The 143,875-nt window shown below is 42.5% G+C and overlaps 2 protein-coding genes across 2 annotated transcripts; both read left to right on the forward strand.

Moving 5' to 3' along the window:
- The first annotated feature begins 5,637 nt into the window (after nt 1-5,637).
- Nucleotides 5,638-23,714, forward strand: FOSL2 (FOS like 2, AP-1 transcription factor subunit). The gene is made up of 4 exons (XM_030448750.1): nt 5,638-6,355; nt 12,404-12,658; nt 16,276-16,383; nt 17,989-23,714. The coding sequence occupies exons 1-4, from the start codon at nt 6,257-6,259 to the stop codon at nt 18,496-18,498; spliced, it is 972 nt and encodes a 323-aa protein (XP_030304610.1). The 5' UTR covers nt 5,638-6,256; the 3' UTR covers nt 18,499-23,714.
- A 17,843-nt stretch (nt 23,715-41,557) lies between these two features.
- PLB1 (phospholipase B1) lies at nt 41,558-118,219 on the forward strand. The gene is made up of 59 exons (XM_008496581.2): nt 41,558-41,606; nt 44,584-44,621; nt 45,750-45,813; nt 46,272-46,330; nt 48,000-48,040; nt 48,898-48,941; nt 49,910-49,994; nt 50,441-50,492; nt 51,106-51,192; nt 51,458-51,520; nt 52,826-52,908; nt 54,136-54,147; nt 55,749-55,815; nt 56,329-56,433; nt 57,965-58,054; nt 63,547-63,615; nt 64,405-64,485; nt 65,877-65,943; nt 66,661-66,719; nt 67,791-67,864; nt 69,166-69,209; nt 70,004-70,112; nt 71,014-71,065; nt 72,976-73,056; nt 74,545-74,610; nt 75,669-75,769; nt 76,535-76,616; nt 77,289-77,393; nt 78,043-78,138; nt 78,624-78,695; nt 79,050-79,109; nt 79,503-79,563; nt 80,236-80,294; nt 81,578-81,645; nt 82,631-82,674; nt 83,894-84,002; nt 87,568-87,619; nt 87,764-87,844; nt 88,965-89,030; nt 89,392-89,492; nt 90,374-90,455; nt 91,062-91,166; nt 93,026-93,121; nt 94,214-94,285; nt 96,055-96,132; nt 98,098-98,158; nt 98,834-98,892; nt 101,455-101,513; nt 102,478-102,521; nt 103,775-103,874; nt 105,219-105,270; nt 107,105-107,185; nt 108,237-108,302; nt 108,845-108,939; nt 110,090-110,171; nt 111,482-111,586; nt 112,680-112,775; nt 116,287-116,361; nt 116,809-118,219. Exons 1-59 carry the CDS (start codon nt 41,558-41,560, stop codon nt 117,028-117,030), a joined length of 4,428 nt encoding a protein of 1,475 aa, XP_008494803.2. The 3' UTR covers nt 117,031-118,219.
- Nucleotides 118,220-143,875: the final 25,656 nt, after the last annotated feature.

A 143,875-nucleotide genomic window follows, 5' to 3' on the forward strand; every position in this document is an offset into this window, starting at 1 on the left:
AAGCCAGGCCACAGGGACTGTAGCTGGCCCCCAGTGCTGCAAAGCCTCTCCCTCCTTCCAAGGCTTTCAGCAGCACACAGGTCACTGTGCTGGGAAACAGAAAGGACACTTTACAGGTTTGATCAGGGGATTTATTTTACCTTTGCATGTCAGCTCTCTCTTCTTCTGGCTTCCTGAGTGTGCTGAAATCCCACCACTGCCTGGAGCTGTGTCTGCAGGCTCTGTGCTAATCAATATTACTTGCTGTAAAAAGTAAGTCTCACTTATTGGCCACACATTCCCCTGAGTGCTTGTGTCAAACTCTTTCATGTCAGCTGAAGGGAGGCTTACCAACAGAAAGGTCAGTCTGCCTCTACTAGGTGAGAGCTCAGCCATTAACTGAGTGTGTTTATCTGCCTCCCGCTATCAGGAGGACTATCTGTGTGTGCAGCACGCCTCCCTCCTCCTCCTCCTCCTCACTGCTGTGCTGCCTTAGAGTACTTTGGAGGGGCTGAATCACTCAGGCAGGAACAATGAGCTGTCTGATAAGCTCAGCTGGGTGATCCACTTGGCCAGCACCATGTGCTTCAGAGAATAGTGTCTGAAACTCTGCTGTACAAGGATATGGATGGGGATATAAGTCCCCCTCCTGCAAGCCCAGGTTATGGTGGCATCTCAGCCACATGGCTGACTGCATGGGCATCCTGATTGCACCTGAGCACAGACACTTCAGGCAAGATGCTGTCCTCAGCAGAGCCATAGGGGCACTGGCAGGCGTGTTACTACTCCTGAGGCAGGTTTTTGGTCCTTTCCTGTTCTCTGACACAAGAAATACAGCAAGCAAATATTCAAGTCCCTTACTAGACTGGGTGATGAGGAAAGAGCCAGGGCTGAGCTTTGCAGGGCAGAGTTCCCATCCCCTAAAACTCTTCCTGCAGCAGCATCTGCTAGGGCTGCCCTGGCAGCACTGCCTGGGATCTCATGGGGAAGCCCCTGGACTGGGTGTGGGTGAGACTTGGTGAGCCCTTTGGATGTTGGGACCAGAGGTGGTGTCTGTGCAAGAGACAGGAGTGGAGGAGCAAGGCAGCCTCTTGTGTTGCTGAGACAGGTTTGGAGCTGGGCAAACAAACACTGGTATCAAGATAAGACCATTCATCTCATGCCAGTAGGTGTCTAGAGCTCAGCTCATGGGATCTCTATTCCCATCTCTCACATCCTGTGTGCTCTGGAGCTAGAGGGGAGCTTGCTTGTCCCTAGGCTGGTATCTGCCAAAGCTGTTTTCTGCTTCCTTACACCAGCAAAATGCTGTAAACTGTGCGTCGTGGTCACTTTTAATAAGCCCTTGTTCTCAATCCACTTCTTGCACCTGCTGCTCAGTGGGTTGGGAGGATCTTTGTTCTGGAGCATTTTAAGAAGGCTAAAGCAGTTTCTGCTTTGAAGTAGCATTTGGCTTTGTTGGCGTCTAGGATCTCTGCAGAGCTGACCCTGCACAGAGCCGGCAGGACCGCTGGCTATGGCATCACACCACAGCTGTGCCACAAGCCTGACCAAGCACTGCCAGAGGGGTTTGGTGATGCTGCTGCTGCTGCAGGACAGATCTGCTGGTGCCATGCCCAGGTCCCAGGCCCCTGCATCACAGTATCTTGGCTTTATCTTGCACTTTTTTTTGCTTCAGGGTCGGCAAAGTGTTAAAAGATGTCATCTCATCATCAGGCTGTGGTAAGGGTGGAAGGATTAATGTCATTAACCTGAACAGGACATATTGCAGTGCTCACTGTGACAGGAGCATGGGGCTGAGCAAGCTGCACGTTTGAACACAGGGACAGTCTCATTGCAGTCACCTGAGATCAAGTGAGGGGAGTGACTCCCTGCCCTAAAGATATGGTGCACTGCTGGAGCAGGGCCCCATGACCACCCTGTGTCCTTCTGAAAACAATGGGGTTATCAACAGGAGAAGGGGGCTCCATGATGATACGTGGGTAAGAAAGCTCTGTGCTCGGTGAAAGGTGTTTGCTGAACCACATCCAGAAACCCTTTGAAGCAGAAAACCTCCATTCTCCCTTGGATACACTGCAGTTCTTAATAAATAACTGTAATTAAGTGTGAGGTGGTAGCTTAAGAGCTCGTTCCCAGAGTTAACATCAAAACACTTGCTCTTAGCACTTAAGGAGACAATATGAAAGCAGACTTTGCACACAGATGAAAGTGCAGTTGTCAGAAAGGGCTAGAGAGCCCTGGAAATGGGGGGAAATGTCCCCACAGTGAGGACACAGCCTCAGCACCTCTCAGCTGTCTTTCATTGGTGACAGAGCATGTCTAAGGTAAAGTGATAACTGCAGAATTCTAAAGGGTTGTAAAAAAACAAAAAACAAAAAAAAAAAGGGGGGTCAAGGAGAAAGAACTTGCTTGCACTTTTCCCTCTTGATTGCAAGTCAGTGATTTTGCCTGAAGGCATGTGGCAGAGGGAGGCTGTAGAAGAAGGCTCTAACTGTAGGCTCTGCCCTGTGCTTGCCAAGGGCCAAGTCTGAGCTGCTGCCAAGTGCCCTTATCCTCTGCTCCCATAAAAACATGGTGAAAAGCATTCCCAGGTCTGGGTTTCAGTCTCCTAATTGCTCCTGAAATACAAAAGCACAAGGAGCCAAGGTCTCATTTGCCTTACAATGATCCTCTCCTGCCCTGGAACCTGGGCTGGTCTTAATTTGTCTATGGTTCAGGCAAGAATGGACTAGGCAGACGTACATGTTATCTCTTGTTTTTTTGGAAGCAGGGAGCCTATTGCACAACAAAACTTGGTCTGGATGCGGATTAAAAATGCATGTGTCTGGGGCACCATGAGCCACGTTAGTCTGAGTTACTCTGATCCAAAAAAACAGAAAGGCATTAGGAAGGGCTCATGAGGGGGTTCCGTGGGGCTCATTATTTTTCCCTCATGGGACATAGCAGATGACTTTTGTACGTGTGAGCCCGTCTTAGCCAAATGGGTTTGCACTCCCAGGCCAGAGGGAACTCTGGTGAAGTCAACATAAATACACAGTAAAATTTCAGTGTCACTTCTGGGGGCTATAGGCCGGGCACTTGTGGCAGGCAAGGTGGTGCCAGAAGGGAGGTTCATTACCTGACCAGGAGCTGAAGTTTGACTTCAGGTGTGCTTTCTGCTTCCTGCACTTCTTACAGGCCTTTTAACTGGAGGATTTACAAGTGCCAGCTAATTGCATCCACATTAGCTGCAAACAAATTTTAAAAGAGTCCTTGAATGTCATTCCAAATGAGCTGTTCCTAGGCTGGGTCTCACATAAATTCAGCAGGACAGGGTGGATGGACAAATCCATGTTGGAATAATGCTTGATACCAAGTCTCAAAATGCTTGCACTTCAGATGAAACATGAGGTATCTTAGCCTTAATGATCAGCTGAAGAAAAAGTATAGCAATGGTTCTAGGAGGGATGAGAAATAACCCCTCTCTTCCTCTGGTAAAATGCCTCAACACTAATGCTCCAGCACCCCCTTCTCCACACTCATGTTTCTGGCCATCTCTCTCTCCCTGGACCAAACACTTCTGCACTCCTTGCTGCATGGTAGCATGGTTTCTATAAGCCCACCAGCCTGATTTAAAACAAGACTGAAGCCAGAGCTGGTGACCCCAGATGACAGCAGCCGTTCCCAATGCCTGGTAAACCCTGGGGCCAGCAGCAGCCTCTACCTGAGGAGAGCTGGAGGCTGAGTCATGTGAGGGGACCAGCCAAAACTCATCTCCCTTTTGTAAAGCTTTGTTATCACAGCCCGTGTTTCCCCCCCCTCTCTCTTCCCCTCTGCAGCTCAACTGCACCCTCATTCCTCTCACATCTGGTACTAGTTCTCTTTCCAGCAGAGGCACATGCAGATCACCTGCCTGATGTGTGACCTGAGGGGAAAACCACGTCACAGTCTCCCAAGCCTGCCAAGGTACCTCTCCTCTTCCCCAGTCCCTCTCTCCTAACGCGATGCGAGGTGAAAGCACGGGGTTATTTTTACAACCCTGTCCCCTCCTCAAAGTCAGATAACGTGGCAAGTTCTGAGGAAGAATTTCAATTGCCTGGAAGATGTGAAGGTGCTGAAAACACAATGGCACTGGCAGTCACTTTTAGTCTTAAATGCCTGGATCAGTGATTAAAAAATAAATAATAATAATAATAATAATAATAATAATAATAATAATAATAATAAATCAGGTGGAGCTGTCTTATCACGACTGGGCTACTTCATTTCAGAGCTCCTGGAAGGCTCCGGGATGGAGATGGGCACTGCCTCTCCCTTCCCAAGGGGAGGATGGTGAGTGGAGGAAATCCCATTACCCTCGGGGGAGACAGATTAAAAAGGGTTTTACAGCTTGAACTTCGGTGACTTCTCCTCTCCAACCAGCAAACAGGACAGGCTGTGTGCTTGATGACTGCTCCAGGGACGGAGAAACCGAAATATTTGACAACCACTAAATAGCAACCTTGCCATGTTTGCTGCAGGTCACCCAGGAGCCCTCCCAGCCTGTGCCAGTGGCCTGGCAATGCCACCCCCACCAGAGGGGGACTGCTACATTCCTCACCTGCAGGTTTCGACTGCAGGGTGTCACCTGCCCTTCATGTGACATATTCTGGCTTGGAGGCTTGCCGTGGTTCTGCACCCAGATTCCAGGAGGGTGGAGGAGTCTGCTTGAAAAATAAAAATAAGTATAAATCAAAACTTAACTATAAGTATAAAAATAAAGTTTAAAATAAAATTAAAATTTAAATTGAAAATGAATATTAGGTATAGAAATAGAATAAAAATGAAAAATAAGGAAAATAAAGTAAAAACGGGATTAAATGTAAAATGTAGTAAAAATAGATATAAAATAAAAAGAATAAAGATAAAACACAAAATATAAAAAAATATAAATAGGAGAAAGTAGAAAGAATAATAAAATAAAAAATAAAATACAATAAAAGTAATGCTTAAAAAGCTAGAATAAAATGAAACAACTAAAAATAATACTGAAATTAAAAATCAGTGAACCCCTACCCGGGTCTAACACTTGGTTTAATGGGGATGTGAAGAACCGCCCCAAGCTCTGGGGTACCGCTGCTGGACATCCTCCGTGCACCCCCCGTGGTGGGGCGTGGGCAGCAACCGATCCGTGTGTGGCGATCCACGGCCCTTTCCCCAATCCCACCTCCTACACCCCCCCCATCCATTTTCTGTGTGCCTGTCCCTTTAAATCCCGGCAGCGGAGCCAGGGAATCCCTCTCGCACAGCGTCATCCTCGGCAAGGAAACCCGCGCTGGCGTCGTGCGACGCAAATGACCATTTTTGGCAACGTGCGACAACGGGCTGCACCAAATGGGGGAATGGGGGGAGGAACGAAGACGGGGAGGCGGGGACTGACGGGAACAACACCGCCGCCTGCCCCCCCCCCCCCCGTCGCTACGCCCGCCCAGCCCGGAACGGCAGAGCCGTTCCGGGCTGGGCGGGCGTAGCGGCGGGGGGGGGGGGGGGGGAGAGAGGCGGTGGGGTTGTGGGGCGGGCTCGGTCCAAGTCTCCCCGTCCCGTCCCGCCCCCCCCCCGCGGCGGCGGCAGGTGGGAGGCTCCGCGCTGGCAAGGTGGGGCCGGTGCGCCGCGGGTTTGACGTGTGTGCGAGTGCACATGGTGCGGCGGCGGGCGGATAATAAGCGAGTGGGTCCGGGGCGATGCCATTGCTCTGAGTCACGGCGGGTGCGCGGAGCTGCCGCTCGCCCTTTCAGCCCGGAGCTTTTGGGGTGTAAGGGCCGGTTGAGTCACCCCCGCGCCGGGGAAAAGAAGGGACGGCCGGTGGTGGTGGTGGGGAGGGAAGAGGAGGAGGCTGTGGGGGGGGCGGAGGAGATCCGCTCCGCCTGCAGCCCCCGGGGCCGGGGCAGCTCCGCCGGCGGGGCGAGTCTCGCCTGGCAGTGTGGAGAGAGGACATCGCTGCCTGCGCCTGCCTGCGCGCACGGCTCCGCTCTGCGCCCGCCGAGACCTCCCTGGGCGCTTTTCTGCCGCCCGAGTCTCTTTTAAAAATTATTTTATTTTTCTTTTTTTATTTCTCTCTTTTTTCTTTTTTTTTCTCTTCTCCCCCCTCCAAAGCCTTTTAGATTTTTTTTTTTCTTTTTGGTCTTCCCGCGGCGAGCGTTGGGAGGCGAAAGGCAAGAGCCGAAGAGGTCGGGAGGGAGAAGGGGGCGGGGAGACGGCGAGGGGAGCGGCGGGTGTCGGTGCGGGAAGGCGGGGACGCGGCTCCCCGGCCCGACCTCGGACCATGTACCAGGACTACCCCGGGAACTTCGACACCTCCTCCAGAGGCAGCAGCGGCTCCCCGGGACATCCCGAGACCTACTCCAGCGGCGCAGCCCAGCAGGTAGGGCTGGGCGCTGCCCTTCTCCCCCGCTCCCTCCGGGGGCTGCTGCCAGCGCTCCCGGCACGGGAGTTCACCGCCACGCCCGGGGAGCGGCGCCGGTCGCGGGGGCGCGGGCTGCCCGCAGCCGCCGTCCCGTCCCGTCGCTCCCGGCGGGGCCCCGCCGCTTTCCTTCCCTCTCCCGGAGCGAGTGCTGCGACCCTTCCGGGCGGGACGCTGAGCGCAGTCCCCCTCCGGTGGGGGTCGGGGGTGCCCACCAGGGGCTGGGGGTGCCGTGGGAGGCAGCGACCTGCCCCGAGTCGGGGCTCGTGCGCCGGGAAGCTGCCGCCGCCGCCCCGGCCGCGGGTAGAGCGGGGCCCGGGGGTGCGGATGGGGAACTGCCGCCCGGTGCCCGGGGAGCCGCCGCGGCAGCGGGCCGGGAACAGCTCAGAAATCGCAGGGCTCCTCCGGGCAGCTCCTCTCTGAAGCCGGGAGCGCAAATAACACGGTCACTTCTCACTCTTGCTCCTTCCTGCTTTTGTTCTCGTCGGGAGTTTCTCTGTCCCGCCGTTCACCGCCCCTTCCCGGGCACTGGGGCGCTGTCCTGGGATCGCTCCCACCACTTTGAGCGTCTGTCCTGGCACTTTGGGAGGTGCCGTCTGAGCTACTTTCAAGGCGCTCTTGCAGTCGCCGTAAAACGCGCAGGGGATGGCTTAAAGTGGCGTCTGGTTCTTTCGAGCGTCTGAGGTGGTCTACCCGCTTCTCACGCCTCATCTCCTAAACTTTTGGCTCCGTAGCGGTGACATTATTTTTGCCTCTCCCACCTGTGAGACTCAGAGGCCGGTGGCGTCCCTTCACGCCCTGTCAGCTCCCCGGCAGCTCCTTTGCTTTCCCGGGAGCCGCCGGCTGCTCCTCGGCTGGTGACGGCTTTTCCCGAGCCGGGTTTTCCTGAGGGCCCTCCGGAGCGCTCCCCGCTCCGGCCGGCACTGCCTCCCCTAGCCCCCTCCCAAGCTCCCGCTACCGGGCGGCACTTGAAGAATGGGAGATATTTCCTGTGGAAGCGGCGTGAATTCACGGACCTAAAAGTCTAGTCGGGTGGTTTGAGGTTTTTTTGTTATTTTAATTTTTTTTTCCCTTTCCATATTCCTAAGAAAACATCTCAGAATGGCTTATATGCCTAAATCCACCACTTCTGGGGAAGGCATTACACAATCGGGACGGTTATACAAACCTGGGTTATTTCATAACTTGTTTACATCAGCTGGCCCAGCCTCACTCTTTTTTTACTTTTTCAGAGTTGCCCCCCCTCCGCCCCTTTCTCACAATATTATTATTTCTTTTGTGGCTATGTGTGAGCGAACTGGAAGCATAAGCACATCGCTGTCTTTGCATCAAGAAATCATAGGATCATTAAAATAAATAAATAAACAAATAAAAAGAGGAGGGTGAAAAAGTCCAGTCTTAAACTTTGCCAGCCGTACCAGCCCGTGACATTCCTCACATTAAAGAAGTTTTACCAGAAATGACTCGCCGCCGCTCCCCGCCAGTCCCAAACGCATCTCGCTGGTGCCCTCTGCGGGCCGAGGTTTCCAGGGACTGTAGCTCGGCTCCGGTTTATTCCCTGTTAAACAGTATATGCCAGGACAAGGTAGGGGGAGCGGGAAAAGGGGGGGTTGAGAATCTGGAAACGCCCGGCAGGTTGCAAACTTTTCGCTCTCCCTTTCCTCCTCTGCGGGTTCCACAGCTTGCTGAGGGGAGTCACGAGTCACCGGCGCTGCTTCGTAGCTGAGCTATCGAGGTCTGACCAATAACTGGGTTTTCCCCTTTTTATTTTCTGAGGCTGCACGTCTGCAGCTGGTGTGCATGGCGTTTGATACGGGGGCCAGAGCCCAGTTTCTAGGGTTACTATCTGAACCGGGCTTTGAGCAGGACGCTGGCTTAGCAATGTTTTCTTTAAGAATCCGGGAGATTTCTCAAGGCCTTGTGCATCGTCTTCTCCCTTGATCCTTACAGATGTTGTAGATTAGGATCAAATGTAAGTGTTGCCTTTACCCTAGCAGTCGGGCTGTTCTGCTGATTCTGGTCTACAGAGATTTGCAGAGTTTTATCACTGCTGAAAATATGCATTGTAGAAATTTTTTTAGTGGTTTTTCTTTCCCCCCCCCTCACCCCAAAGTAAGACAAGATGCATCGGTCACATATTTAAGTGGAAACTGTGTCTCTAAGCCAAAACTTTGATGCTTTTAAATTATTTTTCCCATACAACGCAGCACTGGAACATTTTTCTTTTAAGTTGCGTGTCATGCTATTTTCCTAATCACTGACTTGCCATGTGGTAAACATAGACTTTAATGGGAAGAGTTTGTGTTCTCTCTTAGACTGGTTGGCTTTCTCCTTAGATATCCAGCACTCTGTCCAGTTTTCCTCTGAGCACATCGTCAACATGGAAGAGCCATTGAGGGCCGTGTATTATAGCATATAATTGAGGCCTCATTAATACTGAGCATATAAATGAGGGCCTCATTATAGCATATATCCTATACACTCTGTATTTATTAACATCTTCTGAGTGGTCTTTTGGTAGTTTAGTTGCAGGGTTTGTTTTAGTCCCATGCTCACTGTATTCTTTTCTAGACCAGTTTCTGGTGTTTCTCAGTGCTTGCAGTTACAGATGTAACTGAAGGTATCAAAGGGAGTGGAGACACAGCCAGGTGCAGATAGAAACTCCTTGTTAAGGGAGAAGGGAACCGTGGAGCCAAAGCCTGAAATGTTTCTGTGCACCCAAGCTGTGACCTGCCAACTCAGTCTGTCTCTGCCTGTGGCAGGACTTGCTGGAGATTGCCTCCACTCTGGGTTAGAAGAGGCTCCTTGCCAGTCCTGTGTTTTTAAGGCAGAGCAGAGACTGACTGCAATTCTTGTTACTCTTAATAACAGGACTCTGTTTGCTGTTGTTTTCTTTTAATGATACCTTCTTCTGCATGTTGCTTGGGTCAGTAGGAGAGCGGCGGCTTCGTGGTTGAGCGTGTGCTGCGTGTGTAGCCCTGCAATCTGGCTATCACCACATCTTTTCTGTAGCACTGTGAATTCCTTGTAGATAAGGAGAACTGAGAGCTGGCAGAGAGTTGCCTCCAGGAGCCTCTCTGAAGTCGGGAGACGAGGGCTGCGTGTGTCTTGGGTGGGGAAATGGCAGGAGGGAGTCTGGAAAGAGGAGAAACGAGGAGGTGGATGAAGGCAGGTGGTGCTGGTAAAGGGGACTGAAGCTCCCTGAAAAGGCAGAAAAGTTGGGGCTGCAGTCTGGGGAAAGGTCTGGAGCTCTAAAGTGGGAAGGCCAGTGCTCAAAGGGGCTGGGCAGGGGAGCTGTCAGGGAATCTGGGGCCTGCCATTGAAACCAGTAGTGTCCCAGGGGTCAGAGCTGACAGCCACAGGGCAGATCAGCAGGGTGTGTGTGTGTGTGTGTGTGTGAGCAGTGTTCTGGCATGGCAAACTGATCCAGTGGAGTGTCCCAACAGGGAAAGTGAGGGATGTGGGGAGAGTCTGACCAGTCAGCAAGCACTGCCTGTAAAACTCTGCGGCACCGTGTACCTGAAGACTCAGCCTGTCAGCTATTAACCTCTATTAATTTTCTGAGGAAAAATCCTGCCTTTGGAAAATACAGAATACAGGTTAAGGGAAAAATTTAAGCTATCTCTAGGGATTAGAAATGAAGCTAATGACAGACATGGAGCATGGTACAGGTAAGGACTGTAGTCCAGCTTGTCTCATCCTTGGGTGTGCAAGCAAGTACCATGGAGCTGTCAAGGGATGTGGCTGAACTGAGCAGCTCTCCTTTTAGTGTTCAGGAATTAGAGATGGTCCTAGGTTGAATTCAAGGGTGACTGCAAGTGGCTTGTCATGTTATCTGTAACTCAGAGCCAGATCTTTGTGTCAGACACTTGTATCTTATGTGGTTGATTTGGTGGTGGTTCTGACTCTTCTGACGACCTTTGATGGGAATTTTTGGTTGGTCATTGAGTGTTTGAGGCTGCAGTAATGTGGCACAGTGCAAAGGTGCATTTTGCCTCTGGAATGCAAAAAGTGCCTTTGCATAGCAAAGCACCAAAAGATCTTGGTAGGGTTTTCAGCCACAGCTTTCTAATGTACCTACAAAGAAGACAGGAGCCTATCTCTTCTCTTCTCTTCTCTTCTCTTCTCTTCTCTTCTCTTCTCTTCTCTTCTCTTCTCTTCTCTTCTCTTCTCTTCTCTTCTCTTCTCTTCTCTTCTCTTCTCTTACAGGAGGGATGATGGCACAGGTAGGCAAAGGTCATGGTAGAGGCCACTTGTGGAGCTGGAAGCAGATGTTTTGTCCCCTGAGCACCTGTGGTTTAACTAGTCTTGACCTTCCTTCCTTCTGCAAGGTTAAGATCCTTGTGATATGGTTGTGGAGGCACCCAGGCATCCATCCTCTCATGTACTGTGAGGCAACAGCCTGTACTAGACAGAAGGGGATTTTCATCTGCAAGTTGGTCTGTAGTCTTGACAGTTTACGCTCTGTAGTTAACTGGGAGAAGTGACAAAGATGCCATGCACCCTGAAATGTGGGGTATACTGAAGGTGTGCTGGATGCAAGGTCTGGGTGAATCTTTTTTAGGTTCTGGTGGGGCTTTTGCCAAGGTCTTGGTGCCAGTGTCATCCTGTCTGTGTAATTTTCTCACCTGCTTAATTTGGTTAATTTCTTTCTTCTCTTGTCCTTTCTTGCTAGATTTTGAGCTGTCCAAAACTGTAAGTCAGCATTTGCTGGTATTCAAACTGGATCTTCTGGTCTCCAGGGATTGGCAACTGGACTTCTTAAGGCTAATTGTGGTCCAAAATGCTGTAGTTATCAGAATGTGGAGTACTATTTGCAGTAGCCTTGGTTTAACAAAGCACTTATGGTGCTTGACTAGGCACACCCTGAAAAGGAAATCTGTGTTGAAGTGCTGGTCCTTATCTGGGACACTTACCTGAGCTGAGGTCAGGCTGATGCAAGGGCTCTCGCTTCTCTGGGAAATGAGTTTGTGGACCCAAGAATGCACATTTTTTATGGGATCATTTCATGACTTAAAAATTGATGGTAGTGATGGCTGCTGATCCTACAAGTCCCTTCTCTTGCACAGTGATTGCTGAAGCAAGTCATGTCTGTCTGTAAAACCCAGTAAAACCATTGAAAGGCTCCTGAAGAAGCCCTGCATAGACAAAAGCATTCTTTCTCCCTCTTCCCCCTCCGGGGACAAGCGATTGTTTTCCTTGCAGTCTAGTGCCAGCATATTATCCAGATGGATTTACCTCTGTCTGAAACAAGGTGTACATGTATTTTGGAGGAGATCATTACCTGCTGCCTTGGTTTTACTGCTGCCTTGTTTTGTCTAGACAGCGCAGAGAGCTGCAGGGAACTTGTCCGATCTCAATCCGGAGACCTATTTTATAGGCTGCTATTAAAATGCATATCTTTGCACGTAACCATCCTGAGGCCAGGTTGCTTGTGCTGTGTGTGTGGCGAGCACAGAACCACAAGCTGCTCTGCTTGCTGTACCAACCCTGTGTGTTCCAAGCCCAAATTTCAGGGAAATACTTTGGTAGAAGGTGACTTTGCTCTGGTTGGTAACGGCAACTCTGAACTGAAGTTTCTCTTCCTTTTCCTTGGCCTGGCAAAGAAGTGTTTTTTCTAGAAACTCCTTAATTCCTCTTTTGCTCCACACCGGAAGGAGCAGTGGGCACAGGCAGGAGGTGGTGGGGAGGCTGCCCAGGAGGGGAGGCTGGTGTAGGGGATGCTGGGGAGGTGTAGGGGGGTTGAAGAAGGGGGCTGAGAGGGGGCAGAACTGCTGTGGAGGGGAAGTGCCTTAACCCAGCACCTTCCTCTGGGGGCTGTGGCTTGCAGGGGCAGCCTGGGATGCTGCAGAGGCACCAGCAGGCAGTGCTTTTCCTTTGCATGCCATTTTTGATCCTCACTGGTGCTGCTCCTGAGGGCCTAGCTGATTTCTGAGTAAATGCTTATGTTCTGCTTTCACTGATGGTTTCTTCTCTTTTCTCTCTCTTCTCCCCTGCCTTTTCTCCCAGAAATTTCGAGTAGATATGCCAGGATCAGGCAGTGCCTTTATTCCTACAATCAACGCCATCACAACTAGCCAAGACCTGCAGTGGATGGTCCAGCCCACTGTCATCACCTCCATGTCAAGCCCTTACTCCCGTTCGCATCCCTACAGCCATCCGCTGCCCCCGCTGTCTTCAGTGGCTGGACACACAGCCCTTCAGCGTCCTGGTGTCATCAAAACCATTGGGACCACAGTGGGACGGAGACGAAGAGACGAGCAGGTAACCACGGCAAGGAAGGAGAGCAGCTGGGGATGCCTTGAAAATAGGCACAGAGAGGTTTCCTCCGCACACCTTGTGGGATCTCCCAGCTCCACGGGACAGTGCTGAGGTCTGTCCCCTGCACTGTACATGTGCTGGGGTTTCTCAAGAGTCACATAGGTTTTAAGCTGGAGGGTGATTTTTTTGCTGCTTTTTCTCTATAAAGTGAGACTTACCCGACTTCTGTCAAACTGTGGGTCTGTTTCAAAAGCAGGTGAAACTCTGAAGTTGAGCCCTGGGTTTTGGTTTGAGTGTTTCTCGCCACTCCAGGCAGAAGGAAACCTCTGAGCAAGCAGAAGAGTTTTTACACAGGTTCTTTACAGATCTGACACCCAAATTACATCAGGTGGTATTTTATACATCTGCCCTGTGGCATCTAGCACTGCTCCAGTCTCACTTTTTGCCTGATACCACCGGTACCAGCAAGCATTGTGCAGGGAGGACCATTTTCCCTAGAGCAGCTCAGCTCTAGTAGCAAGAGCCTTCTGGATGCCTGGGGTTTAAATCCACCTTCCCCCTACAGACACACAATTGCCTGGTCTCTTTACAGCGATGAGGTGGGGATCCCATAAGAGGAGATTTTTCTGCTCCTGACCCAGTGGTGTTTTCATAGCTGGGATGGAGTGGCTTGTGCCACACATGCCCCGTGCTCAGTCTCCTGATGGGATTATTGAGCCAGGACCCTGGATCCTGTGATGGGGCAGGGAGGTGGACTTGTAGATACAGACATCTTATCTTCTGGAAATCCTTTCAGCCCTCCCAGTCTCTTCTTGGTAAGAAATAGCCTTCTCCAGTCTGATGAATAGCTTCCTACAGTGCTGGGCTGATTTCTTTCTGTCTCTGGATTTTTTAATTAAAAAAAAAAATAATTTAGATTTCCCCAAATTGTTCCCAAGCAGCAGTTGTGTGGGTCGTTGCAGAGCAACGTAATGAGACGCACTGCACACCCCCAGTACATGAGCACAGACTATTGCATGAGGTCTGTTTCTAATAAGACTCACCAGCCCTACTTTTACTTCCACGTCATCTGTTTTGATTCACAGTATAATTATTTCTGTGAAGTCGCTGTCTGGTTTAGACCTAAGAGGCAGAGAAGAGGTTAAAGCTACTTTTCCAGAGGTTAAAGCCACTTTTTCCCCTCTGTGCAGGGGGAACCTGTGTGGATGCACTGAGGCCCTGTTTTTAAGGCAGGGTAGGGCAGCCATGGTGCTTCAGGAACATGCCAACCCTTTCCACCAGCTGGAGCTACCTCCTGGTTCCCTGCTCGCAGGGCTGGTGTCCAAACCGAGGGAAGCTCTCACGAGAACTAAGGGAATAATTAGCAGCAACTAATTTGTTTGACAAATGCTGCCTCTGTGTTCACAAATTGGCCGTGAAGAGATCACCATATTCTCCGCTTTATTTGTTGTTCGGAGTTATTTGCTGAAGGATGCCTGCCAAGTTCCTGGCCTGTGGCTTGTTTGCAAGCCGTTCACTGTGGGTCACTCAAAGCCAAGTCCTTTTGATTAGACACGTGCTATGGCAGTGCCTGGGCACTTTACCATGGCTCTTTGGCTCAGGTTTCCACCGACCACGGCACCGGAGTGCCTTTTTGGAAAACATTGTGTAACACTTTATGAAAAGAGCCTGTTCTGATGAACATTTCTGCCAGCAAGTGCACGTATTGGGCTTGGACAAGCTACAGATAATGTGTACAGCAGGGACATAAAGAGTGCCAAATCCAACCTCTTTCAAACAAATCCAGCGACCGTTGACAGAATATTCCTTTTTAGAGCTGGTATAATGTTAAGTACGTCCAGATTAGGGGTTTTGGTCCCCTCTCTGTGATTTTTGCAAAGCATGGCCTCCAAGATGGGTAATTTTAAAAATGACTGAAGCCCCTGGGAGGAGAAATAAATTTCAGTACCAACATTTTTCAGTGAGGTTTGTGCTTCTGAAGCAGGAAACTGCACACAGAGGCCCCAAGTCACCATAGAATCTATGTGCATGCTTAAAGCTTTGCCATGTTCCAGACACTTGTGTGCAAATACATTTTTACCCTGTGCATGGGTTGGCTGGAACTTGAGCAGGTAGAACTGTACTGGGGAAAGTGGGAACTCCTTGCTGGGGGGGAGCATGCTAAAGCCCCACCAACTGCTGCCCAGCAGGTTGTAGGTAACCCCCACCCTGAAATGAAGCACTGTGATCTGCTGATGGAAAAGGCTTCAGGCCCAAAACCTGTGTCCTGTAGTCCTAGAAGTGCTTGTGTTGTTGAGTGGCATCTGGTTGCTAGTGCTGCCTGGCAAGCATGGACCAAAACCCAAACCAAGGCAGAACCAAGCAAGGGGAATGCCTGGAGCCTGAAGTAAACTCTCTGAAACTGTGAAGATCAAAACTAAGGAAATAAAGGAAACCAGAATGAGGTTAGACTAAAACCAACACTAAAAGGAAAAGATAGAAAAAGAGCGAATATACTGTTTGCGATTTTGGCAGCCCCTGAGGATATTAAAACCGAAAGCTTTTTATGTAAAGCTTTTTTTTTCTTTTCTATTCTCTGCTAGCACAATGTGAGCTCTGACACGTGCTATGCAGGGTGCTTGTTTAACTTTTATTTGCAGTCACTGAGCCAAAGCCCCCACAGCATACGCCAACCTGCAGGGGGTGAAGTGCAGCGCTTGGGGTCGGTCAAGAGCAGAGGAGTGTGGATGACCGAGCGAGTGCCATCAGTCCCCATGATGGTCTCTTTGCACCAGCTCCTGCATGCTGTGTGCCACCACAGCACTGAGCTGGGTCATGCTGGCCCTCCTCAGCTCCTGCTGTAATGGCTCCCCAGCCTTGGCAGGGGTGCAAGCCCATCTGCTGCTCCTGGGATTTGTAAAACTGTATCTTGAAGCCCAAAAGCTAGGTCTGACTTGACCAGGCCTTGTGGGTTCCTGTTCACTTCCTCTGGTTTTGCAATAGTGTTGCTGATGAGTTTCTATGGAATTGCTTCTGATTCACATCAGTGAGGGTGTCAGCTGGCCTCAGGAACCCCTTGATACCACTGGAGCCTTGCCTGCTGATGCAAGAAGCACAGTGTGTTATCTCGCTGAGTGCTCAAAAACCTGAGGTCAGATTTTTGGGTGGTATAAATCACTGTTGCTTCACGGACTTCATGGGAGCTCTGCTGATCTCCCTGTCTCCCATTCCACCCCTTCCCCGACCTTCAACTGTTTTTGTGTGGGAAGCAGCAGATATTTTGTTTCAAGAAAGAGACACTTACAACATTGTGCTCTGGTTTTGCTTAATATACCACCCAAGTTGTGAAACGATCAGAGCATCTTTTATCTGTTTGGCCTTGGTGCAGATTCACTGAGATTCACAATCTTACACAATCTTCCCCGTTCCTTGCTCTGTCTTCTTCTCACCCTTCTGCTAAGACCTGGTGCAGGCAGAGATACTGTGTGCTTTCATCTTCTGCTGACATCAGTGAAGAGAGGGAGTGCTCAGCATCCTGCTGGATCAGGCCTTTTCCCTTTGCGTTGCGGTTAAATTCTCACAAACTTCAAGGAATGCCTTGCTCAGATCTGATTGTGGGTTTTCTTGGCACTTGCCCACAGCTGTCACCAGAGGAAGAAGAGAAGCGAAGGATCAGGAGAGAGAGGAACAAGCTGGCAGCTGCTAAGTGTCGTAACAGGCGTCGAGAGCTAACAGAGAAACTCCAGGCGGTACGTGCTCTGTATACGTTTCTCCTTCCTTGTCGTCTGCCCTTTGGACCAGCTCAAAGGGCATTGCTCTCCTGCTGCTGGGCTGTTTGAGGAAGATGCTACAAAACACACACCGCTTTCCCCTTCCAAGGCTGCCTGGTGGCATTGCTCCTACAACAACAGTGGTGAGGGCTCAGGAGCCTAAATCCACCTCACTGACTGCCCAAAATGTCCTAGGAGCTCTCTCTTCCTTTCTAGCCTCCCAACTACTTTGGGTCTCCCTCCATAAGTGGAAATAAAGATGCCTCAAACACAGGCTTTAAAGGACAAAAGCACTGAAGACAAAGGATCATCTGAAAGCAGTAGAAAATGAGAGAGTCTGTATATGTACCTATATAGCAGCATTATTTATAGCCTAACCCCTTTGGATGAGGTTAACTGATTTCCTACACAAAGGAAGCACTAGAGAGATGTGTGGTCTGATGCCACAAGGAAATAACTAGCTAAGCTGGAGAAGGTAAGAATGAGCATAAGAACCATGGTGTGGGTAAGGGACTGGCTGAAGAGGAGGCAAGGATGGGTTGTGTTGACAGAGGCTGGAGGAAAGGCTCCAGCCCTCCCACTCAAGAAGCAGCCTAGGACTGGTTTTAGGCAGTGATCCTAATAACAAGGGCAGCAGCAGCAGTGAAATGTGCTGCTGACCTCAAATCTGGGAGGTATTGTCAGTGGAGAGGAGGCAGGGCATCCTATAGGAAGAGCTTAAGGATTGTTACAAATAAAGCAATAAAAGTGAGAGGAGTGCAAATTGGGAAGTCTTATCCTGAAGGACAGAGGGTGGATTCTTTGTGAAATGGTGGCCTTGTCACACAGGAAGGTACTAATGCTCACAGATCGACTATGAGCCATCAGTGTGATGTGACTTCAGGAAAGATAAAAGTAGTAATCCTAGGATGCATGAAGGGACAATCCAGTGAAGGTAGAAGTGTTGGTCCTTTGTACAAGAGTCAGTGTCAGTACTAAGTGTCAGTCCTAATCTGAAATATGCACTACAGAAAGAAAATAAAACAGGTCAGAAATTGCTGAACCTACCTCTGTCTAATTGAAAAGAAAATGACTTATGTAGCAAAAAAAACCAAAAAACAAACAAAAAAACCAACCAACCAAAAAAAAAGAACCAAACCAGTAAACCAAAATGAAAACAAACCAAAACAAAAAAAACCCACCACCAAAAAAAAAAACAAAACAAAACCCCAAACCAAAAAACAAGCACAACCTAAAAAAAATAATGGGAGGAGATCTGGGTCCTTTCTGCTAAGGTCAGACAAGAAGAGACAAGAGTGAAGTCACAAGTCAAGACAGAGTGGTAGAAGCTGGCCACCAGAAATTAAGGCAAGCTTAAGAGAAGAATATTTATAACTGTTAAATTGGTGAATTTTGGGAATAGGCTACTGGTAGACACATGAAATTCAAGATACTTAGCTGGCAATGACCTGGTGCCTGCTTGGCTTATGAAGAGTCTGGGTTGTATCTGCCTATGCCAGATGGCAGCTGGACTTGACGGCCATGTTCCAAGTTAGGATCAGTTCCAGAGCCTCTGATATTTACTTATTTCCCTTTTGTCTGCAGGAAACTGAAGTGCTGGAGGAAGAAAAGTCAGTGCTGCAAAAGGAGATTGCTGAGCTCCAGAAGGAGAAGGAGAAGTTGGAGTTTATGCTGGTGGCTCACAGCCCTGTGTGCAAAATCAGCCCTGAGGAACGTCGGAGCCCACCATCCAGCAGCCTCCAGAGCGTTCGGACTGGAGCAAGCGGAGCAGTGGTGGTGAAGCAGGAGCCTGTGGAGGAAGAAATCCCATCTTCCTCTTTGGTCCTTGACAAATCCCAGAGGTCTGTCATTAAGCCCATCAGCATTGCTGGAGGTTTTTATGGGGAGGAGACACTCAACACTCCCATCGTGGTGACCTCAACACCAGCCATCACTCCTGGCTCATCCAACTTGGTGTTCACCTACCCCAACGTGTTGGATCAGGAGTCTCCACTTTCCCCATCTGAGTCCTGCTCCAAAGCTCACCGGAGGAGCAGCAGCAGTGGTGACCAGTCCTCAGATTCCTTGAACTCTCCCACCTTGCTGGCATTGTAATCTCCCTGTGGCCCCCCATTTTGCCAGTGTGTTACATCCCCCCAGCACCATGGGGGGAGCCCTCTCCATGGGATTAGAGACAGGCACAGGATCGTTCAAGCACAAAGGCAGCAAGAACAAGGATGGGGAAGTTCTGCAGCTTCAGGAAGGAGAATGGGGACCAATGCCAGCTCTTTGGAGGCAGGAAATGGCAAGGGTGGGATTGACATGCCAGGACTGTTGGGAGAGGGTGATGTCCCCTCTGTAGGGGCTGCTTATGGAAACCTCTTCATGGATGCAGTGGACTTGGGGAGCACTCCTGGCCAGGACTGAAGGCGAGCTGTAGACTGTTGCTTGTTGTCCCTTTCCTTTGTGAATTGATCTGATCAGTTGTGCTCTATGCTTAGATCATTTTGGTTTGTTACAAACTTAACAACTTCTCTCTTTCTCTTTCTCTCTCTCTCTCTCTGTGCTTATCATTTCCAATGTTGTCGATCCCATGACATTTCATCCAGTTGCTCTGAACTCTAAAGACTTGTTAGGATCTTTCCTCTTGGGACAGGCTGCCAGAAGAACATAGTGTTGCCCAGGCAGGAAAGGGGTGGCTGGCAGGTCCAGCAGAAGGGGGGACCAGGAGCAGCCCAAAGGCTCAGCAGCAAGGGCAGAGCTTGCAGATCCTGCCCGAGGCACAGAGACAGTCAACAGAGACAGCAGGAGGCTCATGTGGGAGCCTTTCTTTTTAAAAATTTATATCTGTTTATCCCCATGGGTTCCTCAAAACACAAGTTAGCATCTCAGGGCTGAAGTAGCACCGCAAAAGCTGCTGGGCTGACACTTAGCAATGGCAGGGTTTTACCCCAGTATAGTGGATATGAAATCTGCTGCTTGTTGTTTACTTTTCTTGGGCTGCCTGCTGTCTAGGGAGTATTGCATCTTCCTTCCCATCAGGGCTCCTGACTCAGCGGCTGATCCCTTCCTGTTAGTAAATCCTCCCCTTGGCCATATTTGCAGAACATGTTACCAAAAAAGAGGTGGCACCATGTGCCTATAAATCTAGGATGGAGACTGGCAGCAGATAAGAGAGTGAAAGTAGCTGTTTGTACCCTTGCTGACTTTATCCCTGCTGAGAAACAAAGCAGTGTGCATCCACCAGTGGGGGTTAGTGGGTATTTGCCCAGAGATTCCTAGTTTCCCAGGCTAGGGAGAAGGCAGTGGTCCAACTTCCAGCACAGCACAGGCCACAAGGCACTTCTGACCTGGCAGAAATGGCATGGTTGAAGTGATGACCTGTTTGGACTAGAATAGAGCTTCTCATAAGCTCTGATTATGAACAACAAATTGACAGCAGAGGAAAATTGCTTACCATTATTTGCACCCTGGTCTTTGTCTCTTTTTTTTTTTTTTTTTTTTTTTTTTCCTGGTAATTGATCCAGTTTTGTTGGTGGGTTGATTGGCCTGAAGACAAAAAAACGAATCAGAGAGCTCCTCCCCTAGCCCTGGGTCCTTGTCTTCCTCAACCTGTGGGCTTGGCTACTACTACTAAGCACTCACAGAGGACACAAGTTCTCCAGCGCTGATGTTTACTACTGAAAACCATAATGTGTGTGACCTGTTCCTGTTTAGAGCCAAGCTCAATTCCTGTTAATGTCAAGGCACTGACAAACCGTGACCATGTGCACGCTAGGACTGCCCAGCTTGCCAGCTAAACCTCTTAGGAGGTAGCTTTTTGGTCCTGCCTGTTGAAGCTGAGGTGGCAGCTATTTATTTTGGTGTAAGATTTTCTTGTCCTTTTAGATATATATTTTTTTTAAATCAACTGAAACCAGGGTATTTCTTGGTCAGGCTGGACCTGGAGAAATGCAATATGCAATTATAGGGACAGTCCTGTGAGATGCTAAACTGCTGCAGCCCCCATCAACTCAACTGGGAATTAATAGGGCTCAGTCTTGTGGAACTGGACCTTTATTCAGCAGGACTGACTTCCCTCAAACCCTGGCCACTGCCCACTCCTTGAATCATTTCAAAGGGACACTACTTTTGTTCTAAAGGTAGGCTTTGCTTTTTTGTTACTACTATTATTTTTAAACCCAGGTATTTATCAAACCTGCCAGAAACAGAAAGATATGAGTGATCTTTTTGCTTCATAAAGCTGATTGTGATTCAGGTTTTTTCTTTATTACTTAAACACTTCCATCATTATACTGGTGCTAGAGGTTTCAAAGTGAGCTTACACAATAAGTAAAATTGATAAAGGAGTTCTCTTGTCTTAACATGAAACATCAAAACTTGCTTTTTATAATGAAGTAGACCTTAAACTTCTTGTAGTTAGTGCAGAGGATCCTGTTTTTATAGTTGGAACCACTTCAGGTGAAACTGCTTCTTCACTAATGGTCTCCAATTTGCCAGGTGCTTGTTTGGGCCCCTCTGGATTGAGAATCTGAAACTGCTCAATAAAATGTCTCTGATTGTCATTTCCACCCATTTTTGAACAGAACTGATGAATCCTAAAGTGGTGCAGCTACTTTTGAGGCCAGCTGACCAGGACTGTTGTGTCCCAGAAGCTCAGAAACATTCCTACTTTGGGAAACTGTCTTTGGGAAGTCAGGTGCCTCCTTAAACCTGAGTCAGCCTAACTCCAGTGGAACACCTAAAGTTTCCCTTTGCTTTTTGTCATGGAATCAATGCCCAAAGGAGCTGCAGCTGGCCCTTGCCCACTGCCTGCTGCCCCTTATTGACCTTCTCAGAGACAGGACAGGACAGCCCCTTTCATGTCCTTCAGTACTGACAGGAACTATGTAAAACTGCCCAGAAAAGAGAATTATTTTCTAGTATTTGGAAAAGAAACTGAATGCCTTGTGCCTGCCTGTTTTGTCAGATCTTTCAGAGGATGTCTGTTGGGGTTGCTGGTCTCCTGCCTTCTGTATTTTGTGGATCAGCCTTACTTTTGTTCAGTTTCTGGCAAACAGGTACAACTTGAGCTCTGCTGCTGTTTTGGTCTGGCCCTACATTCTTCTTTTCAGGTTTATTGGTGTGCTTTTTGGGAACGGACTGTCTTCCCCGTCCCCAAAATAGTGTTTTCCATGAGTACCTTCTCTGCCAATTCCTAAATGTACAGTGTCTCCATGTTCTGCATGTAATGGAGATGTGGGAGCTGTTCTAGCTAGTGTCTGACCAAGAGTTTTTGAAGTCAATAGAAAAAGGCCCAGGGAGTTTCAGCTGGTATTGGGTCAACTCTCTAGTGAGGGACCCAAGGAAGCCTCTTATAACATCTTGAATTAATCAGTGCCATACTGGGAGGAATAGTAGCAGCTGCATTGAAGGAAACAGTCAGCTCCCAGGTGCTGTTTGCTGTCCCAGTTTTTTTCTTGTTCCTCCTTCCCCCTTCCAAGTTGTGGCATTGCCTTCATCCATTCCTTTCTCGTGGGTGTGGAGACTGGGTAAGTCTCAAAGTGCTTGTGGTGTGATGGGATTTGGGACCAACATGCTGGGGACAGTAGCTCTGTTGTGTTTTTATGATTATTATTTAAATGATCTATTTAGTTCATCTGAACCTTTAATTTTGCTGCTTACTGTATGTAGGATCCACCTGGCCTTCATCCTAAATGAAAAGAAAAAATTAAAAGAAAACAAACCTAAGACAACCCCTCCTCCCTGGTATCTTATTATTTATTGGCAGGCAGCCGTATTGTGCCTGCTTCAGCAGATCTGCCTACCATTAATTTAACATCCTCCCAAATCACATTCCTGGTGTTTGGTTGTTGCTTCTTTTTTGTTTGTTGGTTGTTTTTTTTTTTTCCATTCTAAACCAGACTTATGAAATATAAGAAATCTTATTATTATGACACTTACAAGTTCATTTTCATTAGGAAGGCCAAGTCAAATATTTTAAGAGGTGGGGGGAACAATCTACATTTTATTATTTATTTATCATGTTTACATCTTTTTTTCTGTTCAAGACTTGGGTATAATAAAGAAAGCATTAAAGATACTCCAATCTTCTTTTTTTTAGGCTAATATATATTTTTTTTTAATTCTTTAAATAAAAGATTCTGGGTTTTGTTGTTGTCTGTATAAAATGTAAAAAGAAATGTGTTTCTAAAGATGCATTATCATTCCTCTGTGAACAGTAGGTGGAGTTAAGGACAAATCTCAGAATACAAGATAATAATAAAATCCCATCCTGTTTTACTTAATTGTTCCCCTCCTATCCTGTATGATTAAAGGGTTATTCCACTTTCTTGTTTGTGGTTACTTGATATTAAAACCATATTAAAATGTGTAGAAAATAGGTATCCAATTGTTTTTGCTCAGTGAAAGGATGAAGTGTTGTATATATCTTGATATACTGTGTAGTTCAAAGTAACATCAATAAGGGATAGTGCATCTTTATTTAGAGCGATAAGTTACTAGTGTCACTTAAGTCTACTTTAAGATCCTCAGATATAGAAAGGGCCTGGTTCTGATTCCTCTCTGCTGAAGGCTAATTGAGAGATTCAGTAGCATTTCAGCATTTTGCTGCTGCAAAGTAGGTGTCAGAGGTGGAATCAAGCCTCAGTGATTAATAGGCAACCATGAGGATTGTTGAAGGTTTGGGGGCACCATTATCTTCTTTTTTTTCCTCAAAAGTTTTAGCTCATGGGTTTTTTTTTTTTTTTTTTTTCTTTTTGTCTTCATTGAAAGTTTCTGCCAAGGAGGTTCTTCAAGGTGACTGCTGAATTGGGACTCTTTGCTTGTTGTGATCTTGATATCATTCTTGCGGTCCTGGAGAGTCTCAGTTCTGAGGTATTCTCTCTGCTGTTGTCTCTTTTCAGTTGTTATTTCACTGTAATACAGGCCTACAGTATTTGCACTAAAACAAAAAGCTTGTTAGAGAAAGCTTGCTGCTATGAAGAAAGAACATATTAGAATGGTTTTGCTTTTACAGTTTTAACTGAGTAGCATTTTGTAGAATAAAATCAATTTAGACTGAAAAGGAAAAAATCACTTTTCTCTTTTTCCTCTGCCCCCCTCCTCCTCTTTTCTTTTCCTCCCATTCCTTGATGGTGTGATGTTCCCCCCTTCTCCTTTGGTGCTCAGTTGTAATGATTGGCTGTATTGTTGACTATGCTGCTGAGAGTTATGACACTTGTAAATCTTGTTTTAATGACATTGTGGACACTTTTGTATAGCCAGAGCTAACTGGAGTTCTTTGTTAATTGAAGTCATTAAAAAGCTCCCTTTGCCATGAACAATTAAAAGCTTGCATGTTCCTTCAATATCAACAAATGGGCACAGCATTGGCAGGTGCCTGGTTGTAGCACATTTCAGGGCTTTTCATTACAGCAGCTGAAATCCAGACAGTGTTAGCTGCAACCATGGTTAATGGGGCAGAGCAGACCTCCTGGGTTAAAAGGCAAATAATGCGTTAATCCTTTCATCTTGGCCTCAAAAAGAAAGCACTAGAGATAGAAAATGCATGCTGAGGTGACTTTACGTTCTATTTTTTTCATCCACCTCCTCAGCCAGAAGGACTCAAAGCTTCTGCCCTGAAAACATGTAGAGAGCATGGCTGCTTCACCTCTGAGAGTGAGAATGAAGTTAAGATGAGATTCCCTTGCTCACCTGGGAAAGTTGTAGTCTCTGGAGTGGAAGGAACCCAGATACACAAAGTTACAAGTGAAGGATATCATATTGAAGTGAAAAAAGAAATGGTCGTGAGGAAGAGATGTTGGGCCAGTCATGGGTAGCCAAGCTGGCTCCAGGCCAACCTGCTCCCTAGGAGTAATGTCTGCTTTGGCTTCCTGCTGGTCTCTGTCCCTTGCTTTTTTCCCTCCCTTATTTTATACATTTTATACATTTTATACATTTTATACAGTTTATTTTATACTTTTTATACTTTTTATTTTATACTTTTTATCTTTTAACTCTTGTGTTCTCACAGTGCCATGGGGAAGGTGACAGATTTCAAAGTAAGTTCTGTGGCTGCTGTATGAAAATATTTGTGAATTCACAGAGAATCAGTCAGTCACCAGAATGATGAATTCATGCCTGTGTGAAGTGAGCTCAGCAGTCAGGAATCCATATTGTAGGAAAGTTGACATAAAGTCAACATAGGAAGGTTTGGGCTGCAAATCTTCCACCAGCCTTAGGGGATCCTGTGGGTCAAGAATGACACAGGGGTGAGGAAGAGCCTTTGGGAGGCTTTTTCTAAACACCCTTGTCCTGGTGGGACTGAAGGAAAAAGTAATTCTTCTCGAGGGGATGCCAGTTATAAGCAAATGCACAGAAGGGCCCAAGAGCACCATCTCTTAATATCTATTTCCACAGGGCCTCCAGCACTGGGGAGTCCCCATTTGATCTACTGCACAGAAGCTTTCTCTACAGGGAGTGCCTCCAGGTTTCCTGCCTCACAAAGGGCTTTCCCATTATTCTGGTGCACAGAGACACCCAGCCTCAATTTTGTCAAACCGGCTCCTTTGGCAGCATATCCCCCCTCCACCCCTTCCCCCAAAAAAAGGCTAACAGGAGGATACGTCCTTGCTTGCCTCCTGCCAACCTGAAGTGCTCCCTAAGCTCCTGTTTGCTGACAGCACCCTTCAAAAAGGCTTAACGTTGCTTGTCTGCAAATGCTGGTTGCAAGGCTAGGCCTCCCACCTGATTTCCTCCCAGCACTGACTGGTTGTGGCTGCTTTTTATCATCATTAACTCTCAGGCACTGGAATGTCCACAGCAGTTACTATAATTTGGTTTTGAAGGATGAAATTACACAGTAGAGCAAACTGTCTTCCACCAGCCTTCTTGCTCTGGGAGGCCCCATATTCTACCACACTGGCATGAAAATTGTTTTCCCCAACATTTCCATCTTCCCTTAGATCTCTACTGCAGGTAGGGAATTCTCCTTCTGAAACAGGCTTTCACCCTCCCTCCACCCCTTGTGCAGGTGAGGGATCTGTGTGTTACCATGGGACAGGCAGAGTCCTGCTGGAAGAGAGATCACACATTCCTTTTGCAAAGAAAGGATGTGAGGGGCATCTGCATCAAAAAGTTTCCCATCAGGACCAGTATTCATCCCAACAATGTTGTTGGTGTATGTAAGAATTCTGACAGGCTCCCCATTCTCTTTTGATTATCCCCTAACCATGATTCAATACTCATCCCTGGACTTTTGTCATGGTCATATTTCTTAGTGAAGTACCAAGACCTGTCTAATCTCTCTGGGCAGCAGGTGTGGGTCTTCTTTCTTATTCAGTGGAGGGGAAACCCTGCCTAGGGCAGAGCTTTTGTGGCAAGAAAGAGTAACTTGAATATACCATGCCAGACCTGGCAAGTTGTCAGATGAAGGTTTGTGGTGTTTTGGGGTTTGTTGGGGTTTTTGTTTTTTGTTTTTTTTTTTTTTTGGTTGGTTGGTTGGCTGTTTTTTCTAAAGTTTTAAAATTTGGTCTAGAATCTGCAGGAGCAGCTACAGGAAGTCTGTAGAAATTCTGCAGCCAATAGAAAGAGCAAGCATGTGCTAAACCTGTAGAAAGCTAAAAGGCAAGCAAAGCTGGAGTGGGAGTGTGGGGGAAAGGAGAACATCCAGAATTCTGGTTTTAAGTGATGTTTCCACTGTCATGTGGGAAGGATGTGACAGAGGAAAAGTGTGACATGGTTATTGCATCAGCTACCCTGAAGTGGAACAAATTATGCATTTAAAAAAAAACCCAACCACATCACCTTATGGTCTTACTTCTACTGACATTTATGACCTTATCCCCCTAAAGTTTCATGTTATCATGACAAGGCCCTGAATTTAGTTGCAAGAGTCCCTGGCTCATGTGGCACAAGTGAGGCCCTTGTTCAGCAGTGCTTGGCCACTGTCAGCACACCAAGCAATGGACACAGGTTACCAGCCTGGGTGGAAGATGCTGGCACACTTTTATATGGCTGAGGCTTAAAAGAAGGTTTTTCATGTGTGTTCCAGTGTAGAGAGATCCAAGACACCTCAAGATATTCCTTGATGAAGACAGGGAAAGACTGGGAGGAGAGGCTGAAAGAGCTGGGGTTGTTTGGCTTTGACAAAAGAAAACCCAGGGAGGATCCTGCCAAAGTATGTAAATACCTGATGGGGGTAGGGAGAAAAGGAGATGCTGTCAGATTCCTCCCAGTAGCACCACGTGACAGGCCAAAGGCAATGATCACAATTTTGCAGCAGTGGACATGAAAATAACTGGTTTTTTTTTGTTTGTTTGTTTGTTTTTTTTTTCCCTCTGGGTCAAACACTGGCATAGGTTGCCCAGGAACATTTGTGGAAGCTTCAATGTTGGAGATATTCTAAACCTGACTGGAAATGGCTCTGAGCAATCTGCTCGAACCACCCCTTCATGAGCAGAGGGGTGGACTAGATACTCTCCAGTGGTGTTTACCAACCTTGACCATTCTGCTTTTCTGCTTTTGATTCCACATAGTCCAGAAGAAGTATATTTCAAGCGTATTTCTTTTCCCCCTGCAGTGCTATCTCATTTGAACTCCAGAATTCCTCTGTACTGAGTATCAGCTTTTTTGATGCTGGGTATGTGAGGTCAAACAGATAAGGACTAAGCTGGGAGGAGGATGTCATGGCAGACAAAAATGTAAACTGTTCAGCCTGCAACAGCAGTGTCAGCCTCAAATTTCCCTTTTTATTTTACATGCTCCATTCTGCAGACTAGCATGGGCGAAGAGAGGGAGACAGGCCTTACATGGCTGTAATCTAGGGCCTGCATCCTACAAATGACTACAACTCTGCAAGTTTATAGGCAGTGCCAGGAACTGTTGCCTACTTGCCTTTTACAGGCTCTCCTACCATTTTTCCTCTCTCAGGCAGAAGCTGTTTTTCAAGTTCCCTGGAAAGGTAAATACAGATCTACAGCCAGTAACCCTAGGTGAGCTCCTGGGTCAGGCACAATCCACCAGCTGAGCACAGATGCTCCCCTTGGCCCCTACCCTCTTTCTGTACCTGTAACTGAGCTCCTAGACTTGGGCAAATTCATCAGTGGCTCCCAAAGATGAGACATGCTTTGATCATCCTGGTGATCACTGATGTGAACGGCTGCAGCAGGAAATGATGCTGGTTTGGGGCAATGGGAAGAAATAGGTCAGTTCTTTTCCTTTGGGTAGCTTGAGTTATTCAAGCACTGGATGCTTTGTCTAATTTCTATTTCAGTTGCTTACATCATAATATTGCTCTGAAATACACTTAACTTTGTTTTGGAACTGTTTATGTCATCTTAATGAAGGCAGAGCAGCAGATGTCAGCCTGTGGATTTAAAAGAGAAGTTACATGCCAGGGGCCCATGAATGTCTCCAGAAATCTAGGGGGAAAGGTGAGCTCATGATCCCTCCACATTGAAGACTGCTCTATGGTCCAGTCAGGCAGAGCCACGCTCTCCTCACAACCCCTCAAAGCCAGGGCTTAGGGCAGGGTGTCAGCACCAGAGCCTTACACATCAGGAATTGGTCACTGTAGCTTTCATTCTAGGTGCTGATGCTTACTTAAAGGGCTGCAAGCCTCCTCTCCTTCCTGGCAGCTACAGGTTACGAGGGGTGATGGGAGATGTTAGCTGCCTTTTGTAGCCTCAAATTTAACATTGTGTTTATAAGCCACAAGGACTGTGATTACATCTCTAGTCTGAGCGATGTTCTGAGGCCATACTGGTATCTAATTACCTTCTCAACTTCTGGCAGCTGAGGAAATGAAGACCTGCCTGTGACACTGTCTGTGGTGAAAGGGAGGGAGTAGGAAAGCAGAGTGACACCTTTGAACCATCAGCTTCAGGTGCTTCCCTTAACCTTGTGCATTCTCTTCTGCCAGCACCTGCAGCTGGGGTGGGTGCTCATCTGGAGTGCTGCTCTCCCTGCTCCTGCCACCCTGCTGGAGGTGAGGGTTTGCTGAATCCAGTCACCCCTGGCAGCTGTGAGGAGCAAGGTTGTGCTGTGGTGGCACAGAACAGAAGGATCTGTACAGTGAAGGACTTGGAAACCCCCAGCCCCCTAAGAGGCATGTTGAATGTATGTGGTCCTTGATTGCATGGATGTGCCTGTTCTATGGGGGCTGGAAGGAAGGGCCCTCCTAAGAGTACTGATGGTTGCCTTGGCAGGGTAGGTCTGTCCTCCACCCATGGTGACTGGTCCCTGCTTTGTTGTTGGATTTTTTTTCCCACCTGGCTCCAACTCTTAATTTCCCTGTGCAGTTGCTGTCAGTGACCTATTCCTTGGGGGCCAAGGGCTGCTCCACAAGCACATTTCTGGTGGCTGGGAGGGAGGAAGGCTATTTCCACTATGGGGCTGTATGGAGGGTTGAATCCTGTGACCTGATGCCACAGGAAAGAAAGCCATTACTAATCCCAACCTTACAGTGGCTCCGCCTGCCCAGCAGGATCAATGGCGCCATCTCAGCCCCATTATGTTGACTCTGAATCAGTGAGGAACGCCAAGGAGCTCCTCCCTGTGTGGGGTACTGCTGCCTGCTTGGGACAGTAAGGTCCTCCTTTTCTCCTCCCTGATTTCGGTAGAGGTGGTAGAGCACTCAGGAACCCTTATACTCTCAGGCTAGCCCAGACCCTAGAGGAAGACAGGCAGAGACCCTGCCAGGATGTGTGCCAGGCTCACCAGCCCCAGGAGCATGGGGTGAGCATTGGGTGCCGTGATCCTTCCAAGCTGAGGCCAACCAGTTCTGCTGGCAGGTAGAGGCAGGAGTGGATCTTGAGCCATTTCCAGGGAGCAGACTGGCACTGAGGAAAGCAGGGAAGCTGTGGCTCCCTCCTTGCCTTTTGTTTAACAAAGTTTTGAGGGTCCAGCACATAGAAAAGGGTCCCAATGAGAACTTGCCCATCCATCCCCATGCTTCTCACAAAGATGAAGGGAGCTGGCTTTTCAGGCTATACCATTTAAGGAGTTCCTCAGCTTAGTGAACCTCAGCTGACCTCAGGGTATACTGAGTTTCCAGTTCAGCAGAGTAGCATTTCAGCTGAAAGCACACCACCCAGAACTTCCTTTCTTGCATCTGGGGTAAGGGGGTGCTGCGAGAGTGTGGGCAGCAAATGGCCACATACAGAAGCTCAGGTGGTGTTGGGTTAATGACTCTTGCACGTAGCCAGTTCCCTTTGTAGGAAAGATGTGGCAGGCCAACAGGACCAGACTGAATGTAAAGCAGCTTTGGCAGCTCTTGTCAGGTGTCAGGACAGGGGGGATGGGAGGGCACCAGTCCCACAGTACTGCTGGGTGCTGCAAGTTGGGACACAGGAACCCAGAGATGTAGTGTTTACAAAGGTGAAAAACATCAATAACACACACTATGCTCCTCCTGTTGTTTCAACAAGACCAAGGTGTGTACAGGGGAGCGTGTGTGTATATACATGTGCACACACAGGCACTTCCTGTGACTGGTGTGGGATACTGCCCAGCACAGGATTATTCCAGCCGGACTGCAGTCAATACTGACAAATACAGTATACGTCCCATCTTGCCCACAGAGTGAGGGAGCTGTGGCAGGCTTGATGCTTTCCTCCCTCTTGTGAAAGACCTAGGGTGTTTTCAGCAGCTTGGGGAGCTCAGGTCCCAGCTGTGCAGGGTTGTGTGGCTGCTGTACCAAGCCAGTCAAGGCAGAGTGACTGCCAGCCAGGTACCTTCCACGCTGACACTTCACCCCACTGTGCTCTGCCCTCACAGCATGCTGCACAAGACAGTATTTCAATGTAAAAGGAAAGGGAAAAAAAAAGAAGAAGAAAAAAAAAGAAGAAAAAAAATAGCATGTGAGATCATATAATTAAAGATGGTATCAGAATGTCTAATTAGGATGACTGAGAGAACTTGGCTGGGCGATGCAGCCAAGAGCTGAGTTAGTGTGTTTGCCAGTCCAAAGCTCCTTAACAGTAATTAATCCTTAAATGTCCAATTGTTCAGAGTTCAAGGAAACACCTCCTACTACTGTACTTTGTGTTCCTGTTAAGCAAGGAGACACAGCAGGGCGTGTGCCCTTATTCTGTAAGAGCGACACGCCTAGGGGTGTTGTTAGGAACTAGACCGAAGGTTGAGTATAATTATTAACTACCTAAGAGTTCCCAGCATTGCACAATTACCCAGGCCGCCTTGCAGCTGTGTGCTCGCCCTGTTTTATTATTTTATTTTTTTGGAAACAGAAATGCTGAGCTTTAGTAGTGCGTATTTACAAACTATATCAGAGTGTCATCTGCTTCTCCTCCCAGTGTCCTTCATGACACTGAGCTGGGATGCAGGAGCAGAGGGGGCTGAGGTGAGCCCATGTACGTGTGTAGGTACTGTATGAAGTCAGCACTCTTCACTGGAACTCTTCACTGGAACTCAACAGGCCTATTTACATTAGTTGCAAATTTGACCCAGAGATTTTCCTTTTGTTTTGATGCTGTCAGCGACTCTTGAATTAACATAAAAGCTTTGGCTATTTACTCTTGTGGGGTTTCTCATTTTGTTTGCATTTTTGAGGTGGGTTGCATTGGGTTTTTTCCTTTGTTGATGCTAAAAGGGGGAAAAACCTGAAGGAGAGAAACATAGGCTTGACATAGTAGGTGAATCAAACTTCTTGTTTTGTTACAGGTCTTCTGCTGTCATTGGACCCTGGTCTGTGCAGTCATTGGGATAGCAGGAGGGGATGTTTGGGTATGCACTACAGGCAGGTGGGTTGGAGGAGCAAGGCTGATGTTGTTTAGTGCCTTTGGGAAAACCTAGCTCAGCGGCAGCATCACACATCTCTCACAGACAGCAGGGAGTTATGTGTCATTTCCTCAGATGCAGGATCATCTTTTAAGTCATTTTTCTGTGTTTTTATTCTCTCCCATCTTCTTTAATTGACCCTTTCTGGGGGGTGTGGTGAGGGCCCGGCTGGGAGCCTGCTGGCCAAAGTCGCTTCTGCAGGGGATCATTAACTCAGGCGTCAGCCAAGGCCGTGTAGTGTTTATAAAACTCAAACAATTAAACACGGTCGCAGCCCTGAAATTCTATAATTGGAAAGCAGACTGTGACGATGTCCTGAGAGGGACCGGCTCCCCGGCACCAAGGTGGAATGGACCAGGTGGGCAGGGCTGTACCCTCCCGCCCCGGCCTGGCTGGGAACCACACTGTGCAAATGCCCAGCCAGGAGGGTCCCTGCCCTGCTGAGCCTGCATGCTATGGACACAAAAACAAAGGCTGGGGAGAGAAATGGAGGAGTAAGGGGACTTGCCAGAAGCCAGTAGGCAACCAGGAGCTGGTTCTGGCACATGGGTTGCCTCCAGCACAATCCACACTGTGCCCCTGTGGGTCTGCAGTGGGTTTCTGCTCCAGCTGAAGCCAGCTCCAACATCACTCCTGTAAGCTTTTACCAGGTGAAGACCCTCCTGCCAGGCCTGCCACTTTCTGAAGGCAAAGGGACTGGCCTTGTCCTACGATTACTGCTTGGGGATTTAAAAGATGCCTTTAACCAGGCTCTGGGCTGACTTTGGGGTCACAGCCAGAGGGGAGTGGAGGTGTTGGAGCCCTTCCTGGGCTACAAAGTCCTTCTGCAACCTGGACTCTACTCTTAGCCTGTTCTGTATACTGCTGTACCAAATGCCATTGGTGTTTTTTCCCTTCTGGTGACTGAGCAGCCACTGGGAGCTGTGTCAGGCAGCTGCTGAACTTGCTCTCCAAGCAGATCAATGTCTTCTGTAAAGTCTGGTGAGTGGAGAAGATGCTAAGTACCAGACTGGGATCACCACAGCCCTGCTCCAAGCTCTGTAACTGACTCACTGTTTCACCATGAGCACATCACTTCACCTTTTTGTGACTCAGAATTTTCATCTATCAATTAGGGATTTATGAGGTTTAATTAAGGTCTGTGAGGCCCTTTGAGATCTTTTCTTGAAAGATGCTGTGCAGGCATAAAGTGGTGTATGCAATGAAGAAAACAAGAGAAATTAAACGTTCTAGACGAGAGAGAAGAGAGGGCAAGTTTCCCACTGCTTGGTCTCCCAATTACATGCTCCGTGTTTGGATGGCAACCTCACTTTAACCCATGGACAAACGAACTTGTTCACCCCTTCTTGCAGCAGACAGGTGATGACGTGCAGCAGTGTCTTACTCATTAGTTAGCCTTCAGTCATCTTTCCAGAAGTATGAGCAAACGGGGAAGGGGGAAGGGAGAAGGGAGCAAGGGCGGGTGAGGAATATGAATTCCAGAGAAAAGGGAAGTATCAGAAGGCAAGCTAGATGTGCAAGGGCTTTTATCGCTGCTGCTGCTATCTAGCTCTGCACAGAAACAAACAGGAATAGATCTCATCTGTCCCTAGAGGTATGTGCCCTGCAGCAGGGAAGAGCTGATGAGTTGCAGCAGAGAGGAAGCAAGAAAGTCTTCTTATGCAAGGCATCTATTTCAGTGTCAGAGAGGTGGTAGACCCAATTTGAAGGAGTATGAGGAAGTGTTTGAACCTAGCTACAGTGAAAAGTAGTTTTACCCATGTTTTTTTGAGATGAAAGTGTTGTTTGCAGAAGTCGTCGAACATACACTTTGTTTGAAGCTGATGCCTGAATTTCAGCATGTGCTTAAGGCCCTTGCTGAATGGGGATGTGCCCAAATTTTTTTAGGTTCTCAGTGGAAACCTGGTCTAAGGGGTCTGAGGAATCTAACAGGAGCTGTGAGACTAATTGGATCATGAAGTTCCCCAGGACCCACAGAAAGCAGTAATAAGTGAAGAGCCTTGCCATACTATTCATAGGGTCAGGTTGACCTGGGGGAGGAATGGGCAAAAAAAGGAAGCTCCATCTCCAATCTTTATTTTCTCCTTTGCTTGCTGTGCAAACAACCCTGTGGAAGCTGGCTCCAGTAGGTGTGGTCTGTGTATGCACTCCTGGGTGTGCCACTTTGTTGTGTTAAAAGGACCATTCCTCACCTGAAAGCAACTTTCCAGGTTGTCACTGACAGTCACATCAAAACTCATGACCCCTCCCATCCCCCAGCTGCATGCTTTCCCTCTTGCATAAGGAAAACAGAGATGCCTGTTGAGATGAAACCCAAACTAGCCCTAGGTTTGGTGTTTGTCTCTGCTCCCCACTGATCCAGGACCCATCTTCATATCTCTTCTGAGCTGACAGGAAAAACAGATGCATGACAATTGCTGCTGGCTAGCACAGGCCCCTGCATCTGGGGCAGCTGTTGTCAATGTCCTCCTGTCTCCTGGAGAAAGCTCCCCTAGTCCATCCAGCTTTCCTCAGGTTGTCTTAAACCTGCTGTTGGGCTGGCTGCTCTGCCCTAAACTCCAAATTTCTGAAAGAGCTGCTGCCCCAAATTTGGCACAACGCGTAGCATCAGTGAGCACTCTTTTGGGATAATGCAAAATAATGACCTTCCGTGACATCCTTATGACACTCCATTAACATATCCCCAAAGAAATGTTTGGTTTTGTTGCAACAGCAGCATTCCGTTGACTCATTATATGATCCACTCTAATTCCTCCAGATCCTTTTGTGTAGTACTGCTGCTTAACAATTACTCCAAGTCATTCATTTGTGCACTTAATTTCTCCTTCCCAATCATAGTGCTTTGCTGTGGTTTTATTGAATTTTATCCAGTTGATTCTGAGCAGCTTTTGCAATTTATAGAGATCACTTGAAATAATAATGTGCAGATTAATTGTTCAGAAAATCCTATGCACAGGCCCATACCTGCACCCATAGCTGGTTCCAGAGCCCAACCTTTCCATCTTAAAAACAAAGGCCTCTAGCACTTGATGGAATTCTTGCAATATTCAACCGAAATGTCAGGATGAAGTCTGGCAAAGCTGTGAATTTTGGAAGGTTCTGTCAATGGGAATATGGAATAAGAGCATCTGTTCAGCTGGCAGTGGCTTTTGGTCTCCAATCATCTAGTGCTGGTTTGAATCACTGATATTTTCTGTATTATTACTGGTCGTCAAAGCATGCAGTTGCCGAAAATATTCAAGCTTGAAACTGGCTTCTGACTGTACGGAAGGAGACAGAGCTCCTGTTGTGTGGCTGTACACCTGGACAGCCACAGGTATCATCAGGGATCCCCTGTCCTGGGCTTCACCTCCTAAGGACTTGTAGCTACAGTTCCTCCCTAGCATCGCGTTTGTTCCCCGCTGCCAGCCGCAGGGTCCGGATACACGTCGTGTTCGGAGTTGAAAATGTAAGAATTTGGTGTCCTCTGGTGGTAATTATGAGAGTTACAGCTGGCAAAACCAAGCGTGACCCTCTCAACCAAGTTGACCTTCAGGTCAGCTGGCCATGTGCTGCAGGCACAGCAGTGATATTCCTCTCCTCCCTGCACTGTAAATATTTCTAGTCCAATCTGGCTTCTATAGTTTCTGTATGCTCACCCCTCCTGTTTATTGTATGCCCAGTTAACCACTCCCCATTCTGAAGTGCCAAAGCATGTATGACTTTATGTTTAAGATTGACTGGATGATGGTTGCTTGTTGTTCCCCTGTGATTTCTTTACTTCACAAAAGGAAATTTAGCTTCTGTGAGCACCTCCTCACAGTTAGCAAAGGCTTTAGCTGCCTGGTCTTGCATGGTCACTTAGTAAGGTAAGTCTGCCTGTGTCCAGAGGCCTTTTAACCCACTTCTCTAAGCACTGAATCTATCACCCTCAGGCTTGCCCCAATGTGGTTCCACTCACTGGGTGAAAGAAGTGGTGAGCAAGAAGACACAGAGCACCCGGAGAGCCAATGTTTGGCTCTTTTAGCCACAGAACAGGTGAGAGCAGCTCAGAGCATTGCATAGATGGTGAACACTTCAGTGGGAGGATGCATTTGCCACAATTTGAGGTGTGTGAAGTATGTAAAGGGAGCATGCTGAACCATAAGCCGCTGGCTCCAGGTGTTTCTGCTGGGTATGGATGAAAACTGATCACCCTTGAGGACCCTGGAGTGTGAAGGTCTGTAAATGTTTGGTGCAGCTGCAGCCCGAAGACTCAAATAGCCTTCAAATCCCTTATGAGCAAAACCATTCTTATCCCCTCTCCCCATCTCATGAACCAGGCTACCACTTGGTAGTCTTCTCTTTTTCAAGGACAGAACAAGTATTAGTGATGCAAAAATAATACAGCACAGCTGGACTGTCTCACTGAGGTCAAAGGGATACATTTTCTGGCATGTAGAGGCAGGCTGAGAAACAAACCTCTGCAGGAGAGTCAGGTAAACAGAGGGTATTTGGGGTGTGGGTAGGTGGACTAATGAGTCTGGGACATCGTGGCACCTAGACAGGTTGACCCCACAGTCTGTGTGTTGTACCTTCATGTGGGAAGAGCTTCAGAGAGCAAAGGAGAGTCAGAAGCTTCCCACAGGGTTGCTGCAATTACAGCACGGGCTGAAAACAGGGCCCCTTTGTGGCCTTAGTACAAACAGCAAAAAGCTGGCACTGCTTTGGGAATTTTATAACTTAATGGAAAAGAATGAGAGAAAAGGAATACTAGTGTTTCCATTTTACAGAAAACCACACTGCTTTGAGACTTGGCTTCAATTCACAGAAGTATTTATTTAGGTGCCTGATTTTCATGCAAAACTTTGAGAGTTAGGTACTTTAGATGTGAGCATCAATGAACTCACATCAGAGACTCATATGAAGATCACATACATTTTCTGGTACCTACTCTAAAACTCCATCACTGTGCATCAGAGGCTGACAGATTGCTGTCCTTTGCTATCTGCCTTCCTGCCAGTGCTGGTCTCTCAAGGCTGTGGTAGCATTGGTGGACTCTTTGTTGTAAACAGGGTTCTCCAGAAGTGTTATCTCCTGATCTGATAACTGAGGGGGCAGCTGAAGATGAGTCCATGGGGAGTTTCTGGTCCCCAACTTTCTGCTGCTTACAGACTCAAACTGCTACAGAAATGCAGTGCTAACTCATGCTACAGAAAAGCCAGTAAAGAGTCTTTGGCAGAGGATATTTAATTCCTGACTTCTGCCATTCTCCAGGTGTTCAGAGCCCTCAGCTGTCTTGCAGCCATCATGAGACTTCAAATGACCTGCAGTATAGGACAACTTGCAGGAGGATCCCCCCTTCTTTCCCACAACCTGGAGGTTCCTGCCCATGTAGAACAGGGCATAATTCAGTCTATGTCCTGATCTGCAGCTTGCTTTTATCAAAGGTCCAGAGGCTGCTACAAAAGGCATTGAGGAGCATGTCCAGCTTTTGCTGCAAGGGTAGACCACATTTCTGTGACAGATGATGGGGCATGGGATGACTGGAGCATGTACCAGCTGTACGAGCTGCAAGGGCAGGCTGGGGTAGCACCAGCCTCCTGGCAGCACCAGGCACAGCCTGTGGAGATAGACTTTAATGCTTTACTGTAGTGCCAGCCTCAGGTCAGTGGCTAAAGGTTTTGTGCCCTTGCCATGCAATTAAACAATCTGTGTGGGAGGTTATTTCCTCCTGCAAGCACAAGGAAGAAATTTTGAGTTTCACTCACTTATTAATGCTTGATCTGAGGTTTCACTGTAATATTGCTGCCTTCAGCTACTGCTGGGTGTTTGCAGGAGGCTTCTACTTCATAGCTCATCCAAAACATGGGTATAATTTCAGCAGTGACCTTGCTTATTTTTGTATTTCTAACCACAGCTCAGCTCTCTGTAGCAGCTCTCCCTATCCCAGATATCCAAGTGAAGATTCCAGTGCTTCAGTCACAGAATCAAAGAACTGTCTTGGTTGGAAAAGACCTCTAACATAACTGTGTACAAATGACAACACCCCTCCAACCCCCCTCCAAATAAAATAAAATATATTTATTTATATCACCATGCCCATTAAAGCATGTCCTGAAGTGCCTCATCTACACAGTTTTTTAATACTTTCAGGGACGGTGACTCTACCACCTCCTTGGGCAGTCCTCTCCAGCACCTAACGACTCTATCCTTGAAGAAATTCTTCCTCTTATCTCATCTAAGCCTCCCCCCGTGCAACTTCAGGCCACTTCCTCTAGTTCTATCATTATTTAGTTGAGAGAAGAGGCCAGAACCCACCTCCCTACAACCTCCTTTTAGGTAGTTCTAGAGGGCAATAAGGTCTCCTCTCAGCCTCCTCTTCTCCAAACTAAACATTCTCAACTCCCTCAGCCTCTCCCCACAGGACTTGTTCTCCAGACCCTTCCCCATCTTGGCTGCCCTTCTCTGAACCTGCTCCAGCAACTCAGTGGCTTTCTTGTAGTGAGGGCCCCAGAACTGAACACAGCTTAGAAAAATGTGCTTTAATGAAGTTTGTTTGAGGCTTTGTGTTTACATTTGTTTTTACAGGTAGTTCTTTTTGATAGCCATCTTACAAACGATTCAGATCCTCCTCGTCTACAGCTCCATAAGCCTGGCAGGTTTTTAAGGAGGGCACCAAGTATTACCATGCCTTTTCCTCCTTTCAGCAACCTGACCATACACAAAGCTGTGCTTTCCAATTCGTGCCCGAACCGACTGAATGAACGAACCATCAATGTCTTCTTTTGAGAATTTCCATGCTCTCCAGCAGGTGGTAGCAGCCTCCTTTAAGCTGCGCAGCTCCTCCCGCTGCTGCAGAATTACTGACAGATGAATCACGTCCCCGCTGCCCTTGGCCTCACTTCATCTCCTCACCCTCATCTTCATGCCTGAACTCTCCTGTGAAGGAAAATTTACTGTTTAGGACCAGAGTGTGCATTAAATTTAGCAATGTGGAGCGCAGCAGCAGGAGGTGCTGGCACAGCTTCATGAGGAAACATGGAATCTCTTTCCTGTACATGATTTACCCCTCATGGTTTCACAGAGTTCTGCATGTTAGGGGTAAGGAGCGGGTCTCGTAATGGAAAAATTTAGGGATATGCTTCCTGAATAAAAAATTCAGATCGACAGATCCTACTGTCTAGGCAGTAGGAATAGCTGAAGCACCCATGAGTCACAGACAGGCTGTATCTTCAAATGAAATGGAGACCCATGTCTGCTTTGTATTTCTACAGGTCCTCTGCTATGCTGGTGCAATGATGATTTCATGGATGCAATTAACTTACTCTCTGATGTATGGTCTCTGCTTTTTAGCAGCTGAGCAAGCTACTTCTCTACCTTACTGAGTAAAAAGCTTGTGATTGTGCTGACAAACATCTTGGGTTTAATTATGAGTAGTTGAATGCTATGGGGTTTTGTGTCTGTTTTTGTTTGTTGGTTGGTCGGTTATTTTTTTTGTGTGGTTTTTTTTTTAATGTCCAGCTTTTAAAACTATTTTAAAACACTGATCCTGTAAGTGAGAAAATAGGTACTAAGCAGGTTATTATTTAAGTGAGCAGATAAGGAAAATCTTAAATATAAGGTAGAATATACCTTTCCCAGCTATAGCCCCATTTGAGGTACGAGAGATGAAGCTCTAGGTACATTATAAGCCACCTGAAAGTGTAGCAGTGGGTCACAAAGTTTGGCTAATACATTTTAGTGCATGAGTATCTTTTGAAAATTGCTTACTTTAAGGTTTAACTGGGATCTGACTTTTGTTTTTGTAGTGTTTTTGTGGTGTGCACTGTTGGCCATAAAGCTCTCCTGTCAGTTGTGTTGTCAGCCTCCTCCATCCAGGACAGGTGACAAGAAACCTCTTACAATTCAGGCAGGGTTAGCTACTATGTCCAGCTAGTTTTCTGTTCCACCTGAGCAGTGGCAGGCACTTCAGAGAAGACACAAGATGATGCTCTGTGCTTATCCTTAGGTAATCAGTTTTGTGGCTGCAGTTCCTTGGAGTATTCCCGAATACCGTCAGCTGAGGGTTGACTCATGGTCTGGAGCTGGAGAGAGCTTCTGTGAGATGCAGCTTTGCCCTTGTAGTGATGCAGAAGCTTTAATTTGTCTCTTGACACTTTCTAAATCTATGAGAAATTCTCTTCTCCTTTTTGCAGTCTTCTTTGATCTTTGCTGCCATCTGCTATTTGCTAATCAATCTAGGAGCTATTTTGATACTTGCATGGTGGGAAGGAGTGTTTACAGAAGATTTACAAGCCTTGCAGTTAATGCTGTTTTCCTTCTGCGGCACATCACAGCATCTGAAGGTTAAACTCTTACTTCTGGAGCTAGTGTTTATGGCAAACATAAGAATTAGTGCTATCTTCCTTTCTGTCCTTTGCTTGGTGTCCAGTGAGGAAGAGTTTTTCCAGGATTCTAAACATTTCCAGCTCATCAAGAAGTCTGTTTCTCAGACTTGTTGATTATGAGAGCTTTCTGTTGCTGGGAGAAGCAGCAACCAACTCCTTGTGTGTAATGACAAAACCTACCAAAGGTGACTCCCATCCAGGCTGAGGCTGTGCAGTGCCTGACTGACAGGTGATAATGGCCTCACCCGGGGCCTCCCTCACCCTGCCCACATGTCTGGGAGCTCCATTGCAGCTTAGCCCAGCCAGAGGAGCTGTTGGCTGCTGTGCTGCCCTGACAGTGAGTAAGCTGCTTCTTTTTTCATTACCTTACTAGTAGGTCAAAAGAGCCTGGGTGTCAAACTGGGTGTCAAAAGAGCCTGGGTGTTTCAGGATGTGAAATTCCCCAGGTGGAACGAGCTCGTCCCACTCAGACTTGAACATGGTGCCATGTCTGAGGTGAGTCGCTGCGTGTGCTGGGGAGGTCTATGGTATTTTTATGCTTGAATTAGGTTGGAGACTCAGGGGTGGAGGAATGCTTTACCCTATCTGTGCAGATTCCTCCTGTGTCACTCTGAACAACCAGATATTCACCTTCAGGTTTAATTTTACATTCCCATTTTTTGAAAAGAGAAGTGGGCCTGCTCCTGCCGAGAATGTCAAATTTCAGTAATGAAACAGCAGAAAGCCAAGATAAACAGTGCTTTGAAGGATGGGTTAGACTATCTAAGATGAGTGTGTCAGTGGCTTATTTAAGCAGTTTAAGCTATTTATTTAAGCAATCTCCCATTATTCCTGTGAGAGCTCTACCTCCCTGTCAATGGGCTCAGAAGAGATCAGAGGGTACTCTGGTGCTTTTTGTAAGGACAGGAGGCTGCTCTTCAGTGGTTTGATACTAAAACTGTAATAAAGGTGTAGCAAAGTCTTAATAAGGAGCATAGTATCACAGTCTAACAGGCATTTCTGCATGCTCTGCAATTGTAGACAGGGTTATGAAGACCTGGGCAGAATGACAGAGTTACTGATCCTGCTTTTCTGCCAATGCTCTGTTTTGGCATACACTTGTGAAGGAAAATTCTTCACAAGGAGAACTGCCCACATACCCTGGGCTGAAGCTGCAGATATGGTCTTTAATGAGCCTGCTGCCAGGGCTGGTGGCACTTAAAGATTTAAGTTACTTTCCTCAATGCCTCTCTGCTGCTTCTTTCACTGTCGGGAACTTAATGGTCTCAGATGACACATCTTTTATGTTGTCTCAGTTTAGGACAGGGTTTCACAGCACAAGGCAGACCTGTGCTGCCCTACACTACAGCTCACTGCTTCTCTGGGTGGAGATTTTGTCTCCTCACTCAGATCATGACCCTTCCCCACTCTTCTGTGCTGTCTCTGATGTTCTACAGATACCAGCCTGTTTAACTTAGGTTTTGGAGTTTCAGTGAGTCAAATCAGTTTGTGGAAGGACCTGGTGGTTCTGGAACCAGTGGAAAAGAGACAGGCACAGCATGAAGCTGGCTGAAGGCAGGGAAGGAGACAAAGAAACCCACAACCTTTCACTTTGGGTGCTTGTAAGGTATTATGTAGAGCTTGATTGCCCTTTCCTCACAAACACAGGCTCCTTCTCTGCCAGGTAGAGGACAGGCTAATGCCAAATTATTGTGTTATACTTTGCCTGAAAGAGCCTTGACCCTGCTGGAAGCTGACTCATGCAATCCAGGATTTGCGGAAAGTCTTCCTGAAAAGTGTCCAGATGTCTCTGAACAAGTGAGAGAAGCTGTGCCACTTCTGTACCCATTTGACCCTTGGATGAGGCAATTTATAAACTGGGATTGCTTGTGTCTTTGATACCATTGTTGCTTTGCTTTCCAAAGATAAAGAGGCTAATAAATTTTATGGCTGCTGAGTTATCAATTTGTTAAAATATAAAGGCCGAAAAAGAAGATATTTTCTTTCTTCACAGACTTAACGTCTAACAGACAACACTTCAAAATTATCAATTCATAGAGGCACTTATCATGAAGCTAATGTTAGGCCTGTTTTTTCTGTGGTTGCTCTCCTCAAAAGGTAAGTTTTGAAAGGCTCTTTGAAAATTCAAATTACATAGTATTTAGCAACTTTTATTTTTAGTTATTGTAATGTGGGTGTATAGCAGGCGTCCTAGAGGCAAGATGAAGAAAATCTGTGAGTAAAACTGTGATCTTGCATATAATTTTGGGTATGTGTGATAATTTTCAGTAAAGATACATGCTTTGGTTTGCACTGTTCTGGGGACTGACTGCATCTTACACAAGAGTTAAGGCATCCTGGTGAGAAAGACATCATCAAATAATTAGGCTAACAGTGGCATCTGTCCCAAAGTGGTGCAGAAATTCAAGCAAGGGACAAAGGCTTTCTCTGAATTTTCATCTATGATTATCATTTTAGTGATGAAAGATTGTGTGGATGGATTAGGCAGTATCTTGGCGCTCAAGGCATTGTTCACGTTTCAGCAAATTTCAGAGTAGGAGATAACCTTGTTCCCTTCACTGAGTCTGTGAAATCCACATTTGCTGCCATATACCAGTTTTTGAACTATTCCAGGATTATAAATGGTGTTTTGGCATTATTGGCTCTGTTCTTCTGACCTCTGCCTGTAAGAATGTTACGACAAATAACAATAGTGCTTTATCTTACTAGTAGGCTGTGAAGACAAGTTTTGTCAGAATATTAAACTAACTGTTAGAAGGTTTTGATTCTTAAAATAAAGAGAAAAAAATATCAAATTATCACACTTGAGCTTTTGAATTTGGGAGAAAAAGATGAAAGGTGACTAGAGCTCCTGGAAAAACTTGATTCAGGAAAAAATGTGCACTGATAGCACCTATAAGAATTAGTAGCTGAAACAGGTTAACTGTAAGAGAAACGGATAAAGGAGTAGAATCTTTCTCCTAGATTTTGGTAAAATTTTCAGAAAATACTTTCTTTTGGGTTTGTTTGGTTTTTGGTTTGGATTATTTTTGGGTGGGGTTTTTTTACGCTGAGAAAAGGAAAACTAGAATTATTAAATGGGAGTAAGGGAGTAACTGTAATACTGGGAGCAGCAGAAGTTAAAAAAAAAAGCAACCTATGGAAAGCATAAATCGACAGCAAACCAAGAAAACTAAGGAATGAACTCTCTTGTAGGTTAAAAATGAATGACCCAAGACAAAAATTAATTCAAGGGGAAAACCAAATCATTGCTAAAGGAGTTTCAGATACATCTGAAACAGGGAATCTGTTGGGCTGACTGATGTATAAAAGGCAGCTGAAGCTCGGCAGAAAATTAATTTTTTTCTTTGATGTCCTCTTCACAAAAGTTTATAAAATGCCTTGCATTCAGATCCTTTCAGTGTAGAGGGCAAGTTGAGAAACAGTCAAATCCTTGAAGAAATTGATGACAAATAGTAAAAAAACTTCTAGGCTTAGATGATATCTGCCCAAGGGAGTGAAACAAGCAGAAATATGAATGTATTTATGTATAAACTGTGTTGCAAACTATCTCTTGAGTCAGTGTTGGTGTCAGAAATGGAAGATGGCAAACGTGAAACCATTTTTTATAATGGATTTCTTTTTAGGAGGATGTGGGGAACTGCAGTGGTGGTTGTACAAAAGCAGTAGCATTGATTTCTGTACAAGTCAAATTTCTGATAGCAGTATAAAAAATGGAGTAAACTGACTAGGGGCAGATTTGATTTAACAAAGGATCTTCCTTGTAGAAGATGCAGAATATGCAGAAAATGCATGGCAATGGGCACGTGCAGACATGGATTGATTATTCAGCTGGGGTGTGTTTGGATTTCCACAAATCTTTTGAGCAAGAGTTCCTAAGGAAGGCAAATGTCACAGTATAAGGCTGAGGGCACTTTTGTGGGCCACTGGATAAAAGCTGGAGGCAGAAGAATCAGATTGCAAATTTTTGAACTGTGAGAAGAGAGTGAACCTGCAGAGATGTGTATTGATCTGTGCTGGTATGTGTCATCTCTGCCTATTGAGAAGTGATCTGGATAAGAGAGCACACTAACTTGCTGATGGAAAACTACTCAGAATGCTCTGAATGGAACCTTAAAATATATGGGGAAAGCTTACTCTAGCTATGTGTACACTAGGATGAACTCTAATTAGGTACTGCTTGGTTACAGAGCATAGCTGTCTAAAGGTATCAGCTCAGCAGTCAAAGAGACAAACAATTTCAGTAGTCGGGGAGAGAGTAGCACAGCAAACACATTTCTGTTGCTGTGTATAGGTCCCTAGTTCATTCATGTCTTGAGAGCTGTCCGTGCTTTTCACCTCAAGAAAAGACATGGAGAGTAAAGGGGAAGAGTGCTCAGACTTATGAAATAACTTCCACATGAGATGGAATAGACTGATTCATCAGCCTGGAGGGATAGATAGGTATATGATAAAGACATACATACATATGCAAAATAATACATTTTGTAGAAACAGGGTAATGCCTACTCTTTAAAAGAATAACAGGAAACTGATCATGTTATTAAGAAATGATGAAGCACCTTTGCCACAGGACTTGTTGGGGGGGAAGGGGAAAGCCAAAAGTGTGAAAGTGTAAGAAAAATGTCAGGGAGTTCTTCAACATTAAGTAATTGTTCAGGGAACACAACAGCATAGGAAGGTGCATGGAAGTATAACTGCATTTTCCTTATTCTTTCCCTGATCATCTGCATTTGGATGTTGTAAGAGGCAAAATTCCAGACTAGATGGACTTTCAATCTGACAGGATGAGGTTGGTTGAAGACATCCACAAGCAGTCCATACGACCTGTGTTTATAACTTCATTGTACTCCAGTAACTTCAACCTGCTTATAATAACTAAAAACTTATTCTAGTATAGCAAAAACTAAGAAAACACAATTGGTTCTTGGGATGAGCCTCACTTTTGGAAAATAAGGCAGAGAAGAAATATTGCTTTTCCCAGGATTCTGTGGTTTTAGGTATATTAAGTCTTCTGAAGTGTTTTTAAAGTCATGGAAAAAAATAGCACAGTAAATTATTTAATGTTTTTCAGGTAATGCTGATAATCTGGAAGAACAAGGGATACTAAAGGTAAAGTGTGTGTACAGCTTTAATTTTTGGGGTTTTTTTTCCAATACCTATCATTCCCTCTTTGGCTGTTGGTTGCTCTGAGGCCTGAAGAATTAAAAATACATCTTGGTGCTCTAAACTATTTGATTCTGCAAAGAATAAATGAATAAATGCAAAGCAAATCACTCAGTGATGTGAGCTGCAAGATCACCTAATCAGGAAAAACTGGTTTCTCAGAGAAACATTTGTTATTAACTTGCAGATCCTGTCCATATACTGACAGTAGTTAGCACTCATCCCTAGATGCTCTGTTGCTCTTTTAGAAACACAATTTTGAACTCTTCCTTGTGCTATAAGTGTGTGCACCACTGAAATCCTCCAGCTGAGGACTGGGTGGTACATGGGTTCTTGGTGGCTCTTGGATTCCACCCTTACTACCAGCAGTCAGCTACCAAACGTGGTCATAGTGACAAGGGAAGCCTGAGCAAATCTGGCCCTCTGGGTTATCTTTAAAAGGTTAGAGGTTGGTCTGCACCTACACTCAGGGTGTAGGAGGGCATTAAATATTGATCCTAATGGTACTGAGCTGTCTGTCCTGCTGCATGAATAACAGCACTCACATACTTGCCCCATGATTTTTTCTATTTATTCTGTTTAGTTCTTTATAAAATCATATAGAAATTTTACCAGCTGCCAAAGACCCAGAGTATTGGTGATGCTCTTCATTCATTCTGCCTTTTCTGTTGTATAATGGAGTCGTAGCTTTTTGTAGTGTATGTTGCATGCCCCTTAGCATGTGAAGATGTGTGCAGTGGATGTTGTTATAACATCTTCCAGACAGAGCACTCACTGTTCACAGCAACAGATGTTAACAGATTGCATTCAACATGATTTTTTTTTGTTTGCTCAGGCCCAGTTCTGTGACAATAGGTAAGAAAATTGAGCAAAGATTGTACAGCTTTGGAAGAGTGGATTTTAAACTGCAGCTGTCCAGATTGGAGTTACCATGTACTTCTAGCTGAGGTGTAATTGCTCTTTAAAATTGTTGTTACATGAGTAAGAGCTTGATACTGTGAGAATGAAAACCATTTGTCTTCTGCAAATTTCTTGTTGGATCTAACAAATCAATCATCTTAATTTGTGTCAAAGGCTATAGGAAACATCCAGTTTTCATGTGAGCAGGGGATGCTGCCTGAGAACCCTTCATCTTCAGGTTTGTGTTTAATACTGTCTTTGTAGGCAATACAAACAAATATTTGAGAATGGGCTGAGGAAGAAATCAGCTCTTTGAGGGGATGTATGTGTGGGATGTAACTGAAGTGAGGGTAGGTGCTATGAACTCCTTAATTTTTTTGCTCTATTCATAGTTATTTTTCTACCTTAGCTTCTTCAGCTGCTAATTGAGGATGCCACTTACTCACAGCAGTGTTTTGTGATCTCTATTTGCCTGGTGCTTGAGCATTTCAGTACTTCTGAGCCCCCAAAGTATTTACTGAGCAATTAAGTAAAGCTTCTCATTGTCTCTGACTGATTTAAAACTGCCAATTGAAAAAAAGTAGACTCCATACATTTTAAGAAATTTTGCTATGTTTTAGTGTACTGGTGAATATAATATTCTTTAATGTTATTGCTTTTTTTAATTAAAAAAAAACAACTTTCACATTTCTGCAGTTCATGCTCTGAGGCCAGCTGACATTAAAGCAGTCACTGCAATAGGAAGTCTGCAAAGAGTAAGTACAAACAGAAAATGTGCTGAATGTGACCCATTTCGTCCTTTCTGACACTGTGATGAGGTGAGGATGAAGTGAGGTGATGATTTAGTTTGGGGTCCCAGTTAGGATCCTCAGGACTTGAATCTTTCATCAAGCATCAAAAGCTTCTGGAGAAAAATGACTGGAAATATCTGTTGTTCAGTGTTCCACTATACCTTGAGTCTAAAAGTATCCAGTTGACTTCGTGCAGGAGGAAATGTAGTAACAGTGCTCTTGCAGACAGCCACAATAGCTGATGAGAGTGCTTGGATTTTAATAACCATGAGCATAACAGATCAAATTACTGGAAGAAGAACCTGGGAAAATCCAAAATGAAAAGAAGCACAATTTTGGTGATGACCATTAGAAAAAATATCAAGAAATACAATAGATTTTCCATCCTGTTGAAGTGTTTTTCATAGACACTGACTTCCTGTCTAGAAGGCAGAAGCTGTAGAAGAACCACAAAGATATACTTCTGATGTATTCATCACTGGGTGAAGTTCTCCTGCCTGTTCTAATACTATCAAATTTAGATGATCTTTGCTCATCTTAACAGTTGGAATAGTTGAAATAGAAATGGAGCCTAATTAAAAGCACTTAACCACAATTCTCAAGCTTTGAGGAAGTGCAGAAATACCCATTGGGTAAAAAACGGCCACTTCAGGGGCTACAGCTTCAAAGAAATGGGGGAGATTCTCCCCTATCACAGAACAACTCTCAAATTTGAGGTGGTATTCATCAAGATATACTTTTTCTTGGGACGGAAGCTTTCCGTTAGAAAATCATCACTCTTGAATTTCTTCTGAGTACCTCCCTCTTTTGAAGAAAATTATTGTCCTAAATGCAAAGGTCCTTCATCCATATCAGATGCATGGCTCCTTAGAGCACATGCTTTTCTGTGCCAATATCTTTGTTGTTGATGGATGGTGACATAGAAAACATGTAAATTATCTTTTTTTAAAAGAATGTCTACTTTCCAAGAGCAAACATTCCCATCACTGTCTCTTCCTCAGATTCTTTGAACTCATGAAGTTCCTCTGTTTATATTAAGGGTTTGTTTAACAGACACTATGCTGGCAGAGTGCTACCCATCTAAATAATCTGAATGACTTTGGGTCATGTCCCTTGTTGAAAAAGAGGTCCAAAAATTTTTTGTTTAGAACAGCATTTCCTTTGACTGAGTTCAACTAGTCAGTTTTATTTTAAGCCATATACAATATTTTTACTGATGAGAGTGCTGGTCATGTTTTCTTGCTCTCCTGGTAGACCAAATTAGATTTTTTTCTTCCCAAGTTGTGTCTGTCCATTTTTCACCCATTGCTATTATTGGAGAGTGAAAACCTCCCTCTCCTTGTCTCAGTTAAGAAGCCTTTGGGTGGATTTTATCTTCCCTGTTCCACAGTGGAGGTGGGGGGTGAGGGAGCAGAGGTCTGGCTGATAAACCATGACACCAGACTGTGCAAATATACTGTGATAAAGAAACTCTGAAAAAGAATTTAGATTGTAAGTCACTGCAACACAATGGAGAAAATTAGGTAGAAAACAATACTACCTATAACAGGGGTGGTATGTAGTAGGGGAGCAGTGTATCTGGAGCTAGTTTATCCTTTGCTTAATGTTTTTCTTATTGTTTGCTTGTTCACAGGCAGCAGGGTTTGATGTACATCATGAGGATTTACTCCAAAGGTAACAAAGAATTGTTGGCATTTGATAAACATCATGGTTCTAATTTATACAGTATCATAGTGCAGTAATTAGACCCAAGTGATTTTTATTATTGTTTTCTAGAGAGGAGGAGAAAGCCTATGCAAAGTGTAATTGTTTTTGAGACACTGAATTCTTCCCAATCCTTAGTTAACAGAAATTCTTTGTACTTATGCAAGATATGGAACTACTCTAGAGTTTCAATAACCTTAAGAATCCTAGCTAGTAAATATTATCATCCACTAGTAAGAAAACAGCAGTGATTTATCAAAGCAAAGAAAGAACTCAGGAATCCTGATATTCTGTCCTCTTCTTGAATGAATCCCAGTGTTTCGTGGACAACCCTTACCCTATTTTCTTCCCTCATGCCCCCTTACCAGATTTAAATCAATGAGTATACATATGGCTAAACCTTATAGATGCAAGTCTGTGTATCTCTTTTGAATCATTGCATTCTGGATGAGGATTTGGCTTTGCACAGACAAACTTTAAATGATTCTTTATTTTTTTTTTTAAATGGCTATAGAAACAGCCATGTCCACTCATGTGGGTGCACACAGAGAGATTCCTGTATTTCTTTTACATGTGCATAAGCACAATTGCTGCAACATAGAAAGCATCAAAAGACAAAAACTTGAGATGACTGACTTGAGAACTTGACTGTGTTCCTACTCAGCAGTATCTGATGACAGAAAGGGAGAGAAAGGCCCCATTCTTATTTTCAGCTGCTGCTCTACCCTGTAGCACAGCTAATAAGAAAATGAGACTGTGCTGTAGTATAATTTTTCTCTGAGAAACAGAATAACAGCAACTTCCTGCTTTCTCTTTCCTTCCTGCAGCACAGGAAAGAGCCTCCTTGAAGTAAGCGTGGAAACTTTAGCAGGTGGGTTTTGCTGTCACAGTGAAAATTGATTGAGCAGCAGCCTGGTGGGAGCTGCAGTGTTTTGCTGCACAGCAGGGAGGATGCTGCAGAAGCACACGGGAGGGGCTGGGTGGAAGTGAAGCCTGAGGGGACGGTGTGCTCGGGGGCACACGAGTACAGCCAAGCTGGGTTATCTGTGCTGCCTTTAAACAGACCATCTGGGTAGACAAAATGTTGTGAAGAAGTGGTGGTGTAGAATGCTGTAAGAGTCTTGATGCCAAACAGTGCATTTTTGGGCATGCTACCACCATCCCTGTTGGTGTGTGCTGGCTGTCCATGTTAGCCCAGTGAAATCTTGTCTGAGTTTGTCTGTCCAGTACTCTTTCTGCTGCCATGTATTTAGGATTTACACAGGGGCTGCTGTACTAGCACCACAGTGGTGAATTCATCATCCTCCAGCTGGCTCTGAAGGCAACCTTGACTTGCTTGAAGGGTGATGCAAATTAAACAATTTCAGTTCTACTGAAATACTTAGTTGGGTAGTGCATAGCCCCAGGGTCCTTCTCCTTCAAATCTTATTCCTATCATCTTAATGTCACCTCTGGTTCCCTGTGAAAGGGATTTAAAACCTGGCAACTCCTCAGTGCTTCAGGAGCCTGTCTCTGGATAGCCCTTCCCAGTAGCTTCATTTATAAAACTGCCTGTATTTCAATCCACCTACACTACTTGTGGGTGACATGAGAGGTGGGGATGGAGGTTTCTGACCTGAATCTGGTCACAAATTTGGGAATCAAACCTCCACTTCAGAAGGTGAGGAACGAAACCAGCAAGAACTGCTGTAGAGGGGCTCAAGCATAACAATAACTCTTCCTAAGAGATCCTCAGACCTTACATTTTCTAGCTGTTGTAGTTCTGCTGTATTTATAGTGAAACTTCAGAAGAGCAGTCCCTTGCATGCAGACATCACCTAACTTGTGCCTGTCATTCAGCTCTCATTAGCAGTTTTAATCCTGGGGTCCTACACCAATCTCCTCCACCTGGCACAAAGGGAGCGACATCAGACAGTCAAGCTGTGTAAGTCTGGGGTCTTTTTGGTTGAGCAGTTTGTTTACAGCTGGAAAGGTGAACAGTGGAAACCTTTAATGCTGGAGCACTTCACAGAACTTTACCCTGTCACTTCTTAGAAGCAGGAGGAACAAAGAAGACTACACTTTGGGATCGGGATCACCTAATTTAACAACAGTTCTATAGAGCTGGAAAAAAAAAATTGAGGCTCAAATAGAATTGGAAGTGTGCCTACCAGCCTGCATCTGCTATTTTCATCTACGTGCACATTCCTGAAAGTGAGCAAATCACCCCAGGCTTGCTGTGTAGCACAGACAGCTATCTAATCTTAACACATTCAGGACAGAAAATATTGATCCCATCTGAAATCTCAAATATTCTTTGATTTAATGGAAAAATCATCCAAAGTTTTACCCTTACTGTTGCCTTCATCGTTTCTCTTTTCTACCTTTCAGAGACCTCCTGCATCAAGCTGAAGAAATAGTGCATCTCATGAAAGAGAATCAGGTTTGTTTAATTTTGTTTGTTATAATTGCCAAGTTGGTTCTGTCCTTGTCTCTTTGCTCTACAGGGAGCCCATCAAGCTGTTTGTGTGTGGATTTTTCATACAGTTTGTGGAACTGAGTGATTTTCACCAATAGTCCTCAGGACTGCCCAGAACTCCCTAATAAACATAGTACAGCTGAGCAGAGCTCTAGCTCTCAGATTTTTGCTCTGGTCTTCACCCCACTAGTGTGATCCAGTCTCAACAGTTCAGAAACTTTAACCTTGTCAGCAAGAAGCAGCATCAAGCTCTGTACTAAGTTGCACATGCCTATCTTCTCCAGCAAACTCTCCAATGCCAGCAGCAATTTCTGGCTCTAACCTGAGTTTTTACAGGTGTGCATTCAGCTTTAATTGCAGCATTTTCTTCCTAAGCATCCATTTGCTCTCTCCTGTTGAGGAAAGCTGGATGGTTTGTTCAGTGGAGATGGATCAGAGTAGACAGGGTTCAGCCACGGTCTAGTACTTGGTCTTGCTGATTTAAAGTCATAGTAAATCTTGTGTGAGAAAGGAGAATAGCAAATAGACCTCTTATTGTATTATTATTATAATCCCTTCAATTTTTTTTTTCTGCCAGATGATGGACTTCCAAAATGACTGGAAACTGATCACAGTTTATTTTAGTGCTGAAAGCCCATGCTCTTGCTGTGCCTCCACACAACTGGTAAGCTGTCCATGGCATGCTTTAGCAGTCAAGGCAGGTGGTTAAAACACTTTCCCAGACTCTGCTCTCTGCCATGGTGAAGCAAAGCAGTACAGAAGTAGTTCCACAATTTTTCTTAGTGCTGTTTAAAGCTGAACCCAAATTACAGCTATGGCTGGTAACATTTCAGTACAAAGCTCAACATACAAGGCTTATGACTTTTGGCAAATTGATGATTATGCTTTTTTCCTACTATTTTTGATGGCATTTCTCATCTCATTTACAGAAGAACTGTGTATTGGACAACCTGGAAAAACTTAAAGCCGCCTTGGATTTTTTGCATAAAAAAGTAAGATTCATTCATCAATTTGAATACCAGATTTTTCCAGTCTCCCTTACTGGACAAGGGCTTCTACCACTGTTCAGGTGACTTATAACATCAGCCTCATTGATTTCAATCCACCGGCTTCATTCCTTGTCTATTCATGCTTTTAAAAAGCTGATGCATGCAAACAGAAAGTATGGACAGGTAACTGCTCTGATTTGCAACACAGGCTGATGAACCATTCAGTCTTTGGTTTTTTTTCTTTTGGTAAGCAGTTTCTATTAAAAGTGGAGTACATCAGTCTAGGCTGAAAGCCATTTGTATTTACCAGAGCTGTTTTTGAAAATAACTGATATCTAATTACTGGATGTGTGGAGCTTCCTGGGCAGCATACAGGCTGTTAACTACTTGATGATGATTTTAATAGACCAGAGAAAATGCCCGCTAAAAATATGTAGAATGGATCTTTTTTTCCTATTATGTGTTTATTTTAAGATCTCAGCATTTCTAAAGGTTTCCTAGGTGGCTGAGCTAAGAATTAACTGCTTATCTAGGATAGTTTCAGGGAAATGCTCTGCACTGAGTCATAGTCTACTAATGAATAGTACATTAGCTGCAGATATATCATTACTAAAGCACACTATTAACTGTTTGTCTGACGTATTTCAATAGCATCTTCCAAGAATTTTGTTTTACTGGATTGAAGGCCAAAAGGGTATCTAAACCCACTACAGCTTGACTGTATGAGGCCACAACCATGTCTTTTTCTCAGACTAACTTTGACAAATACTAAGTACAGGTAAAGTCCCACCCATGCATTCTCTTCATATTCTCTCCACTATTAGTTCCAGAATCTGTTTATGTGCATTGTAAAAATAAAATATTAAATGGTTATAGTAAATGGAATGCAGTTTTCTGGTTGGGGGGGAGATGAGGTGAGATGCATGAGTGCTTATGCACTCATACAGGATGTTTCATCCCCAGCTTTGCATTGTTAGATTGCCACAAAACTGGTAGTTCCTAGTTCATTTCAGGTCAATTTAGTTGGCTGGTGGCCACTTTGGTTATGTAAAATTAATTGCTAGGTCTCAGTCAAGAAGTCATGGCCACAAGTACTTCATGAATGATGTTCAACATTATTCTAGATGGCAGACATAGGACTAGGGTTCAGGATGTTACTGGCAAAGACTTAGATCATTAGTTTTATGCAAGCAGACTCCCTGGCCAGAGGTAACTTATGTGAAGCTGTAGATGTAATTTACCATTAGTGCTACTTGCTGATCTTTAATTGCAAATATAATGTGATTAATTTTTACTTTATGACTGCAGGTTCCCAAGGCCTTCGTAAATCTGGTGGATTCCACTGAGCTTGCAACTTTGTCTCTCACATACCAAGATTACAATAATGCCAGGTAACACAGTTTCCTTTAAATTCTTGACACTGTGGGACACATAAATATGTGCATGTATCAACTTTATAATTGAGACTGAGTTTTCTGGACAGTTTTTCTACACTTAATAAAAAAACATGTCATAGATTTTAGGTCTCCACTTTGTTTCTGATAAACTCTTTGTCCAAGGCATATTTTTATCAGGAATGATATGTGCTCTTAATCCTGCCAAGTTTAAATATTGCACACTGTGTTTGTGTGGGATTGACCCTGGTCAGCAGCCAGCCTCTTGCTCACTTTCCCCTTTTACCACCCCTGAGCAGGGCAGAGGAGAGCAGCAAGAAAAACCATGAGATAAAGGAAGTTTAATAGATGAAAGAAAGATGGGGGAAATAATTTATGCAAAGGTAATCACCCACCACCACCTATGAGTGAGGCCATGTCCAGCCAGTTTGCAAGTAACAGTGACCTTGGAAGCTAAAAGCCCTCTTTTTCTTCCTCTACCTTAGTTTTCATTGCTCAGCATGATGTTATATGGTATGAAGTAATTCCCTTGGCCAGTTCAGGTCAGCTGTCCTACCTCTGCCCCTTTGCAACCTCCTGCCCCATCCCAGCCTACTTGCTGGATGGGCCAGAGTGGGGGAAAAAGAGAAAGCCTCAACACTGCACAAGCACTGTTCAGCAACAGCCAAAGCACTGTTGTGTTAGTAACAGTTGTAGCCACAAATCCAAAACACAGCACCATTTCGGCTGCTATGCACAAAATTAACTCTATCTCACTATCTCTCTATCTGATTATGGTCACAAGACTGCACAGTATAGATATTCCCAGCTCTTCATTTTGTGCTGCTTCTACCCTGCAACTCTAGAGTCAAAAACTCTGAGAGCTCTTTAAAAGTTTAAGTTTCCAGGTATCAGTGTTCACAAACAGAATAACCAGTCTTTAACTGCATTGTTAGGCTATGTGAAAACTACTACTCAGGCTTAAGGGATGATATGATGGAGAACATCCAACTTGTCAGTTCCTTATATTAATTGCATGCCTAGATGTTTTCATCCATCTCCCTCTCACACTACCTTATAACAAAAGTGTGAGTAGCTAATGTCCCAATTTAGTATGGAGTAGGAGTGTGCACATGGACAATTATGATGGAGTAGTTTACAACTCATGAGATTACACTCCATCTTACTCCACAGTATTTTTTTTCCCTTTGCCTGTGGCATAAGACACCATATGTACTAATATAGTCATCCCAAAGTGTTTCACAAGCTTTGCATGTGTACAACCCGGGAGACATTCCATCAGTCAAGGAAGGAATCTGGCTGCTGCATAGCCATGTGCTTAACAATACAGAGGAGAAGTTTTCCTTGTCAAAAGCAATTGCGTGGAACATTTTAGCTTATTTTTTCTGCACAGGCACTGAGGGAAAAAATATGAGATAGATAGATAGATAGATAGATAGATAGATAGATAGATAGATAGATAAGAGGTGGAAAAGATGAGTTTAGGAATATGGGCCTTGTCATGTACTTAGGGCCCTAAAAAATAAAACTAAATAGTTCTGATTTTTCTTTTTTCTCTGAGCACTTCTACTTATATTTTCTTTTCAGCTTAAGCAAATTTCCTTTCCTTTTCTCAGCATGTTCTTGGAGCTGTGTTTATCTGGTTGAGCAGTTCCAGCAGTCTGCAAGCCTTGTACTTCAATGTTTGGTAAATTCCTGGGTTCATCTCAGCCTCAGGCCCAGATAGTCTCCTGGATAAGAGTGTTGGCATTTGGATACTTAGTTCTGATTTTGAACTGTGCTTTGAGAGAACAACATAAGCCCATACTGAAAGATGAAATTTCAAGTGTGTAAGAGAAGAATAGTTGCTGGCATTCCCAGTCCCACATCAGTACCTAACTTTAGACATTGAAGTTTGGGACAGAATAGGGACTTCAAGTTCCTTCCATTATTAGTTTCTTACTAACTACAAGTGTTCTCTGTACTAGGAGTGCTGTGTGAACCATATTTTTAGGCTGTTGTATGTATGTTCTATTAGGGTTGGGTAAGATCCTGGTCCTGAGTTAGCATTTCTTTCACTCACCAGCAATGATAGAAGCACCGTAACAGAAAGGCTCCATTTTATAGATTTAACTAAGTTCTGTGAAAAGGAGAGAGAGTTTGATCCCTGTAGGTACTTACTGCTTACATCTGCAAATGCCACAAAATGGTGTCTCAGATTCCAATCCATCCAGGCATTCTCAATTGAGTATATTTTTGAGGGAACCAGACTGATCTTAAGCAGTCTTCCTGTCTTCCTGCCTTGGGAGAAGTTCCAAGTTCTCCAACTACCTGCAGAAATATACAGTATGCACATCTCTCCTTGCAAGTCAGAAACTTGACTGAAATAGGTTAGCTGCTTGACAGTGCCTGGCCATCCTCTAACATACATCAGCTTTTGCAGCATTGAGCTTCCATCCACATTTGTAGATTTGTCTTGTTGCCAAATATTAAGGCAGAAATTCCAGTGAAAATATTCTCTGTGTGTTCAATTTGCTTATGTGTCTACAGGGGAGGGAAAGGTTTCAAAACTATTGCAGCTTCTGTTTTAAGCCTGAGCATGTTTTCTAGCCTGTGAGACCCTATGGTAGTCCAAGTCTGGCATATTTGTTATCTAAATAGACTTTAAGAAAAACACAAAAAATCCAAATCTCTGGACATGGAATATATATCATTCTATGTTAATATAAAAAATTAGGATGTTCCATGTAGTTTTCTCTCTAGACAACGATTTAGTCTTCAATATGTATTTGTTGTGCTATCTGACTTGTTTGTCAAAAACTCATAGTGTCTTTCACATTTTTTATTCTTTTCTGCAGAAATCAGTGCAGCTGTTTTGGTGAATGCTCCATATTAGATGATAACGTATTGAGGTGGTCCTATCAGGTATGGCTATTACTTGCCTCATATTTCTAGGCATGAATATTCATTTTCTAGATTGGACTGAGGTGAGGAGTTAAGGGAGGAATAGCAGTAAGGAAATTGAAGAAGTTGAAGATTTTTCATATCATGTCATGTCATATCAAAGAAATGATCCATCTTGCCCAGTAACCCAACACATGATTAGAAGACAGAAACTTTCTGTTATGACAAAGGCAGTCATCTTGGAATTCCTTTTAAAAATGGCAGGGGGCAATAAGCATGACTTTTCATTGCCTCCCTGACCTTGCTTCTCTTTGAAAGAAAATTATGGTAAATTGGAGTGGGTTTCTCACAGCTACGAGGAGATTAAGAAGGTTTTATTAAACTACAGTCTTTGTTCTAGATTAAAAAAATATCATTATTTTGGTTTATTAGGCATGGCAAAAATTTTACTTTACTTTAAGGCCCTGATGAATTGCACATGCATTGCACTCTCTACCTGATAATAGTCATGTGATTAAATGGTTGTCTATTCAGGATGCTTGGGAAAAACTGCTGAAGTCTGGGAGGTATGATCAAAAGGATGACTTCACTGTTGTTCTTCAGCCTTCTCTTCAAGAAAGAAATCTACTGCTCAGACCAGTGAGTACAGTTGAATTGCTCCATCCTTTCTCCAGTGTTTTTGCTGAAACTGAGTGCAGTATTCAGGTGGCTCTTTCCTGTCTAGGCTGTGTGTAGTGCCAGAAGACCAGGGCACTTAAGCACATGCAGAACACACCTCAGGATCAGACACAGAAGTCCTGAGAACAGAGCTTCCTTCAGACAATTTCAGTCAGAAATCCTGTTTTGTTTTGGTTTTTAATTTTAAATTTTATTTTTAATGCTGTGTTCCTTGCAGAAGTCAAGTACCTCTGTAGATTAGGGCACAAGTGTCTGGAAACTGACAGTTTTTTCATATCTTTACATTCATCAGCTTGTTCATCCCTGATTACATTCATATGTGTTTGGAAACAAAGACAAAAAGAGGATAACAGAAAGTATTTAAAAACAGCTAGTGGGGGAAAAAAATGTTTTAAAGCTCTATTGGAAGAGTTACCTTCTAACAATGAGATAAATACAATCTGGGAACCTGGGAATTAATTTTGTCCAGATTTTGTATTTGGCAGAGACAACAGAGAATGAAAATATATAGGGTTGCCTGGGATGTCAGACATGATTTTATAGCAGGTGCTCTGTAACAAGAAGTTCAAAGGTTAAGGTTGTCTGTGACCTGGCAATGAAGAGGAAAAATTGCTTACTAGATAATGGTTCTCTCAGAGCAAGGTATCAAAATCTAACATATAACTTTAGGTTATAATCTCTTAAATATATTGGTTGTAAGTCATGGGCTGGTTCCTGGGCATCATCACAGCTCCCTGAATATGTGGTATTTCCATTGCTCACCTCAGCTCAGTATCAAAATAAAATGGACATGGAGAAGAAATTCGTTTCACAGGAAGGTTGGGATCTTCCTTGTGAATTCTTCCTTTGCTGCTGGGTCCTCTCATGCCAGGATTGCTTTGTCCATAGTTGGCCCATATGCAAATGGCAGCCTTTTAACTTTAATGGAATTCCTTTTTCTCTTAGCAAATTGCTCTGTCATCACCTCAGATGCCATCTTATGTCTCTGTATTTCTTCCAACTTGTGGTACCCCAAATGTGCAGACCACCTATATGCAATCTTTCAAACTCTTCCAACACTCACTTTGATTTAAAAATACGCAAGATCTCCTGAGACAAATTCTGCATGCTTCCATATTTAAATGCATGTAAGTGCTGGTTAGCAGTGTTCTTTATTTCAAATGATTCATGTGATCACAGCTGCATGGTTCCCTGATCTCCTACACATCACTCCTGTGATTGTGCTTTGCTGTTGCTGCTCTTGTCCTGTTGGTGTGCACTGCTACCTTCCAGTAGCAGGTACAGCAATTGCTTAGAAGAACAACATCTGTTGAGTCTTGACACACTATAGCAGTTAACAAGATCAGCAACAAGTGGCTTAATATTAGTACCAGAGCTTGATATTCTTGTGAATAAGAATATTATTCTATAGAATGAGATGTTTTGTGGCTGAATGTCTCATCTTTTCATACTCCTAAGCTTTTTCTCATGGTCAAAATGCTTTCTCTTTCAGGGCAAGGATGGTTTCAATACCACATTGAAGACACAAATAGAAACTCTGGAGGATTATATTTTCATGACTGTTGGCCTCTGGAACAACATGGTAAGCAGTACCATAGACACAGTTTTTTGCTGGATTTAGTGAGGATGCTTGGTAGCAGCTCCACACTGGACAAACTTTGATAGCAAGTAGGGTAGGGGAAGGAAGAATATAAGAAAGTAACATCTCATGAATGCCATTCTCATCTGTGAGGAAGGAGGGACTGCTCTGTAATAATGCTAAAGAGAATGTAATAAATGTAATAATGCTAAAGAGACAAATCTCTTACTGTTCTGTATCTGCTACTTACCGACAAGAGCTTTTTAGAAAGGTTTTAAAAGTTGCCTTTTGGGAGGTCACAGGGAGTAAGTGGTCTGTTCCAGACCCTTCTTCTGCTAATCTCACCTCTGTGACAGAGTGGCACAGTGACAAACTGAGGCTTTTCCTACTGTGAGAATATAATAATTGTACTCTTCATTTTCCCCTGTCCTGTATCCATCCCCCCTCTTTACTAATGAGCCTCATAAGGCTGACTCCTCTGTAACCATCATCCTTCTGCTGATGTTGCTCATACTAAAAAGGCTATAAACAGTCTTAAAGAGCTCCTATTACCTCCTTGAAAAATGGGTAAACAGGTGTCTTACCCATCTTAGGAAAGCCAACAAATGATGCCCTCTAATGGGAGTGAGAGAGTGTCTGAGAGAAACATGGACTCTGGGCCACTCCAGCTTGAACACAATGACCAGTTCTGTAGGTGGCTGCTTCCTGCTGCAGGCACTCAGCTTTTGTGAGCATGACTGAGTGGATGCAAGTACAGCTGGAAGGGTTTGCATTTTAAAATTGATGATGAGGGCAAGTAAAGGAATGGGAGCTGGTTTTCAACCTGAATGAGACAAAAAAGCAGGCATGTGGTTTTGGTGTCACCAGAGCAAAGTAGGATATAACTATGATATCACCTTTGGATATGCCCTGATACTTGTTATTTTGTATAAGATACTGAATTTACTATTCCTTCTGACTCAGAAACTTCCAAAGTTTTTTGCTTTTTTTTTTTTTTCCTAATAACTTTTTTGTAGCATATATAATTTATTATTTTTTATTATTTTTTGTAATTAAAAAGAACCTGCAATGGCCAATTAATTTAAAGACAAAAGACTTAATTTTTTGGCTTGTTTTACAGTCCACATGTCCATAAGATTTTCATTTGAGAGCAACTGCTGTTCCTGTGTCTGTCCAAATTATCTTAAACATGAAGAAAAAAAAAACCCTTTGCTGCAACCATCCTTTCTCTAGTAAATCACAAAAATCCATGCAGGTTGGCACATTGTTGTTTACTTTCATGCAAATTCTGGCACTATAATACTGTCGTAGCCTTGATCATTTAAAGAAGCAGGATTTGCAGGAGAAGGCTTTTATTCAGCCAGTTGATACAGCTAGAAAAATACTGCAATTGTTCTAATTAAAGATGTTATTTTTAGTTAAAGTTAGTAGGACTTTAGTTGGTTAGTAGGAGCCAAAGAGTTAAAATCTGATCAGCTGTTGAAGGCCTAACCTTGGAACAAACATGTTGCGTCCAGTTATCTACTTTGCTGTTATCTGTGACATTACCCATGATGATGTCAAAGTTCCTTCCTCAGTTCATCTATCATAAAATAGATGCGATGATAAGATCCGCCTTGGTTTTGTTGTTGTTTTTCCTTGGCCTCACTAGACAATTAGTTTCACAAGTCAAATGAGCAAAGCATGTACCAAAAAGCCAAATTCCTGATCTGTGAATTAAACATTCTCTCTGTTTCTGGCAGTACTCTGTTAAGAAACCCAGCAGGTTATTTTAATTGCCTGTATCTTGGTGTCCCCACTGGTGCTGGAGATATTTAGCTAGGTCACACAATTACCATTACTTAAACCTGATCTATAATACACCAGAAAGTGGTGGTGTCTCCTTACTTGGCTTTTTAGATTTCATTTTTTGCAGAACGCCAGTGCTAGGCATCATGAATGTGCCTACAGGGAGCTGTGATAGTATCATCACCATTCTGAAGAGCTATGTTGCCTCCCCCAAATCCAGGCTCCATAGAAGGATATTTCTCTTTTGAAGTTTACTAGCTCATGCAAACACACTCAAATGACCCAGTACAGATTTCTCTTTCCTGCCCTCTCAATTTTTACACTTAGGTTGCAACAAAATCCTTTGGCGGATTATTTTTTTTTTACTCTATTCTTGTCACTTCAGCTGCTTGGAGCATTTTGAAGAAACCAGCAGGAGTGAAGGGGTAGAAGCAAAGTGAAGTGGTACTTTTAAAGATGGCTGCTAGTCTTGGGCAGAGAACATGATAGGCATGGTAATTGAGCCAGGTAATTGTCATAAAAGATAGAAATACCAACTTTATTTCAGTGTCTTTCCTCAGGGTAAGCTCATCCCTCTAGCAGGGGAATAGCCCAGGTGAGCTGGAGGAAGAGCAAAATGTGGCAAAATAACATCTTGCTATTGGTTGAAGCAAGACTATAGGAACAGTAGTGTCCCCCTCACAACTCCCTTTCCCTTCTGTTTTGCTGCCTCCTCTTTGATTTAGTGGACTTTTCTTACTACAGTTGGCAATCATCTTAAAGACACCTGGCAATCATCAGAAAGACACCTCTCTGTGTAGGTTCCTTACCTGCCTGTGGTATACTCTGCCATGATGTAAAAACAAATGATATGAAAGATGCTTTCAGTGTAAAGCATGCTGGCAGGTAAAGGTCGCTCTAGTTCTACTGGAAGGTCAGCCAATAGTTTATGTTGACTGCCTTAAAAACCAATCAACCCCAAATCAAAGCAATCAACCCCCAGTGCCGTATTGGGAACTGATGGGACATCAGCCTCATGATTTGCTGAGCAGCAAACACAGCAGAATGAGGACATACCCAAGATCTGAAACCTTGATTTTGAGTATTGGTACCAGTCTCTGTCTTGGAATGATTACCTGCTTATTGGGCAAAGGACTAAACCTTGAAAATCTAGTGGCAACCAACAGTTGGACTGCTCTGCAATCTGGCTGAGAAGAAGCTGAGCGAGCAGTTGCTAAGGACTTGTCCTAGGCATGGCTGGATATTTTACCAAAACATTTGTAGCTGTCTAGAAGTAATTCTTTTCATATATGAAGCACATTAGGGAACAATCAGAAAAATGACACTGGGTAACTAGGAAAAGTTGTGAGAGTTTGGTTGTTTATTTGGACAGCTTTGATGTTTACCATAGAGAGTCTGATTGATCAGTTTGGCAATGCCTACAATTTTACCTCTGGAAATATATCTGGGGGTAAAGCTCCTTTCTTGTGTATAAAAATCTTTGACAAGAAGCTCTTGCATTTGGGATTCTCCTTTGCAACATAAAAGGCCACAAAAAACCCTATTCTGCAATCAAGACAAACTCAGATCAGGCAAGGACCTGAATGGGAACAGCACTTCAGGATTCTGTCTGTGCCTCTTTTCTGTGTTCAGGGGCTTGTGCTGACTTTGAAACTGCTGCAGTGGCAGAGCAGACTTGTACACTAACCATCCTGCACAACAAATGTGCTAGAATTCAGGGGACGTTTTGGCTGACCACGAGGCAGACTTGGTGCCTGATTTCCTGACCTCAGGACCTTGCAGCTTTTCTGCATGGGAGCTGTCATTCTCTGCTGGTAGAACAGTGTCTCTCAGCCATCTGGAATGAATTGCCTCCTGGAGAAGTTAGTTCTCATTGCCCAGCTCCCAACAACATACAAATGTCTATTGCTTATTTGAAATTCATTCCTAGCCAAGAAATATCATCATTGTTCCATGTTCTGTGGGATCATTCTGTGCTGGAATAAGAATACTTCCTTTTAAGAATGTCCTTAAATAGCTACTTTGTTTTGTCCTAGGAGAATGGGACAGTACCAGTTTTCAATATATCTTTTCTCAGAGTTTTGTTATTTTGCATATTTCAGGGGCATTCCTTTTATTCCTATCTCTCTCTTTTAAAAGAAAAAATAAAAAATGCAGACTCTGTTTCTTCAAATGCTTCTTTGAAAGACTATTTAGCTTTGTAAACCTCCTCTCTATTCGTCTAAATTTTTCCATTATTTTCATTGAGGAAACTACCAAAGCTGACTATAACATTCCTGCACAGAGTGTATTTATGACTTCAAACCCGTTACTGCTGTATTCTTTGGTGCCTTTCACCCCATTTCTTCTGTAGTCTGCTGGTTCTGGCAGAAAATTCACTGAGGAATCTAAAACAGTGGCCAGCCCCTTTGAGTGTGACTGCATTTTCATCAGCACCCAGCAAGGTGCCTGAACAGATGAACTAATTCTTTGTAGTACTCACCACTTCATGCTGTCAGTATTGAGTTTTGTATCATTCCATAATTTTCCAATAACAGCAATCCCTTTTCCATCTTGTTAGAAGATGACCAACAAATATAAGTACTGTCAAGCCTCTGTGCACTGTTGGAGTGTACCTTTTCATGTTATCTAGCAGGTATGGAAATGTAGATAAGGAAACATTCTGGTAGATGGAATAAATCAGCAAGCTTTTAGTTGCACAGGCTACCACCACCAGAGGACCGGTGCATGATCTTAATGTGTTCTGACTGCTGCAAAATTAATTTATAGAAGAGGAAACACATAAAGATAGTACTGATAAGACAGTGGAAAAAAAAGTTAATGCAATGTGAATATGTCACCAAATTGTAGATTTTTAGTTTTCTATTTATACTGGGGATTTTGTACTTTCTGAGGTAAAGTGATGTAAATTTACCCAAGTCTTCAGTCTATAATCTGAGTTAAAGCTGTGTTTTCCAAGGACTTTCAGTAATTCTTATTTTAAAATTTCAATCTACTCAAGAGTTACTTTTCCTCTGGTACAAAACTCTTTAGTTTCTTTATACTTATATATGAAAGCTATTAACTGTAGAAATCTGCCTTTCTCATATGTTCATAAGAATGGTTTCATAACCTAGGAGAGGACAAAAAAATGTGTGGTGAGGACAGACAGACTGCTGAAAAGTTATTACCTGACAGTGAGCTGTAGGAACACAACTTTTTTACTTTCTCACACTTGTCCCAGCTGGGAATTAAAACTGTCCTGGAAATCTCAGTGAAGTTCAAAGTACATACTGCTAAGGGGGGAAAACTAATAATGAAGGTGATTTAAACAATATTTTTCTAGACCATCTCCACAGGTAGTGTGGTTGAGCTGACAAATAGCGACTTGATTGCAAGCAGTTGATTACTGTGAAATGAGATCAGTGGCTTGTGGGGAAAGCCTCTCTAAGGTTGGCATTCCTGAGAGAGTTATGTGTGGGTGATTGTCTCAATGATGATGTGAAGACAGTCTGTGTGAGAGGCCTTGTGTTTAGTGCCTTGCTTTCGTAGGTATACACCTGGTATGTTAGGCATAGATAAATACTTATCAGAAACAAAGCAAATTTTTAAATATACTTACGAACCTGATGAATAACTCCAAGAACTAGAGCCTTTGTATTGCTGCTGCTCTCCCTTCCCTCCCCCACAGAGCAAGTGTAAAATTCCTCTGTTCTCTCCCTTTCCAGATGGAGCCAGTTGGACGGAAGCAGCCTTACAACTTCACAAAAATGCTTCAGGTCCGGTGTCCATCACAGGTAAATGGGTTTCCTTATAACTGAGATTTCATTTGCTAGTTGTAGAATTTCCAGGTTTTCAAATACTGTTGTTACCTTCTGAATTCTTGGGAATTTACACTTAACCAAAATACTGCACTGTTGAAACTTCAGTGGTTTTTAAGTTCAATGACACAGACACTTCATTTTATAAAGATGAGATTCTGAAAAGGAGAATTTTGGACAAATTTTAGTCAAATCATCTTACTGTGTCAGTTATATTTTCTTTAAAACATAACTAGCTAATCTGAATATAATAATTGTGGATATCATGGATATAAGTATTATAGTCTGCATCAGCAATAAAATTGAATCTCTGTATTTTATATAATTCAGCTTTTCTGTGATTTGACTCTGTCTGCTTACAGGTTTAATCATTTTATTCCCGGGAGCTGTCAATAGTCCAGTAGTGTCTTCAGGCTCTCAAAGAACAAGTTCTGGAATATTTTTGCATTTAAACTCTGACTTAAATTTGATAGTGATAAAACAGTACTGACATCCAAAAGCTTCACTAAACAGCAATTAAAGCATCAAAGAAATTCAATTTTGTGTTTTGTTTGATGTTAGGCTTAAGGCAAGAGGTGGTGTTATGCCTAGAGCATAGAAGGTTTTAATTTACAGGTCTAACCTGGTTTACTTCAGTAGTGCAATGTTAATTGAAAAATTCAGCTCTAAAGATTTTCTTCTCTTGGAAAATCTAGCCAGCAGACTTCAACATCAGCTGTCTGTGTTTCCACCAGTGTTGGTAAATGTACTCTCTTCACTCTGCAGGAAAATCCATATTTGTTTACATATAGAAATAGTAACTACTCATCTTCCCTGGAGACATCAAACACCAAGGAAACATCTCAGGTATAGTAGGACTGTTGCATCATATGGACTGAGTACATTCCAGGGATTGGGGCAGGTGGGTGGGTGTTGCAGCCCAAGTAAACACTGCTGCCTGGGAAAACTAAATACAAATCTCCAGCTCTGTATTTCCATGCTTGGCTTAATATTCAGATGCACATTTGTAGATTTTGTTGAGTGTGATTTAAAGCAGGTGTTTACCTAAAGTAAGCCTTGCATTCACTGTTAAGAAACTTTTAAAACGTGGTCTTAATTTCCCTGGGATAAGAAGACAGTGAAAATGGGGCCATTAAGTCTTACTGTGAAAGAAACTAGATCAAATCAGCATGACACCACTGTGTGGGGCTGATTTCATCTCGTGTATGCCTTACTAAAGCTGAAGAAAAATGATTTTTTCATTTTTTGTTTTTGTGAAATAGTTGCAGATGTGATGTGCTTTTTGGTACTCTAATTCTAAACATAACTTAGAGCTCCCAAGCAGTTAGAGGGAGATGATAATGGTAATTTTCCTTTTCATGACCCATGAAAAGTTTCAAAGCCATATCTGCACTCAAGATGGCCTATGCCTGATTGGAATAGTTACACACATTTCTCCTCTCATTTCAATATAATTCCTATCTGTTTCATTATTTATCCAGGGTGTATAGACCTCTGCAGGGGGCAATGGTACCTACCACTCTGATTTTGGGTAGTAGCTATGGTTTAGGAGGCAAGACACTATGTTATGGTTGTGGGTTGTTTCTTTTAAAGTAAAAAAAAAAAAAAACAACCCAAAACCAACAAACCAGAATTGGAGTGATGGGGCAGCACACACAAGTTAACTTACTTAAGGAATTCTGTGAAGAGATTTGAAGTAAACACATCTTCCTGACTCTTCTGTAATGGTCTGCACTGGTAGACAGTCAGTCTTTACCAGCAGTAGACCTTGAAGGTACTTCTGTCAGTAAGCCAAAAGAGCCAGGAGAGAAAATCCCTGGATGCATGGAGAGGGCTGCATGTGGGGAAGCCAGACAGGCTCATGGCAAAGGTATGGTTCTGTGCTGGGGTGTTCCAGGGATGTGCAAAAGATTTCTCACAAAAGGCTGCAAGCTCACCAAGCTCAGAGTATGTGGGCGTAAGATGTTTCATAGCTGAACACAGCATGGCAGGCAGGTTGAAATTACTGGGCCCTCTTGTTGGAAAGAGCCATGCTGCACTAATGTGGCCATGCAACTTCTGAGCTTGTGTCTGTCTTCATGGGGCAGTTGTAGGCGTGGCCTCAGGACAGGCTAAGCTGGGGAGATGTATATAAAGCATGTGAAATTAATTAATCTAATGTTCTGAGACATAAATGGTTTATCCTGACCAGAGTGTAGTGGGTCTGATGTGAAGTCTTGTCCTGTCTGCCTTTGCAGGAGAGAAGTTATGGAACAAATATTCCTTGTCTTGACCGGGATCCCTCTGATTCAGTTCCAGTTTCAGGTACACTCCTGTGCACTTTTCATTGCAGAGCTCTTTTATTTAGTGATAGGAAGAGAACAGGAACTGGGTTTTGTTAGGAAAGGTACCCTTCTCTTCTAAGCACTGCACACTACTGACTGTGGCTTTTAAGATCCTTTGTGGAACAATTTAAGCAGTTGTAAGATGCAAATTCTCCCTCAAGGATGATGAAAGCTTATGCAACTGCACCTTTCATGTAGAAACGAAGAAGTGACAGTGGATAAGACAGGAGGTAGTTGTGTACTTCAGTTGCAGGGGTGATAAAACTATGCATGGAGGAGGGGCTCTTGTCAGTGCAGTCTGAGTTGTAAAAAGGCACAGAGATTCTTGCTAATGAGTGAGTTTTTTCCTTCCTTCAGAAGCTGAGGTTGTCCCAGAATTTCTACCCTATTCTGGCACCAGAGTTGTGCCTGCTTTTCCATCATTTTCACTGCTTAAAAGGAATCTGATTAAGCACAGATGCAAGATGGAAGGCTTACTGCCTCCTTTGTCACTGTAGCTAATGCCCAGCTATAGTACAAAGAATGATTTCTGATTTGATGCCTGTCAGTGTTTTATTCTGAGCTGATGCTGACATGAATACTGAAGTAATGTCTTTGCAATATTTTATGCTTATTCTTAGGAAAATTTCTGGTAACCATCACAATTTGAATTTTTCTTAGTTTGCCTTTCCCCTTACACTGTTTTTTATTTTATTAGTTCATAATTTGAAACCAGCTGATATTCGGGTAATTGCTGCCCTGGGAGATTCAATCACAGTAAGTAAAGGTTACTGGTTAACCATCATTAAAACAAATAATGAAAAAGCATTTATGAGTTTTTAACCTGAGAAGTAGCATACACACAGTCACACCCTGTTGAGCCAATCATATTTTTCACATATTCTTTTCCTGACTCCACCTTGACTTGCTGGTAACCAGATCAGGAGTCTAACCTGAGTGTACAGTTCCCATTTAAAGTTCAAAATGCCACAATAGGAAGAACTTCAAGATTAGATTACATTGCAGCAAAACCAGCCTGCTAGAGTTGACTTGCAACAATTGCTTTTCTTTATTGATTCTAGATAGCTCCCAAGGTATTCACCTTCAGATCTTTTAGTAAGTAGTGTAAATAGAAAGAACAAACTCTGCAGCTAATTGTGTGTGTGTATATATAAGCATATGTATATATATGATATGATATATATCGATATGATCATACCAAAGCCTAAAAAACCATGTCTATTTATACTAACTAAATATTTGTGTAAAATTGTAATAGATCATCAGGTGTGTCTTGACAAATTTATTAGCACTATTCCTGGAACTATGTAAACTTGTTACCCCTAGCCTAGCTGTAATTCTTCAGTCAGTGATGACTGCTTCACAGCTCATATAATAATTCATGCTTCTTATGTGTTCTGTGCTAATTACCACATTAAATGCTTGTAGTCTCCTTTCTTGGGAAAACTTAAATAAGAAAGACATAGAATTATTGTACCACTTTTTAATGTGTGGAGCATTATTATAAATTATTCATTCAGGACCATTGCTATGTTATTTATTCCTTGTGTATATTTAGAATAACATGAATATTTAGAACATTCTCAAACAATTTTTCCCCACTTGATCTAATCATGAAGTTGATAGAAGAGGCTAATTCACTGAAACAGAGTTAAAATACCTTCAGTCCTTGATCCTCTTGAAAGCAGGATCTGCTATATTTTGGGAAAAAGACATGGCTTGCTTCATTAACATCTTCTTTAATTACTTTCACTAGGATCAGCCAGAGCACTAGGTACTGTAGTAATTCATATTTTCTGAAGGTGAACTCTTCTTTTCTGCCTCCAGGCAGGTAATGGGGCAGCATCCAAACCCTATGATGTTCTGGATGTCCTGACTCAATACCGTGGTCTTTCTTGGAGGTGAGTCCCAGTAATTCCCCTCCAATAGGAATGAACCCATATTCTTGGGTTTTGTTATATATAGGGTTTTTTTGTTCCAAGTGGAGGCTTGTGGAGAGCAAATTTGACTTTACATTTTGCAATTGTACTTTTACTGATGAGAAATAAAATATTCAAACTGCTGGCTGTCATCTAGAGTACGATGTAGCATGGCTAGAATGGGCCTGGATATGCCAATGAAATGATGCCCTTGTTCAGATGGTCCCTTTCTCCTGTTATGGTTGTAGCAATTGTAAAAGGGGCTGCTAGACTCCAGTGGCATTGCACCATTTCTGTCTCTGTTCTTTCTCTATTCTGTCAGCTCTTTTCTACTGTGATCCACATCACCTATTTGTCTCGTACTAAATCTATGAAAAGCCACAATGGGATCTTCTTTTGCTGCTGCTGTTTCATAAACAGTGTCTATTTCCTTGACCCTTTCCCAGTATTGCTTACACCATGTAGAACACTTTATTGATTATGAGTCAGTGGAGACTTTTACACATGCAGCATTTTATTAGACAGGTCAAAAAGCCATTCTGAAGATAGGCAATTATGTTCTATTATTCTGCAACTGCATTACTTAACACCAAACCTGTCAGGCTGTTTTTACCATTCATAATCTTTAATCCATCTCAAATGCTGCAGCTCTATAAGAGCTTTAAACAGGGACTAGAGTATCTCAAATTACTCCATTCCAAATTAAATGGGTGCTATACAGATGTTTTAAGCCAAACATTTTATATTTTGAGCTTTGATAAAATTCTTCTGACATTTGGAGGGAAAAGTATCCTAGCATACTCTCCAGCCTGAAGGAGGGCAAAGAGCATCCAGACATACAATGAATTTTATCACTCTAGTAGGATTTTCCCAGTTGAGTGAAATGGGGGGGAGAAGTATTGAGTATACTTATCACTGTGCAATACATGCTTTTAGACCTTGTTGTTATGGATACAAAGGATTTGCCAACTAAAAATGGAAGTAATAAATGCTTTAATAGGAACGAGAATAGCAGAGAGCAGCTTTTAAAAATTCTCAGTTCTTCCAGGTAGGTTTAAACACATCAGAGAATTGAAAGGGCAGTTTGTGTATAGGGCTTCTAATTATAATGGCTATGACAGACTGGTTTTGTGACCCCATTGGTATGCACACAAAGAGCTTGCTTTGATTTAGTACAACCACCAGATAATGTGCTGTGTACATGTACAGAAGCCCCTTAAGGGGGAGCTGCCTTACCAAGTCCATCATGTCTTGGAACACTTTTTCTTCTTTCTTTTCAACAGTGTTGGAGGAAATGAAAACATAAGCACGGTCACAACACTAGCAAGTAAGTGCCTTTTCCTCTAAAACTGATAACTATCTCAAGCTCTTTATTAACATAGCTGTTGTTCTAAAAGACAGGAAGAAAGATTACACTGTGTAGCACACAGAAGCAATCCCTTTGTATTCGATGTCCACTGCTGAGTAAAAGTTGTGCAACAATCAGGCTGTAATTTGCTGTGCATGACTTAACTACATATGTTGTAATTTCTATGGGTTTGATTGTTTCAGTATTCTTCTGTTGATTATAGTTCTGTCAAAAATGTGTTGGGGATAGATGAATCAAATATCTTAGATCATAGCCTAAAGGAACCATTTTAACTGTTTGAAAAAGTTGTTTTAGGCCACACCAGTCATGTTACAAGGTCAGATTATATGTGTTTTTTAGAGGTGTTCGTAAACTAAGATCTAAAAGGGCATCTTAAGTCTTTGGGGTTGATGCATCTGGGGAAATAGGGTTAAAGGATTTTGTACCAGCCCATCTGCAGGCAGAGTATGACAGCATGAGAGTCTGCTGCCTGAGTATAGGGTTACTCAGCCTCACTTTGTGGGCAAAATGGCATGGCTAGCCATGATCACGTTACATTATGAGATATATAAAGTAATGAAAATCAGAAAACTTGAGGGCAAGGAAGTATTTTTATGGTGACAAATCACCATTTTTATTATACTTCAAGGTTAATTTTTTGATAGGCATCTCCTAAAGCTTTTAGATTAACTTTTACTAAGGTCTAATTTCTACAACCTCATTTGCTACCTGCTGAAATAAGCAACATTTCATCCCACTGTGTTTTTCTGCAGACATTCTTCGTGAGTTCAACCCATCCCTGGTAGGGTATTCCACTGGGAAAGGAAAGGAGACTTCAAAGAATGCTGCATTCAACCAAGCTGTTGCAGGGGATCATGCAGAGTAAGAGAAAAACTGGTTTAACTTCAATACAAGGTTTATTTTTCTTTAAAACTCAGTTCTAGCTAAAACAAGCCCAAACCCTGGACTTTTGCAGGACTACAGAAAGGCTGATAGACAAGCACAAATGTATTTCTTTCACTCATCTCTAGCTTGAAGGCCAACAAATGTGATGGGGGCTTTGTTTGTAATCTATGTCAAATAAATTACCAGCAAAAGTAATGCTTTCTCTAGCATTTTCAACCAAGAAACACAAAACACTTTCCAAGCACTACTTGGAAAGCTTCTATCCTACATCCCTATTGAGAGGCAGAAAAAACTATCCCTGTTTTGTAGGAAGTATATTCAAACCCCCTTGTCAGCAGGACCAAAAGTTTGAGTAGAGAAATTAAGACAGAGAAAATTATTTCTGGTCAGTTTGTGGCAAAGCAGGGAATTACCTAGAGACTACTTTGTTCAGTCTTCAGTAAAATTCATATAATATCTTTTCTCTTGGGAAAACTTATGAGACAAACATCAGTGGGTTGAGGCCATGTAATAACATTGATGGATACATGTATGTGTATCAATAGCATCTGTCTGATGCTGGCAAGGAGCAATGTGCACTTATTTTATGGCAGTACAGGGTATTTTCTATATAGTTTGTAAAGATAAACCTATGCAGGTTTGAAAAGTGGTAAAGTGTCTGTTGGATGCCAGTTCTTTTCTTACTTTTTTTTTTCAAAAGAAAACTTCCTTTGTATCATACCTCTCATTCAGAGAAAATAGGACATTCCAGATATTTTAACCATTATGTGAGGGATGTTCATTTATCAGCTTCCCTCTTTGCTTTGCTGTCCATGCAGGATTTCTTTTGCATTTTTAGTATTTTACTTTTATGATTTTATTTTACTTTTATTTTTAGGAATGTTCCTGCACAGGTTAGAAGACTGGTGGACCTAATGAAGAATGACACTGTAAGTCTGATAAGTCTTAAGAAAGATGAAATAATGTGGCATGATAAGTTTCTAACAGACCAACAGCAGATGCCAAACATTAAAGCTATGGTACAAAAAGTGTAGCATGTAATATTCCACAGTGCAGAGTATGAGGCTGTACAAAATAATCTATAGCCTTGTCTTAAGAACTTGTACCAGCATGTGATAGGTACTATCAAACCCCGATAATCTTATCAATTTCATCAGAAGTGGTGGGTAAATTCAGTGCCATTGCTTCCCCTTCCAACCTATGTCACCCTGTAAGATGACAGAACTATTTCCCTGTGAGGATTTTGCTTTCCTGCTTGTAATTGTTTTGTAAGCACTTGATTTTATCAGCAGTACAATATGTCCTAGGATGCTGAGGGCAAGCTTTACATGTGAAAAATTGTGTGGTGAGAAATGAACTTGTTTTCTTCAAAACCAATATGGTCCATTTTTTCAGTCATCAGCAGATGAACATTTGTTGTTGGGAATTATTTGATTAATGTTCTGTAAAACACATATCAGGCTGAGGATCCTTTGCATATTTTACACCTCAACTACTACTTTGACTGTTTGCTATTTGTAATTTGACAAATGTGAAGTGCAACCAGTGACCTAAGTTATATGATATTATTTTGGCTTTCCAGTTGAGCATTTGGAAAGCGGTGTAAAAACCTTTAAGGTAGCTATGTGCATGACTAGCATAAATACTCTGGTAAATATGTATTGGCAATAATATTTGCAGTACCTTCCTTTTTGGTTCACTTTCTTGTAAACAAGATTTCACTGTGGTTATATATGAGATTAAAGGGGATAGCAGCTAACAAGCAGCTGGATGGGCTTCATTCAAATAATTCAAGGCTTTTGGTACTACTTGGTCATGTTTATCAGCTTGGGCTTGGAAGCATCACACAACAAATTGGCTCTTCTTATTGCAAGCTCCTCTTTTCATTTAACTAAAAAACTTCTAACTAGAAAGAATGTTCACATATCACATAGCTCAAAGATCTTTGTTTTAAGTGCTCTCTTGGTTTTCTGGGATTTTTTTCCTTGCTCTTTATCTTTTTAAAACACATGTGTAGAGCGGGAGAAAAAAAATTCCCTCTTTTTATTTGGATCAGTATATTTTGAGACTGAACTGCAAACAGTATCTTTACCAGATGGAATATGTTTCCTTCTGCATTTGAAGACAGATATTTGTGAACCACTTGAGGCTAATAGATTATTGCTCCTTTCTTAGGGGTATTTTGCATGTAAATTAAAGAGTTAGGGTATTGAAAACCACATCAGCTGCATGGTACTAAGTATATTGGAACCTCTCCTCAAAGCTAGGAAGGTATGCATTTACTGAGGCCTGATTTCTTTGCATTATCTGGCCCTTTGCAAAATTCTTCCAGAGGAAAAATAGTGTAATTTTTTACTAGCATTGTTAGACAGTTAATATTGCCCCTATATCCTTTGCAGTTTGTCTCACAGCAAGACTGGAGTGTATTGTCCTCCAGGGTTTTCCAGCAGGATAGCTGCATTATTTACGACACAGTAAAACATACATCATCATTTTTTTGCAATGAAGATACCTTCCTAGGACCACAGGAGTCATTTAGTGTATACACAAGGTATTATGAAGAAAATTTTACTGATGGGTTTTGAGCAATAGTTATCTGAAGCAAGTGATTTTTCATGGTGCTATTGATACTGTAAACCTGGTTTACATCACAGTAGTTTCTACACCTTCAGTCATGACTACAAAAGCATTTTTGTTGAGGATGCTTAGAGAACTATAACCAGGAACCCTGAGAAATATTAAATTTGTGTTCAGTATGTTGCTTGTCCCCCTCCCCCCTTTTTTTTTTCTTTTCTTTTTGAATTTTATTAGTAACTTTTATTCTATTTCCTGTGTGCAGAGAATAAATTTTCAAACTGACTGGAAGCTCATAACACTTTTCATAGGAGGAAATGACCTGTGTGAATACTGTGAAAATCCAGTAAGTCCCTTGCTGCATGCATCACAAACTGAGTCAGCCTGGGCAGAGGGTCTTTATGCATTAAAATGAGTGAGTGGGTAGAACTCATTGGGTGAGACCAAAATAAGGTAGATCTTATTTGTGCAGCTCTAATGGAACTACACTGAGATCTTCAGGTTGTTCACCCTCAGGTTGTGATAAACAAAGTGATATCTTCAGAACATATCCTTAGAATCTTATCTTTTTAGTAAATTACATAATTGTGGCTACTTTGTTTTGCTGTTAAATAAGATAAGTTTCCATTATCTAGTCACCTTACCACCTGTAGATAACAAGTCAAGGGTTTTTGCTCTTTGTCTTGTGTACACTTAGACTCCCAAGTCTTACTTGGTGCTGTCTTACTGGCTTCAGTGCAATGGGAATGATTCTGCACACGGCTTGTGCTGGTGCAATTATATATATGTTGTATATAGAGAAAATATATATACATCCTGTATATAGCCTTTGGTATCTGAGTATGGAGGAGGTGAAAGGCTGTGCCAGACTCCTCTTTTAGTTGTGAATCCACACTTTTCATTCTGTGTGATTAATTTTAGATCAGGAAAGACAGTAAAGCAGCACAGCGAGATGATTATAAAACAAGGAAGGAGCAAATTAATCATTCCTACCTTCTGCTGAATGGCAGTCACACATGAATGTGACAAGAAAGTGACACATCTGCATCCAGAAATCCCAGTGATACTTCCTTTATGTTGTGCAGCTACAAATCGTGCCAACCACAGTGCTCTTGGTGAGCTTTGATTTAGGAAATGAATAAAGGAAATGAACTATCTAGCTCTGTAGAGTAGGCCAGAGGGGCTCCCAATGAACACTTTCTGCCTGGAATTAAATCAAAGAGATTTAAGGTTGAAAATAAGACAGAAGTTTCTCATAGGGAAGTTTCTTTGGCTGCTGGATAGTTCCAGAAGTGAAGAAATAAAAGTTGGATTACTTGAGACAATTAAATTAGAGGTTTTTAAGCACTCAAATGGAACAGGGAAATTTTGCCACTGAGAGGCAAGTAAAGTGATTAAATTTCCCAGATAAACACCTCAGCTTTGCCAGTTATTATTTCTGGCAGATAAGGAGTACATGGGAAGCATGTTGCTAGTATTCCATATGAGGAAACAAACTTACTTATACATAAACTGATCTCTCTCAAAGACAGCCCCTGTTACTCAGTTATTAGTCATGCTTTTAAGACTGGCCCAAGCAATCCTGAGGATGGAGTATGTTGTGCTGTCTGATAATGCCCCTGAATTTGGTATCCTATGGCTGCTAGAGCTTTTCTCACAAGGGAGACAGCTGTGATGGGAAGGAAGTTAAAGCAGATATAGGGCAGTTTTACCTAAGACTGTTACCCTTGACCCAGGAGTTAAGAAAAATAACTCTGCTGTGAGACTTCAACTGGTCTCTCTTCTCCCTGCTTGAGTAAACTGATAATAAAATCCAACCCTCTCACTTCCACAGCTACACTATTCTCCTGAAAATTACACCTATGGTCTACAAACAACTTTGGATATGCTTCACAGAGAGGTAAAATAAACTTTTTTAGTATGTGGAGGATTGCGTTGTTTGTAAAGCAGTCACTGATACCTGCTTGAAAATTTAGTTCCCTGCTTTCATCTATACAGCATCTCTGCTGCATGCAGAGATGCTTGCAGGAAAATCTTTGTGAGAGGCATAAAGGGCTAGAGAAGTATTTTACCAAAGGAATAGGCATATGTATGTTTCTAGCTAATGTGTTGCAGGCAAAACCATAAAAAATATTGTAAAAAATTTGAACAAACATACAGTATTCAATGGCTAGAAAATGCTCTACTTATTCATTATACTGCAAATGAATATTACTTTTCTGGTGGTCATAAAGATTCTGATATTCCAGATGAGGGTGAGGATGCTTAGAGTACTCAGTGTTAGCAGGAATCTGAGCCATGTTGAGACCTTGTCCTGGTTTCAGCTGGGATGAAGATAATTTTCTTTGTGGCTAGAATAGTATTTGTGTTTTGGATTTAATATACGATTTAGTATGAAAAGAATTTTGATAGTATACTGATGTTTTTAGTTGTTGCTAAGAAATCAAGGACTTTTTCATTTTTTTGCTGCTGTGCAAGTTCACAAGAAGGTAGAAAGGGAGCATAGCCAGAGCAGTGGATCCAAATAAGCCAATAGATTTTGGTGGGGTTGGGGGGGGGGATTTCTGATGGCTTGGGATTTTTTTTCTGTCATTTTTGGGGGGGTTTTTTTGGTGTTTGGCTGTCTTTTTTGGTTGGGTGGGTGTTGTTTGGGTTTTTTGGCTTGTTTTTTTCTTTGACAACTAATAATAACTGGTTTGAAGCTTTTTGAAATCATCATTTTCAAGTGATCAGCCATCAGGATTTGCAGTAGATTAAGGCAGCACAGGCAGGGGCTGTAATTTAGTACTGTATATGTGGGGGATTAATTATTGAGAAAGTACTTTGAACACCTCTGTTATAAATAATGCAAGCTGCTTGAATCAGCAGGCTACCTGAGGGCTGCTGTGGCTATGCAGGGGCAAAGATAGCTCTCTGTGCTCCAGGCAGTGGCTCTGAGTTTGTGCATTCTCTCTCTAGGTTCCACGGGCGTTTGTGAACCTGGTGATGGTGCTTTCCACCACAAGCCTCCGGGAGCTGTACACATCACAAAACAATAGATGCCCAAAGATGCTTATGAGGTTTGAAGATTATGTATGTTACAGCTCTCACTGTTGCTCACAGAAGGCTGCAAGGTCATCTTAAGAAACTTCTTTTCTTAAAGGGAAATGGTTCTGGTGTTTCAGACCACTGGTGTGTTACGCTGTGTATGCACATGTGCCTACATGCTGATTGCAGTGCAGCATTTAGAAATACTTGTCTGTCTATCATGATCCCTATGTCTGAGCTCTGCTGTTATCACTTTCTTGTGGAGGTGCCATTTTAGTGACTCATCACTCATGCTGCAAGAGAGTTCAAGCCAGGGCAGAAAGAGCTCAGCTGTGCACCTTTCGGGCAAAGACAGAGAAGAGATTAAGACATAAGGTTTTCTTAGTTGATCACTTGAACCTAGCTTTATTTAGACATTTGCCTTTTTGCAGTCTTAAAACTCTCCCTTTTATTTCTCTAGTTTCCAATCTCTGTAATCTCATTGCTGATTATTAGTTTTATTGGTAATTAATCTCTCAAGTAGATGTTTGAGGTACTTAATTGTACTACCTCTTGTCTTATGGCTATACAATCCTCCCATGTCATCATGAATCTATCACTGAGGTTGGAGGTCTTGTGCCTCAATGAGCTTCTGGTGACCCAGGTGGGGTCCAACATATTCCTTCAGACTTACTCAGGACTCACTGGATTTCAGAGAAGCACATCTCTGCTTTTCTGGACAGACAGGCCTTGCAGGTCTTTGCTCAGGAACTGGAAAAAACAGGAGCAGATCTCAGAGTCATGTTCTCATCCAACAGGGTCCTGTGTCCTTGTGTGGTAACCCCTAAGGACAACTCCAATGAGTTCAAGAAATTGGTCTACTATAACAGAAGGTATCAGGTAAGGCACGTGGTATTTGTTACAAGTTTTATGTCATGCTCCTGCTGACCAAGAGACCATGGAGGGGCTGATACTTGGAGGTGGAGGACAGTTCCCACTCATTTTAATGACATATTTGTAGCTGTGACTTAAAAAAAACAAACAAACAAAAAAAAAAAAACATGAGGGGGAAATGGGAGCAGGCACCAGATCTTTGCAACCAATTCATTAAAAGAACAAAACAGAAAGAAAAATTGTTAAAGAGCCATAGAAAGTAGAGTATGTCAGAGAGCCAGCAGTCTTTTGATTACTTATCTCATTGGAGATCAGATTAAGTCAAGGAACATGATAACTCAAGGAACATGAAATTTCAGGCACTGGATGTCAGCCAAACTGAAAAGCTTCCATGGTTCTGGAAAAACAATTTAGACAGGAAATCTAATTATGGAGCAGGTTGCCTGCCCATGTCTGTCAGGCAGCCACCCCAGGCTGCCTCTCTGCAAAGAAGCCCAGATGTGTGTCTCAGAAAGATGGCTGCATTGGCTGCTTGGTGGGAGCTGGAAGTGATGGCCATATCTGTATTTCTGCACTATGGTGGGGAAACTGCTGGATGAAATGTAATGACAGAGGTGCACAATGAGCTGAATGTAAAAGAAGGAATGGTGGCTTTTTTTTTTTCTTTTGACTCTTTAGGAGAGAACGCGCCAGCTAGTAGAGAGTGGAAGGTATGACACTAGAGATGATTTCACAGTGGTTATCCAACCATTTCTGATGAATGTGAAAATGCCGAAAACACAGGTAAAAATAACAAAAAAAAACCCCAGACCTGCATGTTACCCTGTTGTAATTCCACTGACTTTTCAAAGTTGTCTTGGCTGTAAAAGTGTCCAGCCATTTTCTGGCCTGAGAATAGTTATAGTCACTTGAGTTAACATCCAAAGTTGCAGAAAAGTCTTATGGAATAACCTGCAGATAAAAGACAACAGGAATATAGGCCTTGAAGACACAATTTTGGGCACTCTACTACAGTGAAACAACAGTGCAGTTCAAAGTCTTCACCAGGAAGCACTTACCTCATATCCCTATGTATCAAAAAGTCCTTCCAGACTTTATTATGAAAATCTGCATGCTTCAAAAGACTACAATGTGTGAATCTCAGGGGAAATAAAGAACATGATGAATGTCAGTGCCTGAGTATTCTGTACTCAGAGTCATAATAGTTTGTATCCTTCATTACTTTGGAACTCCTATATGGAAAAGCTTTAAAAGGCTTCTTAGTTCTGAGTTATTAGCATTCTCTGGCCCGGTTTAATTCTCTTGGCCTCAAGCCTTTGCAGCTTGCTTCAGGTTGAGGTCAGCTGGGATACCTCATGGGAAAAGAGAGGGGATAAGGCACAGCTTGTTGTACATTTATTGCCTCTGTGACAGCATCCATCTCGTTCTCTAGGAAGGGTTGCCGGATGGTTCATATTTTGCCCCAGACTGTTTCCACTTCAGCCAGAAATCTCATTCCCAGGCTGCACGAGCTTTGTGGAACAACATGGTAAGATTCATAAAGGTTGCTTTTGTTGCTCCTTGTCTTCCCCATCCTGCCCTTGGCAGCAAGAAAAAAAAAAAAAAGAAAAAAAATCCAGCCCAGGAAGCTACTCTATTGCTAGCCCTATCTCTACTGCATCCTTAAATGTGTTTAGAAAGGAAAAGAGTGACCATGTGAAGAAAGGTCACCTAAACTGTTAACCATTTATATCAAACCAGTAAATGTCAGACTGTATTAAGACTGGGAGTGCTGGACTTCTCTCAGGGAGATGATGCCTGCCTGATCATCAGGCCACATTCATGGTTTATTGGATTTAGCTGCTTCAGCACAGTGGTCGCGTGTGGAGGCAGTCAGCAGTGGGGGTGCAGTGCATTGCCAATGTCCTGATGTGCTGCAGAGCTGCTTTCCAGTGGGTGGTAGCACAGCATTACCTGTTGGTCTCTGATAATTTCCTCCTGTTTCACTTCCGTGCTGCCCCCTTTTTCCCACAGCTGGAACCCTTAGGTCAGAAGAAAGATGATCAAAAAGTAGATGATGAGATTGTTCTCAAATGTCCAAGTAAGGTAAGTTACAAGGGTGTCTTGTGTTTGTGTAGAGGACCTGGGGGTGGCATCAGTGAGCACGGCTCTGCAGAGGTCATGGGGAACACTTTGTGTGGGACCACATGCTTCCTGTTAATCATATACACCAGGGTCCCAAGTGTATTCTCTAAGTTCTGGCTGTATAAAAATAATGTCCCAGGTTTACACTGTTGCTGATTTTAAAACTGCCATTTCTTTGTTGTTTTTTTTATCCTGGGAATTCATTTACATCAAGTTGTATGTAAGTCATCTACAGACATCTGATGGTTGGGTAATGGAAATCTCCATGTATTTTTCTGATGCTTTGCATTGACTCAGATTCCCTTGTTTTTATAGGATGAGCCATTCCTGAGGACATACAGGAACAGTAATTACACATACCCTAACAGAACTCCAGTAAGTAGCAACATCACCATCCCACTGTTACTCTGCTACATCTGCTCCAGTATAGTAACCATATGAGTCATGCACCGCACCACAGGTGAAACTGGTCTGTGGCCAGAGGAGTTTGGGAGGCTGAGTGCATGGCAGAGAACAGTAAAGCATTCCCTGAGTTAAGCAAAATGCATCCAGAAACCCCTGTAAGAACACATGCTCAGATAGCACACTTTGTACAGGATGCCACTCTGTGTAATACTGAATACAACTACTGAGTTGAGTAACCAAGACCTGACTGGTTAATTACATGCCAGACAGGCTTTGCTTTGTCCACCTAACCTCTACAAGAAGTTACTAGTTACTACTGACTGTATTTCCTACCCAAATGATATCCAGCTTTCTCCTTTTTAGAATTATGGAAGCCAGCTGCTATGTGAGGACAGGTCTCCATCCTCCCCTCCTGCAACTTCAGGTATTCTTGCCTGTTTTCTGTTAAGAGGCTGAATTACTTTGAACTGTCCTTCAAGATTAGGTTTTATTTTTGCTAAACGACTGTTGGACTGTGAAAAATCCTGCTCAGAAAACATGTCATGTTTTTCAGCTACTGCTTAAGAATAGATACAATGTCATACTGTCACTTGTGAGTTAACCCCACTGCCGGTGTAAGCCTTCAAAATACCTTCTGATAAAATCCAAATTTGAGTGCTGTCACAATCTCTAAGTTATTTCACATAAATCTTAGGGAAAGAAACTGGAAATCTGGCTTTTATGCATGTTAGTCTGTGACACAGCAGTATTCAGTTTTGAAATCATACTGTCTTTGCCTCAGTCCTTCTCTGCCTTCTTGCAGCTTTAATATGCCATTCCTGCTTTGTCTAGTACTGCATTGTTTTACTTTCATCTTGGCACTGATTGCTGTTTGCTCTTCTGCCTTTCCAGTAGCAGTGTTAACCACTAGGATGCTGAATAATATGCATGTGCTGCTGCTACAGCCACATCAGATGAGCTGAAGAGCTCCAGATTTATCACTTGGATGCTGCAAAAACATCATGCCTGAGCAGCAGAATGCACAATGACATGTTTCATATATGAAAAAGAGTAGCTATTTCCTATCTAGGTTCAGCTGCATCTCTTTCCTTTGCAGTGCATTCCCTAAAGCCAGCTGATGTGAAAATTGTAGCAGCTCTTGGGGATTCTTTGACGGTAAGAAGGCTTTGGTTTTAGTGTTCTCTTGGTGAAAGTATGAACACATGCTTGCTCTGCAGGAGTAGAAATAGCTTTGTGCACAGAAGCAAAGTTCCACAGATTCATGGACAATAATAGATCCAGCAGTTAGAACAAGAAAGAAAGTCTCAGTTCTCCAGCACTGTTCCCCCCTACACACATATTCACATACTTTTGAAGTCAGACAAAACCACAGACAAATCCTTTAGAGAAGGGCTTAGTTTGCTGCATTGGAAACGGAAGAGCACAAGCCTTAGCTTACTGTGTTTTTCAGAATTCTTCTGAACAGGAACAGACTGGTGAACCAGTTCTTTTGCCTTGGTTCTTTCAGGAACAGAGTGTGACAAAGGGATTTTGGATAATAGCATTTTATTCATTTTAGCATTAATGAGATAAGGATATGCAGGGGTGAGAGCCCTCTGTCTTTATCTGTCTCAGAAGATATTAAGTCTTTTTATTGGGCCTGTTTTAACTCATAGCTAATTTCTTCATCAAGATGTAGCTCTTCCTGAGAATTATTATCTTTGGTAGTCTACAACAGCAGTCTTCCACTAATTTGATAGAGCTAATACCTAGGAGAAAATATTATATTGTAGTTTATGATGAAATAGGGGCAAATAGTCCCCCTGGTCTTGTGCTGTACTGAAGGACTACCCCCTACCTAACTTTAGCATGAAACCGTAGTATCACAGATGGCAGGTGCTCTGCTTCTGAATACTGGTGCTGTTTTAGGAGTGGTGTAGTTGTTATCTTGCCTCTTGCTTACTCTTAACTTACCTCTTACAGGGTAAGTGTGAAGACTGCTTTCTTCCTTGTACTACTACAAGTTTCTCCACTTAGCACAATACTTTTCAAATTGATGTAAAAGTATTACAGTACTTCTTTCTGAGATACATTTGTTTTCTCTGAGTTCATTTAGTGCTTCTTATCATTAGCCTAAAAGCTTTGTGTGTGTTTGAGATGTTTTCATCATTTTTGAGTAATGCAATCATAAATGAGTTATAGAGTGTAGCTGGACCCACAAGAAGAAAGCCTTTGTTACATGGCTTCATCATATACTTTGTGCATCATGTGCCATATGATGTTCAGAAGTAATTATGAAAGGTATTGATTCATTCTTCATGAGGAAGGTTGAGAAGGCATACACCTTCTGAAGCTTTTTTAGAAACATGTCATAAATAAATGAAATTCCTAAGTATGAATGACTGTTTTATTAATAATTGTTCTTTAATTTCACTTGGTTCAAAAAAAATAACATCCAGGCTGGTACTGGAATTGCTTCAGATCATCTCATGGATTTGAACACTGTATTCCGGGGACTGTCTTGGAGGTAAGTCTGCATCTTAGGTGATGAGGAGATCTGTGTTCTTCTCTGTAAAGAGTAGTATCCTCTTCCACCTGTTTTGCGGACTTGAACTGTCAGAAAGTTGAAAAAAAGTTGCTTCTTGAACTAGTATTTCTTGCAAAGATGTATTAGCATCCATAAAGTTGGCTTCACAGAAAATGTTTTCAGTGATCGATTTTAAGCTACCCTGTAGACTTCTCTCATGCTTTCATTTTTGGCTGCTTATGACAGTTTTATGGGATGGAAAGTTGGAAATCTACATAACTGGAGAAAACTGGAACAAACAAGTCAGAACTGCTTGCTTTTAGGACAACTTCTCAAAGTTTGCTATTTCTGAAGTTTTGTAACATCATGGAAAACTGTGTTTTTAACTGGAGAACTTTTAACACGTGCAGGGCACAGCCATAAAAAACTGAATTTTTTTGTGTGACAATGTTGCAACTGAGTGCAGAAATTCTGTGCTTTCCTAACCCCTCTACATATGCCAGAGTGTGGCCTCAGTGTGTCTCATGGATTGAAAAGCTGGGGAGATCATACCCCTGCGCAGGAAGCAGGAGAAGAGTGAGGAGCTGCTGCTGCTACTGCTGCTCTCCTGTTGCCCAGGCACTGTCTGGTTTGTGCTGCCTTAGAGTGGCTTTATGAGGCTGGAACAGGTCAAGCTTAACCTTCTAATATGCAATACTTTAGGGTTCAATCACTTGAATATGTAGCTGTCTCATTCATTTTTCTGCCATTTTATGATTGACTGTACCCACCCCATGCATCTGAAAGATCTTTTTACCAATGAAACCTCAGACATTCTTCCCAATAGCAGTTCTACTTCTGCTCTCTCCACATAATCGGGTAGCTTGATAGGTACCAAATTAGTCCCCTTTTGCTTTTTTTTATGATGTGAGGTGGGTTTTTGCTTTGCTTGTGGTCTGTGTTCAGCTAAAAGATGAGTGACTGGCATTACTCTTTCTTATTTTAGTATTGGAGGAGATGCATCATTACAGAATGTGACAACTCTACCCAGTAAGTAAATACTTTGCTAGATCTAAATGACAAGATTGAAAAGAGGGAATGGGCAGATTTCTGATATGTTTAGAGAGCTCTTAAGTGTCTCAAAGCTGTTGCAGAGTAATTAACAAGAACTAACTTCCAAAGAAACAATATCCTAGGACTAGTAAATAAAAATATGGCTTCATCAGCGATGCTGAGAAGTACCTAGAAATTTCCTTCCTCTCACTCTCCCTTCTCAACTGCTTAGTGAGTACTATTTGAGTTTCTAAATAAATTTGCTTTGTCCATTCTTGTGATGCAGTTGACATTTGCTTTTCCTAAATATTCCACCACAGTTTTTTAGAAAACAGATGTTTGCATAGAGTAGGTCTCTTTGGTAACTAAAGCTGAATACTCATGCATGTATCCTGAAGGGAATAACTTCAACTTTCTCATCTTTGAAATGTGTAACTTGTTATAGCTCAGGTTATTGCCAATGTAAAGTCATTGGAGTTTCACTTTGGATCAGCTGTAATAATAAACCTCCATTTGAAGATGGCCAGTGAAGGGTCCTTCTGTTACAAGCAGTTTGTAACAAAAATATAATTAGAAAAAGGAAATAATTGATTCACTAGGTGCTGTTACATTTCACAAAGCCTTGATTAAAATGTGGTTAAATTCAGTCTTTGAGATTAAGGTAGCTTTTATGGTTTACAACGTGACCATTTTCACTAGCAGCTGTGAATTGCTGTCACTTTCCATTTGGAAGCTACCATGGAGAATGTGGAGGACATAGTAGGATTTAATCAGAAAAATGCATCTGAGGTTTTCTTCTTTGTATTTGTCAACAGTATGAAATTTTGCACAACCATGAAGTAGACCCAGATCCTTTAGCAGAAAACAAGCTCCTTCTGAGCTGAACTCCCCTTCAGGATTGCTTCAGAAAGTCACCATCCTATAACTGAGGATTTTTTTTAGGCCTTAACCACTGTGATATGAGAGAATACAGGACACAGTAGTCCTCAGTTCTGCTCATCTCATCTGCCAGGGACAGCAGAGGACACAGCAAGAATGCAGTCCTTGCTGCCAACTTGTGGTTCACCTCACCACTGCTTGGTGGATGCAGTCAGTGAAGTGGAGGGTGCAGCAGCTGTGCTGTCAGAGCAAAACTGGCAGTGCTGGAGTGCACCAGTCCCTGCAGGCAGGAAGCAGGAGTAGGCATTTTCCCTTCATTGCCATCCTTCTTTTTCAGACATCTTTCGAGAGTTCAATGTCACAATCATGGGCTATTCGACTGGGACTGGGAGTGAGAATGACTCAAATGCGTTCCTTAACCAGGCAGTTCCTGGATCTCAGGCTGAGTATGTCACTTTTTTGGTTTACATTTGCAACTGATGGATGCTTCATCTAATTTCCCTTCAACTGTCTCATGTGCTGTCACAACTTGTTCTAAACAGCAAGCAAAACCAGTCTAGTTAGAGTTGAAAATTGGCTTAAAACCTGTTAAATGTATGGCCTTATTTCATATCTGAACTTTGAAATAAAGCCAACAGCCCTGCTTATGGAAACCACAAAAAAGAATCTGGCATAAACAGTTAGGTTGTGGTGTTTTCTACTCTTCCTCTTCAATATCCATCCACTTATCTATTTGCTGGTCAATAAATACCTGAGAGCATGTATGCTTTGAGAAAATGAGCATGTAGTGGGTTGGTAAAGAGATACTAGAAAAAAACATAATTCTGGTCTCAGGTTTCTGGGTAAACAAGCAAGAGTGGTCAAGAGAGAGTTAAAAACCAGGCACAGTCTGGAATCTGAAGAAAGGAGAGTTGCTGATGGTCATATATGTGTTTTGGTGCATTGCAGACATGGTGCAGTTGCAGCTGGTTCTGCTAAAATAATTGGGATTTTAGTGTCTTGCAGTCATCCAAAATTGGCTCTTTGCTTTTAGTCACACCTGGGAGGCTGCATGAGTTGAGGTTTTCTGTATGGTTTATCTCAGGAATCCCTGGCTTTTTATTTCAAGAGCCAGTGCTGTTCAATTAACAAAAGAGATGGCTGATTAATTCAGTCATAGTTTGGGTACAGTTTCTGGCAGACCATGCCTGGATTTGACATTGTTAGCTGATATTACAAAGTCCTTAATTTGTTTGTTTGTTTCAAGAAAAAGTCCTCTTACTTCCCAAACTGGTCTTGGAAGTGAGATTCAGAGGCCAGGTGAGGTGTCTGAGTTTGCTGTTTCTAAGCAAATATTGTTAGGACTTATCAGGTGTTTTTTATTGCTCTCCTGTAGGCCTTGACCAACTTTTGACTCGTACTAACAACCTCAGTAAAGGCATGGATTTCCTGACAGAAATACTATGTTAGGTGCCCTTATGTATCCCACAGCACCTTAAACCTGACAGAAGGGATTTTGTGTCTGAGTGTATCTGTGTGTGTCAGTGAAGCACGTGCAAGCATTATGGCTCTGATTCAGCCATTAATAAGGATTTATTAACATATTTCTTCATGCAGCATATATCCAGATTTAGCTTTTGGTTGTTACAGGAAAGAATGAGATAGGTGCCTGTCTTGTAATTTTGATCAGCTGAATCATAAACAGGCTTTTTAGAGTGGTGGGAGAAGTTGAAACAGGATACACAAACTCTTAAGTCAACAATATGATATAAAGCAGTTTGTATCAGTAGTAACTGAGGCATTACTAATAAACAGTTATTTGTTAGCTGTACAAAATGAGTTGATGAATATTTTTCTAATGAAAAATTGTCTGCTTCACAGCTAGACTGGATAAACATGATAAAGTGCAGCTGTGTTCTGCAATCATGCTTTGTAGACATTGAGCAAGGAGATGCAGACAACTACTGGCCTAGATTTCCTCTAGTCTTCTATTGTTTCTCTGTCTTGTAATTCTCTTTGGAAAGTTGTGCAGAAGAGTAAAGTGCAGAAGTAAAGTCCTGTAAACCACTACATTTATCTGCCTGAACTTCGAGGTGCTCCTTTGGGGTTCTGTTCTCTCACACTGTGGCTCTTAAGTCATCTGAGAAGATAAATGCATCCTAGTTGAGTATTGTAATGTTTTGCAACATAAGGAAATGTTTCTTCTGCTTTTGGTATTTGGCTCTGTAATTATGATGCAATCCAGCATTTATTCTTCATCAGCCAAAAAAAATCCATTTTCCTATGATTCAAGTGACAAAAAGAGTCCACCACCTAGTATTGGTATTTCAAAATTGTTTCCTGGCATCTCTCACTTTGATTGTTAATTTGGAAACTGCTTTCCAGAGGTGCTGAGACCCTTCTGAATTCAAGTAGTTCTGCACCTTCACCAGCCTTTGGAAACCAAATGTAAGGATTTACTGAAATTAAATCAGTGGCTGATTTGAAGAGCTCTTCAGTAAATGATGGCAACGTAGATTGCAGATCTCAGACAGCAAAACATTGCTAAGCCTATCTGCATTCGCTGCCAAAAGGCTTACACGCATGTTGGAGTTATGAATAGGTCTGAAGCAGAGCCTGGCTGAGATCTATGATTTCATGCAAGGGAAAAAAGAAAAAAAAAATAATAAGAATTTAAGACAGAGACGACAGGTGGCAGAAATTGTGAATATCTATATTCCCCATTAGCAAAATGTTTCTATTGATCAAGATCTAAATTTGGTGATAACTGCACCTCGAGGACTGGTGATGGCCGGCACTGCTTCATTCGAGATGTTGTTAGATCTTACTGACTGCTTTGGCTCAGGATGCAGCAGCACTTCAGTGGCTGCATGAGAAATCAAAGGCATTGCAGACTGTCTGCTCAATAAGTGGTATTTTCCTCTGAATCAATATTGACGTCAGTGCCTTAGCTCAGGGCTTTCCACTGTAAGAACAGAAGGGAATTGCGACCACTTGAGGCTTGTGTTAGCTTTGGGATATAAATAAGTAAGTTATGACATTGGACAAGGATAAGACTGAACAGAACTATCAGATGCATAGAGTGCCTGTGCCACAAGTAAATCTCTGACAGGGCTCATTCCCCAGTAAATACTTTTATGTTAGTGTTAGATCAGTGTTCAATTGGAGGAAGGTGGTGAAAGCTATCTCCTGGTCTACAGTAAACACAGGGTTGCAAAGGAAAGCTAAGCTCTGGTTGCCATACAAAACAAGAGTTATGCTTATTAATGTCAGCTGATATGCTTCCAGAAATGATAGGCAGTCAGTGAAGTGTTTCTAACAAGAGCTTGGAGGGAGATGCAGCTTATACTATACTACAAAGCTGCCTGGAAGGCCAAGGCTTTCCAATCACATTCTCTTTTCTATGCATATTTGAGGATCAGCATTGAAAAACAGAGAGGCTGTCATCATAAGTTGTCTGGGTGATCTTGAAAGTTTCTTGCATTTTTAATTACCCTGGAAAAGTAGTGTGCACAGAGCTCTTTTACCTAATTGAAATTTAAGTATTGACTTTGGGTGCAAGCTATAGAAATGAGGGAAGTGTGCACAGTGGACTTTGAAACATTTCATCTCTGTCAGCGGATGAGCTGTGGTTTATGCTCAAACATATGTCAAGAGGTCAGTTAAATACTGGGACTTGGGATTCCCATGTTGGTTTAGTCCATGATTGGTAGCAGCCTAGTTCTAAATGGGCCATCTGCTTAGAAATGTATTGATGTGTATGTCTTTTAAGCTGTTTTAAGTGCTAAACACTGTGGTAGAAGCTAAACTTATGGTTCTGAACTTGAGTAAAATCAGTATTCAAGTTCACTTTGATGTTGACTTTGCACAAAAATGCAAATGTGTGATTTGATCATGGCAACATGAGGACTGTACTGTCTCCTCACTCAGCCCTTCTGATATCTGACAACTTGATTAAGATGTCTCAGTAGTATTAATTTTGATCTCTCCATAAGGGTGTTTTTTTCACTCGTGAATTGTCCTTCTTCACAGGCACTTACCAGCCCAAGCAAGAAAACTCGTGAGACTGATGAAAACTGATCCTGTAAGTTGTCTGTGACTTCTTTAGTCTTACAGCATGAGAAGAAACAGGTGTTGCATCACATGATAGATACACCTGCAATGATACCGTGTGCATATCACAAAGTCCAAGTAATTCAGTCTCATTATTTTATTCTTTATTGCACAGAGAATTGACTTGAGTGCTGACTGGAAGCTCATAGTGGTGCAAATTGGAGGCAACGATGTGTGCAACTATTGCAAGGACCCTGTGAGTGGTAGAACTGAAAATGCAGTGGGACTGTGACATCTGTGTAGAAATATGTCGAGGGATATCCATGAATTCTTAGAGCCTTCACAGAGATGGCATGAGTTATATGTGCTGCTGTATGTTTTAATGATGGTTGCTGCTGACAGTGCCCTGATATAGAGCCAGTTATCAGCAACAGAGTACAATGATTGTGTTCTCTCTGGCTTACTCCAGGACAAGAACCGCTCTTTGCTGCTGTCTTTTGTCTGTAAGAAAATAGGGAAATAGAAGAAACCTTCATTCCTCTGGTGTGCTAACTAATGTACTGCTAGAAAGGTCTCTTTAGACATCCAAGAAAGAATCATACTGCTTTAAATTACCATTAATCCAATCCTGCAATTGTCATCCCCCTTTAACTTGCAGTGTTGGGAGGTTCTAGGAACAGGTGAGGTATGTATTCAGAATGTTGCTTCAGTGCTCAATATAATTTGAATTTTATGCATCTCTGGATTGTGAAGGAGCCTTTAGGGCTGCCATAAGGAGTTCATGGGAGTTGAGTGGGCAGGTGGCAGGGAGAGGCCTCTTTTCTCTGACAGTTCTTACTCTCTTGCCTTTATTATGCTAACTTCTTGTGAATTTTCAATGCTCCTGCAACCTCTTGTGCTTGAGAAATTCGCTGCTTCTGTAAGGAGCCTTGCTAGGCATCTTTGCACCTGCTACCAAGTTTTATAGCTTTATTTATAGCTATGACCTTGACTGGCAATGATTTCACCTAATGAAATCATGAGAGCTTTTTATGAGAGCTTCTCAGCTGACTGTGAGCATGCCTACCCCTGCTTGGTTTATGCTGTTCAGCATGCATTCAGATCGGGTTGCTTTGTGTGTCTTTACATGAAGAACCAGTGGATTTGGTTTAAATATACTGCTACATAACAAGGTTTATTTTAAATCCAAGATTAAACTGAGTTTACATTTTAAATCAATTGATATTCTTAAAATCCCTGGTCTCTATGAAGCAAGAACATTCTATTGACCATAGTGGTGTATGGCAGAAAAGGAAGTGAACTAATGTGATTCTCCAGACTCCCAACCACAATGCCTTGTGTCTCCATTTACCAGTAATCTCTTGTGCTTCCATCAGGATCACTACTCAGCTGTAAATTTCGTCAGAAGAATTCAAGAAACTCTTGATATTCTGCATGAGCAGGCAAGTGCTGTGCAATTGTCCTGGTATTATACCTCATTCCAGCAACCAAACATATTCCATTGACTTCTAGGAAAGACTTTTCTTTTGACTTGAAATGCAGTCTGAAATAACAGACAGGAATTCTGGAGCATGATGTTGGAAAAAAAATCTAAAGCTGAATTAGGGGAATTTGGTGAGGGAGTTTTGCTGGGGGCTTTTTTGGGTTGTTGGCTTTTTGTTTGTTTGTTTGTTTGGGTTTTTTTGTACTTCCAGAAATGGAGAAAGGAAAAGGATGTTAAATAACTTCACTTTGGGATAAAATAAATCCACTTTGGACTGCGTAACCACCTCCTTCTAAGCCAAAGTCTGAATTACTTTTCAGGTTCCAAAAGCTCTAGTGAGTCTGGTTGATGTGATGGACCTCGTCCCCCTGAGACAGTTGTTTGTGGATACTCAAGTTCAGTGCCCCACTTATATGGCAGAGTAAGGCTTGTTTGACTTCCTTTTGTACCTGAGCTTATTGTCCATGATGATAAAGCATGTTTTTATTCTACGTTTCTTTCATCATTTAAATTGATGTTCAAAAGTAGCACTACAGTCCCAAGTACATCCCATGTGGTGCTGACATCACCCTGCCTGATGGTGTTTCCTTCTCCTGGCTTTGACCTAAGTGATGCCAGACAACTTCTTTCATATTTAAAACTGTAAGGTTGTCTGAGATATATAATGTATACCTCAACAAGCTTGCATTAAAGTTATTGATGAAGTTATTCCCCAAGTTGGGATTGAAGTCCACAAGCATTTGGATTTTCAGACTTTTTGAAGGAATGTGAAGTATTTGCAGAGCAGGCAGGTTTCTTCTGTTTCAGAGGCTTTATTTCATTGAGTAATTTGCATTCCTTGCTGACCCTGCAGACAGGGATGGATTCCGTGTCTTGGGAATGCAAAAGGAATTGCTGGTTGGAAAGGTATCAGCTCAGAGGTAATGCACCCAGTATATTTCAAAGATTTGTTTTCTAGTTCCAGAGGAACTGCTACACACCTCTGTCAGGCAGGCTGCAGGGCCTCTGGATGTCAGGGTGTAATGAATGGGACTGTCAGAGTACAGTGTACACTACTTTGATATATCCAGTGGTGAAACCAAACTGATTTAGAGCAGTGTCATTCATATGAAGCAGAAAGTAAGGCTAAGTGTTGAAATGATGGATGATGGCAAAGAAAAAAACACATTTTCACAGAAACACAGCTGTACAGGTTTCCTTGCTCCTCAGATGTCATGAGGTGTTGGGTGGCAAAGGGTGACTTTTGCATTCTCAGATCTCTAACTCTCCAATTCCTGTTTTCTCCTCTAACTCCTTCTACAGTTACCTGTGTAGTTGTCTTCTCACAGGAGAAGATGACTCACCAAATTTAACAATGGTGAAGGAAGCCAACAGAGCTTACCAGGTATGTTTATCAAGAATGGTGCAGTCATTTTACTTCCAGTTGAGATGAGCTCTTGGTTACCAATCACTGTATCACAGCACTATTTTGCCTAAAATGGGCCCTATGAGCTAAGCATGAGGTAATCTGCTATCGAAAACACCATATAACTAAAACCAGCAGCAAAACTCTTCAGAAAAAAAACTGTTTTCTAGTACAGATAGGTAGGTGGGAGTTTAGTAACCAAAATCGTATCCCCCACAAACAATTTGTGTTCAAGCTTTCTTGGCCACTTTGCAAGGCTTACCTTTTGCCAACATTTGTGGCTATTTCAGTTAAGAAGTAAAAGCTTCCTGCTGATTCTTGGGACCTCCAAAGAACCAAACCAAAACCTCCCAAAAACCCAAAACAAAAACAACAACCAAAACCCCCCACAAGAAACAAAAACAAAAAAACTCAAAAAAAAACCCAAACAAAAAAAAATTCCAAACCAATCAGCAAGCAAAACCCAACAAAAATTCCCAACACCGTCCTGCCCACTCCCCAAAAAACCAAAACTGCAAAACCCAGTTATGATACAGAGATGTTGGTGTGTTATTGGTGGTAATTTTTTTGTTTTGTTTCTTACAGCTTGGCCTTCAGAAACTAGTGGAGTCTGGCAGATATGATACTCATGAAAATTTTACAGTGATCATCCAGCCTTTCCTCCGTAATGTACAGATTCCTCTTGGTCAGGTATGGTCTAAAGAGACTTCTGTATGCAAAGGAGTGAGTAAGTGTGGGAATCTAAATTTTAGAGGTGATATGCAAAATAGTTTCAACTTGCTCTGTGCTTTTCTTCTTAGAACTTGTTGCTTTTTGGTGTATCACATCAGATTTTTTATATGGTTAGCAGTTCTTTCTTTTACATACTGTGCTGTCAATATGAATTACTATTTTAGAAAATTAATCAGACCTGATCTAAGAGGTCTGTGTATGTTTTCAAGGGTATGTAAATATTTTTCTTTCTAAAAATGACATTATTAATGTTATTATTAATAAGACAAATATGTTAAGTTACAGTTCTTGAGGCAACATAGCTGCCTTGCTTGCTTGAGGCTATAGCATCACCTCCTCTTCATGTCCCATAGCCTGTTCTTCTGTGTCTGACAGAAAGAGAAGTTTATGTGTGATCTGATGGAAGCAGTAGTTTTATGTAGTATAAGCCCTTTTTCCTGTTATTTGCAATTGTGTTTCAGTAACTCTAGTGGTAGGTCTCAGTAGACTAGAAATCTAGGAAATGACCCAAGCCTTCTCTGAAACTGAAACTCCATTTGCTAATTTTCACATGAGTCTGCACTTACTCATCTCACTTGGAACTATGAGCAAAGGGGACAAAATACTGAGCAGGGATTGCTCTGGTATACTAGCAATAGAGTTATTGCTGGCAATAGCCAGTGAGAAGTTCGAAATGTTAAGATGTTGCTACAGACAAATTTGGAAAACAGACTGAAAGCTGCCCAGGAGAAACAAGGTTTGATTTTTTTTTTTTTTTTTTTTTTTTTTTTTTGAGGTTTGTTTTGTTTTGTTCTTTTTGTTTCTTTGTGAAGCTGTTCTTGTGAAAATACATCACTAGAAGATTTGGTACAGTGTTAGAGAACACAGAAATAAAAACCAGAAACAGCCAAATATTTCTGAACTTCTTTGTAGTCTCACAAGCATTCGTTCAAATGTTGAGAAAGCTCAGAATGTGCTTTTTCTTATCTCATACAATATTCAGATGATCCTAAATAGAAATCTCTGCCTCCAAATCTAGAAAAAGATCAGATATAGATGCAACTTTTGGTAGTAGTCCTCTAATAAGGTAAGCCAAACACACCAAATAAAAACCAGCTCAAGTTTTGAGGAAGAACTGCTCTGGCGAGAAAAATGTTTCAGTCATCTGTGACCTAAACTCTTTCTCATCTCAGTACTCACATGAATCATAGTATCACAGAAAAATAGTATATGCTGAGTTAGAAGGGACCCATCAGGTTCATCAAGTCCAACTCTTGTCCTTGTGTAGGGCTTCCTCAGAATCTCACCATGTGCCTGAGAGCATCACCATATATAATACTGGTGTATTTGGTCAGCCTGGCTGCCTTTGCTTGAACACTGAACTTGCTTCATGCTCCTCTCAGACTTGTAAAACTGACACAGGTGTGAAAAAAACAGGTGGGCTCTCTTCTTTCTGGTAAAGCACCTGTAACATGCTTTGTACTCTGTGAAGGTACTGCAGGGCCTAGGGGTGCCTATGGTGTTGAGGAGAGGAACCCATCTTTATTGCAGAACAAAAATAGAATAGACATGCAATTGATTATTGACTTTAAATTGGTGGCCTTGCTAACTTCTGGATAGATCTGCACATTGTCATCTCTCCTTAAGCATTTCTGGTAGCTACGGATGTGGTAGAGTTTACTGTATCACCAGGCAATCATTAGACTCTGCATTAGAGCAGCAAGTAGCATGAATCTCCCCTTACTGGCTCTGATATATCCTCAGCAACCCTTAGCTGGAGGTTTGTGGGCTCTTCTGAACTCAGATATCTTTTGATATCCTTTATGCTTTCATTTTAGGATGGGCATCCAGATGTCTCCTACTTTGCACCTGACTGCTTCCATCCAAGCCAAAAAGGCCATTCTCAGCTTGCCAAGGCTCTCTGGAATTCTGTGGTAAGGAGGACTCTGCATATGGTCTTTACCTATATCTTACTATCATTAAAAATAATCTCTGTAATTAACATTGCAATGAAGGCCTGGATAACACTGGACCTGGTGTTTGTTTCTTTTTTACTAGTCAGATATCCACGAATTTCTGGCACTGCTCTCAGCCTAGAATCTCTTGTTTCTTAGAATGTGTTGGGAGGAGAGGGGTGCTGTAAGTGCATGATCATGGTCATTTGTGGTTTCAGGCCAGCAACTTAAGACTACTTCACCTGTTGTCATGACAAGCTGGACAGTGTTCACTAAGGATGATGTTTCTATGAGCTGATGTGGGAAACAACCAAACAAAGAACTGTAACTGCATGTCAATTTAAAATAGATTACTTAGAAGTTTGTTTTAAATCCATGTGTCTCATTAGGAATTAAAGTGCCTTTAACTCAAATTTAGTTTTACTGCCCTTGGAAATGAGTAAAGCTCAATAAAAATGTGTCATTAAAAATTGCCTAAGCAAACACTTTTCACTTAGCATTGCAGTACAGTAGGAGCAGGCACGCAGTCAGAGGTGCTATCTCAGATCCTGGATGGTAACTTCTATATACTTTGGGGTAATATCTTAACAGCTGACATGATTGCTTGCAATCATCATGCAGTACCTCTAATTAAATTTGGCTGAATCTTCTATACATAAGCAGCCTTTTGTTGGAGATGCCCTCATGCAGTTTAGCTATAAAAATTGAGGGAGTCTCAGTGTCTTGTCTTTTCTGCAAGACAGAGTTTACGACCTTGCCTTCTGGCAAAACTCCAAGGTACTTCATGTTCCTGCCAAAATCCTCCAGGACGTTAAGCTAATCCAGGGTAGCTTTCTATTTCCCATTTTAAGTTTCTTCCTAGAGCTGCTGTTTTGTTATGCAGTTGCCATGTTCCTTCTGAGAAGTAGATGCATTTCAGACTTGGGTAAATCAAGATCTATAAACAGAGGCATTTTTTTATAAATTTGAATGGTATATTTAGATTATTTTGGTTTAGAACTGTTATACAAATGTTACATGAGCTGACATGGTTACAAAATGAGCTGGGTTTTTTTTTTTCTTTCTGTCTAGCTACAGCCTGTAGGAGAGAAAGCTGAGTCATTTGATTTCATGGCTGACATCGTCCTCGCCTGTCCGGCTCAGGTAAATACACCCATGTTGTGAAAGCTGGATATCAGGAGGCTGTAAGTGCTTGTGCTTGCTGCAGAGAACAGGGGTCTGGTGTTTCTGAAACAAGTTGACTGAAATTTTTTGTTCTCTGCCTAGCTGAGGGAGCAGGTGCTCTCGTATCCCTGCTCTGGTTTTCCTTGGCTTTGTGCTGTGCAATGAATACAGATTGGCAGCATGGTGATTTGCATGTTTTCAGTTGTAGCAGAAGCTTTGTTTTGTAATGTTTGTGAGGCAGATAGGCAGCTCACACAGCAAACAACAGAATATTTTGCACTAACTTCTCCTTTAGAACCAATGAGGTTTGGGCACAACAGTGGCTCTGAAAACCCCCAGTATCTGTTATCTGTTGAATTACTGACAGGTTGGGTTTCCTGGCCTGATCCATAACAGAGATACTTCAGACTCTTTGGAAGCTGCTTCTATATTTCTAAAACAAGCTGCTGAACTTGCATTTCAGTTGCTAGGTATCAGCATGTGAAAATGACCACTGCAGTCAGCAAGAATTGACCCCTCCCTTTCTTCAGCAGATGACAGAGGCCAAAGAACTGAACAGACCAGGGAGCTGAGCTGTACTCTTGGGTCTGGAGAGATTAATTCAAGTCATATGGTTGTGTGCCTCTCCTGTCAGAAAAGGCAGATTTCCTGAGTTATTAATCAGCTTGTGTCAAAAGCCCTCACACTTACTTAAAGTGATCCAGCTTCATTATACCCAGTACTCTTTCCAGGTAGCTTAAATTAACTTAGCAACTTCTTCAAATAATGTGGCACTTATATCCCATGCAAAGAATATTCAGTCGTTTTCAGAAATGGTAATCCCAGTGCTTTGAAAAGTTGATAAAAGTTGCAGTCTCTTTCCCTAGTCAGGAAGCTCTGATATAAAGACTCTGAAGCAGAGCTACAAAGGAATAAATAGAGTGTTTCCAAGGGATTTCACCTTCTGTGCTACTAAAGAGAGTACTAAATTTTTTCACATTCCAGCACCCACAAATTCAATTTACTATTCCTAGAGTTTCTCACTACAGTTTTAAAATCCTACTACAGGTAGCCATGCCTATGAAAATATCAGGTGTACCAGATTGTAAGGGCCCAACAAGCCAAGGAAAATTACTTGTATTGAGGCAAACTAAAGTAAGAGAAAACCCTGCAAATGAGAGAGCAGTGGGTCTTCTAACCAATTAAATATGTCTTCTGATTTTAGTGCTTTGTAAGACCTCCACGCAGGTAGTGGAATTGCTCTTGATTGAGATAACTGGGCATGTTGGTGAAATTTTTTATTCTATGCAATGTATATGTCTTCCTGAATACATTTCATTAATAGGGGACAAAAACAACCATGCAATTTATTCAGCCTCCTTTGTAGGGAAGAGTGATCATTTCAAAAGTCAGTCTTTAATTTCCCCTCTTCTGACAGAGGAAGATCTGCCCAGATTTCCCTAGTCTTGGCATCAGTGTCTTTTGAAAGGACCAAACACCAAATAAAGTCTAAGAAATTTGTGGAGGGTTAGGAAAGCAAAATGTTAAACTGGAATCAGGATGTGGCATATGTAATTTTTGCCTTTAGGTGCTAAAAGCAAATATTATTTCTGAATTTTAAGGAAGGAACATGATTTTAAAATCCAGATCCCCATTCTGCAGCTTAGGCAATTACTTTCTTGGTGATATGATGTCTTGGTATCACTTACTACAATCTGTCTCGTGTTTATTTCCCAATTTCTCCTGCTTTTTTACTTCTCTTTCTCTAGAATAAACCATTCCTGGGAACATACAAGAACAGGAACTACACACATCCACCTGTGGAACCCTCTGATGAGTCAACAAAGGTAACTCTGGCATCTTTTGCTGAGTTTTAGGAGAATTATGCAAAACTGTATCTGGTGACTCCTAACACATCGTTCTAAATTTACTGAGGAAGTAAACTAAGACTAGTTTTCAGAGAGGGAAGTCCAACTTGCATTGCATTTTTTCCTGTGTAAACAAATGTTAAACTTTTCCCAAAAGTCAAACAAAATGAATAGTATTATTTGGTGCAATTATATAAAAACTGTGCTCAACAATAAGTCACCTTAAAGATGTATCTTTAATTCAGAAAGCAAGTTCCTCACAACAGGGAGATTACCTAAAACCTTGAGCCCCCAAATGATAGAAGAAAGGTTTAGGTATTGTCTCCTTGAGCCACTGACCTTCCGTGTGCTCAAGTAAGCTTAACCTGCAGAGGGCAGTCGCCTTTACATTTTGGAGATGTGGCCAGGTACTAAGAAGGTGACAGGAATCCATTTTCGAAGGGATTCTCTTTCCACCATGACAGAACGACTACCACAAAGTAGACTTTTAAAAAACTGCAGAAACACCCATAGTGTAGAACTTGAAAAAAATGGGGCAATTATTTGCTCTCACAAATGTCTGCGGGCATGCAGGTGAATGTGGCAAATGAGCTGGGTTAGCTCAGCATGCCAGGGGGCTGCTTGCCTAGCCAAATAATAAAAATCACTCTGTGTGGTTTGAGGGGTATAAAGAGCAACAGCTGTTATTGTTTCAGGAAGCCCTGGTTTGCATTGTTGAAATGGGATATTTATCTGCAGAGCTAGAGTTATACTTTTAGTGGGTAATACTTGCACTTCCACTGATCTCAGTAGTAATAGCTTTTGAAATTATCGAGTAAAGGAAAGGAACAGTAAACAGTGAAGGAACATCTCTGATCTAAAAATAAGCCCAGCTGTTCTTTCTAGCCTCTGCAACTAGCCTTTAACTGGATGGCTGATCCAGAGCCCATTACACCATATTTTACAAGAACAAATTAATTTGCCTTGCTATTTTTCAACAGTAACTATGCTTTCTGAAGACCATGTAGTTTTTCTGAATGGCAGCATTGTGCAATGGTAGAATAATTGGGCTTGGAAGGGTCTTCAAGAAATCCCTTGTCCAACCTCCCACATCAAGCAGGGCTGGCCCTTAGATCAATGTAAGCAACTGTCTTTGCTCTTTCAGTTTCTGCCCATTGTAACAATCACAGTTTTTCCCTCAGTGACTTTCCAGATGATGTTGTTGCTTACTGTAAAAGAGTTTGGGTGACACATTCATCAGCTACTTTTGCTGGTGAACTAGGATGTTCTGCAATATATGGTTGACTCAGTTTCCTCAACTGCTGGAATAGATGTCGTGGGCTATTATATCACCTAGAAATGTGTGTTAAAGTCCAATTATTTAGAGGCAGATAGCTCTCTTTACTGAAATGTTTGAAGCTTCAGAATTTTTTTAAATTTTGTGCTGGGTGAAAGCAAGATCTTTTTCAAAGTTTCTAGAAAAATAATAGATTTCTAGCAAGCCACATAGGAAATAATAATAACATAATAAATTAATACAATATTATAACTTGGCAGAGGATTTTTTGTTTTTTACTCAGTCTAGTTTTACATTTGACATCTCTTGTGACAGAGCAGGACTTCAGACCTTGATACCCCACTTTCTAGATCATGGACAAATCTTGAGGATGTAGAAGAGAGGAAAAAAATTATCCTTCTTATGGACCTTAATCCAAGTAATATTTCTAGATAAACAGTTTTGTCTGTGGAAAAAAATTCTGCTTTGGCTTGAAAAATTCACCCCAAAATAATCAATGTTTGGACAGTATTCCACAAAGAAGAGGAACGTGCTGTTGAGCTATATAAGTATCAGCCTAGGATCTGTCTTAACTTGGTTTTGTCCTTCACTGTACAGTGAAACCATAAATGAATTCTGTATTATCTTCTAACCACAAGGTGAACCAGTTTTGTAACTTGCTGTTTCAGAACTGGGGCAGTGACCTGTCATGTCCTGAACAGGCTCCATCCAGTCATGTCCCAACATCAGGTGAGAAGCAAACTGTAAGGTAAAAAATCATAAATGGGAAAGATTTCACCTTTTGTTTTTAGAAGCAATAAGATCTTGGAATTTTAAGTCCTGGCTGGAAAGGAAACAATAAAAGATGATATATTTAGCAGCAAAAGAGGAAAGTTCATCTTGCCATACAGAGTAAGTTCTGCAACACAGCAGGTATGATCACATTTATCACACACATATATCATATACAACATGTCAGATTGAAACTGCCTAGGAAGATTAGTGGCTTAGCAAGTTTGATCTACCTGGGAGCCTACTCTGAGAAGCCACACAGTAGGGGTGCTGTGTGTAGTTTGAAGGCTTTAAGGGGAGATTGCTAATGTAAAGTACTGATCTCTGACCCAATCCTGAAAACCAATTAAAAGAGATTGAATGTATGCATACCTAAACATATCTAACCTGTTTTCATTTTTTTCCTAAGCTGCTTTAAGGTCCATTTATTTCCTTGTTAGTTGTTTACACTGCTGTCAGCAAATACAAAAAGTTTTGCCTATTGCTAACCTAACACATAGAACTTGAGGCTTGTTCTCTCTAGAAATCTGTAAAAACATGATCAGGTTGGAACCAAAGACTTGTATCTTTATTCTGATAAACAGTATTTTGTGTCAGTTATCAATAGTCAGTTTTTTTCCCCTACTTTTTTAGTGCATGAGCTACGGCCTGCTGATATCAAAGTCATTGGAGCACTGGGAGATTCCCTGACTGTGAGTATGTCTGCATTCCACATTTAGAATGAGAAGAGCAATTGTCTGTGTCTACCTAGAAGTGGTCGTTTCAGGCATCATCAGAGAGAAAGCAAATTTCTTTGACTTAGCAAAGCAAAACTCCTCTTCCTGTGTCCCTTTGCAAAGAAGTAACTTCAAACTATATGAGTGACACTGGAAATGGTGTAATCCAGTAATGAATAATTCAGGACAGAACAGAAATGGAATCATGGTCTCTATTGCACACAGTTTCTTCAAGTGTTTTTGAAAGGGAAATATTTGCCTCACAAGAAAAGTCTTCCTTGACATAAAAATGAGAGAAAGTAATTGGCATTTTTAATGCAGTGAGAAATCTCAATAAAAATTCCCATGGAAATAATTGATTGTAGAACAAAATGCTTCTTGCTTGATATAATTCTGATGCTTCTGTATTTCAGAATTTTGCTTTCAGAGCTTTCTGGTTTAGGCATCTTTCAGTTAAAAACTGATATATTTTGGGTATCAAGAAATGCAAACTGAAAAGAGTAGGTACATAAGGGAAAGGGTTCAGAAGAGAATAGCAGAAAATAATGCAGATCTGCACTGAAGTTTTCTGAGGAAAAAGTTCCAGAATTACACAACACTACAGAATTGTTCTGGCATGGGATGAAAGCAAATGTTGGTGTCAACAGTTCCCATGAGTTTTAACTCCTGAGCTAAACCGGTGCTCATTCTGGCAGCTTCAGCTTCCGTAGAGGTCAGAGGGAGGTGAAGGGACTGAAGCCTTTAAGTGATCAGGCTTATCTATAGGCAGGTGTGCACATCTGCACCTCCTCATTAGCTCTGAAACTGATTTTGCTCGACCTGATGTAATCCTGTCTTTCCCCCTGCTGAGCTCTGAGCTTTTCTTAGAAGACCTCAGTAACGACCCTGCAAACCCCGCTCCTATCTATTGCCATGACTCTTAAAATTAATTGCTTGATTTATTCGACCACATCTAGTGCTAGACACGTGCACAAGCATGCATCTCTTTTTAAAATTTTAATTTTTTAGTACGTAAGATGTCTTGGAAAGTCCTAGTCATAAGAGACAGACTCTGATACTTGCGGTCCCTGTCCCAAGAGCTGAGCAAGACAGTTTTGATACTTGCATTATTCATGCAGTTCCTATTAGTGGCCATCACCACAGTAGATATGACTGAGCTTTTTATTAAGAGATTTATTGCTGATGGGGGAAAAAATAGCTGTTTCTCTTGCATGCACACACACACAGGTGCACACACACACACAGAGTGTGGTGCAGCCAGCAGCACTGTGATCTTTGTACTGCCTCACCAGCCCTGGCAGAGAGGGAGTACAGCAGCAAAGATCTGCCTTGGTCCACTGCTGAATGTAGTCAGTGTTTATGGTTGAATAGGTACCATGGCAAATATAAAATTAAGTGAAACCAGTAGGAAAATGTAACGCTGCAGGAGAACCCACTTTAATGATTGCTGTCCTGAGTCTGAGTCAGGTCGTGGACCTTGCTAGAGCTCCATCCCAGTCCTGTCAGCTACTCAAATTCATCACAAACTTCTTGTTCTTTTTGCTTGATTCATTTATTTATATTTATATTTAAAATAATTTATATTAAAGCTTACACTGCTGGAATGCCATGCTCAGTGTAGATGCATTTGGAGATTAGTGAAACACTGAGCAGTTTAGTCATGTCACTGGCTAGAATACAACTGTCTGACTTCTTAGCACCAGCACACAGTGAGGGCAGCAGATATAACAACATGCTTGTGTGTATTGGCAAAAAAAATCCTGCCTGTACTTCTTCATCTCAGTGTTAGACTAGCAGACTGGGTCCAGTGGAGGAAAAGTGGATTTTAGACAGAAGATTTTTCTTGGCAGATTGAAAAGCAGCTCCTCTACTGATTGGCTTACAGCTAAAACTGGCTGGTAATTTTTCATCAGTGGGTTGCTTTATTTTTATGTTTTCTTCTGGGTGTTTTTTTTTGTTTGGTTGGTTTGTTTTTTTGTTTTGGTTTTTTTTTTGTGAGTAGGAGTTTTTTTGTTTGTTGTTTAGGTTTTGTTGTTTATTCTTTTTTCCTTTTTTTGCCTCTAAGTCTCTCAAAATTAGCTTTCTTCAGGAAATACCAGCATGAAGCATTTTCCACCAGAAAAATCCAAATAAATACAAAGTTGCTGATGTTACTCTAGGTCTTACTGGGTTGCTTGCTTAAACAATATTAGAGTAGTAGTTACAAAGCCTTATGTCCTTGACCTTACAGTCTGATGCCCTCTGGCTGAACTATCTCTCCTCTGATAGTCCATGATCTGCTATCTAGATGAGCTGCTTTTGTTTATGAAGAGAAGCACGTGGATTTGAAGCACAGGAGATGCAGAGCTGCCCAGAGGCCAGTGTGTGGTGACGAACAAAGACATGGATCATTCAGGCTAAAAATGGCATATTGCAAAAGCTGGGCTGGATGCCGAGTAAAGTTACCAAAATGCTTCAGTACTTTCAAATTACAGTTACCTAACTTGTATCACTCTTTTCTTCTAATATGTTATAAATTATTCTTTCCATCCTTTCCAGACTGCATTAGAGGCCAAAGCAACTGACCTTCAAAGAGACTGGAGGGGACTTTCCTGGAGGTGAAAATGCTCAATTTTCTCTTTCTCTATTTCTGTCCAGAGACACAGTAAACAGTGTGAGTCACTTCATTGTGTAGTTACATAGTTAACTATGCAGGGCAGGATGCTGAGAAGAAGTATTGCTGGCTAACAATTGGAGGAGTCAGGACTGGAAAAGAAAGAGAGTGCTTCTTGGGGGGGTGGGGGTTGTGTTTATGTGGATTTTGACTGTGTATTAGCAGGAGCATGAGAGCACTGTATGCATATTTGACTAAGATGTACCAAAATCTTTGTTGTGGCCAAGTGGACAAAGCCAATACTGGTCAGAGTGGGTGAGAATCTCAGTATTCATGCTAGAGTAAAAGGAAACTTCCTGCTTCATATGGGTAGAAGTATTAGTTAATAAGCATGTGTGCATGTGTACATTCTTTTCTTCATCCATTCCTTCCCCTTTTGTGTGTATCTGCAGGCATAGATGTCTGCAGGAGGGGCTAACAGAAGTAGTGTAGCTATGTATTTGCTATGCACAGAGACAAATTTTGAGTTACAGAGGCAGAGGTTCTTTTCATAATCAAAACTGCAGAAGCCCAGATAGGTGGTTAATGAGCACTTAATGCAGTCTCTCTTCTATGCACAGCTGCACACCAGTATAGTTTCAGCAAGGTCACGTGAAGCAACTTTGGTGAGGCAAAATCCTTCCTATGATGGGCATCCCAGAATGTCTGTATTAAAAATCAATTTTCCCAGTATGTTCTATTCACTGTCTAAAGGCACAGCTTCTATCTTAGCTGATGCCCTGCTTGAATTGATGTGGAATCTCCTTCCAGTACTTTCCCTGAATTCTTGTGGTTTATCTCCTTAATACTGTTTGGGGTTAGCTGTTGTTTTTTTTCTTCCTGAACTGCTACAGCAACATATGGTGACAATAAGACAGATGGTTGCAGGATTAAGCCTAGTTGGTGATTTTGTTTTTTCCCCCTTGCAGTATTGGAGGTGATGGGGCCTTGGAGACTCAGACTACTTTACCCAGTGAGTATCTTGGAAAGCCACTTGAGAAACGCAGAAGGAGAATATTACCCTGGAAGTAGTCTTAAGTGGAGGCTAGTAAACATCTGGAAATGGCCATGCTTTCCTTGCAAACAGGGGGGGGATGCCCATCTGTTGTGGATATGAGCAGTTCATGTGAGTCACAGCTGAAACCCAGTCTGACCTAACCAGCTGTAAAGTTGATTCAGCCCCTCCACATCACAGGACCTGCATGTGATTGTATCGTCCTTTTGACAAATGATTAGGAGTAAATGTGCTGAAGGTGACAGAACTTCATGGCAGACCTGCTCCTCCCTTATTTCATTTTGTGCTTTCCAGTGACTGGCTGTAACAGCTGAGGGCAAATGAAGGGTTATGAAACAATTAACAGTCCATCTAGAGGGTTGTAGACAAGGTTATGCTTCCTCTTGATTATTTCAACTTGCTACATTACACTGAAAACATATCTAAAAATAGCATCAATTCCTTGTTCTAGTGTTCTGTGTAATCAGTCCCTGTAGTTGCCATAGAAACCATTAAGTGGTCAGTGTGACCACAGACTGGAGGGGATTTTTTTCACAATGATTAATCAATTTGTATGTGATCCAGTCTGTGGGGCAGTTTGACAATACCTGACATTGTGGGTAATAAAATCTGATATGCTTTGTCTCGTACCATGCATGTTGCTGTGTTTAAAGAAAAATAGAAGGCATGTTTCATTTATGCATCATACGTGAGATTCTATCAAGGGGTTTCAGACAGCACTACTGACACTGTAGCAATTTTCAGACACCACATTTCCCCACTGAGAGTTAAGGTGGCATCTAGAAATGTGAATAAAATTCAGTTTTCTACTATAAATATTAGTATCTTGATGGGTAGCTGGAGGAATAGGAGGTAGAGGACCATAATCAGAGCATCTGCTGGTACATAAAAGAAAGTAACTGTGATTACACTGGTACCCAAATTCAAGACTACTGAGTTGCCTGGGACCAGAACTGGGTTTTCCCTTCATTTAATGTGGCTGCCAGACCTGGGCTCCTCAAAGCCACAGAGAGAAATAGTTGCAGTGCTGACAGCTGGACAGTAACCAGGGCCTTTAAGGCAGGTGTGTCTATAGCTTCTGTAAGGTCACATTAAATGAAGGGAAAACCCAGTTCTGTATTTTCACTACTTGATTGTCTTGTACAGCTGGGGAAGGCAATGATGCCAGCTGTGCTACAAAGGGTCAAACAATGTGTTTCTCTCTTTTTAAGATATCTTGAAAAAATTCAATCCAAACCTCTTTGGATTCTCCACTGGCAGCTCCAAGGAAACAGCTGGTTTCAACGTTGCAGAGAGAGGTGCCACAGCAGGGTAAGCACAGTCACAGCTGAAAAAGGGCAAAGGAGAGAGCTCACAGACTGGCATATTAGCTTTAAACTGAGTTAATACAGGTGACCTACTTGTATTGAAAGTGTTTCTCTGATGTGATAGTTTTAATTAATTTTAAGGAATTCAGTATTTGAGGCATTTATTTTTATCTTTTTCTAAGTCAGAGATGGAATAAAATTCCTTTCTTCATTGGATATCTGCCCAGAAATTCCAAGCTGGCACCTTGTTCTATCAGTACCTTTTTCTACCCATTTTTCAGTATGCAGGTCCCTGTGTCAGGCCACATCTGTAATGAGAAAAAATTCACAAGCATCTCATTTATTCCTTGATTTTTGCAAAATGTGCCTCAAACTAACAAATAGAAAGAAGCCCACTATCTGTGTTTCCTGTGCAAAGGAAAAGAACAGAATGAGCAGCTGGGAATTAATTCCTTTCTCCTTCTGAGGAAAACTCTACTAGTCTATTTGGAACCAAAATTTTTGAGAGTTTGTATTGCATATTTGTATTGCATATACTGTGCCTGTTCTGTGTATGGATGCTCATGGAATTTGCTTGTCAGGCTTTCTGTGACACCTTTAACAGTCATTAAATTTACTGCAAAAGAGTTTCAGGATAGCTGGCAAAGTCTGTGTAGCTAGTAAGTACTCCATGGGTGCCCTAAGCAAAAACTCAGGGCAGTCAGTATGGTTGTGGGAATGCAAATAATTTAACTGCATTTGAGAAGATACTGGAGAGAGGCAGAGCTTATTAGCTTGAGTGTAGCCTCATGCTAGTATATCAGGAACTTGAGTTTCCAGCTGGTGGCTCAGCATGGTTTGTGCTTCACTCCATGGACACTGCATCCTGCCTGGAGCTGGACTGAGGCTCTTCAGCCTGGCAGTTTCACAGTATAAATGGTATCTTCCAGCCATAAGACAAGCCATAGGAATTTAAGGCCAGATCAGGAAGGCTGGTTAGGTGTCCAGCTTCTGTGTAACCACAAGGTTCTCCCACTAGTTTTTGAAGGGAGCTGTGCAATTAAATGTCTCTGTGCATCTGGGCATTTGTGGTTCTCTCCAAACAAAATGCACTTAAGCCAACTACGACATAGGAAGAATTCATTATAGTTTCCTGCCACTTGGCAGCCATCCTAGCTGAAGCCTTTTCAGATCAGATTATTCATTTGTGCAGCTGCTGCTGTCCTGCTATGTTTGTCCTTTTGAGGCATCACTTCCCTTGTACTGCTTTCTGCTGATCATAAGGTTCCCAGAAATAAGAAGTGGGAGATGAAGAAGATGGTGTGCTTTCAGAGAATGCTTCTAAAATGCCTTTGTCCTCTCTCTGCAGCAATATGTTAGCCCAAGCACGTGAATTGGTGGAGCTAATGAGAAGCAGCCCGGTAAGTGGAATTCAGGCCACCTCTCGGTGCTCCTCTGGTCTCTGGAAGATCACCTTAATTCATGGGATGCTTGACTAGTGAAGAATGCTTTACTGATGGAAGAAAAGTCAGCGTTGTCTCTGTACTTTCCAAGATCAATATGCCAGGGATTAGCCTTCAGGAGATAATAATTTACCTACAGAAATGCATGCAGGTAAGGTGCAAGCACACAAGGCAGAGGCTAGCATAAGGAGCAGTGCAGCCAGGAGTTGTAAGGATGGTGGTGAGGAAGAGGAAAGATGTGAAGGCTCTGGGGAGATCACAGGACTGTGTAGTTGAACAGCAGCATTCAAAGTGGAGGTCATAAAGTCTGAGTGTAAAATTGCTGGAGCAGGCACCTGGTGACCAACAGCAATCCAAGTATTTACTCTTGGGTTTGGGAAATGGCAGTACTGGGAAGGGGGGCAACTGAAGTCCTCCCAGAAGATTTGGCTCTCTGAAACTCTGGTACTGAACAGGCATGTGATCAGTCAGTGACCAGAAACCTCATGGAGAAAGCTTGCCACAAGCTTTTAGGGAATTTGTAGGGGATCCAGCCTGCTGCGCCACATCCACTGGGGGCTACAAAGGGCACCAAAAGGGTGAGTCATTTTTAATTCTGTGGCTGCTGCTGCAGTTTGGGGTGGGAGGGAGCAAACCTGGGAGAAAACCAAGGCTGCCCAGCTCCAAGTCTTGGCTGAATTTGAGTGGATGATCTGGATGTGAACTGTTGGTTCAGGGAGAGCACCCTGTAAGGGAATGGAAGTGGCTGGTGCTCCTTGGCTCAGGCTGAATGGGAAAGGAAGGTACTGAATAAGGATTTGTCAAAGCATGTGTCTCTCCTTGACAGCACTCTTGATGGATCCTGCATGTTAGTCCCACTGTCAGTTACTCTGCATTACCCATTGTTTGGCAGAGTGAAGGGTGCTGGCATGGATCTTCAATAAAATAGTACACAGCTCTAGAGCTTTGTTTTATTCACTGCTTTTTAAGCATCTTTAAAAACAGGGGAAAGGGGAAGTCCCTTGCATACTTTGCCTCTCCATGAAAGCCTTTCCAAGCTTGGTGCTGGTTAAGGAGGAGAATTCAGACCTGTGGGTGATTCCCAGGCCCTTCCTCTATTTGTGGGATCCTTTCACAGATGTTTGTTATGTAAATGCACCACACTAAAAATAGATGCCTTTGATTCCTTTCTTTGTACTGAACATTACAAAATGTTTTTATGAGACCCAGCTCTCAGCAGTGCCTATTGTTAGTTTGCAGTGACGTGGATGCTGCAGCTGCCCTTATATGAGCTCAGTGAAGTCACCAGCCTCCTGGACTCATCTATTTTAATCCAGTTGTCTGTTCCCTGGGGCGCTCCTCTCCCCTCCTGACCATTGGGGTAATACTTGCCCAGCTGGCAGAGATTCCCAGCAGCTCCAGTTCCACAGCTCCATGAGTCATTCCAGCATCCACTTCCACATCTCTTCATCCCCACGCTGCCTGTGGTGTTCAGCCATGGCTGGCAAATCTCTCATGTCCTTCCCTGTCCTGAAGCTAATGTTCACTTAGGCATTCTTGCTGCCACAGACACATTTCCACGTTTGCCTACCCTGATATAACTTGTCTGCTGAAGGGGACTTCCTTCCAAAGGGAAGGGGAATTGCAGCTAAGCTAGAAAGCAGTTCACATTTGCACCAGACACAAATGCTTTTCTTATGTCAACTTAGCATTCCTCCTTTCTCGGTTCTGCCATGCCCTCTTTGCTCCCACTAGTTACCTCTGCATGCCTGAGCAATGGATGCTATAATCTGTTCATTTTATGTGCCAATAGGAAATTAATTTCAAGGAAGACTGGAAGCTGATCACTGTCTTCATTGGAGGCAATGACCTATGCCAGTACTGCTTGGACAAGGTGGGTTTCTGAATTAGGCATGCTCATCCAGGCACTTGGAGAGTGACCAGCCCTGGAAATTTAACCTTTCTCTGTGAGCCAAAGCTCCTCTTTGTTTAATGGGCACTTAGAATTCCTGTTCCTTTCGTCTGTATTGTATTAGAAACAAGTGCACAGCTTTTAATATTGGGGTGCTGCAGCCCAGGAGTAATGCATTATTTAAGAACCATCAGCCTGCCTCATATTGAACAAAACACCAAGGATAAATTAAAGAGCTCTCCCAGCTTAACTGGACAAAGCAATCAAGACAGCATTGTGTCTTAGGCATGTTGTTATGGGGACACAAGTGAAGTTTTATTCTGGAAAACATCTCCAGATGAAGAGGATTACTGAGGATGCCTGATTCAAATGAAAAACCATGAGGCCATGGTGAAAAAGATGTCTTTTATCTAGTTATTCATGCTCATCCTCTCTGAAAAGGCTTCTGTAGGAGCCTAGACCAGGAGTCTGGACCCCAGCTAATTGAGATAACCTGGGACAGTTCTCTCGATTTTTTTGCTGCCCAGAGCTTTTGCCCCCCAGTTACATCTCTAACTACAGTCACAAACTCTTTTTGCCTATGGGTTTTGAGGGGCCTGACTGCCTCCATATCAATCTCCCCAGACTGGCAGTTTAAAAAAAGAAGTATTGCTCTGTTCATGTGGCAAACTAGTCTGGTCTGGGTCCCATAAAAGACAACATGAAATCCAAAGATGTGATTTATGTAGTCATTCATCAGGCAAAGCCCCTGCCAAGAACTATTTTATACCTCAGGATTTTCTACAGAGATTAAGGGAATAGTTTAGTGATACAGAGACACAAGCACTATATAACCTGCATGCATGTGGAATAAACCTCTTGATCTGGAAATCTATCTACCAACAAAGGCAAGAAGGAGCATCGAGTGGTAAATCTTTTCATGGACCACCTTGCAACTACAGAACCTGTCGACTCCTTTTCTCAGGTGAAACAGTTAAACATCTTGGTTCCCGAAAGACTGATCCAATTATATGTTTTTTCTAATATTACACAGGAAACCTACTCAGTGCAAAAGTATGTAAAGCACCTTCAGGACACTCTGGATGTTTTCTATGAGGAGGTAAGCTTTTAAGATACCCTAGCAAGCTATGTTCCTGGCAAGCACACTAATGTTTTGCTTGCCTCTGATAGACCATCAGTGATTATGTTTCACACAAGGTCATCTTCCAAATAGCTGAAGTCAGACTGCTCCTCAGTGCTGCATTTCAACAACTGCATTAGATAATGTCCTGAGAAAGTGGGCTGTAGATTCAGGAAAACTGGGTTTCATGGTATTTTTGCTGTGGACCAAACATAGCCTGACCCTATTGCCAGTTTTGATGGCTAAATCAACTGTACAATGTTTAATTTACCCTAGAAAAAATAGAAATGCCCCAGAAAGTGAAGCAGCATTTCAGCTGGCTTGTACTAGCTGCTGGGAAGTTTTTGGCTGACATCCACTGTCTCCCTCCCTCTCCCTTTTTACATAATCCCTGCACATGCCATTGGTTTCAGTCAGTGCAGTTTGTACTGACTCCCTGACCTATGGATGGCACTTCTTTCTCACTTTGTAATGATATCATGTTCTGTGATTTTGTATGACTGATTTTATAATCCCTGCAGCTCCCAAGAGTCTTTGTCAACATGGTGGAGATACTGGAGATTTCTGGATTGCGTCAGATGACAGCAAGCTCTTCAAAGTGCACCTTGGCAGCAAAGTAAGTGAGCAGAACAGGTCTTTGCCTTTCAAATGCTACTCTTTTAGAACGACCAAATTGCTTCTGCAGGAGGACATTCACACCGAGTTTTTCAAACCACTTTCATTTTTGCCTTTGATACACTAGTTCCCATCAACTTTCTGCTACTTCTTCCAGTACTTCAGCTAAAAGGCATACACCTCTAGATAGCAGATTCATCACCTCTCAGCTCTAAGGCAGCCTGTCACAGCACAAATCACCATAGAATTGCTGTACTACTGAACTTCAAAGCCTTTTTTGCCCAGTCATTAGCTGCTCAGCAGCACAAGCTGTCATCCTTGACACCTCTGCTTGTGTTCCATGCTGCATCACCTTGGGTGCAGGATGCTTTGCATAGGAGTACACAACCAGGAGCTGTTTTTCAATAGCTGGTGGAGGAGACGAAAGTCCTAACTCAAAAGAGATTGAGGGACTGCTTTTGAAAGCAGCAGTGCCTTTACAGGAGTCAGAGCAGACATGAAAAGATCCTTTAGTCAAATAGAGAAAAGTGTAACAAAGACGAGTGGCTGGAAGCTGATGCCTAATGAATCCAAATTAAGTTGGCATGGATTTTTAATAATACAAGTGATTAACTACTGGAACACAGCAGAAGGAAAAACAGTGAATAGACTGTACTGCTTGACGTCTTCATACTCATTCCAGAGACATTCTTAGAGGATATATTTCAGTGAAACACAAGTTATTACCTCCTGATGTGGGGTAAGAGAATGAAACATAGGAGACTGAGTAGTCAGACCACACGAACAGTTTGTCATTTCCATGTTTAAAGCCCCAGATTTCTGCTAGTATTCTGTAAGCCTATATGTAGGTGTTTTTAAAGTCTAGCACATGATTTCCTGCTAGTGTGTGACATATCAAGCAATTTTGTGTCTAACTCAGTGTTGAGGATCCTGCAGCTCTTACTGGTCGTGATAGGTGTTCACTTTAAAAACTGTCAGTAAAGTTTTTTATTTCTGATCTTTGTGTCAGCTTTTAGCCAGTGAGGTGGCTCTCCCTCTGCATGTAAGCTTTGAGCACCTATCCTGAACTTCTTGAAACAGACAAAAATTGCTGAAGAATTGCACTGGCAATTCCAGGTTGGCTTTTAATTCTAGTATTTCTATTGTTGAAGGAATGCTTGCCCATGTTTCTTAAACCCTGAGGAAAACTCTTCTGAACTACAAGAAATTAAGAGAGTTAACAGAGATTTTCAGGTAACGCCTTGATTCTGTAACTTGTCATCTTCCCTTGTGTCTCTTTGTACATCATTTTTCTTCCTCTTAGGCATATCCTCAGTGGGACAGAGGGAGATAACTGGAAAAACAGCTTGGTTACAGTCTAGCTACAGCCCTACCCAGCAAATCAGTTAGCAGCAGTGCAAGTCCTTCCACTCTGCTTTATAATTTGACCTCAGTTCTGAGCTGGAGGCAGATTCAGACCCGTTCTTTTTCCAGCTGGTGTTTTGACAGCTGAACAAGAGTAGCTGGTGATGGTTGTTTTGTTGATATGTGTCCATTATGAATCCAGCTAATAGCTCACATGAATTATCACGTCACTGGGAGCCTGACAAATGCTTTGCATCAGCAGTTTTGTGGTAGCTCTTAGCAGAGAAGATTAACTAAACCAACCTGATGTTCCTTTTTTCTGCTACAGGCTGAGGCTGTGCACACAGATAGCTTAACATGGGTCAGCTAGCTAGCTGAGAGTAACTTTTCATAGCCCCAAGTGTAAGATTCACTCAAATCTAACAAAGGCTATAAGTAGCTATTGAAGCAGAAGGTTTTTCCATTGTTATTCCTATGAATACAGGGATGGTTGTATCAGTTCACATTATGTCCTCCTGTCTACCATTCTGGCTCTGGCAGTGAATGTTGTCAGCTGAACCTGACATTTCTCAAAAATATCCAGTTTGGAAAATGCTTTTTATACCTATCCAGGAGGTGTTTTCCTTAACTAACAAAGTGGGGTTAAGAATGTTTTTAGATATGACCCAGAAGCATAGCCATAAGCTGACAAGTGACAAGTAACAAGTAGATGCTTTTATTGAATGAATGCCATAGTTTTCAATGCTTCAGTTTCATTTTACTCCAGGCACACCTTTCTGAAAAATCAATGGCACCTTAGTCTCAAGATGGTCTTCTGGGCTCATTTTTCACTTCTAAAAATTTTGGCTTTATGCCTTTTGTTAAATTCTCTGTCAATTTTAATCTTGTTGCCATTGTGCTGCACTGAAAGTAAGGAACAAACTTCCTTTTTTTTTTTTTTAAGCAACTTAAGCAACTTTACATTTCAAACTATCCAACCTTCTGTGCATCCTCCTTATGCAAACCTTTTTATGAACCTAATTATTTTCTTAGCCATTGTCTGGATTTTTTAAAACTATACATACGAGTTTATATTAATAATTTATGGCTTCTTATATTGAAATAAGTATAATATGCATGGTTTATGTAGCTGACAAATGTTAGATAAACCTTACAAGGGACAGTGAATCTTCTGTTACCACATGTGCAACTCCATACAGACTGAAGCCTTGCAGCTGATCAACAGTGGTCGGTATGAGCAGCGAGAGGACTTTGCAGTTGTCATGCAGCCTTTCTTCCGAAACACCTTGATGCCCCTGGATAGAGTGAGTCCTTTTTGTCTTTCTCACTACACTCGGACCATATCTTGATTTCCCTAAGCAAGATCTGTGAAGAAAGATCTGTGTTGTCTTCTCTTTGCACAGTCTAGCAGCACAGGGTGAAACCTACAATAAGAGTGGCAGAGGAAAAGGCAGCAAAGACTTTGCTGCCTGTGAATCAGTGTGGCTTTATCAAACATTTGTAATTTGCACACATTAAGCCCAAGCACCCTCTGGCTTCCTTTAAATTGCATGTTACTGCCCCTGTTGGGGGCTTGGTTGGCATTCACCACAGTTTTCTTCTGACCTGGGCTATGGAGTATGTTTGGGTTTCCTTCACATACAGAGCAGCAGTTGCATGCCTGGCTCATCCCAGCCTGGCAACAGGAAGCAGCCTTTGAAGCCAAACTCTAGTTCTCCTTCTTTTCTCCAGCCTCAGCACTATGTTTTATGTGTAGTGAGGGTTACAAATATTCAGCATGAATCATGGTCAAAACCATCCAGTTTTCCATAATAGTGATTTTTGGGTTTTTTTGTTGTTGTTTGTTTGTTTGTTTGTTTTTTTTTTTTTTGTCATATAGCCCCCATTTTTTTCTGGCAGCCTTCAAATCCAAAGAATGGTCATCATACATGTAATGATGAGGCACATTCTACCTCAGAAAGGCATCTGTCTCAGCTGGATAAGCCCACAGTTTTTAATGTTACCTGAAACTCAGCTCAAATTTCAGTACCTGAAAGGTTATAAATTTGAGTTGTAGAAGTTTAACAAGCAAAAATAAGCAGTTTTCTGTCATTTCTGTATGAGTTGGAGTGTCAGTCAATGGCAGTGTCCTTGTAAGAGCTGTGACTATTTCTTTAATGAAAAGTTTAGGTTTGTTATGAGTTGAGCAGGCTGTATTATGTAGAAGATCTCAAGATTCAGTAATCAACCCACAGTTAGGACTACCTGAGGTTATTTTCAGTGTCAAAATATGAGCATATTACCTTTAGAAAGATACCAAAAATGTGAAGTGAATATGCCAAGTACAGTGCATAATTAGATATGTCAGATCTTAAAGGCTGAAATGTACTGAAAAATACAATTTTTCTTTTCTTGCAGAATGGCAAGCCAGATATGAGTTTCTTCGCTGCAGATTGCATCCATTTCAGTGCAAGAGGCTATGCTGAGATGGCTATAGCTCTCTGGAATAATATGGTAAGAGGTTATGACCTAAATCCCTATGTGTTTGGGGTAGCAGTTCCTAAAGAAAGATCATGAGACAGGTGTCTGAAACAAAACAGTAAGCAAGAAGTAAACCTGATATCCTGTCAAGAGGGGGGCTGCTCAACTCTGAGACCCTTTTCAATCTACATTGATTAGGAAGGAACAATAATGCATAAAACAGTACAAGTCTTTTTTCATACCAAATGAGAAATCCTGCAGGTCTTAATGTGATGGAAAATATCTTTCTCTACAAGTCTTTTTTCATACAAAATGAGAAATCCTGCAAGTCTAAATGTGATGGAATATATCTTTCTCATCTGGTAAGTAACTTGTGCTAAAGCAAAAAATCAGTATAGTTAAACATTCATAAAATCATAGAATGCATTGGGTTAGAAGGGACCTTTCAAAGACATCGAGCCTACTCAGTCCTGTAGGTTTTCTGAAAATGTCTGTTGAATGAGTTTGCCCTTTTTCAGTGAATTCTTTTGGAGTTATTAGGAAAATAAACGTGATTGAATTTTTCATGCCATTAATATTGTGGACATGTTATACCACCCACTCTAGTATCTGAAAAAATTCTGTTAGAGTCACTGACACTAATGGGGGGATGAAATCACAACTACGGTGCCAATACTTGCAGTCAAATTCCTTCTGTCATTTTGAGGGGAATGATAGCTTTTGAATAGTGTATAGGAGGCACATACTGGACTTTAACTCCAAGGTCACAATTGCTTTCAGAACACCATGATGTTTCCTATGGTGGAAAGAAGACTATGGCATTTTCATGCCACGGTGACATTTCCACCATAAATACCATTACCCAAACACATTGTGGTTTTCAGAAATACTGTATCCTGGTTTGTACAAGAAACAAGCCTAAATGGAGGGTAAAATCTTTTTGGTTTAAGTAAAAGTTTGAGCAAGATAAAGAAACTCAATTGATACTTCAGAATTAACTTGAGCACAAGGACTGTGAAATGTAGGGCAGAAATCTGTGCAAATGCCCAGTAAAGGATACGAGCTGTAGGTTCAGGGTTATAGAAAGCAGTAGACATACCGTGCATGTACACACTCTGGGTAACTGATGTGTGCATTCACAGCAAATCTTCCTGTTTTCCATCAGGCTTCACTGACTGGGTCTGCAGATGAGAGCAGTCTGGTAGGCTTCACTGTGCAGTATCTTGAAGAGGGCTAATGATGGCCCAGAAACCCCAGGCAAATGTAGAAACATTCAATATGAGCATGACTGCAGGTTTCAAGAAGAAAAAGATATAGTACCTGGACATACGGTAGCCTTAAATTGGGTTTCTGTTGTCATGTTGTGTTCCTATTGGCCATTACTCATTCCTGAATCACCATCAGTCCTCTTTCTGTGCCACTGTAATTTTATTCTGCCCAGACTCAATAATTTCCCACACATGTAAGGATATTGACACAAAGCTTCATACTGGGGTGGCAGGGATCAAGTTCTTACTGATGAGAAGTGCAATATTCCTTTCCGTAGAGATTTGTAGGTCACTGCCAACTGAACATTTTACTATTTAAATCCAGTTCTTGTAACACATCCCTGCTTTTCATTCACAGTCCATGTACGGTGAGGCTGGGCAAGCTTACTGTAAGGCCGTATTGTTTTTCTGTTCCCTGAAAAGCTCAGCAGGCTGTAGGCTTATGGCCAAATGACATGGATTCTTGTCAGTACACAAAAAGGACACTGCGTGGGTATGCAGGGATGGGGATGGCTTATGGAGCCTCTGCCTCACTATGACATTCTTTGCCCTTTTTGCTTTATGCAAAGCAAAGCATGTTCTTGCTCTCTGAAGTCAGTGGACCCTGTAGTCTAAGGGACCCTCACTCATCCCAAATCCCCCTCATCTGTCCCCTGGCCCAGGAGAAAAGCACAAGGATAGCGTGTTTAAATTCTGCCTTCATGCTTGCCATGTTCTTTAGAGAGAGCTAAGTGTTTCTTCCAGAAGTTGTCCTGTACATTCATGGACACAAGGCTACTGTCATCTTAAAAGCTCAGAAGCCAGTGCTTCTGAGGAACAGATTGCATAGAGATGAAGCAAGTACAGCTGGCTAGAGAATTGTGCACCTTATCATACTTTGTCTGAGCTCTGCACCAGACTCTGGCAAGTGTCCTGGCACAGGGAGTATTGCAATTATTTACAAATAGCCAGTTGTATTAAAGACAGAACGCTATAGGATATAAACCACACATCCTAGAAATAATCACATCAGAACCTGTGAGAAAAGAACTGTCAAATTCAGTCTTGACAGCATTAGCTGGTGGGCAAGTCAAGTGGTTAAGACTCTTATGTGAGTCCAGCAGGACTCCGTGACAATCAGAAACACCTGGCACTCTGTTTTGCTTCTCATCTCTTCTCTCCTTGTTAGTTTTCTTCCCTTCAGTAGCCACATTTGGGCATGGTTCATCTCTCTCTTAATTTTTCAGTCTCTCTCTTTTTTCTTCCTTTTTAAAATAGTAACTAGACAGATAGTATTTCCACCCCATGTTGTGTCAGTCTTGTTGTGGTATTGTTTCTCTCCAGCATACAGCTGACCCTTTAATCACTTGAGGACAGTAAATGCACATAGAGACAATAGCAGAAATACCAGCACTTCTCTGTGCTGTATTCCCAGAAGTGCTGGATGACAACTCTGTGCTTCTCTATGGACCAGTCCTGAAGTCATTACTTCAGGCATGTCCATAAACAGTTGTAAACACTTCAGTTAACATGACTGAGCAAGCCTCTGCTCATTAACTTAACTACGGTAACCAGTGGTATGTGTGCTCCTTGCCAATCACAAATGCTATGCTATAATATTTTGAGCTTGAAATGGACTCAGCATGAGCCATTGGTCTGCTATGGCAACTTAGCTGACAACTGAGAGTATAAAAGACTCTGTGTAACTAACTTGCTAACTTGTGAGCTTAGCCTCAGCTAAAACTCCCAGGGAATTTCTTGTGTGAGTGAAGAATTCCAGGGTTGGCATTGTCTCATCCTGTAACTCTACATAATTTCTGAAGTCAGTTCCATCACTGTGACACCTAAGCATCTTTCTTTCAGTACTGTGCTAAGTAACATGACTAACATCTGTCACATTGTTGGTTGTTTTTGTTTTTTTTTTTCTTTGTGGTTTATACTGTGATTTGAGATGTGTATATGGGAAAACTGGATGCAGAGTGAACCACTTTGTTTTACCAGAATATTTAAAGTATGTGGTATTCAGAGCTATTTTCTCCTCCACTTAGTGCAAAAGGAGGAAAAGCTTCTCCTGTTCCCTGCTTCCTGAAGGAGTTTTTTTGTAGACATCAAGATTCTCAATGTCTTCAGTTCATGAGTGTTAAAATGTTTGGGAGCTTCCCTGTGGTGCACCTTCTACTGTATTTCTTCATTGCTGCAAGCACAAAAAGATTGGGTAAAGAGTTGTAAACCACCCAAGTCAGGACAGTCTGAGGAGGCAAAAAAATAATCATGCTTAATGTTGCTTTTCTTTTCAGCTGCAGCCAGTCGGTGAAAAGCAGACTTACAACAACTTTACCCATGACAGATCAAAACTCAGGTGTCCAAACACAGTAAGTAAAGGCCAAGATGCTCATACTCTCCACAAACCACTTTCATTTTTCTCATTTCTTATCAGTAACATTCTTTAAAAATAGCATCTTTGTGAAGGCTTTAAAATAGTTAACTTCTGCTTTATGACCCACAGGGAAATCTGCTTAAAATTTAATGCAAAAAAAAAAACCAAAAAAACACAGCAGTGGAAAGTTGCCCATTTAATCCAGTTTTAATGAGTCTAAGTATTTCCAGCAAATAAATCTGGAAGTGGTGCCATCACTCTCTGTGATGGCTCCTTATTTTGTTCTAGGAACTTTCAGACAACAGGGCAGGAAAGACTTCAAGCTAAGACAGCAGGCAGAAACAGCTGAGAGTCTGTCTAAAGACTGACAGTTTCTCTCTGGGAAGGAATCCTGCCTGTTCAGTGGTTTGTGGTCATTAAAACCTTTGCTCTTCCTTTGTAGAAGACACCCTTTCTTTCCACACTGAGAAACAGTGGATTCAGAAATTCAGATCTCAACTTGGAGAAAACTGGAGCTTCAGTCCCCTACTGGGCTGTCATTGTGGCTGCTGTAGCTGGAGTCCTGGCAGGCTCTTTACTTATCTGGCTTGGGACAAGAAGAAAAGCCAAGAAGCACCAATGTGAGACTGACACAGAAAAGAACATGAAATTGACACCTCTGTAAAGCAAGGGGAACAAACATCTGTATCTGCTGAGGCTGCTCTCTGGTGTGATGAAGAGAGCAGCAGGATAAAAAAAAAAAACATTGGCTATAAATGAAGCTTCTTTGTTAGCCAGGGATTTTTGGGTCCAATAATCTTGATCAGAAATGTACTATAGCTTTGGCTTCTGCTAATCAGTCAAATGGAGGATGCTGTTCAATGTGTTACAGCTTTTTCATTCTGGGATACAATTCTCCATGTCATGAATATTACTTATGATGTCAGTTCCTTGCATGAAGTGAGAAAACATGTTCATGCACCTTGGCATTAATTGTGCATCTGCCCTTTTTCCCTTATAAAACTGTTTATAAAACATTAGCTACAAGTCCATGATTGTGACCTGGTATTCCCCAACAGCAAGGTGAGATAAAGAAAAGCTGCAATTACACAGTAGATTCCAGCAAGACCATTGAGTTGAAGGTGCTAAGGTATTTCTACACAAGGAAGCACAGTGCTATGGAAACATCTTTAAGCCAACTTCTGAGCCAACCTGGACCATCCATGTGGGATCCCTGGTACACTGCTGGGCAGCACAGCTAGAGTAACTTTATCTGCTCCACTTCATCCAGGCTCCATTCATCTGGGACTGGATGTGGAGCTGGACCATCTGTATCACTTCTCCTCCAGGGCTAAATAGCCCAGGAGCAATGCCATACCCTCCTGCCCAACACTCTGTGGCAGGTGGTTCCAGAATGACTTTTCCTGTGAAGAGGGAATTTCTTCAGTAGCATGCACTAGGGGTCTAAACAAAAATGAAGTCCATAACTGGCAAACTAGCCTGGCTTAACCCTTCTCATAGGACCCATGGTGTGTTCATGTCTCCCAGGCTGGAGTCTACATGGCTGCTATCCAAGGAAGAATATGCAAACGTTATTTTAAATTTTGATCAGGAGTTCAGAGGGAGTATTTCTGGGAAATCAGACATTTCTTGGTCTATACTTGCAGGTCAATTCACATGATCTATCGGCATAGAATATACTTAACAGGTTCCCTGTGATCTTATTTTCCAATATTTTTCTTATTTTCTATGCCTAATACTTTATGTTTTGATTTTATTGAAATCAAAGTGTGGCTTGCACTGGTGTAATTTTTTAATGAGTGGCACTACATTTTTACTCCAGAAGTGCAAATGAGCAGAAAATTAAAATGTTTCAGAGAAGAAAGTGTTCTGGTATTCCTATATCTACTTATTATGCACACAAAAGGTGTTCAGACTTCTCATTTTTCCATTTCACTCCTGCCATTGTCCTGGCTAAGATAAAAAAGAGGTGGTTAAAATGCAAGTTGTATAGTCAGGTTTCAGGAGCTATAGCTCCACTTGCCTCTCCTTTGATCTGCACTCAAAGGTTGGGCTATTATTAGTAGGACTTTTATTTGCCTAAATCTTATCCACAGATGTGTGGCCGGGAGTTCTACATACAGCTTCAAGTTGGGTTACATTTGGAACACAAAACAGAAGCACCTGCATCATTTTTCAGTGCAGCACAGGCATCTCTGCTGCTCTTCCTGTCCCTGTCTTCACTGTAGGCTGTTAACTATTTCCCTGATAACCTAGCTGCTGGTATTTATTTAGCTCATCAAATGGAAGCAACCACAGTCTCAAACCTGCAATGCAGGAGAAAAAATTTACTGTGTTTCAGTCCGTTCCACAGCACTTTCACCTCAGACACACTGGAAAATACAGACCACACAAGTGAGGAACCTGAGCAAATATCCCAGTGGATCATGAAGGCTACAATCTCCTCTCACCCCTAAATGAAGTTCTTGTGAATCCTTTTCTCTTCTGGGAGCACAAATAGCTACTGCTCATAAAACTCTTAGCTTGGGAAGGAGTGAAAAAAGAAGGTTTTCTGCAGAACCTTTCATCATTTCAAAGGTATTTCAAAGGCAACTCAAAACAGTAGTTCACTGCTGATTTACCTTTCTAAATCATGTGTGTATGCAGGAAGTGGAGGTCAGAGTCAGAAGTACAAAATACTGCATCTTATCACATCAGGCTTGTCTTGCCTAGAGATGCCTACAAGTGCATCTTGAGTTTCATGCTCGTGCCTCCAGCATAACTAGACATCCCCTTTACTCAAGTAGAAAGGTAAAATTTGTTCTGAGCTTCTAAAAGCCAAAACATAAGAGTTGCAGCCAATTTGGAAATGAGGGGAATGATGACTCTTAGCTCCTCTGGCCTTCTGAAGGATGTAAATAATTATTGCACAGGACTCAGGTTGACCCCACTTTGGACTGCAGATTCCCCGTTCCCCGTGGCATTCAGCTCTGTAAGGAATGCTGCCTTTACTGACACTTTTGGGAACTGAGAAGTCATTATGCTTAGATTATATTGGCCCTGGAGATTCTTCCCCTAGTTTCTGTGGCTGTGGTGTAGCTCTTCTGCATCAATACAGCAGGACATGCTAAGAGCTGGAGCATAAACTGATGGGCTCCTTATTTAGTTTGGGTAAGTATCTTCTGGCATCTTTCTTGTGCAGACTGAAGTATGTGATGAACTGAACTGACATTAAAAAAAAAAAACAAAAAACAAGAATCATGTGGTTTGCAGCTGCTCTACAAGCAAAATTATTTCCTTGAAGATATTGCTGCTGAGAGCTCCCTCTGTGCTCATTAAGCAGAGGTAACATTAAACTGGAGTGAAGGACAAAGCATTAGGTCTGCATCTTACTCTGACTACATTCCGTGTCACATTAAATCAGAAAGTAATCTATACATCCCATCTGCCAGATGACCATTCTTCCTTTTTCCTTTAATAGTGTGCCCTGGGTTTCAAATGTCCTCACAGCATTTTTCCTCACTGGACTGCTGAGTAGGTCAGATTGCCTACTGATGCACAATATAAAAGGGGCTTAGCAAGGACTTCAAGTCTATATAGAAAAATGTATGAAGTGGATGCAATCTTAGCCCAGGATTCTGCCCTCACCCATGGTGGTCTTGCACAACACTGAAAAGTACCTAATCTCTAAAGTGATTTCTTGATATCCTGAGAAAACTGGGTTTTGAATTCTTCCTTTGGAGGAGAACTAGAGCTCATCCTGCATGAGCAGTCACTGTCCAAAGGACCTTTGTGGGTACAGGCCTTGCTGTTCAGCTCAAGTTGTTGTGAAGGGCCTTGGAGGCAAGTGTTATGCTGTTGCTTGGTCTAAAGAAGTAATCTGTTCTTCCAACAGGGAAGTGATGAAGCCTGAGAAGTGTTGGTAAATCATTTTCTAGAGATGAGGCAGCAGCTGAGTTCAAGTTTTGGCCTCCTTTGCTGCTGCTGGAACTCCCTCTCATCATGATACAGTATAAGGTCAAACAGCATGAAAGAGTTTCACCTAGGGACAGTTTGTCCCAAAGTCCAGTTTAGGTGCTCAGTAAACATAGGGAAGAGAGATAATGCTCAGAAAAATATCTGCACAGAAAAATTTTGTGTGGCTTTGTAGACTGCTAAATGTTTCCTCCCATCAGCTTCTGGATGGTGATATACAGATGGACTGATTACAAAAGATGTCATTTTAATGGCTGGTTGGGATGTTATAGATTAGGACTTTTGGACAAAATCTTTGTTACTCTGGTGACTGTTTAGCTAAAATGTTGAGGCAAAACAAGAACACCCAAAACAGAGGGGGATAGAGAAGCCCTGTATTTTTACAACTCTGTATTTGCATCATTCATGTTCCCTCAGGTATTTGAAAAATTTGCTATTGCAGCACCACAGACTTGCAATGCTTGCTCTTTTTTACCCTTCTTTTAGGAAGAAGGTGTCTGGGACTTTGGGAAAAGCCAGACAAAAGTCCATCCACAAAGTAGTTCACAGATTACTTAAATCAAACAAGTTTTTTGGGTATCATGCATCACTGAGTATGACAGGAAGGGATGCTCCTGAGAACTATCATGTTTAAACTATTACTGTCTTAAGTTCACAGTTTGCTCATCCAGGGACCTGAGAAGTATTGCTAGTCTTTGCTAGTATTGCTAGGAGTCTGTATCCAAAAAAGGGGGCGGTGGTAAAGGGGAAAGATGTTGGCATATTTTAATCTAGCTTTTCAGACAGAGCCCATGGCTTGAGCTAGTATAGAAAGAAATACAATAAAACACAGGAGGTCTTATTATTATTTAAGGCATGGCTTGAACTACTCACTGGCTAGAGACTGGACGAACCCTAATTTCTGTGACCTGTCTTAACTGCCACTCATAACACAGCTGTAACTAGATTAAGTTAAATGAATATTACTGAGAAAGTTTAATTCACTGAACTGTATGGGATTTTCCTAATTGCAGCCCTTCAGCAGGATTTGTAGAAGTCAGGTATGGAAACATGCTTATGTTCTGTCCCTGACAAGGGTCCCTGACAGGATCCATGAATGTACTTCAGTGGGAGGCTGCTTGTACCCTCCAGGCCTCCTGCTTCTTTACAAGAAGGATTTAATAGGCATTCTGGAGCAGTGGCACTGCAGAGCCATGGTTTACTGAGAGGGATTGGGAATTTCTGCCATTGATATGGGAGCTGACCTGGGAATGAGTTATTCCAGCTGGAGAAACCAGCTGCTTCCAAACATCTAAGAGTGCTTTCTCATGGGCATAAGATGGTAATGGCTGTGAAGAAGTGACCTAGTACATTTAAAGTGTCTGTATCATAACCATGAGGAATTTTTCAAAATTTCTTTTAATGTTAAAAGAAGCCATGAAGGAAAACCCTTTAGCTACCATTTTGTGGCTTAGGTGAATGGAAGCACCACCTGAGGGCCCCAATGGGCTTAGCTTGTGGTAGGAGATAATTCTTGAAGTAACACAGCAGCTGGGGCTGCCCTTCAATTTATCAACAGCAGGGGACTTGGGCCTTAGAAATACATGTGTAACACCTTCACAGTGTGTAGATAAGGCAGAAAGTACTTTCTGTGCTCTTGCACAAAGTCAGTTTTCCTGTAAATACCTCAGTACCTCCTGTCAAAGTTACTTCAGTGCTGAGACTGGTACTCTCAGAAAGCTCACCTGGCTGCAAATACAGCCTCTAATGCCTGAAGTGGAGTAGGTTCTTCAAAGTCCCATAGCAAAATTGAGTGACTCTATGTATCATACAATATCCCTGAGTATTTGTCCCAGACCCTCTGGGGTTCTGACCCACTTAGGCTGTGAATCCCAGACAGACTCAGGTGGAGAACAGACAGCACTATGCTCAGTGTAGGAAAGAGTAACATTTCTGGGAAGGTGCAAAAGCAGAAATTCAGGCGTCTAAATGTTTTCAAGTCCAAAAATAGAGTTGAGCATGTATTCTGAAGAAATGACATGGGATTTTGTGGACCATGCTTAACAGGATTAGACACCTATATTCCATCACTGTGTCATCTACATAAGGTTTTTGTGCTGAAAATGGGCTGAAAATTATGCAAATGCCTCTGAGCCTTTGGCGTAACATTTATCTATCACATACTTGTTTTGTAGCAGAAGCTGACCTTTTCCTGCTGCTGCTCCTGCTACTCTAGTCAAACAACTTCTTCACTGTTTCCCCTACCTGTGACATCCTTTTCGGTAATGCTGCCAGAAATCTCTGGTGCGAGGTAAGTAAATAAGCCAGCCTGGCATTTAGGACATTCCCCTGGCTGTTACTTACTCAAGAAAGAAATACTCAATGTCTTTGTTAAAGCATCATCTAAAGCATTTTACAAATATTTATGAGGGTAATTTCTGTGTCCTAACATTCCTGTGAGATAGTCTTATTACCCCCCAACTAATGATGATGAAATTCATGTGCAGAGAGATGAAGTGATGCGCCCTGGGCTATGTGATGAGTCAGTGACTGAGCAGGAAATTAAACTCAGAAGTCCTGGCTCCACAGACACAGCCCAGTTGTGTAACCACTGTACAACTTACCACAACTTAACGTGGCTAGACTGGTAGCTGTGCCAGTTTTAAGCCTGGTTTTTCTCTTTGCTTGAATGCAAATGCCACAAAACGCTGGGAGTCTGTGTGAGTGGGGAGAGAGCAGAGAGGAGCAGCAAGCCCTGGGGTGGGCAGCTCACTGAGGATCAGCTCTGCCCTGGTGCTCCATACCCATGCAGGAGCACCCAGCACTCGGCATCGCTTTGGCAGAGACCCAGCCTGTGGTTATCACAGGGTGGGGAATGGCCAGGAGGAATTCACTGCTCTCCTATCGTGCTCCCACTTGCATTATCCACACCCAGCAATTAGCTTGCCAGGTTCCACCTCCAGCCTGTGAGGTTGCACCCTCTCCTCCCTTAGCTCTGACAGGATCCTTGCACATTGCTTAGAGTAGGTCAGGAATCTGAGGATCCAAGTTCAGATCTGTTTATATGAATCGTATTGAGAAGAAATTACATTACTGAAGCACAATTTTATTTTTCCATTGTTGGTCTGTTTGTCTTCATTTTTTCACTAGGTGGAAGAGAAAAGACTGTGGGAAAGTGGACCTAAAAGGAAATTTTTCATTTCAAAATGTTATTTCAAAGACTACTTAGCTACTTCCAAGACTACTTAGTTTCAGAATATTGAGAAGTGCAGGATGTCTGCCTTTTGACTTAATTTCCTGCTGAAAGCGTATATTGTAAAAATATTTCTGATTTGGAACCTTTTTAATTTTTTATATTGCCATCCTGACTTTTGAAATGGGAACTAGGTCTAAACCAGCAGCATGTCCAGGGAGAAAGAAAAGTCGTTTCCTCTGAATAGTTCCATTTAATTAAGAGTCATTATTTCACAGAATCATGCCATCATTTACATTATAAAAGACCTTTAAGATCATCAAGTCCAACTGTAAATCTAACACTGCTAAGGGACTAAACCATGTCCCTAAGTGCCACATCTACATATCTTTTAAATACTCCCAGGGATGGTGATTCAACCTCTTCCCTGGGGAGCTTGTTCCATTGTTTGACAGCCTTTTCAGAGAAGGTTTTTTTCCTAATATCCAATTTAAACCTTCCCTGATACAAGTTGAGACCATTTCTCTCTTCCTGTCATTTGTTACCTGGGAGAAGAGAGTATCACCCATCTCAATATTTCAGTGCTTGAGAGACAACTTCATTCCTGTATTGATCAACATGAGCTGTTTGTAACCATGCCAGCTGTGAGAGCAACAACAGTCTGAAACCACCGTCATGCACAGTCATCATCTGTGCTGCTTGACAGCGTGTAGCTCTAAAACCAAATTATCAGTAGTTATCATCGGTAAGAAACCCTACTTATTAGGGTTATTAGGGTGTATTATTGTAACAGCTGCAGCATGTGTGTGACCATTATTGATTGGGTAAGCCTTTGCCACTGACTCCCACAGCAGCCCAGAATTAAGAAATGGGGGGGGGTAAGAAGAAAATTAAAAATATTTTTCCACAAAAGGCTGTCTCCCAGCAGCTGGCATCTCCTCTGGAATGCTCATAGGGTACATATTCAACAAACTGCTCTGCTTTACCTAATTGGTGGTGCAACCACTGGAAGACGACAAGTGGTTATTGAAAGGGGGAGAATGTGGCACTCCCTGTGCTGCTCCATCCCAAGGAGGGGAGATCTGCTCCAGGAGGAAGCTTAGTGCTGACCCTGCTTCTCCTCTAAGCTGTGAACAATACCATGGAGCTAGGCAACTGCTCTTGGGCTTCCTGCTGTCTTCCCATCAGACCATTTTTAGCAGAAACCTGCAGCTTAGTCACGCAGCTTTTTTGGGTTTTGAACTTTATATGAAAGCAGTTGTGAGCTGGATTGAATCCACTTGATGGAAACCAGGGTCGCCTCTGCAAATTATCAAATCTTAAGATTATGTTATTTACCAGTGTGCTCTCCTTTGGTCCTCCTTGGAGCTCCCCCAACTTGTTTGCTATGGCGATCTAATTATAACTTAGTCTGGCCACAAGCACCAGCTGCCCTTGGTTTCTTTTATCTCACGGAACTGGGTAAGCAAAGGTTAGGTGCTTCAGAGCCAGCCCCCTGTGTGAAACCCAAGGAATTCAGAAATGTATTAGAAAGGCATTAGCTTCTCCTTTTCTTGCTTCTTTTCTTTTTTTTTCCACTGGAGCTCATCCAGATGGAGCACAAACAAGGAGAGGATAAATGCAAAGTGCTCTGCCACCCTGAAAGCACGCGCTGACGTCAGCTTTCATGAACTGGCACTTTAATCATCGCATGGGGAATGTTTCTCTCTCCCTCTCTCTGCAGCCTCCCTTTGAATTTCTCAGTGCACCAGCATTAGCATTTATGGCAAAGAAGATTCATTTTCTTTGCTGGTTTAAAAAGTAGTAAATTTGGAATGCTTCTACAGGCTGCTAGACAAGAGAGACCCAGAGATCCAAAATCCTGTAGGCTTGGACTACCTGCATCAAGGGCAGCAAAGGGGCAAGCTTTTTGCTGTATGTATTTCCACTTGCATTATCAATTAAGCTGAAAAGCAAGAGGTTAGTCCAGTCAGCACACACAGAAGAGTTATTACCTTCTCCCAGCCAAAATGTGCAGAACTCTCTGGGGAAAAAGTCTTGGGTGCCAGACACGAGGGACAGATGGATTAGGGACCTCAAAAGGCCCTTTTTTTTTTTTGAGGCATGCAAGCAAATTATTTCAGAATTAAGCACTTAAAATTAGAAATTTTGTTTTCTGTTCATGTGCCAGACCTCATATGAGAACTCACTCTCTACCCTAGTCTTTCTCTCTGGACAACAGGTAATTGGAGTTGATCTCTTCTCATACGAGCCAAGAGTGATGAATTCACTGAAGTGTGTAAGAGTATTTTGAGCTCTGTAAAGAAAAGCTCTGTGTAAGTGCCTTGCGTTTGTTGTGTTGTAAGTTTCTACAGGAATTTAGCCTAGCCTACTACTCTGTCTCTACAATTGACTAGTTGAATTTTCTGCATTTTCTTTATGTCCTTCATGCATGAGGAAGCATGTGTAAAGTAAGAGTAGGGTGCATCTACTCCTTCTTGGCCCTTTGCCACAGGTGTGCCCAGAGGTGAATTATTCCCCACTAGCATAGGGGCCACCCTGATACATCAGTTTGGATATATCTCCGTGGAGCAATTTAAAGGTTTCTGTCTTTATAGTGTGGGTACATGACTTTACTCTAAACATTCAGGGATGTGCTGGGGGTGGGGGGAGGAGGGGAGATGACAGATTGACAGATACTAATGATGCTAGCAGGCTATTGTCAATGTAGATGCAGTCAGCTGCATTCATTAGATTGCCTGCTTCACAATAAAGTGGTTTCCTAATTACAGCCTTGACTTCACCCTCCGTGCCATGCAGCCCTGTGTCATCAGGTGCTGCTGCTTCCCTTATGCTTGCTGCAGCACAGGGCAGCGTGGAGCTGTCTCAGCGTTGAGGCCCGGCTCACCCGTGTAATTAAAGGAGGCTTAGAGATGGATTTGTGGCAGCCACGCTCTTACTTTGTAACTCTTACATTGTTGTGGTTGTTGCTCCTTAGAGGGCCTTAGGCAGCCAAAGGCTTTAAAACACGCTCATATCCATGTGCACACATGTATATGTATATATATATATATCCCAGTTAGTGATGCATTTCCCAGGTACATGAGAATTTCTGTGGTGATGTGTAAGAGAGACAAAGAGATAGGGTCCAAGCATAAAGATTGTCATTAAAGACTTTGCTAGGATCCATTTTTGTCTTTCTCCTTGCTCCACCTCTCAGACTCAAAAAAACACATGAAAACTACAGCTGTTCCTTCTGACCAACACCACAGCCACCATATTTTACTCTTATCTTTTCACAACAGGTACTCCCTCTTAGTTGCCTCTCCCTCAAGAAAACCAAATTTTCTCCAGTTGAGCAGCCAGTAGCTATCAGCTCAACTCAGATCACCACACATCATGAGCTGTCTGCTGGAACACCCTGAGAGATTATGAAATTTTAATAATCAGTATGATGTGCTTTTTTATTTTCTTTTTGCCATTTGTGGAATGATTGGCTAATGTTTTTTAAACTTTTAAGGCTGGAAGCATTTTTTTTATTTCTAAAGGGGAGCAGCAATTTCCATGTAATTACAGAGCTGCAGGGGCAAATGCTGTAGAAAGCAGCATCAAATGTTGTGAAATTCATGATATAATCATCATAGTGTTCCTGATGCCTGGCTGCAGTTTGACTTCCTAACACTGGAACGCTGGTTTTGCTTTCCTGGTACCTCTCAACATGCTCCTAGCCCATCCATTTTAAAATCCAGAGCTGCTCAAAATTTTCACTCTGTCCCTAATCTAGTATTTTGCTGTGGTCCACTGCTCATTAGAAGAGATTGGGTGGCACAGACCTTCCTGCAGTCCTTCTACCCAAGGCTCCACTGGTGCCCACCAGCCTTCTGCCACTCTCCCATATTAGCTCCTAGGGTGAAACAAACTACATTAAGAGACCTCATTCTTTTGTCACTACCAATATATTATAAATACTTTTTTGCTGATAAAATGAGATCTTATTTTTCAGCACACCCTTACTGGATATTGCTATACTGATTAGAATTGGACAGAAAACATATAGCCAATTACAGCCTCTGCAGACCAGTCAAAAAAATAGAGTTCCACAGAAATTCATGGTTTGCATGGTGGTGAAGTCTCCTGCTTTCCCTTTTGGGGACTTCTTGGAATAAAGCAAAGCATTTCCTTTTCTCATGTGAAATGTTTTTTTTCATAAAAACTCCCCAGGCAGATTAAAAAAAAATAAATTCATTCTACATTTTGATCAATACTATACTTTATACTTTTTTTTTTTTTTTTTGGTGTTCTGTAACATTTGGGTTTTATTCCAGCATGAAAAGACACATTTCAAACTCATCTTTCACACAAGAGAGGTCTTATCCTCAAGTTAGTCCTACTAAAGTAGGTAAAAACTCCTGATAAACTGATACCATTTTGTTCAGAGCTGGTAGTGGCAGAACTGCTGGGTACTACTCTGATGATGGCAGAAGACCTGATGCAATTGAGATGTTTGCAGTGTTATGGTTCTTTGCCAATATTCAAGCTTTTTAGATCAAAGGTTGCTAAAACGTGTGCTGCCAGCACCCAAAGCAGCTCCTATTGTTGTGCTGAGCCCTTACCCCTTCTGTGAGGTTTGTGGAACCCTGTGATACCCAGACCATAGTTCAGAGAGCTCATGTTCTGGTTTTTTGTGGTGCTGAGTAACCTCAGAAACTCTTGATGACTCCATTGCAGCAAGCTGTTACTGTATAAACAGTTATTTAAAATACTGTGTCCTGAAAGACCCGCCTCATGGTCCAGGGAAAGAGTCATGTGTTATTACTCTGCAGCACCATATAATCAAGGGAACTGCCCTGTGGTTGACAACCATGGTGCCTTCTGGAGTCACATGGATCTAAATAATAGTCATCACTAGAAAGCAGTGGAGAAGTGACTGTCAGCATTTCTGACCCTCACTCACTCCTGCTGATCCTCCAGGATGATCTCATGCAATCATTCTAAGTCTGCTGTGCCCGCTTTATTGGCATTTACATTCTGACAACTTTTATTTCCAAGAGCTATAGCAGCTATTCAGCTGGAGCTGCATACGAGCTGGTGACTCACCCTGCTGAAGCTGGATTCAGATCTCTCCTAACCCGTTCCCAGAAATTAATGTCTAAAACCTTTGCATCCACCCTGCTGTCTGCTTTATTTTGTTTTATGCCTTAGGAGAGAAAGCTTTGTTCACTTCTCCTTTCTCTGACTCTGTTTTTCTGGATGAAAGGACATACAGAAGAGTGGGACCAAGCAAAAAAAGTCACTTGTGCTGTATGTGCAGCTGTCTGCATACCCCCTGCACCTGTTTGTCCTCCCTATTTTTGGTCATAAAAATCCTAGGAATTCTTCATCAAAGGTTTCTTTGTCTGCTACCTCCTGACAGCAGCCAAGTGGCCATCTGTCTGTCCAGAGAAAGAAGCAAGCTGGGAGCAGTGTTTTCCTTTGGACTGGAGGCCTCCTGCTGTTCCCTGATCCATGGCCAGAGCTCTTTTTAAAGGTGTCTCCAGTTTCTCCAGTTTCTTCTTTGATCTGGGCCACTGCATGCAAGTTGCTGCTCAGGTTCTGCTTTGCATCTTTCTATGTGACACAGTGACCTACATACATGCCCTTGCAGTAATGGGACATATCCTGGCTTATCTGGCCCTCCCTTTTCCGAGGCTAATAATAAAGGAGGAATCTTTAATTATCTGGTGGTCTCCACCCACCAGTCCCCAACTTAAGTGTGCTGCTATCCTGTGTTCTAGTTTGTGTGTTTTTCAACAAGAACTAGTTAATCTAAGGGACTTCAACCCCAATGTCTCTGTTGAATTTTAGATCTTAATCTGTCCACTTTTTTAATGATCTGGATTTGTTTGTAGAGGAAAGCTGCTTCGTTTGACTTTCTGCAGAACAGAAACACCAAGAAAAAAAAAAAGGGGGGGGGGGGGAGGGGGCACAAAGAAATACAAAAAGCAAACTGCATCAGAGCTTACCCTGTTGCACAATAGGTGTAGACATTGTTTTCATTTGCAGTGGAGGTTTTGTATGCATAAGCAAACCAGTAGACTCCACAGTGCTTAATATTCCCCTGCCCTTGTAGGTCAGTTCCACAGGCAATAAGTAGCAGCATTCCTGCAACAAGTCATACCAACTGATGCCTCATTTCTCCTTCTGGCACCATTGCTCTAGTAAAACCCAGAATGTAAAATGCTGCTTCTCTTGAGAACGGATTGGAAGCAGTACCTTACTTTTGCAAGCACTACTGATGAATTGGTAAACTCAGGTACTCAGGGAAACCAAAGTGACAGAGGTTAAATAACTCAGTCTTAAGTCCCAAAATCAAGATAACCATACTGAATTTCCACTAAATAATAAGGTACTGTGCCTGTCACACAGTTAGGATACCAGTACTGCCTGCTGTTATCCCTGTGTCCTAGGCTATGGGACATCTGCTACAGCTGCACAAATTATGTGCAGATGAACAAAAAAGCAAGTGTTCACCCAAGAAACTTCACTCCTGCAGATACTCTAAAATGCCACCACATCAGAAATGAAAAATGCTGCTTATGGCTCATCCAACAAGGTCTGTAGTTCACAGATGTTTTGTGTTTGGTGCTAAGACTTGCTCCTGGCTGTAGGAAAGAAGGAGCCCAGATGTGCCCAATTATGGTCAGAGCCACAGGGAGGTTAGAGTTTAAAAGCAGTGCAAGAGGTCAGTTGTTCACTTCAGCTTGAAGATAAGCATGGATCTCAGTACTCTGGTTTGTTTTGTTTTTTTTAAAACCAGTTCTGTAAGTTTTCAGGCTGATTCTAGTTTGTTCTACACTAGCTGTGTGCTGACGTTTTGTGATGGAATCTTGATTTTTGTGACGGTAAGGATGCAATGAGGCTTGTTCATTGAAACACAAAAGCTCTGTGTGAGCTTGCTTCCCCTTGCCTCTATTCTCCTGTGTGATGGATACCTGCAGCAGGGGCTGGGACAGTGTGAACCAAGCCCTGCTGAGCATCAGAGACCTACTTGAATCCAGCAAATCTAGGTGAGGGCTGTAATGATTTCATTTTTCTGAGCTGTTTTTAGGAGTCTGGAAGAACGCTGGTCTTCAAACGAACCTCAGTTTAATGCATTTAGAACCTGTGTGATTGATGGTGTCTATAAATACCACCTAAGTGTACAATAGAGTATTTAACATACCATTTTCAGCAGTCTTTGAGCCAGGCTCTCTGTCTTGCTGCTGCAGCAGCTTCCCCTGGCTATGGGGGCCCCCCTGGGTGATGTGCCCTTGGCACTGTGTGCTCCTCAATAACACCACTTCCCCCCTTCATTTTTGCAAACAAGATAGACAGGGCTACCAGCGAGACTGTGATGAATTTCTATGCTCAGAGGACAACTCTAGGGTCCCCAAGCAGTGGATCAGCACAGGGCAGTATTTTTTTTCCCAGCTGAGTAGGAGGAAATAGCCCAGGGGGCAGCACAGGCAAATGGGGCAAGTGACTCCAGGCAAATAGTTATGGAAAGCACAAAATAGGAAAGAGGAAGGGAAGAAGTTAAATCTTCCCCCTGCCCTCCTGCAACTGCTTCTCAGAGATATCTGTGGTGTTACTAATGCTTCTCTTGGCTGAGGGGGGAAGCCTTTTATAGGAATTTGATTGCAAGTTTCTATATTTGCCAGAGTTTAAGGGAAGGGCAGGTTTTTTTATACTAAAGTAGGAAAAAAATAGTGCTTTACTGTATTAAAATTTTCAAATAGCATAATCTAGTGAGTAAAGCAATCTTATACTGGTACATTTGTAAATCATAAATTCCCACTGCAGAATGGCTCCTGTGGCATTTTGCCAACAAACCTTTGCCGGCTTTGATCTCACTTTGATGCTGGAAGTTCAGGCTGTTCACTAGAGCTTGTTTAGTTAATGTTGTGAACAAAACACTTGCTGCTTGAAACACACAGTGCTTGGTGTACGTGCTTTGGGTCCCTGAGCACGTGCAATATCAATGTCCTGTGGATCACAGGGAAAGCCTGACTCACTAGTGAAGAGAGATTAAGCAAGCAACCTGAAAGAAAGACAAACTCAGCCATTACAAAAACTGTATTTCAGCCTGAGCTGCAGAAGCGGAGGGGTAGGAAATGTAAATTTAGCAACCTGCCTGAGGGGAGAGGAATCGTATTATGGTCACACTGAGCAAAGCCCCTGCCACGCTGGCATGGCAGTCAGTGGTGGGGCTCAGCTGGGAAGAGCAGGGAGCTGCTCTGCTTCCTGTCTTGCCATTTCCAGGGGCTGGGAGCAAAGTTGTGGACCAGGTGGTAAGGATGGAGGTTGCAAGGAGAAGTCCTGGATTAATATTCCTGCTTGGTCTCTAGTAACATTCAGCCAACAAGCAGAGCCTTTCTGCAAAGCACTGCAACCATGACAGCAGCTGAATACCTGAGTCCATCCTTGTTCCTCCTGGGTTCTTGCCCAAGATCTGTCTTTGGCTTACTCTCCCTCACGTCTTAATGTTTAAGATTATAATGCATGGTATTTACCTTTCTACTTCCTTGCTGTAGGTAGTTCTAAGGTAAAGGTCTGGAAACCCAAACTATTTTAAGATAAAAAGCTTACCACAGGCATTGAGTATTGTTAAATAGGTTGGATATATATTCTGCAAGCCATGTGACATTGTTTATAACTAATGACTGTGTGACAGTTCACAGTCACTGTGTGTCAGAAATATGAAAGAGAATTTGCTCTCTATGTTCAGGGTCTCTCAGTTCACATGAGTCAGTCTCAGATTCTGAAGTCTAAGAAAGGTCACTTTGCAATCTGTAAGTAGCTTTAAAGCCTTCATGCATCTAAAGCATCAGGCTTAGCCAGTGGAAAAAACCATTGTGGAACAAGGTAGCTCTGCCAGCAGAGAGATAGAAAATGGAGAGAGTTGATAAGTCTGTCATCTCCTGCTCTTGATGCAGGTAGAGGAAGAGGAACAGAAAGTTTTCTAGAGGCACAGCATATGTCTGATTCATCATGGCTTCAGTTAATAAATCACATTTGCTTATTCCAGGCTTGTCTCCAAATGACCAAATGTAAAACCTGACATTTCCATTGTTTCATGTATCCTTGAGGCACTGGTGAGTACTGCTGGCTCCACGGAACCTGGCATTCCCTTGTACTCTCTCTTGTCTCCCGCCTTTCTTTGTCATTGTGGTCTACATATCCCACTGCCAGCACCTGTAGCCTTCTGCTTCTCATGAGACCCCCATTAGCCAAAACATGCCACAGGGCTAGTGTGTTTCTTAAAATTCAGGTTTTCTTTCCATGCTGACCACCACTACCCATGAGGGAGGTGAGAGCCTACGTGTCTCCCAGCACACAGACAAAGCCACAAATACGTTGTCTCACAGCACTGACCTGACTCCCTTCCCCATATTGAAAAACCAAGTGCTGAGCTTTCATAAAAAAGGCACCTAAAAACACAGTGCCCACCCCCCAGACCGGTTGTCCTGCAGAGGATGTGGACAAACACCCCTTATGAAAACAGCTATGGCAGTGAAAAAGTTTGCTGCCCTTTCACTCCTGCACATGGGAGCACCTCAGCCTGCTTGTGTTTGCTGGAGTTATAGGGTAAGCTTCCCCTTGCCCTGCTTTGGCTGCAGCAAGAGGAGAGTTTGCATGAGCTGCTCAGATGGAAGATGAGCCCCAAGGCTGGGGCAGGAGTGAAGTGTGAGACACAGGGGTGAAGTCGAGGCCTCCAGGTCAGTCTCCTGGAATCAGCACAGCTAAAAGTGTGAGGGAACAGCTGGTCCCCGCTTATTTGACATAACCACTTTTGCTTGGTCACCTCCTACTACTTGACTTTCCCTAAAACAGTTTTGCTCCATGCTACCTTATGAATATGAGATGATCTGGGCCATAAAAAACACCTAATCAGCTCCCTTGTGACCACCTGTCCTTTCTCTAAATGCCTCACCATGGTGTGAAGCTGGTGCCAGCTGTCAGCATTGGACTGTGACTAACATTCATTTTCTTGAACAATATAGCGCTTAGTTTCTTCTTACCTATCTTGAGCTTTTCTGCTGTCATCTTCTCTTCCTATTTTTGCATTTATTTCATGCATCTGTTGCAAGTAATTAGCTCTTAGACATAGGAATTGTAAGTCTGATTTCCTCAGGAAATGAGGCTTAGGTGATCATGCTCTGTACATCCTCAGATAACTACTCAATACACCAGTTGATTTAATTTGGCTGATGGAGAGTGGGCATAAAGCTAATTGAATTCCTACAAGTTTTGTGCAAGTAGGCAGCTAGCAGGAGCAGAGGGGAACCCTGAAGTCGTGGGACAGAAAGAAAGGTAGCAGATAAATTTGCATCTTTTATTTGATACCAAACAATCCATAAGAGAGATGCATTAATAAGTGTCAAAACATGGCTCAGTTTGTACCTGCAAATGACCACAAGATATAAACCTGGACTCTTGTGTTACAGTTACCTGGGGTTTTATGTTATTTGCATAGTGATTGGGACAACAGCTTTAGACCCCTGAGAGGGATTTAAATCTGTTACTACAGAACATGGGAGGGGGGGAAAAAAAAGCAATAAAGGAAGAATGTACTAATGAATGTTTCTCATCCACAAGGCTGTTTTCAGGGCAGCACCTTTCTGTTATCCTGCTGGCTTTGGCACTTCTCCATAGCTTTCTCTGTCGTAGCCTTGTAAAAAGTCTTGTTCAGTCTTATACACTAATTTTGTACCTGTTTCATTTTAAATGGTGGCACAATAGGGCTCAAAAGGATATTTGGGGTTTCTTAATGTTCTTACTAGAAAGTAAAAGTAACTCTTCTGCTGTGTCACTAGGGTGCACCAAGTTGATGTAGTGCAGCTGGGTTTTAGCCATCTTCTCAGGTTGCCCACTCTCCTGGTCTCTGAATCTCAGGAGACCTGATCAGCAGAAGTTCATCTGAGAACTACAGGGCACAAAATTCTACTGCATCATTTGCTGGGGGTTTGTTGGTTTTGTTGGCTTTTGGTTTGGTTTGGTTTTTTAATAGCAGCAGATCCTCAGCCCTTGCCCACCCATTCCATCTCCAGAAACAATGTCCAAAGTATCCAGATGCCATCCAGGGCATGTGCAGCCCTGCAAGAAATGGCAGGTGATGGATCTAAACCCAGCTCAAGGTTTCCAGCTCCTGACTGTTTGCACATCTCAAGTGACAAGTGTCACCAGTGTGAAGTTTACAAAGTGACATATGCCTTTGCAGAAGCAGAAAAGGGGAGGATTTAACCACAGAAAAATTCTATTTTTTCTAGGAAAAAGTTTATTTTTCACTGTAAGATCATTAAGAAAAATAAAAGTAAAAGTAAAAAGGCTAGTGCAGCAGTTTGGCTGCCATGTTTCATGCAGCAGTGCTGTGTTACAGAGATAAACATCGGTGCTTACCTTACAGGCTGTCTCAACACCTGGAAGGCTGTTATAGAGACAGGTTTAATAATTAATTTCTGTTTCCCTGAGAGAACACACCCTGGATCTCCTAAGGAGCATATTGCTCACCAGGTAATGGTAGAAGCAGGCAAAAGAGACAAAAGCATTAGAAAAGATAAAAGGCTGAGATCAAATAACATTATTCCTCATGTCATGGTGGAAATGGGGCTATACTCACCTGCTCCCTAGAGTACATTGCCTGGAGATGGTTAAAAGTATTTGAGGTCAAAATACTTGTATTCCAAGCTTGTTTTTAAGTAAATTACTCTGCTGTGACTGGTGGCAGAAAAGATGGGAACAGATCATTTCAGTGATGTTACTGTGTTAGGTTTATGTCATGTCACCCCCCACAGATGGAGAGACGATTTTGTAATCAGAAAAACCAGCTACCTGGAAATTGTGCTCAGATGTGCTGTAGGAGAGGTTTTCTATATGTACTAGAGGTTTTTCGCTTGTTTGTTCAGCACTACATTTTTCTGTGAGAACCATAAACCTAACGAAAGTAAAAGCTACAACAAAGTGAGTAATGTGAAAATATATTCTGCTGGGCTCCTCGATGATCATGACCAAAATCATAAAGGTGGCCCATAGTCTGGGAACAGAGAAGCACCAGCATCTTTTTCTCTCTGTGCCCTGGGCACATTTCCATGAGAGTTGCTGTCATTTACTACCTCACTGGGTGTCTGTGTCTTATGATAGGGATACCAAGAAGAAATGTAATGTCTGTGTGCACATATGTTCTGGGGATGAAGATAGACGGCCAGGTGAAGGAGGTGGCCCATAAAAGTGACCTTGTGTTGGGGTGGGCAAATGGTGTGCGTCAAAGTGCAGTGAATAAAAGCATCAGATGTGTGTGCAGGGAAAGAAAGACCCCCAATATATCAACTGCACCTTTCTCCAACTAAGTATTATACTTTTAAGAAATTATTGCAAATAAATAAGGGATTTCAGCCATTGGGATATTAATGATGTCCAATCTTAATGCAAATTAGAGTGCAGGTACAAGTACCATGAGCAAAGGTGAAATGGATGAATGGATTCAGGGGAGCTGATGGCAAGAAGCTGCTGGTTCTGCAGTGCTGCTGTTCTGCAAACTCCAGTTCAGTGCCTGATCTTATTTGACCACATGTGTATGTTTCCTCACACAAAAAGTCTGATCTTAATGGAATTGATAAAATGAGCAAAATTGTCAACACATTTAAGACCTCCACAAGGACAAGACTAACTGCTGGTACCTGCTCTGCTGTGAGTTTAGGCTGCTGGTGATCAGGGTGAATTTCATCACTGAGCAAAGCCCACTGATGTCCTGGGCAAGATGCAGAGCCTGTTTTCCCCATATTTTTTATTGCTGAAGAGGGTCTTGATTTCAGTGAGCCAGATAGTGCTCTTTGGTAAATGTGCCTGCTCAGATGGCTTTTTGGAAAATGTGTTTCCTTATGAATTGTAGCTGGGTCTCATGATTCTTTGATAAGCACAGTGTGCAAATTGAAATACCAATCATGGATCTGGGCAGTTAAATTAGGTTTACTGATGGGTCTGATGCTGTCAGGCATATTTTCCCAATGCTGCTGTAAAAGGAAGGATCTCCTGAGCTGCAAGAGGGGTTTAACAGACAAAATTACTCAAGATTGCACTGGCTTCTGTAAAAATTGCTGAGGAAAAACTCAGTTGGCAAGCTTCCTCTTGCTTTATGGCCAGATCCTCAATGTATAAATTATCCATGTGACTTTTATGCTACCTGTGTTTCTTACCCCATACTTTATGATCATTTTTAGTAGCTTTCCTCTGTTAATCTGGCATGGAAAACCAGCCTAGTCTGAAACAGGTTATCGACCAAGTCTGTAAATCTCTTTTCCTTAAGACATTTGAACTAATTCATTGTCTCTGGTATAGATATTTTAAAATACATAATGGCAAGTTGTATGTGAAGAACCAGGTAGGAGAAAGAGTGAGATGTGATTGTAGAGATGAGGAAGTGACTTTCTTGATTGTGAAAAGCAGCAAATTAGCTTGTGTGACTCCACAATGTCTGGGTCTTTAAGCAAGTGCTGGAACATGTAGTCATGATACCATAACTGGCTTGTAAAGTCTTCACCTATTTCAATTTTATTTCCATCTCTGATGAAGCAGCTTTTTCCCTATCTCCTCCTTAGCTGTAAGGGCTGGCACTCTTGCCATCCACCACTGCTCCAGCACTGGTGCTCCAGCACTTGCCAAGTACTTTACGTACTTCCAGTGCTGGAAAAACATGAGTTCATTGAATCCTCCAGTTCTTCTGTAATAAGCAGTCATTAGAATTGCCCTCATTTTATGGGCAGGAATAAGGGAGAATGGAGAGTTTAAGTGACATAACAATAGCAAATCAGTGCAAAAGGTAGGATAGTGTTATTGATTTCTGCATATCTTCTAAAAGACTCCTGAAAATGTTATTCCCTATCATTCAGCTGATTGGTCTTGGGCTTTCTATTATAATACTGGTGTGGATTTGGATCTAATAGGTAGTGGGATTTCAAATTTCTGGAATTGATATTTTTTTTTCTTCAATACTCTTTATCTACGAGGCAATGGCAAATTTTAAGGCTGCTGAGTTTCCATGTCTTGCTTTCTTGACTCCTGAATGAAACAGTAAAATTCCTATCAGAAGGAGTTATGGAGCTTTGCACACCAGTGTCTCTGAAGGACACCACTGCCTGATGGAGCCATGGGAGAAGCTGCTCTGTGGTGCTGCCATTTCCTTGTCCAGTTGCAGTGTCTGAGCCATGCCAAGGAGTACCAGCAGTGTGGGAAGGGGAGCGTGGTCCTCCTTGGTCTTGGCAAACCCTACCACTCTGCACTGAGCTGAGTGGATGGGAGAACTCGGAACAAACCACCCTGGCATTCGTTCATGTCTCTGCCCATAAGCTGAAGGGTCCTCATAAGCTTTTTTGCTTTTACCTGGTTCCTTGCAATAGCTGTGGTGGTGGAGTGGTGCCCTCAGTTTGCAGAGTTCTCCTGACATTCCATGTGAGATCATGGCTTGGTATCATACGTTTTCTTGGGAGCCAGCTCTTTAATATGTGATGAGCTCAGAGCAAATGCTGGATTGGATTTTCTGTTTTGTCACTCATGTGACAGCAGTCAGTGGCATGCAGCTCTGCATCTCCCTTAATTTAGATCACAGCCACCCTGGGTGGACTGCTCCTTACACCCTGCAACAACTGCAAAGTAAATTAAAACAAAAAAAATCTTAAAAGTAGAGGGGTGATTCCAAATCAATGCAACCTTTTCAACTACTTGTCTTCATGTCTTCCATGAAACATGAATCTTTAAAGTTTGATTGCTGCTCCGAGGTCATCTGTATTGTACATCAAGGCCTGTGCACTGATTTACTTTTTTTTTCTCCATTTGCCACTGATAAGAATGGGCCATCTGGAGAATTTGATTTCCTCTGAGGAGTATTCTAGGAACTGGAGGTTAGGGGATTAATTTTATTGGGACAATAAATTATAAAGGAAGGACTATGTCATTCTTCTTCAACAATGCTTCTTCCTGAGATGACAGCATAATAAATTGCAGGCATACAGCAAATTCCTAAATACAATCAGTTGACTCGTTGCACTGGGTGGGTGGAATAAGAGCAGTGCAAATAGGTTTGGTCACTGAAGTTACATGGAAGATTTGCTACTGCCTTAAATCAGCACTGTGTGATTTACTTTTGACATATGTTTGAGCCTAAAAGCTCACGCTGGGAGAAGTTTCTTTTGATGAGGTCAGCTACTCTGTGCGTTGCTGACAAAGTTCTCCTTTAATGTATTGTATTTTAAAAAGTAAGGTTTGCCTTGCTAGATTGAACCATTACCCTTTCAAGGTTTTCATCTGGACATCACCTAACAGTGTCTGAGGCTTCAGAGCAGAAAGGGGGAAAAACAAAACAATGCAGAACAGCACAGGAAGTCCTGAATGTCTGCTACTTACATAATTATCGTATAGGCACAGGAAAAGTCTATTCTCACCCCCTTGATTTCCACCTTCCATCTTGAAGATCTGATTAGCTTTCTATCATATCCAGGATGCAGATAGTCTGGAATAATAAAGTTATGTAGCCTCTTTTGTTGCCTTTCAGTGCTCTTTACCCAAGCAGCAAAGTATCAGTGGTGCATTCCATCAGGGATGAAATGTGGGCTGTAAACCACTACTGCTTTGGAGGTGCCTTACAAAATGTTTCTAAAAGTAGGGTGACAGGACCTGGAACTGGTAATCCCACAAGCTGTCCTACTGCATTTATCCCCTCTCATGACTTGATTCACTGATATTAAGTCCAGAAGGGACTGTTACAATCAGTGCAAACACTGAGTTTATGTTTATGTTGTATAATTTAACCTGGTAATTCCTGCATAGAGCCAAACAGCCTGTGACTGAACAAGAATGTATCTTTAGAAACAACATTAATCCTGATTTAATCATTTTACATCATGGAGAATTACAAAAAAAAAAAAAAAAAAAAAAAAAAAAAGCCTTGGAAAGCTGTTCACCAGATTTTTCCTAAATGTAGCCAGGAGGTAATTACCCTGCCCAAGGTGATGCTAGGAGCTGCTAGCCACAGTTGGGGAACAGAACTGGGTGAGCAAGGACTCACCCTATGCTGTGAATAATCTTTCCACTCCAACATTCATAAAATGTCCTTGGTCAGTGAAATACACAATTTGTCTTTCTAAAACCATCAGCTGTTAAGTTTCATTAAGTGTCCCCATACGTGACACCCCACTGTGGAGGCTCTTACTGTTCTGGTCTGTGTTCTCAGATGAAAAGATGCTCTTCAGAAAGTTGACAGTTAATGTAAGACCAGGGTTTGGAAACCCTTAACAGTATTTTCTTCTCCTCTATATGGCTGAACAATTAAAAAGCTTGAGTAACAGGAGGCAGGAGAGACAGCTGCTGGCTTCTTGGCATCACTCCCTGCTTATACTTTTGACAGAATTAACCAACATAAGGTGTGGTGCATACAGAGCAGCTACTGGTCAGAAAAACAAGAAATCTATTGGTTCTTTCATTCTTATTCAGGCAAATTCCTACTGATTCTTACGCAAATGAATCATAATTTGGCTGATCAGCTCTGCTTTTTAAACAGACACATAACTACACGCGTGCATGACGCTCCTCTCTGTCCTTTAGAGACTCTATTCTTGCAAATTTGGGCCACAGGTTTTGAAGGGAAAATCTGCTTGGTGGCCCAGATATTTATAAAGCTGCTAGCATATATAAAGAGAGACAACATGACATGACAGATGTGCAGACACAGTTGCAGAAGCAATTACAGGCATGGGAATCGTTTGCTGGTGACGTGCGTTCCCCTGCTTACTCGACCCTCTTGCAGTGCAACCTTTGTAGGTGCTGCCTGCTGTGTGTGTTCTGTTTTTCTGCCAATGTCCTAGAGAACCCTGCTTAAAGGGTGTTGTCACTGGGGAGGGAATAACTCCTGTTCCCATGGAGTTCATGAGAGCTGGATGCATTCTATTCTAAAGCTCAATGTAACAAGCTTTATGGGGTTGAGATAACAAAACCGATAAGAAGGAGGAAGGAAAGTAAGAAGAGGTATCAAAGTCCCCATATATTTCTGGTTTTCCTAGGCTGAGAATCACTGGGCTGGAGCCTTCCCAAACCTCTGCTGGTGAGGTTTCCACTGGTGAGGTTTCCATGGCAGAGCTACAAAAACACTCAATATGTTAAAGCTCTGGGCACGTACTTTCTCTGAGATTCAGACAGTTTTGATTTCTAAAGATGTGCACAGTGTTTTCATAGTGATCTAAAAAATAATAATAAATTGTTGATTAAATCTTTTTATCCAAAGCACCAGCTCAGGGACTTGTTATGCCCTTCAGCCTCAAATCATTTTCACACTCATGGGTTTGAGACTAGTCTAACCCACCATCTTGCATATATATGGGCAAAGTTCTTTGATGTGTTATTTTTACCTCACTGCTCGCCACACTGAATTGTTTATTGTTTCATTATGCCACCTTTATCTTCAGACCAATGACCTGGCATATTCTCCTAGCAGTTTTTGAGTGTTTGCTGCAGAGGAACTTATTCTAAGTCATTCTCATTCTTCCTCTTTTTTTGCTTTTTTATTGTTACTTATTAGATTAAATCAGGAGAGAAAAATCTTATCCTCACTGAAAGTTGAAGGGGCTTTGACAAGTCATAAATTGAAGCTCCGCTAATGTTTTTAGTGTACTGGGGGTGAAGACTCGTGCACAAGGAACTGTGAGCCACAGGCTGCCTTTGCTTGGATTAATAGTGACAGTAATAGAGTTATCACTACCCAAAAAGTAAGCATTCCTACAAGAGAGCCATCATACAGAATCCCTATCTTCTTGTAAACACTAAATCAGAAAAGTCTTTTTTGTTGTTTGTTTCCAGAAAAAGTAAAGAATTCACTCTAATTCTGTGATCATGTTTCTCTCTAGGAGCAAGTACTTCATTGTCTTGTATATCTGGCCCCACAAGAGCAGTGAAAACCTGTGCTTAGAGTAACACATAATTCTAGAGGACTAAAAAGCTGAGCTGGCATGCTAGTTCTGACAAGGGTAGAATTAGAATTTATTTGGAATTAGATGAAGCTATCAAATTTTGTTGTTGTTTCACTTAAGCGAAATATGGAACAAGGATTATGAAGTAAGTATGTTTAAAAATTTAGTGTAATACAAATGTATTACAGGGTTTGATCCAAAGCCCACTGAAGTTGGAATGAAGAAGTGAAGAGGAATGCTTTCTCAAGCACAACATGAATGAGAGGGAAGGAGAAAGAAAAACAGTAGAGAACTTCAGGACAAGAGCAAAGGAATAACCAAAATAAATCTCAGATTCACAGAATGCTTTGCGTTGGAAGTGACCTTTAAAGGTCATCTATTCCAACCCTCCTTTAGTGAGAAGGGACATCTTGAACTAGATCAGGTTGCCCAGAGCCCTATCAAGCCTGACCCTGCTTCCAAACATGAGGCCCCCACCACCTCTCCAGGCAACTTGTTTCAGTATTTCACCACCCTCACAGTAAAGAGCTTCTTAATGTCTAATCTAAATTTACCCTGCTCTAGTTTAAAACCATTGCCCCTCATTCTGGTGCTACACACCCTTGTGAACAGTCCCTCCTCAGCTTTCTTGTAGGTTCCCTTCTGGTACTGGCAGGGTGGCTATAAGGTCTCCCTGGAGCCTTCTCCTCTCCCAGCTGAACAATCTCAACTCTCTGAGTCTGTCTTTGTAGAAGAGGTGTTCCAACCCTCTGATCTTTTTTGTGATCCTCCTCTGGACCTGTGACTTTCTTGCGTTGAGGGCTCTAGAGCTGGACATAGTACTCCTGGTGAGGTCTCACCAGAGCAGAGGGGCAGTAAAGTGACACAGCCTAATCAGAATTATATCACAGCTCTCCCTCCTTAACCTCCATGTATGTTCACTACTATTCCTGTTTTTTCTCATGTATTCTTTATGGTAAGGCTGCAGCTAAGACCTTCTTTTTGGAAAAGAAGCTTCCTGCACTGGGCATTCAGCCAACTGCCTGTAAGCCTCTTCTGTTCACACCAAGCCTGGAAAGAAAGATCTGCCCTTTCTCCATCTCAGACCTCCCCTGACAGGCAAGTGGAGATGCTTTTGCTCTTCCCTGGACCTGCCTCTCTCTCAGCCTGTTTGGAGAACTGAAGGCTCTTCACTCACGTGCTGTTGTGCCACAAAAATTCCTCTTTTGTCCTCCTCATTGCAGGTTCAGTCATAGCTCAGAAATAGGCACAGCCAACCACAACAAGTTTCTCCAGGGGTTCAGAACTAATCTTAACACAATCTGTTGGCACAAAGAAAACTTATTTTGAATGAGACTGGATAAAAAAAAATAGTGTGAATGATTATCTGATAAAGCAGCTTTTCTTAGCTTATGGAATTATTCTTCAAGTCTATGCATGTTTTTTATTTGCCTTTCTTCCAAGCTGAATTTAAGCCAGGCAAAATTTACTTTCCCCTGCATTATGATCATCGAACTCTTACTTGAGTGAACTTTCTTCCTTGAAGCCAAAGTCAGTTCTATGTTTCAGCCAATTTTATCTGCAGCTCCAGTCAAAAGCCCCAAATCTTCAAGTATGCAAGGCATATATTTAGTCCACTTTGAAGCCAGAGTCACTATTGAACATGGAATTTCTCATCATCAAGATGGGTTTTAGCAAGAGAAAACACAACTTGAAAAAGTTGCACATTTCTTGAGTATATCATACCCCATCAGGAATCTAGGCTGCTAAGCTACAGGAAAAGTAGGGTAGTTAGCAACAAACTTCTGGGAGGTTAAACATGATAAGCCAGACTATTTGACAACAAAGTGAGTGGATCAATAGGTCCCTGTATCTCTCACCTTAAAAAATATTTCTTTGCTGAAAAAAACACCATGGAAATGATGAGAACTGCTTACTGCTTTGGCTAGGATGAGATGCTCTGGGGTTTTATTTCTCATGTTTTGTTTGTTAAAGGCTCTAGGCAGGCAGAAAGATGTGTGGCACCACATTATTATGAAATAGTAATGGCAGTCACAGAGATGGAAAAGGGATGCTGGAACATCTTGATTAAGGATACCAAACTGCAGGTATGGTGCTGTTTAACACTCTGACTTGTGCTGTTCAGGTTGCTCACAGCATGGACCATGAGCCAGCCGTGGGGCGTGGGACACATCAGGTCTCTGTTGTCACCCCACGTTCTCTGTGGGGAGATGCAAATCCTGTTTGCCTATGCTCTTCCCCCAGTTTTTCTTTGAGTGCCCTACAGCACTGACAACACCCCCACACCTCTGCTGGAGTCTGTTCTCCAGAGGTGTGCTGGGAGTTTGGCTGCAGCCCGAGTCATGTGGGGTTTGTGTCCCCTCCTCTAACCCACACCAGAGCAGACCTGAAGCACTGGGGCATTATAGCTCGCATCCAGAAGCTGAGGACAGGGA

This window comes from Calypte anna, chromosome 3, assembly GCF_003957555.1.
Source record: "Calypte anna isolate BGI_N300 chromosome 3, bCalAnn1_v1.p, whole genome shotgun sequence".
NCBI classification, from domain to species: domain Eukaryota; kingdom Metazoa; phylum Chordata; class Aves; order Apodiformes; family Trochilidae; genus Calypte; species Calypte anna.

Bases quoted from the DNA above. Each gene is read 5' to 3' on its own strand.
- FOSL2 (XM_030448750.1), top strand. From the start codon at position 6,257: ATGTACCAGGACTACCCCGGGAACTTCGACACCTCCTCCAGAGGCAGC. The intron at 6,356-12,403 runs GTAGGGCTGGGC...CTTTTCTCCCAG, and splicing joins CCAGCGGCGCAGCCCAGCAG to AAATTTCGAGTAGATATGCC. The intron at 12,659-16,275 runs GTAACCACGGCA...ACTTGCCCACAG, and splicing joins GGAGACGAAGAGACGAGCAG to CTGTCACCAGAGGAAGAAGA.
- PLB1 (XM_008496581.2), top strand. From the start codon at position 41,558: ATGAAGCTAATGTTAGGCCTGTTTTTTCTGTGGTTGCTCTCCTCAAAA. The intron at 65,944-66,660 runs GTACACTCCTGT...TTATTTTATTAG, and splicing joins TGATTCAGTTCCAGTTTCAG to TTCATAATTTGAAACCAGCT. The intron at 98,159-98,833 runs GTGAGAAGCAAA...CTACTTTTTTAG, and splicing joins CAGTCATGTCCCAACATCAG to TGCATGAGCTACGGCCTGCT.